Raw genomic sequence first — 144,179 nt, forward strand, 5'->3', positions numbered from 1 at the left:
TAGTAGGGAAGATAAAAAAAGAAATTCAATGAAATAGCAATAAATTAACAAAAACATTGTCATTTCTCCAAACTTCCAACAGTTTGTGTAAGGGCATTGACCCTAAACTTACACCCAGAGCTATATAAGAACGGCACACAATGGTCCTGGAAAGGTCCAGATCTATGACCAATTGAGAATTTGTGTAAAGACTCAGAAATTGTAATTAACAGTCTCCTTTCAATCGGCCTGATCTTAAAGCTGCAGTATGTAACTTCTGTAAAAAAAAACAACGTATTTTTTACTTTTTTGTTAAAGCTGTCACTGTGTCGTGACAGTATGGTATGAGGGAGAGAATCTGTGATTAAAAAAAAAAATAGATCCTCCACCTCCTCCAGGAGCTACTATACATAGCGATCTGAAGAAATGCACCACTCCTTGCCCAAAACAACCAGTCAGTCAGGAGGAGGGTCTTAGTGCTGTCAATCAACCTTGTGTATGTGCTACTCATCATGCTAATAGCAGTGAAACAGCTTACCATTACAAGAAAACTGTTAGTTGCTAACTGTCCATTCGTGCCAGGCTCTGCTGTTGTGAACGTGTATGTGGATGTGAACGGCATGTACACAAACCTGACTGACAGCGCTACGACTCGCCTCCTGGCTCTGATTGGTTGTTTCTGTCTGGGTTGTTTATGTCTGCCTTTAGCACTGGGAGAAGGCAGAGGAGCTCAGTTTTCTTTTCTAGATTTTCTGTCTTATACTGTGACAACAAAGTAACATTTTTAACAAATGTGCAAGACACATTTTCTTATAAAAGTTACATACTTCAACTTTAAGGGGTTTTACAGAAATTTCAAATACTAGATGTGCAAAGCTAGTAAAGACGAACTACATATATTAACAAGGCATGCATCAATTTCTATCCTCTTTTGCAATTATGCATTACTCTTTATTAATCTTAAAATCTCAAGAACATTAAGATTTATGGCGGTAGGGTGTGTGAATACTTTCGCAAGACACTCAACCTTGTCTTATATCTGAACATCAGATCTTGCCCACCTCTGAACTCAATCCAGTGCAACAAACCCTGACAACTTGTCTTTCTCTAGTCAGAAGCAGTGCGATCTGTTCTTCTCCTCTTTGCTGTTGACTAGGATGCGCTCGTTCTCCATATTTTGTCATAACTTTTCCTGCATAATTAAACACGCAGGGAACTATGTTACATATGGTGCTCTTTGTATTTTCAGCAGCACCTGTGAAATTAATTAATTACTGAACATCTTATTCAGTGTGTCAAGATTTGCAACAGAACAGCCATGGCAACGCTGAGGCACGGCAGTCCATGTGCGAACAGAGGATCAACATTAATGCATCTATCCCACCGAGTATGAGTTGTCTGCCCCTCATTAAAAGTTAGTGAAACCTAAGCAGCAGCCACACTCAAGTTTCTTCTTTTTTTTTTTTCTTTTTTGCCAGTTTCTTCAACATCGCCTGGAGCATTGTATTTTAATTGCGGTACGAATAGACCAATAGCTGTGACAGACATGATGTGGTGTAACAATATCAGCAGAGTAAATTGAGTGTCATGAAAATGCAGTAATTATAAGTCTGCTTTAAAAAAAAATAAATAAAAAAAGAAGCTTAAAACCATGTTCAGTCATCCATTTTCCAAAAATATCTACACTGCCCACATTGTAAGCTCACATTGTGGGATTCCTTTTTTTTCCTCCTTTCTTTCTAAAGGCATAAATAATAACCTCTCCACTACATTGTCGGACTTGTAATGCTGACATTAAATTCATCTGTTACACACGGAGCATTTTGGTGCTCTGTGCCGAGGCTTTTTTTTTTATTTTGGAGGAGGGGCAATTTCAGGTGCATGAAAAAAATATATAGTGGAGCAAATGTTTTTGGACTGTCGGTGCATTTGTAGATAAACTGTCTAAACTGGGTGAGCTTGGGCTAACCCTTGTCCTTGCAATTCAAATGCTTAGGAAGCAGTTTCACATTTGATGGATTTGGCTGTCGAAGTGCAGGGTAAAAATAGTCTGAACTGTGCTCTGCTGCTGTTGTTTTGTCAGTGCCTCCAGTCAATGGGGGAAGACAAAGTGATCCCATGTTTATCAGAATGCATCTGTACAAGAGCCTCATTTTCATCCTGTCTCTACTCATTTGTTATTATTGATAACAAGGAATTGATTAGAATGAAGAGCCATTGCTGCTACTGGGAATGTCTTTAATCAGTCATTTCCTAAGTTCTTTGTGCTGTCAGAAAACATAATTATGCAGATAACGCGCATCGAAGTCAAGAGTGACCTTCTCTCAGCCAGAGCGATACGGGACTTCCCATTTTGTGTCCATGTAGCTCTCGTTTTTATCTTCAAATGAAGCTACATCCCATTTTCTTTGTCAGTTTTTCTCTGTGTATGGCTCACAAAGTAAACATATTCAAAACACCCTCTTTGCTTGAAATTATGTTTAATGGGAATTTAAAGAAAGCTATATTTAAAAGAAAAATAAAGTTCTTTAGCCCTTTTTATTAACATGTCCTGTATGTCTAAAGTAAAGCATATATGAAACAGGAAGCATCAACAGCTCATACGGTCTATCTTTTTTTCTAAGAATTTTGGTGCAAACAGTAAAAACATGCAGATTTTTAGGGAAAATCCAGATGAGGAATATATAATGTATAATATTCTGCATTTAACAGTGAATACCATTTTGAGAATCAGATTTCATGCTTTTTTCATTGGTACACACAGATCACAGGGACGATCTCTGTATTCATAGCAATTATCATCATTTATGCTTTTTTTGTTTTTTAAAAATTTAAATATGGCTTCAAATCTGAAGCCATCTTCAGATTTGAAGAATAAACACATTTTTACCATGTTAGTACTCTACTGGTACATTGATAGGAACAGACACTGTTTGTATTTCTTGATGGAATAACTAAAGAATATCCAGTTCAGTTATTATTGAATGTCTTTAGACAGTCAGAGAGCAAGAAAGCTACATAGTTTTTTTTTTTGTTTCTTTTTATATATTCTAATATGTGTCCTCGCAGGCAGTCTTTCATCGGTTACTACCAAAGCCATTGAAGGGGCAGCAGTGCCACTTAAACATTTTTAAAAAGAAAAATAACTGTTTGGGTTCCGCTGAAACCATCATCCATCGTGTTTACACGCAGAGTCACCTTTCTATCACAGCAGGCAAACACTCAACAATCACTCCTAAGGGAAATTTAGAGACCATTTAACCTGACATGCATGTTTTTGGAACATGGGAGAAAACCAAAGTCGTTTGTGAAAACTAATCAAAATAACTAAATAAATAAATAAAGAACATGTCTCGATGTTCTTTAAGTGGGGAATTGAACCTAAGGTTTTTTTTTTCCGGCAAGGAAACTGTGCTATTAACTGTTCAACCATACAACTGATTTCCAAAATGATGTTTAGCTACTTAATTTTCAGTGCTTAGTTTATAACTGCTAAACAGGAAAATAGTACTTGAAACTCTTATGCCCTCAGATCTTTTCGGGATCATTGAGCTACTATTTTGTAATGTTTCGGGTAGCTGAGTCCTTTTGGACCAAGTGTTGCTTTGAAAGGAAAACACACTGCCTCCCACATCTCTGTCCATTTACTTTTGATTCCAGAACGTAAGCGGCAGTCCAGCAGCATGTGCATATAACTGAAGTTTTGACTTTGCATTAAATTTTAAAGTGTAAAACACTTTACGCAGCATGAATTTTCCCACTGTGGAATTTCCATTAAAGTCAGGCTATATTTTTGTCTTTCATAGAACAATTCTATTTTCCAAATTACACAAGAGCTAGGACCGTGAATTGAAAGAATCACTATAAAATCTTGAGTTTTTTCCCTCCCGAGTAAAAAAACATTTGGCTTCTTGCAGCTTGGTGGAAGATGGTAAATCTCTTTGTGGCGACAGCGGAGATCAGTCTGCCAGTTGCAGGATTTACACTTTACATGCTCATTAAGTTCAGTCCCGACACCAGGGGGGCCTGAAAGTCCTGCCAGATTACAAAACTACAGGCCAGCAAAACAACAAATAAAAACAGATTCCAGTTTTACTGCTTTCTAGGTTTATGGCACATGTTCTGTACATTAGATAAAAATATGAAGACATTTTTATAAGAACCAAGAACAGATTTGTTTTGACTATTTTCTAAATTGAAACTAGCATTTGTTTAATACAAGGAACAATGGCCCTTTCTAAGTTTTTCTTACAGAAAATTTGGGGAGAACCATTAAAATGTCACTCGAATTAAAATGTAGCATTTTTTTCTGTTATCTTGTGAAGAACAAATCGACTTTGCCATATATTCTGCATTATAAATGGCTTCAGTGAACAGAGCAGTTCACTGAAGCCAGTCATACTTTAGTATGACCACGGTGTGGTGGTCATACTAAAGAGCATTGAATCAGCGATACTGGCTACATTGTAAAGAGGTATGTTCTTAGTTCTCATTTTCTGTATTCATCGCTTTTAATACATTTTTATTACACAGCCCACCATGATCTTTTGAATCGTGTAAATAGGACATGTACTGTTTGGTTTCCACAATTTTATTCTCGTTAATTTCTCAGGTTAAAAAATCTACTTTTTAGGATGAATTCACACCAGCCCTTTATAGTCCACTTTAGGCAAACTGTACTTTGTTTGCCTAGAAAGTCTGGTTCGTTTGGGGAGGTGTGAATATGTAATTGAACCTCAATGCGGACCAAAAAGACTAACGCTGACCTAAAACCTTATGTCTTGGTTTTGTTCAAGTGAACTCTATTGTGGTTTGAATGCATGTCTGGATGCCAAGCAGACCGGAGATCGCTCCAAAAGCAAGAAGCGAACTATAGTGCAGGGCATTCTGGGTAAATAGAACCAAAACAAACGCACAAGTCTAATACTGGCGGGACAAAAGACAAATCCTGCAACCACTGAAATGCTACTCCGTTTTTATTTACATTGCGACGATATCTTCTTTAGAGGATTTTGTGTCGTTTCCATTGGTGGTTCTTGGAGCAGTTTTTTTGAAGTGTTTGGTTAGTGCGTTAAAGCGAACCGCCCCAGCTGAAAATATAACAAATATTATAATATTAGCCCCCAGTTCAACTGAGTCTACCACACCATTAGGTGTGAAAACATCCTCATAAAATAAGATTAGCTGATTTGCCTAATTCCCTGAGAAATTTATAACTCAACCATTTGGCATACAAAACTGGAATAACAGTCAATGGTGATTCGTGGTTTGAAGGCTTTAAAATGAGTAAATGTCACCTGTAATCAAGAACTGACGTGGGATAAAATGTAGTTTAAAAATATATCCTCCATTTTTTTGTGAAATTGCTTGTAGGAAATGAACAGAATCAAATCTGTAGCATTTCCTCTTCCTCTAACCCGCACTTTCAGGGCAATTCTATCCAGCCTGATTCGAACGGCAGATGGAAATTTGTCGACTCCATCTCCCCTTCCCTGGAGAGTATAAATGATGAGATTTGTTGTTTGTGTATAACACGTTGTTGGACAATCACAAATTGCTTGTACCACTTAAAACAAAGATTTTATACAATGCATTAAACCAACATGGACAAATTTTACTTGAATTTGACAGTTATTGGGTGATCACCTGCTGGCTTGGTAACATGAAGGTTAAAGCAAAGGTCCAGATCTCTTGAAGATAGTGAACAAGATAACAGATACTCCAATTCAAAAGACAAAGGTAATTAATGGTATTTTTACTGTCAACTTTTTCCTAGATATGTATTGTTGCAATGTTGCTTGTTTGGTTATATTCGTGTGCCGTCTTGCAGCAGTTTTGTTCAACCCATTCTTCCTTGGGTAACTGATAAGGAAACCTCAACCTTGACTCTCGAATACTTACCTGCTGTCATAAATTTAGCATCGGTTTCCTCCTCATTTGTTGCTGTAGGATTGCATAGTGGTTGAGTAGTGGTTGATTTTCGTATCTAGTAGTACACAGTGAGCTGCATTTTTAAAGCAACTCATTAGCAGTTTTGCTTTAATGTGTTGTTTTGTCCGTTTCAATGGTCATATACCTACTTGGGAAGCTTGGGATTTACCGAACATGGGGACTGTTGTTCATGGCTGCAGCACAATCAGACAAAGCGACCACATTGTGGGAAGTGACTGCATGAGTGAGAGGGTTAAACTATTTTAAAACAAAATGACAACACAGCTGACATTTTAAATTGTCCATGTGAGACTTCTAAAAGACTGCCAAATATCCATCTTGATTGAGGCCAACTACCTCTATCAAGAATTAAATAGAGCGTAACTGCTTCAGACTATTTAGCCTTCCTGTTATCTGCAAAGGTCTCACTCTCTTTTGCTTTCTTGCAACCTCAATGAACTGTAGACACAAAAAAAGATATTGCTGTTTTTTATCAAGTTCCTTTGATTTCATAATAAACAACTTACTCATACTGAACAAAACTACTCTTAGGCTAAGTTTTTAACACCACCTAGCCGCACTCATGTAGGACACATTGACTTAAAAAATGATTCGACCGTTCGTATGACGATTACTCATATTCAGCTACCCCAAAAAGGAAACAAAGCAATGCATACAAATGACTTTTTAAAGTTTCATAGTATCCACTAGCTACATATCCCAGAATTAGTGTTCTAATGTACAATATGCCCCCGTCACAGAAATCCCACTGCCATTAATCTTTTGACACACCTCTAAGGTACGCTGTCAGCAAGCCACCGTGAGTTCGCTAAGCTAAGCCTGACATTTGAATAATTGCAGTCATTTGAGACGGATCACTGCTATAATGTATTGGAAACGCACAGCGGCTTAAGCACCACATTGAGGCCCCCCACTATATTGTACATCTGGTGACCCATTTTACAGCTGGAGCAAAGAGGTCCCTGTAAACACACTAGAGAAGCTCAAATAATTGGAGCAAGGTAAGTACAGCGAAAATGATTGTAATTAGAGCCTCAGTGAGACTTTTTTTTTCTTTCCCCTCTCGTTTTTGCAAACAGAAAACTGGAAACAATCACCGGCATAATCCGTCATTTACATTTTTTAGCATAGCTGAGCATCAAGTCATTTCTTTCTCTTCTGCTTCACAGAGTACTGACAGAGGAATGACTCTTACCTGTCCTTTCCACCTTCCAGCGGGGGCTATTTGCAGCCAGGAGCATGCATGGCCAGAAATGAATATAGGGGGGAAGGGAAGGTGTGGAAAAGTATAGGGTGTACACTGTGGTAAAAGCAGTAAATATGACTGATGGGGGAAACCCCTTTGTAGGGTAAAATAAGGGCCGCTTGGGGACTCAACGTATACACAGCACCTGTCTCGTCATCGTTTAACTCTTAGTTGTTGGACATACTAGACTGTCAGCAATTCCCTGCCTCCTTGGCCTTCACCTGTAAAGGAGCATGGAAACGCTGACAAGCTGCCAAACTGGAACGCACTGGAAATGACTGCTGATGCTTTTCTTTTGAGCTTTCTTCTTTATTTTCTCCTTTTTGTCAGAATTAGACACACTCGCGGAAAGGTGCACTTAGCAGCATTTGTATTCGACTGACCGCCTTTCATATGTAGTTCCACTTAACAGTAGCTTCCTTAAATTATCTTTTCTTCTCGACACATTAGGAACTTTGCGTCGTTGCAGCTGTCCTCTGATAATTCTGCCCTCCAGCTTCTTGAAGTGTCTTAGTGATGCTTCCTGTAATTTCTGTCTTTTCCCGAACCAATACAATTGTCTCTTGATATATTCTCCGCTCAGCCGAGCATGTCATGAAACACATTAGTTTTCTCTGCTGTAGTACAGTTTGAGGTCTTGTAGCACTTCATCCACACTTGTTTTATTTGTTTACTTATTTTTTAACTAGCCATCAGAAATTGCTTCAACGACGACGCCAGACCTCTCTGCCACATCTTGACTTGTGGCAAGTCCAATTACTTGCCAATCAATGTGATGCTCCAATTACTAATCATTTAATGTGATGGTAATAGTCCCTTTCCATAGCTAAAGTTGAGTTGGTTGTGCCAATCAATTTGTTTCAAGCTCCACATCATGAAATTATGTGAATACATTACTTTATGGAAGTTTAACAAGTTTAGCGGTATATTTTCTAATTGTTTTTGGTGACTTTACACTGTGTAAAAATAAACTGGAGGGGCATTCATATTATCAATTAGTTGATTGAATTATAATCACTTTTTATTTAGTTTGTAAATGCAATGTTTAACGATAGTTGTGTTCTCAAACATAAACTCTTCTTACAATCTCTACAATTATGAGAAGAGTTTATTTGCTGTAATGCAAGTCAAGAATTTCCCATTAACTCTAAAAGAAACAATATTAATAAATTTCACCTGCCATTTTTTTTTAACAAAACCAAAACAGATTGGAATTAATACTCATCTGTTTACTATGCTTTGGAACATGTTTCTTTTTTTAAATCAGACACAAGCTTTCTTGGTTGAGTTGTAGTAATTTTTTAAAAGTATGAATATGCTATGACTATAAATGTATATGGTATGAATATTTTAGGGCTTAACTATGTGAGCTTCTTAGAAGTTAAAAGCTGCCACAACACACATGGCTGAGAAAGCTTCTGTGTTGGAGCAAGAAATTTGCATCCAGCTCTAACTAGTTTAGCAACAGTGTTAAAGACATAAATGCTGATGTTCCCAACCCTGAGACAGTTGCTCAGTGGTTGTCAGGAAAGCGCTTCATATTGGTAGAAAATGTTCAAAAGGCTGTTGCAAACTTTTAATATATTCCTATTTTAATAACATTACAACCTAAGCGCAACCTGGAACTGTGAGCTTGTGGATTTGAAAGCATGCTGTATTTATGTTGTTGACAATTTCTGACGTTTAGTCAATAATAAATAGCCTGATGTGTCCATAGTTAGAGTCAAAATAAAGCTAGAATTGTATTAATTTATTTATTGTAGTAATTAAACAAAACCAAATATCTTATTTAGACTATTTTGACATTTTTTAGTAAAATTTGTAATTAAGCTAATTTGTAATTTAGATCTTTGTCTAATCAGAAACATTCCTTAAAATGCAAATTGTTGCACCAATTTTGCTGGTTGATTCTAATAGTTTATTATATCAAAAACAGAGCTTGAATGGAATTGATTTCAGCTTTTCCAATGTCATCAATCACTCTTTGTCTTCTTTGTACGCCTGGCTTTGATGGCTTTTTGCATTAAGACCTTGTAGGAACTTTTCATCTGTCACCAAACATTGTCTGTTTTGTGCCTCATGAAGCTTGTTTCTCTTAGAATATCATACTTTATTGTAAAAGATTTCTTTTACAGTGAAGCAGGTCATCTGATGGCATTGTTTTTTTTCTTTGTCCCAAGAGCCACCCCTTCCCCCCCTCTCACACATATCCACAGTCCATGCCCTTCATCACCTGTGAAGGTCTAATCTTGTCTGCGGTGGTTGCATGGCTCATCATTAATCACTCCGCAGACCCAATCAGATGGTGACTGATGGTTGATCTGGCCTTGTCCGGCCATCCCTCAGTTCTGAGGGTGGCTATTTGCTCTGCTGGACCACTATATTGTACTGCGCTTGTGGCTGATTGCAACTGCTGATTGTGTGTGCATAAAAGCAGGAGTGTTGTCTTTATCGGGCACAACATGTGCCGTGCAACCCTATGTCAACTGTTTTGTAGACCTAAAGGTTCAGCACTTTGCTCACAGTTTGACTTTGCACGAGTTTGAACAGAAGCTGAGACGGTGCATTATTTATCTGCCGGTCATAGGCAGTGTGGGGTGTGGGCCGAACATAAAAGTGTGTGTGCACTCAAAGATAAGGAGGATATAAATGTCACATAGCTGCAACAAATCAAATTTAGCTACTCCAGCTGTTAGCCGATCTATAGTAATCAATGAGACGGTGTTGACCTCCTCACTCCTCACTTCATGAACCTTTCGCAGTCGGCACAGAACGTAAAGATGTGTCCATCCATTTCCTTCAAGTTGCTTTCAAAAAGGCCAGAGAAAGGAACATCAAGGATGCATATGAGGGGCAGTAAAGAACACATCTAGGCGCATATTTGCATCACACCCGTCCGTATGCTCTAGACATTCAGCAATACATCCAATATATAAAAAAAGTCAGTGATTGAAGCCCCCCATACCCTGAGGCTGTGATTAGAGAATTGATCAGCGATGAGAACCAATATATGCCCAGTGCTGATGTCAAAACACAGATGGCATGACTCATTTCGCCGCCTTCTGAAAGAGTTGTTTTGTGTAATCCCCTCCTATGGACTTGTCTAGCCAAACAACTTCCTGGGGGGATGTGCTCCGTCTGGTTGTATTGATCTCCATTAATTGCTGTGACAGGAAAATATGGCATTAAATACGAGTCTGAAAAACGCCACTTTTCTCCACGCACAAGGTGCAATGGCAGCAATGGCATATCGGCACAACGCACATTCACAAAATACAAAACAACTGCTTGGTGCTCAGCGTTATTGGTGGTGGAGGGGCAGGATCTTTCCGCTTGACGGATCATTTTGGCATCGGCCCGCTCTGGTTTCGTAACCTGTGGATGCCTCCTGTCCCTGTGCTACAGAGAAGTGAGGATACATCTCTGCCCTATTAGGGATGAATAATGAGCTTGTTGGCAAAAGAGACATTGCTAATATTTTGTCCAAATATCTCAAATCTGCCCCCAATGATAATGTATTCCGTGTCGGTGCCAAACGGCTCTGTGTTTGAGGAGATGATTTCACTGCAGATACGACTAATAAATTCTCCGGGTGCACGAGAAGGAAATAACTACCTCCTATCGGGCAGGTGCATTGCCATCACAAGATGAGCTTTGTTTTACTGTAATTGATGCTCTGCTTTTGCAGAGGCATATTTTTGTTTGTTTATGCTAATGGCCATGATGGCTTGTTGGTCTATCCAGTAGGGAAATGGCAGCCTATGCTTCAGGGAGTGAGTCATTGATCTCTCCTCTGTGCTTTTCTTCACAGGCACCTGACGTTGTCGGAGTCAATTCTGTTTTCTAAGACTAAAGAAAACATGTGAAAAACCAGGGGAAGAAATCACTTCTGCCTTATTCATGTATACCACATCAACCTCGAGTTAATTATTGCTTGTACGGCGTCTACCAAGCTGCCTGCCTCAAAAGTGCACTGTCCGCTCTCCTTGTATTGGGCTCTTGAGGCTTAATGCTGCCTAAACAGCAGAGCTGTAATTCCCTTAAGCTGTGCTCTATGCAATAACTGTTACGCGGGAGTACACAAACAAAAACAGAGGTGGTCTGTTTTGGATGGAAATCTCCACAGCCCCTAATAATCTTCGGCGTTGCGGCGGTCATTTGTACTTATTGAACACCTTACACATCACAAAGTGAAGAACAAGAGCTGCTGGCCTCAGATAAAATCAACCTGACTTGATTCTTCAAGTTGTTTTTTTTTTTTTCGCCGTTTGAGGAATTTCCTGTCAATTTTGGTGATTCAGAAAATGTATCTTGTGATTTACAAAAAAAAAAAAGCATTCATACTTTTTCACAAACGTCAGTGTATTTAACTTTTTTTGTGACAGGTAAACAGGAATTAAAGCCTAATTGTGAATTGGAAGAAAAATGATCAGTTGTTTTAAAAATGCAAATAAAAGCGTCATGCTTTTGTGTTCAAGCCCTCTACATTCATTCAGTACTTTGTAGTACTTCCAATTAGTAGAGACACAGAGGCAAGTCTTTAATCTCAACCAGCTTTCTACATCCAGAAATTGACATTAACGACCCTTCTTTATGTCAAAATAGTGTTGGACTGGATGGATAGGATCTGTGAATATACAGTAAATTTGTATGCCTTGCTACAGATACATGATTGAATTTAGGTCATGGCTTTGACTGGGCCATTCTAACTGGTCCACTGCAACTCTGGTACTATGTCATATTCTGGCTAAGCCATGGTCATAGCCTCTGTATACTGGACACCTGCCCTACATCTACACCACTCAGCATTGCGCTTTGTCATCCCTTCTAAAGAAAAACATTGCAACAACATGACATTGCAACCAATCGTGAGCATCGTTTGTTCCGAAGGATGTGCAAAACGGTTCTTTTTCCATTAGTCCCAAACAGTCTCTTCCGACCAGAACTCGTCCTTCCACATGGCTCATGGCATAATTCATGCGAGACTTCTTAAGGCTTTCGTTCCACCATGGCGTTCATATTGTCTGAAAAATACTAGATTAAACAACTCTTTGGATGCTTCTGACATGAATTGCTCTTTTTGCCCAGCGTTGCCACATTAGGTGCACAGCCATGTCTTGGCAGTTTGCAGTTTTCTTTGTGACATATTGAACAGTGCTTTCTGAGATGTCCAATGGCGATATGTTTTTTAAAACTTGACAGCCTGTATATCTTGATCTCTCTGGTGTGTTTTTCTTCTCCTTAATGCTGTTTGTTTGTTAACGTTCTCTGACAAACCTCTGAGGTCTTTCTAGGACATCTGCAAGTATACTTGAATGAGATTACATACAGCAAGGCAAGTGACTGGATTTTAAATGGAGCATCAGGGTAAAGTTGCACCAATCTTTTCAAATGTTAATGTGTAAAGAAATAATTCAAAACCATGGATCTTCTTCTTGCTGCCTAATTATAGCACTGCATTAGGTTGGCAGGTCAAATAGCACCCCAATAAAATGAACTGAACTTTGGTACTATGGTGAACAAAAGGTGAAAAAGTTCAAGTGGTATAAATTCTTGCGCAAGGCACCGTATATAGCAGAAAAAGAAGGCTCCATAATCCCTGCCTCTTATGAAAGGCTAAGTACCCACTGGGTGACCAGAGGCAGAAAGGTCGGCCTCACCGGAGTCAGCAAGGATTTTCCCGTTAAAGATTTCAACATTTCACTTTTCTTTTCAATTCTGAAAACACAAGGGTATGAGGACCGCACTCACAAAGCTGTTTCCCAGGGTAGGACATTGGTGTGTGGGGAAAGCAAATAAAAAAATAGAGGAAAAAAAGAAATAAAGTAAAGAGAAATCATTGAGCGAGTACACTCTTTTCTTCAGCCACCAGCTCCCACTCCTGGACCCACACTTTTTGAAATGTCAGTTCTTTAGGGCTACAATTCTAATTTTTGTCCTGCTCAGTGTAAGTAAATAGATCTGACTGTGAGTTTTTGTTCACAGATCCCAGGAGAGTGGCTTGCACGCTCAGCAAAGAGACCTCTCACTGCAACCTCCCTCTAACATATTGATCAGGAATGGCTATTGGCGCTGGCCCTGTGAATAAAATGCTGCTCTACCGAGTTCAATTTCCCGCTGGGCCACTGAAGAGACAAAACCTTTAGCGCTTGTCCCTCCCCCCGCACCCCCAAAGCCCCTCATCCACCCAATTGCTATTTAGCTCCGCTTCTACATCGAGTGTCGCCGCTAGCAGGCACATCGAAGGACAAAAATTGAAATGTCACTTTTGTGGAGCGCTACTTCCGAAGTGCCTGTGTATCTGTTTTGCTGCCTGTCACTCATACGTTTCAGGCTCCGCGGCAGACCAAGGAGCGATCACAATGAGATGGTTTATGAGACCGAAGGTAAATGGTGTTGTTTTTCTGACTCTACGCTCAGAGTCGTTTGTTGACATCAAAGAGAGGAGGAAGCGCCTTGACACATGCATCTAGAGACATTTCCGTCCTGGAAGCAATAATCCTCCTGACATTTGAAATTACCAGAACATGAAAAAAAGCCAATGTTTATACAGATTTAGGGTACAGAATGAGTGGCGTTTTGCTTACACATGATAGACAAACCTTTGCTTTTTTTCTCTCCTTGTGACTCCTTCAATTGTGTGACGAGGGGGAAAGATTTTTGAGATCTTTCTCTCTCTGTTTAAAATAATTCACTTAAATGCAGTGGGGTAAATAATTATTTGATCTTCTGCTGAATTTGTCAGTTTATCTCCTTACCAAGAAATTAATGGTTTGGACTCGTACTGTGTTAAAACTACATCAAATACTCCATACAATCCACCACTTCCACTGAACCCTCTCCACCGTCATGGGCAAGACCAAAGAGCTGTCAAACGATGTCGTGGATTTCCCCCATTCATTAGCAAGAAGTTTGGTAAAAAAGAGGGCGCTGCTGGTCCAACAACTTTAAAACAAAAGAGATGCAAAAATAAAAGTGAGTTTTATTTTGCAATAAAATAAAACTTTAGAGCTCCATGCAAGATCTCACACTATGAAGAAGATCAATTAGGGACGTTTCTTACAGCATGAAAATGACCCAGACCATAAAGTGGAGGAAACATGGGAGGGGTTTAATGCACCATTAAGTTTTACTCGGAACGGGGAAAATCCAGGAAGATTAACGGGAATGCCCTCTGAAGTTGGATTTCCCACAGGGAAACATAGGAGCAATTTTGACTATCCTCAGTTATGACTTGAGGCGGACTTCGTGTTTCAATATGGCCGCTGCTCACATCAACTGGAGTTGGAAGTTGGAGTGGAAACATGTTTAGACACACATTCAAAAGTGTGTCTAAAACCAATGTTACATGTAACGCCTGTAACTCTAACCTGAAAAACTAAAAGTGATGTTTGCTTATGGAAATTAAAGCAAATAACATTTACAAGACCTATTGCAAGCAATGTTTGTGCCCATGTTGAAATTCTGACTTCTCAACCAGAGCGCTGCCACTTTGGGTCTGTCTTCAAACCCAGCTCAGAGTTCCCACTTCCCAGGTAAATTGAATGCAGCACGAGAAGCAACACATTAAAGTTCTACAGAGAACTAAACCAACCAGGGTTTAGATCATAATCCCTTTAGAAATGACAATGTGGACTTTTGAAGGAGCAGACATCTCGAGTTGTCAAAATAAAGGTCTCAACACTTTTATTTTAAGTGGCTTAGACAAAAAAAAAAAACCCTCCTGAAATGTCTGTGAATCTGGTCACCAACTACGGAGTGCTACTTACGAATCACCACCAAGCATTAAGTCACGTTTTGCTTCAGGATCAAATTCGTATTTCACTAAATTAGAAACAAAATTCAGCAATAGATAAAATATACTAATTTCCCCCACTGTAGGTCCCTTCATTGTAGTTTTAACCTGAGTATGGATAGACTTCTTTAGACTTTACGTTGTATTTTATATGATTTCCTTTTGTGTGTTCCCTGAGCCACAGAATGAGTTTGGGTAGTCAAGTGATTTCCCATATATCATTTATTTATTTAGTAATTTATTTATTTGTGTATTAATCTATGAGCTATGTATTTAATATTAAATAATGCACAGTTCTCTTCATGAGATTCGCCTGCTTCCTCAGTGGTCCTTTGCTTTCTGTTTGGTTGGAATATAGGGCAGTACAGTTTGAGTGCTCTTGTCAGAGACAGTTTGTGTGCTGCTATTTCTTAACAGTTTTTTGCGGCAGCCGGGATTTAAGAGACCTTTCCTGGGTAGCGTGTGGGCTCCCGTCATCGCCGTCACCGGCGAGGAGCCATAGGAAGGGTCCAGACAGTTATATAGGAGCGAGTGCTCAGAGGAAGAACGCTTGGGACCGACTGAGCTGCCCAGGAGACTTGGCTCTGTGTCGCTGTCTGGCGTGGCACAGCCGCTCTTGTCCTCCCGCAGCTCCTCCTGCTCCTCCTCTTCGTCGTCGTCGCAGCACAACGCGTGGTAAAGAATCTTGTCGCTGAAGCGGACTCTCTCCCGCGTGCCAGAGGTGCGCGAGGTCTTTTGGCTGTGCGTGGAGCTGCTGGCCTCCTCGCTGGAGGAGTCCGGAGTAATGATGCGTGGCCCATTGGGGATTGGAAGCCCGCCATTCATCTGGGAGTAGACCGAGGCAGTGGTGGGGGGCGGGGTCTGGGTCGGGATAGTTCCTTGACCCAGGTCCTGTCGTAGATCGCTGGATCTGTGGGCGGCTGCGCCGGCGGCCTCCAGGTAACTGCAGAACTCCCAGCTGTCGGAGAGCACATCTGCGTTGAGAAAGTCCAGCCTGAAGGCTTCTCCCAAACCCCGCTCACTGCTGGATGTGCTGCTGGCTGTGGCCACCGTCCAATCATCCGGCTCCTGGTCAAAGTCGAAGTCAGACGTTAATTTGTCGATTTGACCCACCACCTGGAGCAGGAAGGAGGACACAACAAAAGAACCATTGAGATGTTTCAGAGAAGCCAACGACGTGGAGAATAAGTTCTCTGACGTGTTTACTCTAAGCAAATTTAATGTTGAAAGTAAATGTTGGGGAAAGGTAAAATCTTTAATCACAGCTGTTCAGACTCTAATATCTAAACGTGCTCCAAGATCTGATTCAGAGATTAAAAGTCTGCTGTATTTCTCATCAAAGTGAGTCAGTCTGTCTATCCAGTTGCAGTCAGCATGTGATCTTGTCTAATGTAGCTCATCATCAAAATCATCAAAAACAATCATCAAACACGCATCAAATATATCAAGCAATGTTCCAGCTGTTTTTAATCAAAGGTAACTCTAAGCAAATGGACTTTTAGGTTTGATTTCAAGGATTTAAAGTTTCAGCAGTTTCGCAGTTTTCTGGAAGGTTGCTCCAGATTTGTTGAGCGTAAAAACTGAATGCTGCTTCTACGTGTTTGGTTCTGGTTCTTGGGACGCAGAGAAGACTAGAACCACTAGACCTGACTGGTCTGGAAGGTTGATACGACAACAGATCCTTAATGTTGTGCTAAGCCATTCAGTGATTTATAAGCTAACAACAGTGTATTAAAGTCAGAAAAATGAAAACAAAAAGGCTTTTCTGTTCCTCTGATGTGCTGATGGAGATGGATTCATCTAATAAATTTGTCTTAGAGCTAGCTGACACATAACTATTAAAAAAAAGCAACTCCTGCTGTTAAATTGGTTATGTAGCAACATTTAGGGCACTAGGTAGAAAAAAAACAAACCAAAATGGAGGCACTGACAACATATGATTAATTTGTGAGCGCTGTGAGGGTCCTGTGTCTCGCTAACCATTAGCCCCTAACGATGTGTGTTTGTAAGTGTTTCAGGGCCACCCATGGCACAAAACTGAGGGGTTGTTTCATTTGATCATCTCTCCTTCTGAATCTAAAACAGCCAGATCCAAGGTGTCTTACCTAACCCAGTATCCAGCATGTTTGTTTCCCATGCTAAACACGCATAAATTAAAAAAAATAAAAATAAAATGTCATTACACTCCGCATAAGCTTGATGACATGCTAAGGAAATTCCTCCGTTATTACAGCTGTGTTGGAGTAGAGGGACGCCTAAGAGATGCAGGACACCAACTCTTGAGGACCGCAGTCAGGCATTCCTGCTTTGCACTGATCAAAGTTGAACTGAATAATGTTGCACAAAACAAAGATTGCTTAATATGTGCAAAAAAACCCCTCTTAACAAGAAAAATGAACTCTATGCTTTTTGACACCACATTAGAATTTAGAAAAGACTAATCTAAACACCGACTAATCGGATCTGCACTGGAATGTTCTGCATCGATCTTCAACAGTTCGTCATACATCGAAGCAAACAAAAGAATGACTTCACCGGATGGAAAAATAAGAAAAAGATTTTAGATGCATTAATCTATTTGTGAAAACAAAGCTAAAAAGACGAGACTTTTTAAAAAACCAGTATCAAACATAATATTCAGTAAGCCTTTATTTCTGTATTTATTTCTGTTTATTGGTCTGATGTACTATTTTGAATACTGTGTTTTCATAAGCTGTAAGCAGAAAATCATCATAATTAGCAGAAATAAAGGCGTCAGTCTGTGAGTAAGTAAGTCTATATAATGTTTTTCACTAAGTGGCAACATTCTCCAGTTCAACCTGACAGATCCCAAGATGTTCCCAGGTCAGACTGGATATACGGTCCCTTCAACAAATTCTGGGTTCTTCTACACCCAACGGGACATGTCTGGAAGACCTGCAAAGGGATTCGCCTTGGGGGCATCCTGATCAATCTCAAAAGCCACATGGATTCCCCATTAATCCTGCGGCCCCTTTTATATAATACCTTAGGGGTATTCAGATCCACAAAACACACGTATCCTGAAGAAGCATTCTCCCACGACAGCCTCAGCTATTCTACGCAGGTGAAGATCTGGTTCACTGTTTCGTAGCCGGGATGAAAGCCACACAGCTCCTCCTGGAGCCGATCTTATCAGTAGCTAGGTTTTCGTTACAAATGTGCACAAATCTTTGTCTATATTCTCCTCATGTCGAAAAAACACAATTTGGCAATTGCGGTGTTTCCATTGAAAACGAAATGAAATGAAAACCGCAAGTGAATCAGCTTGTTCACATGGTAAGTCATTAAAAATCATGGAAACGAAGGATGTAAACATCCATCCATCCATCTTCTTCCGCTTATCCGGGGTCGGGTCGCGGGGGTAACAGCTTCAGAAGGGAGGCCCAGACTTCCCTCTCCCTGTAAACAGTTGAGAAATATTCATAAGACAGACATGACGCTGGTGCATCAGTAATCAGAGGAGACGGCGTCTCATTCAGGCATTGGAGCGACAGGTTCCTCATACTTGGGAGCGGCTACGAATGCGCCGTTTTGGGGAGATTGTTGTTGCGATTTTACAGAATATTTCTGGATTCAACACGTTCAAACTTTTCATGAACTGATCGGTGCTGTGAGAGCTCTTGTAGAGCTAGCGGCACCTTGTCTGAAAACAACCAAAGCAAACCACCATCCTCCTACTACTTCCTGTTGTCTTCTTCGTCTTTTCCACCAGCAGTAACATCCGGTTGTTGATCACATGACTCGTGATGTGGAAAAAAGTGCTCCAGTTGAGGTTTTGCCAAATACATCTATTTTGATACGGCTAAAACGTCACCTCACCGTAACACTAAAGTGTTTAATCAAAAAAGCGTTAATTTTTCTTGTAAATTGCCATTTTCCCATTAAGGAAATTTATTTTCGGAATTTCAATTTGCACAATGCTATGGTTAACGGAAACGCAGCTACTCCCAGCCTCATCTTCGACAGCTTTCCCCGGCTGAGAATTTTGATCCATAGCATCCCTAAATGTAGTTCTTTCTTTTTGTGTCTGTTCCTCTCCCACCTTCACAACAACTTACATTCATGTTAGCTCCTGCAGCTGTCTGCATAATTAGTAAACTGAGAGCCAACAAACAGTATCAAAACAAACTTTCAAAAACATCTGGAACCACAGGAACACTAAGCAAAGATAGTCAAAAAGCCTAGCAGAACTTAAACATAGCATATGCTCCTTTGGTACCAGTTAGTGTTTTCTTTCAGGGCTTTATTTTGCCCCAGTCTTACATTATTCAGATGGCTCACAGTTATTCATTTGCACACAAAACAACATTTTTCTCATACATAATGTGCAGAAACAGTAGACCAGAATTATTCTAAAAGAAATGGCTGTGAGCTTGCGTTAGACTAAATCTTAGTGGAATTTTTGTTGTACGGCATAACATGACGTTTCCAGAGGCTTTCTGTGCTTGACATCCTACTGATGTACAAATGCACAACCGCCCCAAAACCTCCACTGCCAAGTTCAGCAAAAGCCAAGATTTATTCACAGCTGCTAATGGATCTGTTTGCTTTTCCAAGATTTCTTTATTTTTTATTTTTTTTATCCGTGAAACCTAAATTTGTTTGTTAATGTGTTTGAAATGGGTTGTGTTTTCCACCACGGCCTCCTGTGGACAGGTGTTTTAAATTGCTCCATGTCGCATCCGCACAAAATTAAATATCCTCTGGAATGAGCTCGTAACACTGACGACGTGCCACGACTCACGAAATAGCAGGCGGAAAGTAGCCCGTTGTCTGATTGGTTAAAGCTGCTTTGGTTTTTTTTTTTTAATTCATAAACACACTCTAAAATTCATACTTAATGTTTGTTTTTTTCTCTACTCTGTGCCAAAATGAATAGAAATATCCCACCGTTGCATGAAAACATATCACTAGAAGACATTTTATTTATTATTCCCTCTAAATTGACCTGAATGCCTCTGTGATCAGGAGCCGCAGTGTTGAGTGTTTGATGAATAGAATGCCCTTCAGTTGAAATTGCGCTGCTTTGCTTGACAACACCTAAAATCCAAGCCCTCTGTACTTGACATTTTAGCTCCCTCAATCAGCACATTCGGCTTTCAACAGCGGATTGTGAAACGAAAACACTCACGGCGCACGTAGCTCGTAAACGATGCATTTTCCCCCAAACTATCCAGCAATTAAGCTCTGTTTTGAACTTTTGTTTAATTCTGCAAAAAAAAGAGAAAAAAGAGGTCACGTGGATTAGTGACATAAATGAAGATGAGAAGAGGAGAAACTGTAATTTCACCCTGAGAATTATAATTATTTGCAGTGTTTGCTTCTCTCGGGCTCTAATGACTGCAAAATAAGTGTGATTGCAGCACAAATTTAAATCTCATCCCTGTATTTAAACCAAGAAAATAGTCCATCCACAACTTTTAATTAAATTCTGAGCATTACCACCCAGTTTCAGAGACTAGGTATTTTTTTGCATACATTTCATTTTCTTCATACACCCTCAATAAACAGAACATTAATAATGATGATTAAAAAAAAAAAAAGATTTAAACAGTTTTTTATTGCATTTGATGACAGAGAGATTTGGATGTGTGAGCACTTTATAATAATGTTGAATAAATTAGTTGCTGTTGTAGAAGCATGGACTTTTGTGTGCTTTAGAGTCATTAAATGATCCCAACACCTTTTTTTATACTCTGCAGGATTGATTTTTTTCCCCCCTCAGTAGCAGATGGAAGAAAATTATGTTTGAATCCTAAGAAATCCAAATATGGAAAACCTGAAAGGCTCTATAACTCCAGAAAATTGCTGAATCTCAGAGACATTTCATGCCGTCAAGTGAAACCATCTATATTTTGAATCCAGCTGTACGCCACCTCCTGCCTGGCTTTGGTTCATCTGTCAATGAGTCTTTCTTTTTTTCTTTTTTTTCAGATCCGCCAGCCACATCATCGTACACCTCGTGAGTACCTGGACGGTGCGCGTCTGCTGGCAGACTGTCTGAGGGAATTGGGCTGTATGAATCCTCTAATCCCTGAATTACTCAACCCTGTTTGCTCTGTGATTTGCAGACTTTAACTCGTTGGAGCCGTTAATGTAAAATGCCTCTCCAGGCTGGGAGAGAGATAGAGAGAGAGAAAGACTTAAAACGCTTTGTTTACTTCTTTAGACAACTATTAATCAGCGGATTTAAAAATTATCAGGTGCATTTCAAAACATCATTAAACTTGGAAGTTGGAGGTTGCATCATAGTTACTGCGGCATGTTGCAGGTTCATTAAGTGTTGTAACTGTCTTGACTTAAAGGGTCTGCTGAGACTCTGGATGGTTTATGCAGCAGCAACAGAAAGCTCTGCACTTTCCTTCTTCAATAAGTTGTGATGAAACTGGAGAACAAACTGGAATGACTTGGGAGCTTTTGGGCAACAGAATGATTGTTGCCTGTACTTTTGGTATTGCAAGGTATTGTTTTTACTACCGGGAGCAGCCGATTAGCACCGGAAAAACTTAAATAACGTCTGAACTATGACCCCAAATCTCAGATGATTTGAAAAGGAGGCTTCGTGGATGCATGGCCAAACAAAGATCTAAAGAGGGGCGTCAAAGGCAAATGAAACAGATTAGCTGTGCTTCATTAATGATGCCGTTACTGTGAAATATTGTCTCTGAAGCCTGGAAATCAAGCTGCTAGCTTGTCAAACAGCAACAGAGGCTTCTTCAGATTCACTGCAAGTCTGACTGCTCACAGCAACACCATCCACAACTACTCTGGAGATACTTTGACGATATGAGTGACGGCAGCCTTTAATTTCCCTTGAAAATAAATAAAAAAGTTTTTTAGTTTATTGAATTATTTTAATTTAATGAACTGAGCCCATCAGGAACACGTTGCTTACAATCGTCCCTGTAAGAGAAATAAAACAAACGCTGACTATGTCACAGTGCTGCTACAAATGAAAATGTTTTTTCATGACCAAAAATAACCACCGATGTACAGGTGCATCGAAATAAATTAGATATATGAATTCTTTCAGCAATCCAACTAAAAAAAAAAACCCTAATAAATTCATTAAATGAATTTGTGTATTTTAGATGTTTATTTAGGCAAATGTTGATCATTTTGAATTACAGCTAACAACACAATATCCAGTTTCCTTAGAATATTATGTGAGATTGCTAAAAATACAGAATGCAGAGGCTGTCCATATTAGTGTATAGTACGTTTAGTTTCCTTTTGCACCAGTGCAGCCTAACATGAAGGTGGTCCGCCTGTGGCTCTGCTGAGATATCAAGGAAGCTCATGTTACTTTAACTGTGCCATTCAGCTCATCTACATTGTTGGCTCTGGTGTCGTTCATATTCCTCTTGACAAAACCTCGCAGATTCTCATGAGGTTCAGATCAAGTCATTTAGCGAGTCAAGCACGTTGATAGCATGGTACCGTCGTTGGCTTCTCTTTGTACAGGAGCCAAAACTTTACACTTGAACCTCAAGCAACGTGAATTCTGGTGCTTCCCGCTCTTACTCCTTACTCAAGGTTATTGATTTCCAAATGAAACTTTTTTTTTTTCATCTATAGAAAACAGCTTTGGATCCCTCAGCAACAATCCAGTCCTTTTTCTCCTTAGTCCAGGAAATGATTGATGTTGTCTTGACTCAAGGAATGTCACTATTTTGCTTCTCAAGGATCCAGGTATTCTTTCTGCATGTGCCGCTGTTTCTACCCCACTTTCACTTTCTACTAAACTTTCCTTCAATACAATATGGATACAGCACTCTAAGCAGCCAGCTTCTTTATCAGTGACCTTTTGCGGCTTACCCAGCATGTGGAACGCATCGGTGATCATCTCCTCAGTAGCTGTAACGTCGGTTGTTTTCTCTGCGATCGTGACGGCCATGATACTACATTTCTTTTGTTTTGTTTTTTTTGAAAAAAGGCCTATATTACTTTCACCTTGTGAAATTGTAATTTGCTGAGAAACAGAATTTGGGGATTTTATTAGATGTGACCTTTAATAAAGAATGAACTGAAATGGATTCCTGAAATGTAGCCCTGCGTGCCACAAAAATAGATAAGATAAGTTTTCAGTTTTTGAACTGATTTACTGGAATAACTTTTAGATGATATTCTGATACATTCAGATGGGTGAATAACATCATGCCGATACATGTTGTACCTCTTTTATTTTTACTACTGGACAGGTTCACTGGACTACTTCTTCCATGATGATCCTAAAAAAGTAAAAAATATGAACAGGCAGTTTAGAGTAAAGAAAAAGCAGCCTGTGAATCTCTGCTTCTTTTTATGGCTCTCACACTCTTTGCAGTTTATGACACAGCGATGGCCTATTTTTGTGACTGAAAAGACTATTTTCGACACAGTTGAGCTGTAATGGATTGTATGAGAGTTGATGTTCTGTAAGTGCTGCAGATTTGACTGTAACTTCAGTCTTTAATTTTCTCTCAAAGACTCTGCCGATGGCTGTTTTCATCACTGTTTGGTTTGAAGAGCGCGATTGTAACCGTGTCAGTCATTTTCGTGTGCGTATTCTGATCATATAAATTTTAGAATTTTTTTCTTTTTCAAACGTAGGTGTTTAATTGGTCTAATTTCAGAGCATCTCTCTGTGCATCATAGTAAACGTCTCTCCCATACGGGCTTTTCTATAAATTTCAACCAAACGAGTGAGTGTTGCGGTAATTTTAAGTGTTATTGTAATTTCTTTTTTTCTGTTTCACTGCACACTATCAACCAGCAGCGATGAGTCAACTGTGTTCACAGCACCTGATCAACTCGGAGCTTAGTCATTTCACAGCTCTCAGAGGTGCTTTAAAGGAGAGGTTGCCTCGGCGCCATCAGACGGGGGTTTATTACTGTACCTCAACACCTGTCAGAGATGATTGGGCTGGGTAATTGAGGGTCAGAGTGAAAGAGAGCTCTTTGAGCCTTGTCTGTGACAGAAAGTTGGAGTGATGGCAATGACAGTCCACGATAATCTAACACAGGGCCATGGTCAGTCATGTAAAAGCTCTTGAAGAGGCTCCTCTTTGGCAGAGGTGTGATTTAGGAAATAAAATCACCCCCACTGACTGTTATTTAGGCCTTGGCAGTATATTGGCTTTGAAAAAAAAAATGTTTTAACTAATATTTAAAACAAGATATAAAAACAGACATTAGTGTTCATAAAAGCTATAAAATCTTATGATGTTTATTTAAATCTTTTTCTTTGCAACGACTAGGTAGTTGGAGTAATTCTTTCTCCAGGGTCCGTCCAAAGCAATATCAGTTCTTTTAGTCCGATAAACACATAAGACCCAACAGAATTAGTTTAACTTCACACTGTACTTTTAAGACCATATGTTTTAAGTTTAAGTTGTAAAAATAATTCCAACTGGACAGTGTTTGACACTCTTGCCTTACAGTTAAAATGTGTTCTTTGTGGTCCTTTTTGTGTGGCATCTGCATTTTCTTTATGAGTTTTCTACGGGGTAATCAGTTCCCACATGCAGACAGACAAAAAGTTTATTTTAGGTAATTTAACAACTAGAAGGTTACAAGAGAGTTTTCTCCAGTAGTGTAGAGCAACAACACCCTTTCCCTGTGGCTCCACACTCCTTGTCATCACTTATATGAACTATATTGTAGGTTGTTTGGAAATATTTTTGGAAAACATATTGCGAGGTAACAAAGTGAGAGCCATTTTTATGAAGCTAACACTGGTTTACTTGGTTAGCTATTGGTCACACATTTGCAAAACAGTTGACTCTGGACTCTGCATAGCCCAACTAGCTAGTTAGTTAATATCAGCTTGTTAATTTACCAGTTTTACTCTTTAAAAAGCAATGTTGGAAAAGATATTCAACTGAAAACAATACTCACGTGAAAACTACCTTCCTTTCTATTAGTCAAATATTTAAATGTGTATCAGAATCAAAATGGTAAACTCTTTGTCAGCTGGCTGAAAGATGACTTCTACACTTTTTCATAACTTATATGGAACATATATCAGGTTGTTTGGAAATATGGATGAAAAACTGACAGCCATCATGAGGGAGCTAATGGGGAGCCACTTTTATTAAGCTAACACTTGTTTACTTGGTTAGCTAGTAGCGGCATGTCTGTAAAACAGCTGGCTGCGATTCCCGCTTAGCCCAACTAGGTAGTTGGCTAATATCAGCTCGTTAGCTTACCATTACAGAAAGCTGTATTGGAAAAAAATATTCAACTCAAAACTATATTTACATGAAAACTACCTTCTTTTTTTATTAGGCGTCCAATAGCTAAATGTGCATCAGAATCAAAATGGTAAATATATGTAATGTATTTTATATTTCAGCAGCACAAGGAGTAGCTTTCATTATCAAAAAAATTACTTAAAACATGTTATACATTTTTATTTCTAACTATTAAATTAATTCCAAGATAAATATGAAATTATCATACTTTTACTCAAGTGTGTCATATAGAACTGTACATACTGACTACTCTAAGAATTGACCCTGAATCATTGACTGCTGGGATTTGCTCTAGCACCCCTGAACAAGATTATACAGGAATAAAATGGGCTGGATGAATAACTGTTGGTGCCATTAAAAATAAACTTTAAAGACTTAACATAAGGATGCTTTTTCTCCCCTAGATCCCCTATGTGTATCACTAATTGAAATTGGACCAAAACATTAGCACAGGAATACAGGCAGAGGTCAAAATCACTGAATGTGAAAATTTAGGTGTTAAACGGCATCTGCTGAGAAGAAATATATAACACACTCTCTAATCACCGAGATCTTTAAACAGATGTTTAAGGGGAATAACTTGATGGGCATTAGTGGCATTCTATATGAGCAGATTTTTGTTTGCTGCCGAGTAAACAGATGGAGATTGCCATCTTTTACAAGTCTTACATAAAAGTGCATATTTATCATGGCTCTAATGATGTCTGTGGAAAGCCTATCATGTTTCCACATTTATATTCTAGTATTTACCAGCAAATAAAAACTGCTTTGAAATCTGTGACGATGCGGTTTGTACATATGTAAAAAATAAATCAGGTGCAATTTACCAAGAGAACTCGGATAGAACGCCCTCGCTGGGCTCGTTTGAAATGCACGACGTGTGAGGGAATTTTCGCTGGAGCGCTTCATTACTCTATATTCAAACGGTTTCTCTCCATCTGTTACTTTGCCACCCATTCTTGCAGGAGTCATTTTTCAGAGGAGTTTGCGGCTCTTGTTTGGTTATTATGCCCCATCCTGCACGGCTTTGCTTTTGTTCACGGGGAAAAAATTGAAATGTTCATTTGAGCTCTTCAAATAAATCAAAACAAGCCTTGTTTCTTTCGCAACATGCTGCAGTAGATTTCCATCTTACCCCTGTGCAGCCTTTCCGGTGCTGAAAGCGCTTAATGCCAGTCTGGAGGTCTCAGCAATTATCAAAATGGCCTTGCATGCTGGCTTCATGAGTAAATCAGTCACAAATATTGTTTTAATGCAGTTAGCGCCTGCAGTTTTGCACTTCCTCACCACCTTATTCTTATTTTCTCTCAATTTAAATCCCCCCAAGACAAGAATATGAATGGATTCCAGCCACTTGCATTGTTTTGATATGGTTTATCTTACCCCCCTGAAGCTAATTTATCATCCCAGACTAACTCTGAAGGAACATATTTACTGCATTACCAAGGAAAATCATCCAAGGAATCCCCCAGGCATGTGCAAGTTTTTTTTTCTTCTTTTTTTTAGATGTCTTATTTAGCACTGGATGAAACAGTGGTTTGGGATTTTAAATACTCAGCATCACACAGCTGCAAAAAGCTCAGAAATATGAAGCTTAATGTTTTATTAAGCAGAAAGCAGTATCATGTAACTCAACACAACAACACTCTTTCATACCGAGCAAGGATATGGTGACAGTGGAAAGGAACAACTTTATTTAGCGGGAATAAACCTCCAGCAGAAACCAAGTTCAGTATCAGCAGCCATCTGCTGCAACCCTCTGGTGATTTGAGAAGGCAGACAGGAAATGTGGAAAACACAAAGAACTCTTTTCCAGGAGATTTTTTTAAAAAAAAAGCAAACCACAAAACACGGAGTATGCAGCCTGTTTATCTTGTTCCATGACAAACTATCATTGACCAATACTTATTTTTCTCTCGCCTATTTTAATTTTATTTTTTAAAGTGGTTGTACTATGTATTGTCTAGGAACCATGTGCTATAAAATTGCTGTATATAACAAACATGACTTAGAGAATTCTGCGATAGACTGGCAACCTGTCCAGGGTGAACCCCGCCTCTCGCCCGAAACTTTCGCTGGAGATGGGCACCAGCACCGCTCCCGACCCCTCTAGGGACAAAGGTTAGAAAATGGATGTATGGACTTAAAGAATTGCGACTTAAAATTGTGACTCTGTCTTTTTAAAAAGATCCAGCTCTTTCCGACATTCCGCCTCAATCACTCCATCACAACAATGCCATTAACAACTTAAGAGTGGACTGAAAAGCAGTTCGTATGATGAGCTCAGCAGACTCGCAGTTCCACCAGGTGTTTGCTAATTGCTGCTGCAGCTAGTCTGGAGGAGTTTTGTGGGGGGAGCTCAGGGGCGCAGAGCTTTGTTAGGCGGAAGCTCGACTGGAGTACTGTTAGGTAAATTGTATTAGTAATTATCAAATATTTGTTGTATCATGTAGCCTTGTAGTTACATTTAGATAATGTTTCTGTGTGTTAAATAACTTTGATTCTATCCTGAGACTTCCCTGGGAAATAGAGGTGACAGCTACTCTCAGCAGCTGTTGCCTTGCAGGACTTCCTACAAGACAGAGGTGTTAATTGCTCCCAGCAGAGTTTTACATGCCTGACAATAAACTCTGCTCTGTGCTTTTTTGTGATACAAAGCCGTTGCTTTGAAGCTATGCAACGTGCCTTATTCAACACCGTGCCTGGAGAAAGAAAGATTTAGAGTATAGATAACATGTGTCTAGAAGTGAATGTTATTTAGCGCTGCAACCATGTGATGAATGCTTTGACTCCACCCTTTTAGAGTTGCAGCGCCCCGTGTGGCAGGGTTTCCTAAAGATCAATAAAAGAGAGGAACAGACAGATGTGTTTCCAGAGTGGTTGGAGATTTGTGACTAAAAGCACATCTCTGTCTGCTCTCCTCGCGAGTATAACAGAATCTAACTCTCTTGTCTTTCCTGTATTTGTTTAAATTGTCTCTAATAGGTATTTAGACCTGACAAGTACGCAGCTTCCAGAAGGAGCTTTAGTGGAAATAGGCGGGGCTTTGTGAGACCAGCTTAATGGTTACCATTAAGCTGGTCTCACATCATGCCATTAAGGATTTCTCATGTCTGAGAAATTCAAGGATTTCTCAGACATGCATGGAAGAATCAAAGCAACACTGCAGGTATGTTTTTGATGAGGGAATAACATTATTACATGACGTAAAGCTAAAAAAAATGTCTGATCTCTACATGATAAATAAATGGGCAACATCAGAATTTTTTATTTTTTTTTCCCTCAGGAGTTAACAACTCTGCACTTACAAAAAATGATCCAAGTGAACCAACTTAAAACAAATCACATAATTTGCTCCAAGTTATCAAATGAAGCTTATCCAAGTAAATATACTAAGTTAAGTTGTTGTGAAACAAGCATAGTTAAATTAAGTTTGATGAACGTAGCTTTATTACACGTAGCAAGTAATTAACTGATTTTTTAAAGTTGGAGCGCCATTCTTTCTTTTTTCAGAGTGGGTGTTGGGCTGACATTGTGACAGTTAATAACTATTAACATAGCATCATATGTATGAATAATCTAACGAGCTCTGAGCCTTTCAAAGCTTGCATTAGGGAAGCCGCTGACAGCTTCACATAACCTCACTTTAAAAAAAAAATCTTAATCTCTTATATATAAATGTGCTGTTAGTCTTTGACCTCCATTTGCGTCACGCCAAGCAAGCGAAACAATGCTTGCACAGAGCAACAGCAGCATGTTCCACTCTCTTCACAAACGTCCGAGGCCAACTTGTTTCTGCTTTAATGTGAGCGGGGCTGATCTCTGCGTCCTCGCTGTTAAGAGTGTAAGCGTATCTAGGGTGCTTGGGATTCCAGTGCGGTCTGCTCTGCAGAGATGCAATGAGTATTCGAGTGGACGGCATTAGCAAAACGAAACCAGAGGGGGGCCTGATTTAGGTCAGGCAATCTTGATTGGTGAGATGCGTTCTGTGGTGTTGGCACACGGATGAAGTGTCCTTTGAAGTGTTCACTGGAAGCATTTGGTGTAATTATCCTGTCATGAGAGTAGCTATAAGCTCGAGACTTCATTAGGCGCGTGCTTCGTTCTTTTTCATCTTTTTTCATAAAAAAAAAAGAGCCCCACTCATCCTTCTGGAAACCTTCAAGTGCTAAACAACGCCATGATGAGCAAAGAGCCAATACCTCCTGACACCTCACTAATCAAAAACATCATTACAAACTTCACCATATGACGGGCTTCATTTATCCCTCAGGGTTTTTTTTTTATCTGCAAGAGGTGGGCTTCTTTGCTCCTTGAGGCCTGGGAAATCAACCATTTCCTTCCCCAAATTTAGGTCATTAGACTGGACAGACTCATCTAACAGCTGCAGGGCATATTTGGGAGGTTTATGCTATCAGCCTGGAGAGGTTATGGGTTGTACAATCAGGGAGGGAGCAAGATGGTAACAGCAAGAGGGAGGCAGCAAATGCAGCATGTGTTGTTGCTGGCAGAGCACACTGATCATTTATTGAGGTTCTCCTTCATTGCTCCTATCCGTGCTGAGAGGCCTAGTGCCGGTAATGACCAGAAAAAGATGGTAGGGCCACGCTACAGGGCTCCTCAGTCTGTCTGCTTCCCAGAGATAGCGACGGATTAGGCCTGTGTAATGTCGGGTCATGCTGCTCACATGCAAGTGGAAAGAGAGAGCGAGGGTGGGGGGGAGAAACACACGTGTGTACGCGTTTGGGTCGCGCTCACCCGTTTAATGACTCAGCGAGGCTTTTATTAATTTCTCTTTTTGCAGAGACTGTTTTAAGCGTCTGTCAGAGGTATGCATGTGTGGTTGATGGGAGTTCTACAGGCAATGCAGGTTGATCTGCTCTGGTAAAAGTGACCGTGAGACGGGGGGAAAGCAACGCTGTGGGAGCCGGCTCAGTCCAATCCAGCAGTAAATCCCTCGTCCTAATACCTCAGACTCCCAGTTTGTCTACCAGCCAAACCAATAAGCAGACACACAGGAAGACTATACTTGAAGAACGGGGAGGAGAGGGGGATAAAAAAAACCCCCAAAACTTACAGAGCAGTTCCAAAGCCATGTGGTTATCCCAATTTTTGGCAAGAGCCGCTCCCAGTTTTTTTGGTGCTGGAAGGAAATATTTGGACTTACTTAAACTACAATTCATTTGATTTGTTGCAACAACAATGTGCTGCATATTTCTTATTAGAGCAGTAAATTGGTGTAAACACGTTAATACACAAAAATAAAACGGAACAATATAAACAAATTTTCCACGCTGTCAGAGCCGGTTTGACTCACTGATTGTGAATAGTCTCGCAAACGGTTAATGCTGCCTGAAAAAGTAATTATATACACATCTCATTACAGACTGATTATGCGGCAGTAATTGATTTGGTTGCATCTTGGGGTTTGACTTATTTATTTGCCACTTACAGTATAGTGCGGAGAGGCATTGACCTACACAAGCAGCAGCAGCACTATTTCTAGCTGTAAATCGAGAGACTTTTAGACGGAGAAACGTCTTTGGGAACAACACGGCAAAGATCGGGACCCAGACGTTTTTTCTGGCACACCGTATATAAACGCATCTGTCCTGGGTTCGATTTGGAGCCACGTCTTCCAGTTTTCTCTCTGCCATTCTTGCTAGTCTACCGATCAATAAAGACCACGATTGCCAAAAATGTGTTAAAAAGCATTTCCTTTTTTTTTTTTTTTTTTAAATATTGTTTTTAGAGAGAAAATAAATCTTTCCACGTTATTTGATGAACAAACCAACTGCATATTAACAATTACCACAGGTTTTCCTGAGCTGAAACTCAAAACCCTTCAGTAATATCTCAGCAGCGTTCTCAGGCTGCATGGTGGCTGGAGTCAGCTGGGTGTCACAGCTGTAAAAATAGAAAACTCCCAAAATATTCATATTATTTCATTTTTTTTAGATTATAAAAATTTATGGTAGCTGAAAGTACACACACATTTTGGTAATAATGTTGAGTTGAAACGAATGTTGAGGAAAAGCTGAGTTCACTTTTCTATCTTTGTAATAGGTCGTCATTCAAAATTCTTCATAAAATTCTTCATACCAATTTTCATATTTTATCACATTACAGCCCCAAACCTCAGGATACTTTGTTGAGACTTTATTTTGTAGATGAGTGCAAAATAGTTCATGATTGTGAAGCAGAAAGAAAGCAATCCATCCAGCCATTGTCTGTACCTGCTTGTCCAGCTTTAGAGACCTAAAAGTCAGACCAGTTGGCATTTTATCTGATGCTGGTTATGAATGTAAACTTAAAATCTTCCGTGAATAATTTATATCTTAATTTTCCAAATCTTTGTTTGAACCTGATTTAAAAGAAGTGATTTAAAGCAGAGTGGCTGTCAGAGCACTCTAATCTTTGCTCGTTCTAATTCCTTTCTGTATATCTAAAGATTCAAATAAAAGTAACTATAAATAAACATACAAACAAAAAAAGCAGCAACAATATGCAATGTCAAAATATTATTTTAAAGGTGTTCTAAGCAGTTTTTACATCACCCACCACGTCCTAGCACCAAAACTGTTCATCAAAACCATCAGGGTTTTTTTTGCAACAGTCGCATTTCCATCGAGCAAATTTATTTTCCGATTGTCAAATTGAGCGATGAAGTGGTCAACGAAAGCACAGCTACTGTGACCAAGTAATTAAGAGTGGCAAGATAAATGCAAGATGTGAGGTGGGAGAAGAAATTCATATTCTTGACTCCAACCATGTTTTATTTACAACATCTGGAACTTCTCCGCATCCGTTTGTCCACCTTATTTCACAGAAGTACAGTATCTCTTGGAAACGCAGACACGTCTAAGAAAAGACAGGCCTGAATTAAAATCTCTTCTCAACTTTAGAACTGATTAGCACTTCGCTTACAGTCAAATTATCGGCCACATGGACCTCCCTCGCTCCTTAATTGTGTGTAAGGATGAAGCTGCGAGCAAATCTGCTCGGAAAATATTTAGCTTTGTCTGTTCTCTGAGAGAGAGAGAGAAAAAACAAAACAAAACACTGAGTTCTATTTATAGTTTGTCTGGGAAATGAGTCATATCAAGAGTTACCATGCAAAAGCTATCACCTGCTGCCTTTTAGTAATTAAGATTCCTTACTTCCAGGTTCATGTTACGGCTCCCATCACAGCCTGTCTCCCAGAGCAGGAGACAGACGATGCCGCCTAAGCAATGCCGCAGAGCACGCCGTTATTGCAAAAAATGTCCAGGGGTCTAAATCGGTTTGCGCACACCCAAAAGTGAGGAGAAACAGGCCAAGTTAGCTAAGACTACTCTGACAGCTATCATCTGTTTTTTTTTGTGCTTTTTTTGCTTTTCCCAGCGAGAAAATGCAGTCGGATCTATCACCTCGGTCAGTGTTGAGGCGGGGAGCAGAGTCTCTCTGTCTGCCATGTAAGGTTGTGTGAATAAGGATGACTGCCATGCAGCTCGCTGTTAATCATGCAGGTATCATCCATGACAGCTGCTGGACTGTTTTCAGCTGTTGACATAACTGTCTGACGTCCGTAAGTCACAGCAGCTGCTGGCACTTTAAAATTTTACCACACACAGACTCACCCCCGCGCGCAAAACAAACACACACACACACGCATTTGTTGTTGGTAAGTGTTGGCAGTGAGTGCAGAATCCGGATCGGTTACTCAAAAAGTTAATTAAGTTTCGAGTTGCTGTGGCTGGGAAGTGTAGGCCAGTAGGGGGGATAAGACAAAAATCTTATCCGCTATGTGTTAGCAGGAGCATTTCTGGAATTAACCTATGCCGAGATTTTTAAAAGACAGCCTTTAAAAGAACAACATTTTTTTTGCAGTCGCACTGTAACAATGGTTTCAACTCCTTTTTTGGGGGGATTTCAGGGAAAATGTTGAATTCACCAAATGTTCTCTATTTCTCTCCCCTTCTTGTTGCTGTGCATGGCAGTCAGCCGTATAAAAGAAGTCCAGTGCACTTACAATACTGGCAAATTTATTAGTTCCTTGATCAAAAAGTCTAGGAAAGTTTCATGGTTTTGAAACTAACATGGTCACCCTTCAAGGTAGCAACAATTTAAACTGCAACGGCAAGCTACGAGTGGCACTTAAAGTGATGGTATTCAGGAGATCGTTTCCACTGCTTGTTGGGCTGTCACTGGGCAAGCGGAGTTACACCAAAACACCTCATTTGGCATCATATCAGTGTGACAACCATCACAACGCACTAGTACATCTTGTGCCTTTCGCAAGCAGTGTGGTTTTTCTGTTCCCCGGTCATTGGACTGTGGTGTGTGAGGCAAGTCACTCCACTCTAACCGTACCGTATCATTATCCTGTGGTCCTACAACTGACGGTTAGTTCATATGGGCCGCTTTTACAATAGAAACAGACACAATAGCGTCTCGAACCACACCCACCGATGCCATATTGCTTGCTGGAAACTACGCAATTGTTGTTGTTGGCGTGGGAAAAATCAGTTTGACAGTGTTGACAAAACCAGGAAGATAGAGCACATAACACCAGTTTTAAAGTCCCTACACTGGCTCCCTGTAGCTCAAAGAATAGACTTTAAAATACTGTTGTTAGTTTACAAATCACTGAATGGCTCAGCACCACAATACATCAAAGATCTGCTGTTGTTGTATCAACCTTCCAGACCTCTCAGGTCTTCTGGTTCTGGTCTGCTCTGCATCCCCAGAACCAGAACCAAACGAGGAGAAGCAGCTTTCAGCATCTATGCACCACAAATTTGGAACAAACTTCCAGAAAACTGTAAAACAGCTGAAACACTGACTTCTTTTAAATCTAGACTAAAAACCCACCTGTTTAGGATTGTATTTGAAATGTAATCAATTACAAATTTATTGATGGAACTTGACTTTATTCTGTGTTTTGATTATTGATTCTATGTTGCATTGTGTTTCTGTGTTTGTAATGATGTAAAGCACTTTGAAATGTCTTGCTACTGAAATGTGCTATATAAATAAAATTTGATTTGATTGATTGATTGATTGACAAAAACAAATAGGGGGCAGTGTTGTACCCCAAAATGAAAAACTGCACTTGTACAATTAGCTTCATCATATGCAGCTATGGAAGCTCTGCGGAATCAAAAACAGAACCTAAACCTTTCTTATCCAGAGAAGTACGAAAACCTTCAGTTTTGCCTCTCTGCATGCACTGCTTTAGCTTCATGCTCTTTAATATGTTATAATATTTTGTGTATTTTGTATTTTTTTTTTCTCCTTTCTGTTAGTCACGTTGACGGATTTGTTGGCAGCAAATCAGAAACATGCAGCAATGGCTGGAGTTTCTGAGAAGCAAATATGGATTTAGAGACTAGAAGTCCAATAGTTTTTGCTTTTAGAGTTAGGTTTCATTTTCCTTGTAGTCTTCATGTGTTCTTTCCTGGAAGCATTTGCAACTTTCCCTTAACCTGCAGCATAAACGAATGGTGTGGTGAACCCTTCAAACAGCTGTTATATCAAGACATGGCTGGTTGATCTATTAGTTATGGCAGATGGGGTCTCCTTTCCATTAGAAGTAAAACAAATATTTTACTACCATTCTATAAGTGCTTGGGGTATCTTGACTATTTCAATTAAAAAAAACTCTTATATGCAGTTAATCTAATTGATACATGTTGACATGGCATCTATATTTTGTGTAAGCTTTCAAGCTTGATAGCAGAGCAACCATATGAAAATGTTCTCACACATTGTCCATAAATCACAACTACTTACAAAAGGAAATGAACATTATAAGGATTAAGAATGTTTCAGCATCACAATGATTTCCCCGTGAATGAGTGCCAAGACGGTTTGTAGTAGGAAACCGTCCTGGTTTCCTACTACGAACCAGACCTCTTTTCCATCAAAAGAGGTCTGGTGGTTTATGGTTAGGAATTAGGATTTGGATTAATATTAAATTCTTAATCTAATGTCAGTATAGTTATCTGAAAAATGGTAATTTCTCAACGTGAAGATATTGAACAAATCTCAGGCAAATTTTTTATTTTCTGTAAAAAAAAAAAAAAAAAGAAACTGTACATTTCAGAAGATTGACGGTGAATTTCCATCTATTTTCACTAACTGAAATTTGTTGTGGGTTTTCATTGCAGCTCACAGCCGGCGGTGCGTGACTTTGGAGCAATAGTCCAGCGCCGAGAGTACCAGCAAACTCGACTAATAATAAAGGGCATGCAATCAATATGCCACTAGCATTTCTAGGTTTTCTATGCCTGCAGTGCTTATCTTAATGGGAGTGTGCTCCATTTTCTTTTATAGTGTGTGAACTCGTATATCATTACCCAACAAATATAGCCCAATCTGCCACAGTGGAGTGAAAACACAGTGGGTCAGAGGAGCGAAAGAAAAAAACCAACTCCTTCATGTAATTTGTTTTTATTTAAACCTTCGCCGCGCAGCTTTACGGGAGCCATGGCAAACCTCAAGAATAATTTACTTCTTCTTAGCTTTGCATTAGGCTGCGGCAATCAGCCAGCCAGCGTTTTTTTTTTAAAACATAATGTTTCATGAACTATACGGCGGAGGGTGACAAGCTCAACACAATTAGAGTCCTGTGGGAGGTCGTTTTATTCTTCTTCAAGCTTTTTTGCCTGAAGTACTGCTAAACAAATACCGACCAAGCGTTCATTGCATTAATAAAAAAACAACAGTAACATTAAAAAGTAAGAGAAAAAACAACAACAAAAAAAACCCCTAGGGTTGTTAGTTTTCGGTTCATGCCAAAAATTATACTTTTAATAAAGCCGACACTTGGTCGTCCTTTGGCTTAATATTTTGTACCCATGTGTTAACATGGCAACAAATCCCTGACAGGATTTCCTGATGTTGTAGGCTATTAGAGTTTGATGAAAGAGGCTGTCAAAATATTTTCACTGTAAACAGCATAAAACATATTTTTCAGGCTAATCCGTCAAGTTATGAAAATTATGTCTTTTCTCACCCACATGCATCTTTATTTTTCAACTTCTATACCAGTTACTTTTGTTTATATGTTTTAGATAAAAAAAAAACCCATATAAACGCCTGTGTTTTTTTTCCATTAGAAACATCCGGTCCGACTTTACCGAAATCTCTCTTAAATTTTTTAAAGATACTTTTTCTCATTATGCTTCTTTGACGATAATACAGGCTACGTAAGTCTGTGCTGTTTCTGGAAAGAAAAAAAAAAAGTTTTTAATCGGTCACTTTCTCTTTGTCACGGATGTGAGAAGATGGGAGCCCTTCAGGTAGATGAGATAGAAAAATAAAAAACAAACCGCGTCTGCTTTATTGAAAAAAAAAAGAAAACAACAAAATTGCAGATTACGTTTGTTCTTTGGTACAATGTTTGTTTGAGTTCTCACAGCCAAGTGATTTTTATTCAGTGCGGTGTTAGCACTTACGAACCAGAAAATGTGGCCAAACAGCATCAAGATTAATACACGCAAAATCAGGCATGATGATGGCAGTCCATCAGTTTCCCTTGCCATATTATCTCATGGAGAACTGCTTAATCATTCATCCAAAAACAGTTCAATGTGGCACAACATAGCAGGGAGAACATTAACCAAAAGCAGCTAAGGGGCCTATTGCAAGTGTAGTAGTTGTAGTGAATCCACAGCTCTGGTGCAAGAATTTGTTGAAATTAGAAATCTGGTTCTAACTGAGCGGTAGGAAGAAAACCACTAGAGTTCTTGTTAACGTTTTGCCACGAGTCATGTAGAAACGTGAAAGAAGATGTTCCGGTCATATTTTGTAAAATAATTTAACCTTTTTGAAAACCAGTGGAAAGCTAACAGTGCATACCAATCTAAGCACATCATGTTTACAGTGGAACATCCCACATAATGCTGTCGAGATCCTTGTCAACAACCTTTGGCAACAGCCTTTAACATGCAGCCACAGCTAGAAGAAATAGTTCAGATGAAAGTATACATGTGGTCGAATGGCCCCAGTCAAAGGCCTGACCTAAAACCAAGTGAGAATCTTTTTTTATTTTAAAACTAATAACATGTTTATCTAATCAAAATGAGCTCAAGTTACTTGGCAGAAAACAATAGGCAAAGATATCTTTGCTCTCCAGATCTGCAGGTTGAAGTTGCAACTAGGCCTGTCACAATAACAAATATTGTTGAATAATTAATTGTCCCAAAAGTGATTGCGATGAATGATAATATTGTTATTTTGAGACTTTTTTCAAGTAATATAATAGTAATGGCAAAAAATAATGCACACATTATTGAACAAATGAACACATTCTCAAAGATCAATACACTTTAAGTTCTAATGAACATTGAACGCTGCACTAGAGTTTTAAATATCCAAAATAAACAAACAACAACAACAAAGAAAACGAATTATGAAGTTTTTGTAAACAAAATTGTCCTTAAAAAAAGGGTTAGTTGAGACCTAAACCCCAGACTGAAGACTTTTGTCATCTAGTTTTTGGTAGAAAAAGACACAAACCATAAATCATGCAAATAGAAATGAACTAATTCCTAATTTATTGATCGAATTAGCAGTTAGTGGTTAATTGATTTATTGCTCATTTCGACAGGCCTAGTTGCAACTGCAGTGCCATGTTACTGAAGCTTTTCACATTTGTAAAACATATTGCAAACCATATGCTGTTTTCGTACCACTCCACAGTTATGCAAAGTCCCAATACAATGCACACAGTGTACATCTTTAGACTCAAAAAGCCAGCCATAGTAATTTTAGGATTTTACAGTCATGTTTCAAACTCTGTATGGAGAGTTTCTAATGAAGCAGGTTTATTTTTATTGTGGCTGGAAAGTGTTTCCTTACCAGCGTTTGGTTATTTCTGCCTGCAGATAGGACCCTGCACACAAAGGGTCGCAACACCCACACGTATCGTGATGGAGAGCGAAAACTAAGCTCCTGAGTAATGGTGAGCTCCCCTTCCTCGCCACCACTGTGCTAAAGTAGGCCACAGATATTGGAATCACTGACTCCCGTACCTCTTTCTCTCAAAACAATTTGTCATTGCTTCTAGGGTTCTGCCATCTCTATCTGTGGCAATCTGCAGAGCGGCCGCCTCAGAGAGTGACAAAACCTGTCACAGTGCGTCACTTTCCCTCTCTCCCTGGCAAGCGGCGGGACATCTTTGATTCGGCAGCACCTTTATCAGATATGGCAGTTCCTAAAGCTCTGCCTATAACAGCGGGCGAGTCTAAGGAGAGGAGCCGGTGACTTTACAGAGACCTATTTGCAAACAAAATCACCAGGAGACATTCCCCACAAGGCACCATCTGGCAGCCACATATACCTGCCTCTCTCGCGACATCGCCGGCTCGGCTATTTATAGACGCTCTCGCGTCCGCCCGCCCGCGCATTGCATCGTGTGCAACAGCAACCAGAACCTAGTGAACTGGAGAACTACCTCCAGGCAGTCAATCATCTGAGTGACAGATGCCAACACATTTTCCTCGTAATGTTTGAATCTTCCTAACTGTCTGCCATATCTGACGACGAGAAATGAACGATCATCCCGCCCTTGAGAGAGAGAGACCTCGCAGAGACGACGAGCCCTGAGATGACCTTCTTTGTCCCCGTTTGAGCTCTTTTCGTCTCTTGTCCTCGGCTCTGGGCATGCCGAGACGAGCCGCAGAGCAGAACCTCCCTCTACATCGACAACGGCAGAATTTGTGATGATTATGGGAGTCGGCAGTGGACCGTCGTTGAGAGTTATCAATGAAATAATTAGCGTGTCATCTCCTAATGGAGGAGTCTGGATTCTCTTCATTGATATTATGTTATTGAACTTCCATCCTTCAGTCCTTGGAATCACATCGAGAGCCATAACGGAGCAGAAACGTGCATTTCAAAGCCTCTTGGTCATTTTCTTCACATTTATATGCATTTAAAACCCACATTATTATACTCTATATTTGACTGAAGTGCTAAAATATCTTATAATTACTTTTTTAAAATTGTGTGACAAAAACATGGACTTTCTGGAGGTGTTTTCTGTATTTATGTCCACATACATCACCTAACGTCCGCTATTGCTTCAAGCGAGGTTTCATCATCTTGGAGGAAGTTTTGAACTTTAGCACAGTTTCTATGTCAAATGCAACCTTTATGTGTGGGGGGGATTAGTCATCAAAATCCAGATGTTTTGGCTCGGTTTTTGCATTCCAAAGCTGAAACGGCTTGTTTTTCTTCCCTCTTGTTATTTCGGATGGATTTCCTCAGCCATGTCGCTGGGAACAATTAGTCAATGCTCCCGGATCAGCTCCTTTAATTACATACTGAAAGAGCCCTCATAAGTTCCAAAACATATTGATTACTTGCCTGAGACCTGCGAAGAATACATATGCGTTCCTTGCGGAGCGATATCGCTGCATATTTTTTCCTCCTAACAATTCTCCTGATTTGCGTTCTAATGTGTGTGCGTCTCTTGACAATTGTAGGCAGCAGATTTGGCAGGGAGACGTGGTGGTGTGCAGAGAAGTGTTATCTCAGCCACAGAAGCGCTTGCAGCAAGAGGAGCCTGATAAAGAACATGGGGGTGGGGGGAAATCGGGTTAACACTGACTGTGTTTTAGTGTACAAATAAAGTGCTGCTACTTCTATTTTAGGTCTTGTGCTAAGTCTAAAGGGAGGGTGATGGTTGTCCAGTGAAATGCACACCAACAAACAGAATCCTTACTAAAAGTATCCATATCCCTTAAAAGCTTTTATATTTTGTCACATCGCAATCAAAAATCTGATTGTATTTTATGGAAATTAAGTAGCAACTTACATTGGACCGATACTCTTTGTCTCTTGGGTTTCATTACTGTCATTTTTGCTCATCTGGAGGGAGGAAAATGCTTCCCAACATTGTTTTAACCTAATTTCACTTATAACGCACGAGCATGGTTGAATCCAAACCATTGTATTGTAGCTCTGGATGTTTGTTTAGTTCTGTTGTCCTATTTAAAGATGAATCTCTTTCTCAGTATCAAGTCTTTTACAGCCTAGAACAGGTTTGATGATGCGTGGTTTACTTCATCCATCTTCCTAGAAACTCCGATCGTCTTTATTGTACCTTCTGGACCACAATGTCCCCACAGTATAATTTTGCGGCCACTGTATTTTACGGTGTGAATTGTATTTTCAGGGTAAAGTGCAGTAGCGATTTCCTTCCACACATGCAGGCCAAAAAGTTACGTTTCGGTGTCATCTGAGCAGAATACCATCTTCCTTGAGATTGGTGTGTTCCCTACTGGCTTGTTGCCAACTGCAAATGGGACTCTCAACCTTTCTTTAACAATCAGCTCCTACTTGCCACTCTTCTGTAAAGGTCTGGTTGGTGGTAATGCATGAAAAAGTTAGACATTCCCATCTGAGCTGTGGATTTCTGTAGCTCCTCCAGAGTTACCATGAGTCTCTTGGCTGCTTCTCTAATTAATGCTTTGGTAGCCTGGCTAGTCAGACTACGCAGATAACCAGTGGTCATGTGTTGGGAGGCTTAGAGTCACTTCATTCTCCTTTCACTTTCAAATGGCAGACTGAGAAGTGTCTGCTGTGGTTGTTGGTCTTCATTTGTTCTCTAATGTTCTCTGACAAACCTTTGATGGCTTTGCAGAGCAGATGGATTTATTCTGAGATTAAACTACTAACAGATGGACCCGTTTCACTAATCAAGCAATTGTTGGCTTTTTGCAGGGATATCAGATGAAAGGCAACTGAATGAATACATTTAAGACTAAAACTCTTCATACCACAGGCAGATTTAGGTTTAAAGTAATCTATTTGTTTGATCAACGTGAGGGTGATGGCAAGAAGAACTTCCAACCTCAAAGACCTGAAATTCTTAAAGAAAAACGACCAAACTCTAAAAAAAAAAAAACATTAACCCAAAACAAAACAAAAAAAGATCAGGAGGTGGATTGGTGAAAGAGATCATTTGTTTTTCAAAATGAATATTCCTTTCTAATTGTTTCATATCCTTATGAGGGATGCCTGTCTCATTTTAAACCGAAAACCAACTCTTGAATCATTCAAAATATTTGTACATCTCAATCAGACAGAGATCTGATTTATTTGGGCCTAATTGTTATGCACACATCAGTTTTTAGTTGGTAGAGTAAAACTTCAGAAAGCTATGTATCCTTTTACGTTCCGCTCTGCATTCTTTTAGCCTAGCACTTAAAATGCTTTAAGTGTTAGGCTAAAACACTTAAAGTGTTGAAAAACTTTAAGTGAATCGAACGAAAGTTTGTGGTCGTAACATGACAAAGTGCGAAAATATCAAGGTGCATTTGCAAGGTGCTATGTAACGCATACACTTTAGCTCATTTGTGTTTGACCAAAACCAATGTTTGCCCAGTGACAGAGAAGTAAGTGCAATTTCAGAATGGATCAGTCTGGTCTGTCAAGCTCACACAGTTTAGAGGAAATAAAAGGGTAGCGAACCAGAAATGTTGCTGCATTGTAACAGTCACCACTCATCCATCGGATATTTTCTTGTCTGCTGCATTCTGTTTTGTTGTCTTGTTTAAAAGAAAAAAGTAAAAAAAAAGCTCAACCTGGGTTGCTTACTGGCATTCAAGCAATATTAAAAAGGCCAACTACTACAGACAAATAAGCAATGCATAGTGAAGGTAAAGGAATAGGGAGGCAGTTTTCCATCCTTTCCTCTCCCTCTCATCATCTTTGGCTTTGGGCTTTAAATTAGCTGTCCCATTGTGCTGAGCTGCTGACACGAGTCGGAAACGCGGTTTGAAAAGCGACGTATTGTTTCATGTAAAGCACATTCATCAGTTAAGTTTAGCTGACTTTGGCAGGGAAGACAAAGGATGAGATGAAGAAACGCCGTGCAAATGGCTTGGTGAGGTAGGGGAATGCTGGCTAACCTGCATCCCTGAGAACCTTTTGTGAGTATCTCTGACTGAACTGTCATTCGTCTCAGCCGTATTTCTGCCTGACTCCCTCCTCTATCTGCTCAGTCTGCTGGTAAATCCGTAAGACCTAATGCAGTGCCTGTTTGCAGGTGCGATGATGTAGAGATCAGCATCTGAAACAGAGCACCCGCCCATGCAAGGTCTACACTTCTGTTCACACGCTGCTCTACAAGGTTCCCAGGTACGTTTAAAAGGGGGCTACATTAATAATCCATGGATTCTGAATCTGTGCGTAAGTGCAGTGCCAACCAGTGAGTGCATGTCCTTAGATGGCCATTCGTTTGACACCTTTCAGAGTTTCTCCCCCTCTCTGTCTCTCTAGCCCCCTCACTTGGGTAGCTGAACTTTGATTGATGACATCAAAAGGAGTGGTGAAATGTGGGGGCTGAATGTAGAGATAACTGACTGCTGAGAATGACTCAGTCTGTAGTGGAGAGTCAGTCTTCTGCAGCCTAGAGGAAGAAAGCAAGAGGGACGAGACTGGAGAAGGTATCATGGGCTAAATGAGGCCTTGTGGCCTGGTGAGCACACGGAGCTTCATCATCCGTGGCTCATGTTCGGAGGCCAACGTGACTAATGCTAATGCTGCTTCGTTTGAGAAAAGAAACATCATAGAGTCGACGTGATGTAAACAAAGAGCAAGAGTACGGCATCACCTGCAGCTTCCTGTCCAATCAATCAAGTCTGGGAGGACAGAAAACAGAAACTCGCAGCACAACACGCAACTGCAGCGCTACATATATAAGCACCTTCTCTCTTGAACATACTGCCACACTCATGCTTTCTGGCAGATACGCCTTCACCCATAGAACAACAGCATCAATCACCAGTTTTTCAAATAAAAACAAGTCGCCATAAAGACACAATGGATACATTTTCTGTATACAACACACCAAGTCATATGGACTGCCAGGCCGCCTCGTGTTGCTTCCACCTTGATGCCAAACGGTGATTATTGGAAAGGAAGCTTGTACATCTAACCTCGAGGCTATAAAGTTTTATTTCGAGGGCAATACGTGTGGCAGCTTTGACTAGATCTCTGACATCATCGCACAAATTCCCTGGAGTGTGACCTTGAATTGTATGTGATAAATTTAAGCGGCTGCATAGGGCGTGCTTGGGGAGGTCAGTCACTGCAGAAGAAAAACGCCGTCTTCTGCGTCTCCTTCGTAGCCGTAATTTATGCATCATATTTTTCTTTCTTGTCGCAAGGTGATGGCTGCCAATAATGCCAGAGTGGCGGCCGAGGGGTTTGTCGCGCTCTCCCTCTTTAAATAGCCGCAGATCTAATCTGCAGACAGCAGCAGAGTTCTGACAGATCCTGCCTTGGTGCCTCCTCCCACTAGGTGACACATTCTTATTTTTCCTCTCCTCCGCTCTGGTATTCACTCCATGGAGCACTGGCCCCGCAAGCGATCGTCAGTTCTGTTCTCCATCCATGTCTGAAAAACCAAATGGATTTACAGGGTTTACTGTCAACCTCTCCCTTTTTTCCGGGCTTATGAATGTGGGACTCTCTTCCGTCTCCTCCCTTTTTATTTCCACACTGTTTGACTCTCCATGATGACTTGGTCGTCCTTCTTATTGGAGGAGTGCTGTTGTGGCATTGGCTTTTTATTAAGCGTATCCTTCACAGGTGACCTTATAATATGTCTTGACCTAAGCACAATATAGTATAGTCAAAGCTCGGTATATAAACTTCATGAGGCTTTCAGGCAGTCCTGGCTCTTTTGATCCTAAACACACAGGAGTGTTGTTTGATTCCCATTTTTAAGCCCACTGAGGTTGGGCTTCATTTCATCTCGCTGCCCAGTTCCTAGGAACGGGGCAATGAAGTCACTAAACCTGACTTCTACTAGTTTAACCCAAATAATAACTGTGCATAAAAAGGAGCAAAATAGTTTTTCTAAACGTGTTTTTATCAATATGGCTCCACTCAACGTTTAAATAAGTGATTTTACGATTGTTGTTATGGAATATTGTGATTATGTCAGAAAACAGTCAGTTCACTTTGCGCACAACTATTGCTATGTGTCTCTTATTTCAAAATCTTTGAGACTCATGGCAAACCAGTGTCGGGGAAAAGACACCGTCTAATAAATGTTTGTCTGGAAAAACATTTTTTGAAGGACCTAAGGTTTGCCCCGCAGGACAAGCGTCATCCTAACTCTGTCAGCACTTCTCTGCGATTAAATTCTGATGCTGACATGCACAATGTTGGCACCTTCAACAGTGGAAAGAGGTCTGCATCGGTGTCCAGTCGTCCACAGCTACATAAAAACACAAACTGCACAACTTTTAATCAAAACCAGTAAAAATGTCTTCTGCTGTTCAAGCTCCAGTTGAACTAAATGGGCCAAACGTTGGTCACAACATGTTCCCCTTTTGCAACAATGTCACAGGTTCAGTGTTCATTCACTGAATCACTTTTGACAAATACTGACAACTGCACATATTCCACATACTCCACAAGAGCTGGAATGCTTAGTCCTTGTCATAAAACTATCGCAATAGATCAAATCTATCTCCCTTTGCTGCTTTTAGCACATCAAAACGGGACAAAATGGTCACTTCCTGCCATCCAAAGATGGCATGATGAAGAGGGAAGCTGTATTTATTTATTTATTTTGCTTTGACCTGTCAGTTAAAGGGACGAAAATGTATATGTAATTATCAATAAGACAATCTGAAAGAAATAATTAATAAAAATTGAGTTACAACAAATCATCCATGTGTAACAGTCACAGAATGCATGTGGGGAAGCTGAACAGCCTCCTTACTTTAACAGCATTTCACAAGGAAAGTACTAACCAGTTGGTGCTAATTAAAAACACTTGTATAACTCATCCTTACATGCCCATAGAGAAGCAATTCTTCTGAAAGGTTTTAATCCAATTTCAAAAGCAACCCAAGAATTTCACCTTGGAGTCTACAAACATCATTTATCATGTTAAATGTACAACCTTGTAACAGTACGATTAAAAAAAAAAAACCCAACAACTTTAGCATGTTTTGAATGGTTGCCAAAAAATTTACCTCTTTTCTTAAACAAATAGATGCATGACTGAAGTCTGCAAAGACTTATTTGATTAAATCACTAAACATGTAGAACAGCATTCATCCTCCTGTCATGTCAGACGCAGCCAGTCAGAACAGGTACCTCATGCCTGTGTATTGCTGTTACAGGACCTTTCAGTTGTTGAATTCACCATGAACTCCACTGTACTTAGATAACCATTGTAGCAATCGGGGTTATCAACTGCTGCAAAGATTAGTTTCTCATTTCTTAAAAAAAACCCATGAGGACAAACATTGTCCTCTGATTGAAGAAAAAGTTAGTCTTTAAAAAAAGTTGTTGTTGTGTTGCAGATTTCTGCCCAGGTCCCTCTTCAAAATGAGGTCTGGATCTCAATGGTTAAATAAAGGAAATAAAAATAAATAAAAAATTAAAAGAGCCAAGTCATTGGCATAAAACACAGAGGCAGAGAAAACAGAGAAACTTGGAATAAAAACCCTGGAAGTCGGGGCTATTTTTTAATAGTTAAGTAAAAGCATCCCTACAATGCAAGGTCCCTTTGGATTTAGTAATTTAGTCTGTTTCGGAGTGCAGTGTGAGGTCATTTGACTATCAGCTCATCCCAAACAGGATCATCAATATGACAGCAATCCCATACACAGCTGCTGAATTTTTTGGAAAAGAGAAAGGAATCGAGACGCAGCAGCGATCCCAGCTGAAAACGCTGTGTTGAGACCGTAGAGAGATATGCCTAAGCAATGTGCACAAACCTCACTGAGCTGGAGACGATTTGGAAAGAACAGCCAACCAAACTGCCTCTGTAGTGACATGAAAGACATAAAGAAAAAAAGGCTGCTTCACATACTATTTCTACAAGTGACTGAACCAATCTGTTTTTAAATACATGTTTGTTTTTGTTTAGAGAAAAATAGTGTGAAATGTGCTTTGTATGTGTTTTTTTTTTTTTTTTTACAATTGGAGGTAGAATTAAATAATTTTATACCTGGCCATGCTGCTTTTGTTTATTTCTAAAGCGTGAAATTGTACAATTGAAAGAGATTTTCTCTTTCCTATCACTGTACACATTAAAAATGAGATAAAAGGGAACAAATAAAAACATACTTTCACAATTTTTTGTAGTGAAATGAAGAAGTCATGCATAAGTTAGCGTAAAAATTGTGCTCTACCTTTAAAATTGGATTTAATTACTTACTTAGTAGTAATTAAGGTGTGAGTGTCGACACAAATTGCAAATAGTTTCTGCATTTGTTTATGATTTTTTGTATATTGGTCTTCTGACTTTTGTCAGCCACTGTAGAGAACCCAATTCATTTCAATGATCACCAAAATGTTTAACTTCCTTGAATCTCTAGAAGCAACAGAATCAAAAAAACCATCAGTCTTAATTGATGTTAACTTTTTAAAGCCAGCTCTAAGTAAATTCTGCATCCTTCCCGTCTTTATTCCATCGCACCAACACCAGAAGCCAGCTATTATGAAACGCCGTGGCCCATTTTGCACCCGAGCCGGTGTTCTAGAAGAGGATGCAGCTGGGTGTAATTTGCTCGAATGAGGGAGAAGAAAACAAGGAATTCAGTTTTACTTGCTATTGTTTGATGACACGGGGAAATCCATTTCTGTGAGATATTCTCTCGCCCCTACTCACTCCATGCACAATTAATTTGATACAAGCTACAAGCATAAATCCAAGATGATTATGCTGCGTTCAGGACAACAGCAACGAACATTTCCATTTTCTCAGAACTGAAGAACAGAAGGAGACAAGGAAATTAGTTTCTCTGTATTATGTAGATGCCGCCTCACTCTGCAGCATCGGCAGGATTCAGCGGCTGAGGTGTGTTTGCGTGCGAGAGCTTGTGATTGGATGAGAGGTGAACGGGATAAGCTTATTAAAATTAAACACGCTCCCTGTGTTTGTACATTTACATTAAAAAAAAAGAAGAAAGAAAACGCTCCATGTTTTCGTTTCTCTTCGGAAAACCTAGCGTGTTTTAACAACAGCAGGTGTGGCCGTTTATGGATTATTGTCAGACTGGGTCCATTAAGTCGTACGTAAGAGGAATGAGAGTTTATTCCACTTACTGGCTTCCCCATCCTCCATCACAAACACAACGTAGGAGTAGCTATTCGATCTGGAAAGTGGCCAGTCGTTGGGTTAATAGATGGGTTTGGCCAGACGTCTGCGAGGTGACCGCTAGCTGGCAGTTTGCTGGATATGGTTGCAGATTGCAAGTGGACATGTACTCTGCTTCTCTCACTGTGCAGTTGTCACTGTATTATGAAGCACTCTGAAACTCCCTTTTTCTCCATCTGCAGTTCCAGCCTCTCCAGTTCTCATTTTTTAATCTTTTTACTTTCTCCACTGCCAATGTCTTGCGAGGCGCCATCGCGAAGGCACCATTGCGAAGGCGCCATCGCCTCTGACATTAGATCCCCGAACCAAAGGAGGGATGTTGTTAATTAGTCAGGCGAGTTTGATGTCAAAACTGCACGGTGGAAAGGATGTGGAGGAATAGAGGCAACAAACAGAGAATCTGTCCTGACATTACCCATCTGTCTTACAGAAAAATGTTCCACATTATCAAAAGTGCAAACTTTGGCACTATCCTACTGTAGTTATTAATGACCCCGATGCAGATGCAATCGCACTCCACTTTGACCTGGAATTACATAAAATTGTATGCTAAAATATGTATATTGCTCTAAATATTCACTCTGTGTGTCCTGGTTCCAGCTACTTCTTATTTCAGCACTGCTCTGCTTCGCGGTTTAATTTGGCTTCTGCTCTCATTTCCAGTGCAAACAAAAAGGGAAAAAAAAGAGAGAGCAAGAGAGAAAAAGAGAGAGAAGTGGGGGCTGGGGGTGTTGTTGTGAACTCATTTTTCTTGTAGTCTCTTGAGAAGAGCGGCGATGAAATTGTTAAAGAGACGGTTTGGGCTTTCGGAAAATACCGTTCTGTTAAAAGGTTGCAGGCACTCAGTTAACTTTCTTGGTTTTCTTTATTTAGTAACCAGCTTTTCTGGTTCCAGAGGTTGAAGGTACCAAGCAGTTCAAGAGGCACTGAGGCCAAAGTGATCTTGGCAGTAAAACTCCAATTAAAAAAATAATAATAATAAACGTGAAATTGTGACAAGAAAGTTGTGTTATTAACATGCCAACAATTATGTTTTGTATTCAGTTTGCATTTATGCATAAACTTGGGATTTATAGGAGGCGGTGTTCGCCTTGTGACCTTTCTGACACAATTAGAGAAGGGAACATATCAAGACTTTCTGGTCAGAATAACTGTTTGAAATACATAGTGGTATAATCAACGGTGATTCACTTGAAGGCTAATGGTTCGAGCTAATTGGATGCTACGTTGTTGCGCATCCCACAGCCGGCCTTGTAACACAGCCGTGATGCAACGCCGATTGGGAGGAGATGAACTGAGTCAAATTTTTACTTGTGAAAATAACAATGATGATTTAAAATATTCAGACAACTGCACAGGAGTGTTGGCACAGCAACATGCAGAAACTCACTTTAGCATACAGACATGAGCTTAGAAGATACCATGCTGAGCAATGCAAGCCAAATAGGGTTGGTGTACCTACTTGTCATGCGATAATGCAGAACCTCATCTTAACTTGCAGGTTAATGGATGCTGAATTGTTTTATCTGTGGTAAATTCTACATTCGCCTCAGTTTTTTTTACATGTGGCATTATTAGCATTTTTGCCTTTATGTAAATTTGTGACAATATGGATGCTATTTTTTTAATTATCTTTCTTTTTTTTTTTTTTTTCCTATGGACCTGCGTATGCTCCTAATAAAGTAAGCTAACTTGGCAGCTGAAACCGTGATAGTAACACATGAAAACTCCTCTAATGATCCATTTGCTTGTAATGCCTAATAGTAATAGATGGTGCCGTCGTGTGGCTCAGCTGGTAAAGTCAGCAGGGCTTTAATTGGAAGGTGCTCAGATTGAGGTTTGATTATGGCACTGTTGTTTTCTGATGATGCTTTTTTCTGAGTTTAGATTAAAACAGGTTTGTGCTTATGTTTATGTTTACATGTAAAAGTCAAAATTGCGTGTTTTTTTTTCCGCTTGTCTTTCATTTTAACTTCAAGGTCAACAATATCCCAATTTTAGCCTAATTAGCCCTGAGACAGTTTCAACATTGCTTAGATAATAAACGGTTGCTGCAGACAGGGAAGATTTTAATTGCTCCTTATAAGAACCCCACTTCAAAAATCTAGAATTTACCTTTCAAAAGGAAATGTTAGGCAAAAATAAAAAATAAAAATAAGACCTTAGAAGTCACACTTACTCATGGCTGCTACCAAGTAGCAATGGATGGTTTCCATAGAAACACGTCCATGTTTCTTATGCATTGTGATGAAAGATAAATTATTAGAGCGTAATTTTTTTTTTTGTATTTTCTCATTAATTATAATTATTTAGCATAAAATCAGTCGTAATTGTTGTACCAAAAGTTAAAAAAAAAAAAACACCCTGAAATAACATAGATTGAGTAGTAAAACATGCAAATTTTACACCTGTTAGTCAATCTTTTAAAGATTACATTAGTTCCGATGATCAATATGTCCAAACAAATTACTGATCGGGCCTCACTCCCTAAAGCAAAAAGTAAAGTGGTCGTAGTATGTAAGCAGGGCGATAAATAACATCAAAAGTTTGGAGAGTCTCTAAAAGATCCCATCATAATGCAAATGGGAAATTCATTCAATGGGTCACGCTTTGTTTGGATTGTTCGTCACTCGGAACGCTTCGGTTGTCTGAAAAGCTGCTCATAATTGCACAAAACGTAGTCGACATATCTCCGGGACACAGCCAAACTTATGCTTGAGGTTACTTCAGTGGCACAGTGTCCTGCCAGGCCTCAAAGCATTAATGCAGCAGAAAAGGAGGAGGAATATATGAGTGGACCCTTGCAGCGCCGTGTCGGCTTTGCGCTGACCTGATTAGTATTCTGCATGCAGCACAGGACGCTGGTCTAAATTTAACCAGCAGCAAATATGAAGGTGGCCTCACCATCGCTGACGGAACAGATCCGAGCCGCTCCTACACCTGCTGGTGTTTGTGCGTTTCTCGCCCGTGGCCACGATTCTGGCTTTGGAGCAGCAACAGTTTTCTGCGTGGAGCAGATTGACCGGGTTTTCAGTGACGCGCCTCGGTGCTGTTGGCGCGACGCTACAGGCTCCGGTCCTGCTGCTGCGTTGCTGGGATTCAGCTGCAGAGACGGCTCATTAATAAATACCCGCTCTGTGAAGTCGTGTGGCGTTCATGAGACACTTTAATCACCGCTTTGAAGAAAAAACTGAAAGGTTTTAAGTCAAGCTTACGTATGAAGAGTTTAATATGAATTTTCCAAACTCGGTTGTATCAGTGGGACTTCATGTGATAGACAAACCCTTTTTTTTTATATATAATCAAAAGTTTAGAACAGTAAAAATAAAATGAAAAAAAAAAATTGTATGTAAACCCTTTTGCTTTGATGCTCATCAATAAAATCCAGTGCAATCAACTACATGGCTGGATATACACTTTACAAATTTGGGTTTTATGAAGGAGTTGCAAGTAGAAAGCCATTCAGTTCAGTCCAATAATACTTTCATAATACAAAAGGAAAATTTGGAATTTTGTTGTGTACAATTTCCTTTAAAGAGTTGTTGCAGAAGCCGATGACCGTGGGCAGGAAGGAGTCTGTAATACAGCACATCTGAAAGAGCTTCTGACTGAAGAAAATCCAGTTAAAACAAAGAAAAACAAAACAAATTTGTTTTCAAACAGTCACATCCTAATATTATAGCGCAGCTTCACACACAAGTGCAACAAATGAGTAACTAAACAGAGGCAGCAATGCATGTCAACATGCTGCTCTTCCTAGCTACTAAAGATGAATCTTTGTTGTGTAACAGTCTCATGAAGAGGGCCGTCCATAATATTCTTGATATTATGAATAATCACTCTTTGCACAATAATCTCGAAATTTTCCAGTCTAGCTCACAGAATAAAGGAAAACAATAAGAAGTTTAATTTACCCAAAAAACCCCCCAAAAAACCAAACAAACAAAAAAAAAACAATGTTCAGGTCTCAGAAAAACTGAAATGTTCTGGTTAGATGAGACCTAAACTGAACTTTTTCACATACATACCAAACGCCACAATGGATGGAACACTTAACACCGTAGATCCTCCCCTTTACCAGACCAGCAGCACACAGTGAAACATGAACGTGGAGGAAAATGCAGGTGGATCTAAATACAGGGACGTTCTACAACCTGCTTGAGCCTGGATTGTTTAAGCTAATATAGCTGTTTACATCATATGTTTGTCAAAGTTCACAGCAAAAATCAACTGACAGTCCGTGACCCGCTTTGAAAATTAATGTTCACAGATGCTCTCCATTCAATGTGACTGAAACTGGAGCAACGATTTTGTTTGTAATGTGCTGAAATGTTGAAGTAATTCAAGGTGGACGAGCCACAGCGCCTTTAATCTCACAACAGACTGTTAGCCGCTGACAAAAAAAATGTTTACATGCAGTACACAAATGAATATAAAGTGTTAGCCTCTTTTCTTCTCTATTTTCAATTCAACTACTTAACCTAGCATCTTAAAGTAAAGCAGGTCCCCTCCTCTAATGCTTTAGCCACTAGATGTCTAACGATGATCTGTAAACGCTCCCCATTCTGCTCCAAGTAGTGAAAGTGGCAGTAAATAGATAGCTTTGTGGGAAACCAGTGAGAGTGAAAACAGAGCGAGAGAGAGGAAAAAAAGTGTCCATCTATCAATTAAATGACAGGGCCCAGTGTGTGTGCAGGGAATTAGGAGAATCCAATGGCCTATTTTTTTCCTCTCAATGGAAATCGTCAACACTAAAGACAGCAATAATGGACAAAGAGAGGAAAACCGATAAAGTATATAATGGAGAAAAAAGAAAAGGTGGCGCTCGCAAAAGTTTACAACAGTTCTGCCCTCTGAAGCGCCCCTCGCCACCTTAATTTGGAGTCTCGATGGGTGGGGTTGCCTATTTGCAGTGGAGGACTTTTTGTTGGTGGGGGGGAAAAAAATACTTCCAAGTTGAGCTGCTGTGCTGGATTGGTTTATTGTGATATTCTAAGCATAAGCAGCACCTCCCTCAAAGGCCGCCATTTCTGCCTACGGTTCAGAAGCGTGAAGCACGTCTGTCAGTTATTTTGACAATGTGGCGTGAAAAGGAGGGTTGGAAGTGGGTGGGTGGGATGAGTGATGATTCTGTTAGCTCTGCCAGCGCTCCCTTTTTACACCGTTCCTTGAAGCTTTTTTTTTTTTTACCCCCCTTTAATAGCTCAATGCTCCTCAAAAAGATGACAGTAGAAGTCTCCGATTCTTTTTTTGCATTCTTTCCTTTATTTTCTTTTTTTTAAGCAAAAAAAGAAGTCTACCTGCAGCATCTGCTGCTGCTTTACTGCTTTATCTGATAAATGATGAGCTGATGCGCACCCTTCTCTGTTTCACGAGAGGGGTGAGACAGAAGCCAATTCACACGTATTTGTGGATCCGAACGTTTAGTTTCCATAGCACTGGAAGACAGTCATTTTAAGACATTATTCCGATGACCTTGCAGCGGCAGGATATTATCTATTTATCAGTTTGCTGAAGGACGTCGCATAAGATCCTGATTTGCAACAATTTACTGCGTTCGCGAAGCCTTGGACGCCGTTTTCACAAAATCCGAGCTCGGCTTTGCAACAAAGAATGCTTTCCCTCAAGGATATCCACTTGTGTTCAAGAGTAAAAGATCAATAATGCGTCCTGTGCCTCTACCGAGCCCACTGATAAAAAATAAACAGTATATTTGTGAGGTGAAAGCAGCCTTTATTGATCTTTGTTATCCCCTTCTCTGTGTTCAACTCGAGGAAAACTGGTTCTAATTGCAAACATTCGTGTAAACAAGGGCCCCTGTTTCTACGCACTTTCAAGCTGGTTGAATATGGAGGCTCTTACGCCTGTGACCCACTGAAGGACGTAGCAACTGAGCCGAGTTAGTGAGTTGGTGTGAAGCAGATTTCGATCCAAAACGCACTATTATAACCAACGCCCCTGCTGCCCCTTGGTGTTTCTACAAAGCTTTATTGTGTAAGCTAGCAGGTAAGCTAGCTGGTTTGTTGTCCAGACTGTGGAAAATTGTGAAAAAGTAAAGCAAAACAAAAAAAAATCCTTGAATGTACAAATTTGACTTGTGATCTACTAATCAGACATTTCCTGATCAATACCAGTTTCTGTTTGAGTTTACAATTTTCATTTTGACCGCTATCATTATTTAATGTTCTCAGAATTCTTACAATTTAATGGAAAATATAAGAAAGTTGTGTGAATTCTTTGATAAAAGATGTCCAGTTGAATCAAAAAACTAATATAATTTTATGTATGAAAGCACATGTACCAACCTGAAAACCCCCATGCAGTATTTTGAGTATTTAAAGTGATAGGTGTCTACAAGTAGACACAAACTTGTAACTTCAAAGTAAAAACGTTTTCAGGCTTTATATATATATATATATATATACAGTATATATACTGTATATACAGTACAGACCAAAAGTTTGGACACACTTTCTCATTAAATTCAATGAGAAAGTGTGTCCAAACCTTTGGTCTGTACTGTATACTGTATATATACTGTATATATATATATATAATCATAAAGGTTTGATGTGACCTTGTATCCTTCGCTCTAATCACAACTGGAAGTTTTACCACTGTATCCACAGCTGAATGAAACCCAAATACTTTCCTTACACAGTGTATTGATTAACAGCAAAAACCTTCATTGTGACAACTCCTCTACATGAACTGGGCTATTCAAAGAAAAAAAACAAAAAACATTTGCAGTTTGATGATTACTTTTCTACTTTTTTTTTTCCTTTTCGAAAGTCTGCACTCATACATATGTATAGTGCTGATGCAGGTGGACAAGAGTGGGCTGGGAACAGCATGAGCCAATGTTGTGCACAGTGTATATCTAATTGCCTGACCACCAACAGCTACAGTCAATTTCAGATCCAAAACTTCAGTTTTTTTCCTGAGTTGATTAGTGTTTCCCCGTCCCCACACCATTTTTCCTGGAGCCCGGCGGAAGAGGGGCCAGCTGCCCGTCTATCCGCGGTTAGAAATTTCCAAATCTGGAAATCAAGCTGGAACCGTCAGACAGAATTTGAAAGCCTTAAACCCTCTCTACCTCTTGTCCAAAATTTGGCCCCGGAGCTGTTTCCCTACTGCCAATGTTGCACCTGTGCAATTACGCTGACGGGGAGGTGATGGCGTCGCCCTCCTCCAGGTGTCTCAATTGAATGGGATGCATTTGGTCAAGAAGAGGAGAAGGCTTTTGACAGGGTGAAAATTTCCAAGGGGCTCTAAATTTTCACATGGATTTACCCAAGGGGTATTTTTGTGTGAATATATGAAGCTTTGTGAGTCGTTTACATTCACAGCTTTACATCAAAGCAGAGTAACAGCATTTCTTTTTTTTTCTTTTTGGACAGTTATATAATTCAACATTGTTTTTTTTCCCTCTTTGATGGAAATTTTAAATGATAAAAAAGGACGAAATGTTAAAATATTATGTTATAAAGTCAATTAACAAATAGGTTAAAAAAAATCCACAATTACAAGTGTTTTGCTTTTAACCTAATTATTATTGAAAATTGGTTCTTGTTACCAAGCATTGAGGCATTTGATCCCAAGCAGAAATAGGTTGAGGGGCTTGTATATTTTTAAGGGGCTTAAAAGGTGTTTGATCATTTAACCATTCAATTTTTTAAATTGTCTTATTAGTTTATTGTCATGCTGAATGTTGTTTTCTATCAATATGCTTCTCTGTGACATAAAAAAATCGTTAATTTGCCAGATTGTTCAGTTTTGAATTTATACCAACTTAAAGTTTTTGCAGCGAAGTACATAAAGTCGCAACAAGCTAGAACTATTTTTCAAAGTGCCGGTGCAATTTTACAAAACCTTAGTGGTTCTGTGTCAGTACTGTTTTGGTTTTTGGTTTATTATACCAAACACTCTACAGTTTCTTTCCTGATTAAATGTTCTTTAATTAAATTAAATTAATTTAATTTAATTTAATTTAATTACAGTCGCGTGAAAAAGAAAGTTTTTTGTGTAGAAATCTTCACGCACTGATCTTATTGTTTCTTTTCTCTGAATAATAAACTAGCTTAATTGCACTTGAACGGAACTGAGTCGAGTTGATCTGAATTGAATTATCTTAATTTGTTCATTCTACAATAGATTATCCACAATGTCTATTCTTCCTGAGGAAACGGAGAGAGAAAAGGTATTTTACACATGAAGAAAAGAGTGTTCAAAAAGGCATATAAATCCAAAAATCCAGCTGAAGTATTTGAGTTTTTAGAGAGTGCCCCTGCGGCTATGTGCAAATTAATATCAGCTGGTTTAATAATAGCTGAAAGTGCAAACGCATTACTCCGTCATGAAGCCATGGCCCTCGTATGTTTCCGACACAGAAGTTAAAATACCAATTCAAAGATTTGTTAAAGATCCAAGGAGCCTTTTGCTATCAATCACTGCACAGGACATTGCAGCTGAAGAAAACGTGTGTGATTTTTGATCAGACAATGAAATACAGGAGGGATATTTTGTGGTCAGACGAGGTTCAAGCTGAACTTTTTGAACACACCATCTTTGGAGTTAAGGACACCATAAACTACTCTAAAAACACCGTGCCAAAAGTGGGCTGCTCTACAGCAAACTGTACCAACGGATTCATGTAGCTGAAGGGAGGATTAATGGATAAATGTACCGGGACATTTCTTATCGAGACAAAAATCTAGACAAAAAACTGTTTATTGGTGTTGTGGAAGAAAAACTTGAAGTACTAAAATGGCCTAGTTAATCACCTCAATTGTCTGTATGCTTTAAACCAGTGTTTCTCAAACTTTTTCAAGCCGAGGGCCACTTACCCCATTTAACAAACACTCATGGACCACCTACCTTGAACTTGATATACAGTACAGACCAAAAGTTTGGACACAACTGTGTGTCCAAACTTTTGGTCTGTACTGTATATACAACCTGTTAGTAAACCATTCGTTTCTTAACTCATGGTGTTTGTTCTGCCTAAAGTGAAGGGTGGCTCTGTTTTGCAAATGTGACTGGTCACAATAAAACCATGAACACGTCTACTTGGGGCATTTTGAGTTATTTACAGATTAAAGTATGGATTGTAAGCTTTCCAATGATAGAAAACATATGGAAATGACTTTATTAATGACATTTCAAGGTTATTTGTAACTTAGAAGCCAGTAGATAGTCCGACATAAATAATTTTATTTTAGGAATTAAAATGCAGTTAGTCAGCGTGGGGCACAGCGCTGTTCACCGCCTCGTCACAGTCATGTTGAATTCATTTCACTCATCACAGCCGCAGACTGAGATCTGTATCCCTGCGGCATGCTATGTATCCAAATAATATTCAAAAACTAAAGTTCTGCAACTCACCCTGAGACACTTCCCACCGGTATCTTCAGTTGTTCTTTTTAGTGGCCCCGTTTTAAGCAACTTATCCATTATTATTTTTAAACACAATCCTTTGGTAAGCTAGCTGTAGCGTCGCACTTTAAGCTAACGTCACGGCAAACAAAACGGCTGTTTGCATGCAGTGCCTCGTGGACCACTAGGGGGGCCCGTGGACCACCGGTGGTCTGGGGACCACAGTTTGAGAAAGACTGCTTTAAGCAAATCTACAGAAAGACTGAAGATCAGAGTGCAGAGAAAGGAAACCCAGAACCATCAAGAATTTTAGAAAAATGGCTCAACATGACACACAAGCATTGGATTTGACCATACAAATATAAAACCTTTTCTTCCACTTAGTTCTATAAAGATTGTCCCTCTCTACAAATTTAGCTACTGGCAGCCCATTACATTTTTTTGTTTTTTTTGCCTTCATTTAGGTCGCAGCAGATGTCATTGCCTAAATGTAGACCAAAGCTATTTTTGGTTGTTACAAATGACTCTACGAAGCAATGGTGACGCAAAACAGATGGATACGATGCTTCTGCAGGGCAGGGGACTCAAATCTGTGAAGTCTGAGATAAAATTAAAAAAAAAATTAAAAACAGAAGGCAAGCGAGAAAGGACAGAGGAATCTTTTATGTTCACGTCTGAACTTTCTAAATATGTTTAGACAAGCATTTCTGGTACAGACACTGTCATGACAGGTGTTTAATAGATAAGGTATTTTTTATATATATATACAGTATATATATATATATATATATATATATATATATATATATATATATATATATATATTCTGAGTCTGTTTGACCTGCAGCCGTTGCATTAGTGGATGAGCTGCTGCCCCTCTGGCTCATGCACCCTGAGGATGAACACACTTAGCCCCCAGCCCTGTTTACACGGCTCCAGCTCTGAAAAAGAACTGTTGTCTGCAGGCCAAGAGATAAACTCCTCTCACTGTCTCTCTTTTCATTTTGTCTGTCTCTCGCTGGTTCCTCTTCTCTCGATTTCTCCTTTCTTTTTCAATACACACATAAACAGACTGTAAGAGACATCGTACACCCTGCTTTTCTATTATCATTATTTTTATTTTTTAATGCTGACTAAAAGGTCCCCACTTAAGCCCGCCTATGGATGGATGGCTTGGGCACCCTCACCCTCACCTGACTCTGAAAGTACTGACTGCGGGCGAGGCGCTGCGTCAAGCTGCCCTCTTTGCCAACGCGAACAGCTGATTTTAGAAGTTATCGTCTCCGCTGCGACCTTGACGGGCACCGGGGGGAACTATTGCAGCCGTTCTCGTCATTCCTCCCTCCCTACCTTCTTCTAATCCCTCTCGATGGCTCCGGAACCCAACAAGAACGGGTCATACGTATTAGGTCAATTAGTCACGTAGAGTTTTGACTTTTTTTAGCTCGCCGCTAACGCACACGGAATAATGAAAGCTCAAACCCACAGATCGAGGTCCATGATTTATGTTTTCTTAGTCCTGGAAAATGTAGCTTTGTGAGGGTCAGTGGAGACATAACTCTTCACATTGGCCCGAAGCGTTTATCGCTACTTTCGACCTTAACCTTTTTTCTCTCTGCTTTTTTTTTTTCTTTCTTTCTTCTTTTTCTGAGTACAAGTGCAGACGAAATGAAAAAGTATTTAAATTGTGGTCAGTATCATGTCGTAGCTCGGCACCTGGTAACGTAAAAGCAGTGGGTCGCCAAAATAATCTGTGTGAAGTAATTCTTAGCATTTCTGCCAACCGTCTTCTTTCCTGTCTGTAACTTCTGCTCTTCCCTGGGAGCATGAAATCACTGAGTCATAGTTGAATCGAGGACACCAGAGAGGTTTGACCTGTCAAGACTCCTCTGCTGTTTTGTACGTTGCCTCACAGATATGGATTTTGCTGCATCAAGGTGAATGTAATATTTTTGCTTATTCCTTACAAGAAATTCAATACGAGTCTAAAAAAAAAATAAATTAAAGGCGAGCACACGTAGCACTGCTCCGACCTTTCACTTTGTTTATTACGTTGTCCTTGATGTAAGGCAAGACCAGTTCAATAAAATCCTTTAGTTTGACTGCCGTGACTTCAATCACCCTTTAGAGTGAAGCAGAAAGTTGACATCAGTGTAATGTTTAATTCAAGTGATGATTGTGGCTGATTAGCAGCTTTACTTTAATGAAGTTATCCATTTAGTCAGTTTGTAGTAATTGTAAATGCTTGGTTTTTTTCTGGCCCTGCGGGATAAAGTATACATTACAAATCTTTAGCACTGAAAGGGAGCGATTTGTGCCCCCTGTAGATAACACCAGGATTAAAAACAAAAAATCTTATAATGCATGAATTCATTTATATAAAGTGCTTTACAAACCAGAGGCAAACAAAGTGCTGTACAGGCCCAAACTAGAAAACACAAATGTGATAAACAATGCAATGGCCAATGCGAAAAACAACAGTGCTCTCTGGAATTAGATGTCAGTTTGAAAACGTAAGTCTCATGGAGATTTAAATCGATTTAAATCTCCAACTTCACAAAATGCAAATGTATGGATGAACTTTACACCGATCAAAGTTTTCTAGCCTGTTTCCAATTTGCCAACTTTTTTTTTTTTCACTGATTGCCGATTTCTTTTGCAGAGTATTAAAAAGAAGATCATTTTATGCTAGCGTTGGACAAAACGTTTGGCTCTTTTCCTCTTTAATCTTGCCCGGGATCTTTCGAGTCCTTGGCGAGTGACGCTCTCAGTGGGCGACGTGGAGCGACGGCGTGCTGCTAAAACAAAACAACAACAAAACGTGTTGACGTCACAGATCACGGAGTTTAATCTCATACAAAACAATCGACAACCAAGCTGCAGAGGAACAGAGATATGCATTTTCTCATAAAAATAAGACACACAAGGGAAGACACACGAAACACATAAGACAGACAAAGGCGCCCACGTGGAGTAAAAAGATGGAAAAAAACTCTCTGGTCTCGGGTACGGACCTGGAATTATAAACTAAAAGGTGTTTCCCTATTTAATATATGCAGTCAAGGCGTTCCGTTCTTTGACCACTCAGAGACTCCCTCAACACCCAGAGATCCTGGGACTTCCCCCATCTCAGCTCCGATGTCTGGCTTTTATCTAAGTGAAAGGGCGGGCGACTTCGTCTTGGGCCGCGCCAGGTACGAGGGAGAGGCGCCAAAGAGTCTGTAACTCCTATCAGAGTGTAAATTTTATAGCTTTGTGTCTGTCAGCGGGGGAGGAAAAAAGGCCCTGCTTTGGCCTGCTTCTTCAGCTGAATTCCCAAATGTTCAACAGAAAACTGTTCCAAATAAGAGTATTGTATATAACTGTTACACATGTCGTGGATTAGCTGTATTAAGCACCAAACAATAATTATTTTCTTAACAAGAGCTAAATTGCAGGTTGCTCAAAACATATCATTTTGGCCATTTTACCATGAACATTTTAAATCAACATTATAGCTGTTTGTTTTACAGAGAGCAGTCTCTGTACAACGTGGTTATTGTTTGAAAGTAAAGATAAAATTGCAACCAAGCTCATATGTTTAACTCTTTTAAACTCTGTTACAATTTTTAAGTTTTTTTTAAAAAGTATTTGTAACAGAGATTTTATTGACTCACACAGTGATAGCTAAAAGGTGGTCTTACTGCTTTACATCTGATTCCACCTGACTGGCCTTTCAGGTCCATTTGTGACACCAATTGATCTTATGAGACATTTCCAGGGTTTGCTTTTGTTTTGGCTCCATTTCTCCATTGTCAAATTGGTAAGACTGATGATATTAAAGCAAGCTGAAGAGACTGATGGTAATTCCAAGGCTCTTAGCGGTTGAAGACCCTTGATCAGATCATTCTTCTCTTAATCATACGGCTATTTGGCAAAATAGCCGCTTCCCACAGGCCTCCCGCTTGTGATCACCGGAGAAAAACGATAAGCGAGCGGCCACAAGTCAGCCTGAAACATTACATCCAACCACCAAAATGGGAGTGGTTCATTTTGGAATTATAGCAGGAGTGGATATTGCTAGAAAAACTACAGTATATTCTACATAAACTAAAGGTGAGACATAAATTATTCAGTTTCATCAGAAGATGCCAAGATGTTTGAATTGGCGTGTACGGGCGTGTGTGTGCAGGGGTGTGTGTGTAGGCGTGTGTGGGGGGGGAGAGAAACATCAACCTAACGTGAAATCAAGGGGAATGATTGATTCAGCCCAGCCTCCAAAGAAAAACTGATGAATTAGGAGAATAAAGTGAATATTTATCTGTTCAATTTCCCAATCTGCTGTAGCTTTCTCTCTTATCAGAACGCGTTCTAACACACAGCTGACTGCAGCCCACATCGGCCTGCGGTCCTCCTCCAGTTAATATAAAAGCCGATCAGAAAGTCTAATTATATTTTTCGCCCTCCGAGGCCGCGCCGCTTTGCATAAAAGTCACAAGTCTTCATCATCTTGGCCATAAACTGCCAGCCGCACAGGTGATTGCTCAGACGACAAAAAAATGTTAATCACCCAAATAGTCTGTTGACATGTTCTGTCCCCCTTCTGCTCTTAGCTGTGTGTCTGAATAATTAGGCTGTCCTTAGCTGCGCCTCTTTCATTTTGCCCTGCCCCGCATTAGGTGCTGTGTTGTCACGCTGTTGACAATGACAGCGGTGGCAGCCATCCATGCTGTGCCATTGGCAGAGTTTGAGCTGCCAGGGATAAAACAATGACAGAAAGAGAGACAAGCAGGGGGGGATTCCAGAAACACACAGAAATGCTTTTGAAGACGCTCACTTTGGCTTCATTTTTCCTGGGTTCTCTGTGTGTGTCTTTGATGGTGTTTCTTTCTCTTCTGAGATTAAAAAAAAACATGCATGACTATATCACCATGCCAAAGCCTGTTTGATATCAGCAACATATTCCTCCTTCATAACTGAGCTGGTTTCCCGTTGGAGGGATCTCTGAAGAGCAGGGCCAGCTTTTTTTCACCTGCAGCCACAGCACCTGTTCAACCAACACTTCCTGGCACGGACCTCGCTTTCTGTTGGATCCATGGCGCCGTTGCTTTGGATTCAACATCCAACAACAAACTCTAGCCGCGCGTCGGTACAAGCCAGCGGCTAGCAACTAATCCAAAACATCTAGAGGGTTTTACGGCGGACACAGAAGCGCCCAAGCTAGCCCTGAAAATCACTGGCCACAATTTTTTCTCCGCATCCAACTCCCAGCATGCAAAGACTCGAGCGAACAAGTGTTACGTGGCGACGGCGCACTCTGTGCCATGGCTGTTTTTATTTGGCTCATTTTCCATGCGAGCGCGTGCATTTTGTGATTCATGGGTTTTGTTGCAGCTGCCTGCGAAGCCGTCTTTGCAGGATACGCAGGTTTTATGGCGTTTGAAATCTGACTGCTCAGCTTTCACCCGGCAGTCGGTCAAAGCTACTGGAGGTAAAAACATCCATCACCGAGACACTGACCATGCCTGAATATTTTTAGTCTTGCCAGTATGGTTTTTTTTTTTTTCGATTTACACAATGAGTTAAAGCAGGAAGATCCACTGCAGTTCATTATGCAAACTGGATATGGGGGGGAAAAAAGGAGAAATAATTTAACATCAAGAAAGAAAAGCTTTTAACAACAAAAATGAAACTGTTAATGAAATCCTGTTGATTCTGTTGGATAAGGCACAAACCACAGTCAGAAAAACGTTTTGAAATTTCGAAAAATTCCACAGTGATCCATACGTACCAAGTTATGTTACCCATGTTATTCCTATACCACATCCACCAGCACTCACCTAGTGTATGTCTACATGAGCATAAATTCATTTGATTAGGTTTATCACCTACAAAAGTCCAATTCCGAAACATTAACAGGAATTTTTTAAATCTTATTTTTTACCTGAAGGCAGTTCTGGATGTTATTTCTGGAAATTTGTTACAATTTAAGATTAAAGAATGTGTGTTTACATAAAACTAGTCATTTTATTTTTAAACCATCTTGACTTTAATATGATTAAGAATAAGTCTGCTTTTTAAGAACTGTTTATTTTTGTGTACATTTCTGCTTTAAACACCCCTTGTAGCCTTGTTGCTAGTATTATTAATGACCCCTTTTTATTGTCCCAAATAGAAACCAATGGCTGTGTGATATTTTAGAGAAATTAGCTGAGAGTGTGACTCTTTTTGTGTAGAGGCACTATTTTCCCTCCCCCAACAAAGTATCTACAGTAGCTGCAAAAGTATTTAGAACCTCAGAACATTTTATTTTCTCAGCCAAAGTTTGCAATGTTTGTCACTGGGATTTTATAAGACAGACAAACACAAAAAAGTGGTATAGTTAACTAAAACAATCTATTTGTTTTCAGATAAAGCCTGAAAAGTGTGGCAGACATTTGTATTCAGCCCCTTTTGTTTTGCTTCTCCTAAGTAAAATCCAACAGCACCTTCAGACGTTACCCAATTAATAAAACAAGTCCACCAGACTGTAAATTCCTACATTCTGTGAATGCCACATGTGTTTGTTAACGAACAGAAATGAGCACACCAGACACAAAATTCAGAAAGAGGGAAAGTTGTTGTTGCACTTTGCCAAAAGCCATGCCGGCAGTGAGATCAGAAATGAACTTTTCAACCAATATGCTAAATGGTGTGTTGTGGAAGATGAACCTGAGCACGTCATCTTCACCGCAGAACATGGTGGAGGCAGGATGAATGTGTTGGGATGCAAGGATCCCCAAAAAAATTGCAAGGTCATTCAGCAAGCATAGAGAAAATGCTCAGAGTCGATGGACGGAACTAAACATAGAGCAAGCCTGGAGAAGACTTGAGACCAAGGCAGAGGTTTCCTCACGACCCCAAACTCCAGCCACCACTACAAAGGATTGGGTTTGATCGAAGCAAATTCATGTGTTAGAATGGCTGGGTAAAAAGTCCAGACACGAATCCAACTCGGGATCTGTGGCATGACTCAATGATGTCTTTTCAAAGAGACTCTCCAGCGAGGCTCACTGAAAACATGAGTTATTTTGAAAAGAAGAACGGAAGGAAAAAAAAAAATCAGTCTCTAGCTATGAAACGCTGGTAAAACATATCCCCTTTGCTGTAATATCAGTAAAGAATAGTTGATTCAGTATAGCTTAATACAAATGCACACCACACCTTTCAGATTTTATTTGTAAAAAGAAATTCCATTTTAAAACGAGACACTACCATATGCTGGTGCATCTATATCCTTTTAATAAGAGGTTTGTGGCTGTGACTAAAAAAAACATTTTACATTCAAGAAATATTAACCCTTTTGCAAGCAACCCACGTTCTAAGTGTAATTTTATGTATTAAAGTTTGAAAACTTTATTAGTACATTCCACTATCATCTTTTTTTTTTTTCTGGCAGCAGCTGATATTTATTTACCAACATAACATTATTTTCAGCCGACTCTTGGACCGTGCAGATGTCGCCAGAAGATAGTGCCAAATGTAAGAAATGAATTTAACGTGGCGGCGTCCTTATTCTGTCCTCTGACTGCATTTTATCCCCCTCCGCCCCCCGACAACAAGAATATGTGCTTGAGGAAATGTGCTTGGTAATAAATGGATTGAGTCAACACTAATGCGTACCTCTGACAACTTCCTTATGGAGACCTTGGCCATTTGTCTTGTGTGATAATATGATCAGAAATTGGAACAAATGTACTGTAAGACGAGGTAAGCAGGAGGACAAGACTCATTCCTCAACATCCCATTAAGAGTTTTATAAAATGTTTTTACTGAAATAAAGTATTCAAGTCAGCTTTTCCTTGTTTCCATTCCTTGAATGCAGGGGACAAGAACATTTATCACACTACAACCAATCAGTTTTGTTCCTGTTTTTTTTTTTTTTACCATAATCATATGTGCAGACAAGACCAGATTTAGAAGGATGTTGTCCCCTGGGCGCCAGCCAATTTTACAACGGACACACTAAAGTTTAAACAGATGCAAATTGTAACTGAAATTTAGGTATAGATCAACTTTGATGTTTCCCCTTGTCTACATAATTTTTTTCTTAAGCAACTTTTCAATTGCTCCCTTATAACATTTTTTATTTTTTGTCATAAAACCAGCTTGCTTTCTATAAATGCCTTCATCGACACAAAAAACTTACTTAAAATATTATATTTTCACTCTGTATGTATGTAGTGGTGAAGCAATCACAAACATCTGGCATGCTTTGGGCCCAGTGTTCGGTTAGATATGGGACTACTGAAGTATTGTTTCAAAATGTTTAATATTGGTTATCTACACATAAACCCAACAACATCAAATATACAGTGGACCTCCTCCTATTCCCTGTTCAGTATTTGTGAACTCGCCTATTTGCAGATTTCTCTGTGGCACGTGACTCCTTTCCAGCTCATGCCGACAGAAAAATCGGACGGAAATGGAAACATCTGCCTTTTTTAAAACAATTTTGTGTAGAGCACATCTAAAATATTCAAACGAAAATCGCAGCTTGTGGTTACCTGAAGAATTCGGAGGACAAGCTACTTGATCTGCTATTGGCTGGTGTTTCAAAAGCAAACCTTCCTCTGCACTGATTGGTTGTGGCCTTAAGAGCGGAGAAAACGAAGACTGTGGGACAAAGAATGACATTAAGGTTTTGTGCTAATTCTAGCATATTTACATTAATGTTCACAGTAATGCTGGTTGATGTGCACTGACGGTTTCCACAAACACCGGCCAAATCGCCAACGATACATATTTTGATAGACACATGATCAATGTCATTAGATAATTCATCTGACAGAATATTCAGTTTTCATTGTATAGTATATTCACTTAACTCCAATCCAGAACAGCACAGCATTCTGGGTAGGCAGAGGAAACCTTTAGCTGCTCAACCTTTCACGGTGAGCTAAGCAAGGTGGATGGCATCAACTTACTCAGTTGCTCTTTTGTTGCCTAGCAACAGCCCGTTGAGTAACTTGCGCAGCAGCAGTTTCAACTTAAATATCATGTATAGAAAACATCCATCTGTTTTTCAAAAGAATATATGTACATATACGTATATACGTATATATTGGGCTCCCAAAACCTTGTGACCAAAACCACTTTCATGGTAAACCTTGTTTAGCTGTGTGTGCCATTATCTATAGAAGACAACCTTAATTGAAAAGGTGATGGTTAGATTTTCTTTAATCTTCAAGAAAATCATGATTCTGAATATTAATAGCATTAAAGAACAACCATATTATATGATGGCAACTCATGGACATAATGTATCAATATGAAAATTTAGTGAATACACTAGAAATCCTTGAAAGACCTTGAGAAATCTGGAAATTTGCGTAGGGATACAGCTACATCATTGTGCAGTTTAACTTCTAGTTCTGGGTAAAACTGTTCAATATCCTTTTAATAGGGATGATTTATGAGACGTCATATATTGGGGCTAAAAATAAAAGGAAGGACCAAAAAGGCTCCAGATGATCACTCAGTATAACACAAAGACAGGAGCTGGATCTGAACTTGTAGGCGATGCCAAAAAATGGGGCAAAGGAAAGTTCCTGTTTTCCATGTGACCTTTTCATTAGTGTCCACACCTGAGGGGGAAAAAGGCAACATACTAAGGCTTAATTGAGACAAAACAGCCTGCTCCTTAGTTCACTACGCTTTGACACGACGGAATGATGTTGCTTTTCTCTTAGACTTTGATAGACGCCGCTTCTCACACCATTAACTACAGCCTACTGATTTTATCCACAGCCCCAAAAGATAGGCCCGAAACATCCCCGAACACGCCAACGTACAAGCGCAATTTTAACAATTGTTCTAAGCTGTTCCACCCAGTCCGTCACAATTTCGTGAAGCTGGAGGAACCATTATCCCTGTCTAACCTTCGTGCTTCCCTCTTCCTCTTTTCTTTTTTCTGTTTTTTCCTCCTGCACACTTTCTGGAAAACACATCCTCCTCCCCATTCCCTTTCGACTTGCGTCCACAAACTGTTCAGCTCTTTCTCTCTCTTGGAACAAGTCTAAAAAAAAAAAAAGGTTAGCATCTGAACCACAGAGTACAAGCATGCATAGTAAAAAAAAACACTGCTTTATCTGTAACTAGCCCTCTGAAGGTGTGTTAGGTGATAAAAATCAATGAGCACAAAGAGCGCAATTTTTGGAGTGTTTACCTCAGCAGAGGTCTAACCTAAAACCTTCATTACAGTGTGTGCTGAGAGCAGGGTTCGCAGAAGGAGGCAGAGCTAATCCAGTAGGTTTTGCAGGCACGATGGGCGTGTCAATATGCCGGGCCTGCATCCTAAAGAAGCTAGATCTCCATGGCAAAGCCAGGTAAAAAGGGGCTCAGGGGATCCATTTGCATGTTATGCTTTTTTTTTTTTAGTCTCTCTACCTACTTTCAAGGTTAAACGCTACAACAGTCTCTGCTTGTTCTCTTCATCTCCCTCCACACTTCTTTGGTGACTTAAAAGTGCTCCATTATATCATACATAGGAATGTGATACTATCAACATGGCATCACATTTTTATTTTAAAAGCAACGATTGGTCACGACTGCGGCCAAGTAAGATTCAATAAGAAATCAACTCTTAGGGAAAAAAAAAAAAAAACGATAATCAGGTATTTTACTTCAACTCCTCAGGCAATACTTTATCAGTGCTGGGAATAATTGAGCCACTGATTCATTCCAGGGATGGAAATAGGAAAAAAAAAAAAAAAAAAAAAGAAGAAGCAGCAGAAGCAACCACAGAGCTGAGCTCAAGGCAGCAACACAGGTGTGGGGGGAGATGGCACGGTGTTTTGTATTCAGGAAAGAATAGATAAGGCTCGAGGTTCCTCATTCTTGTTGTCTTCCTAAGCAAAGAGAGCTCTGCTGGAGGCATGTCACCCAGTTTAATTTAGGAATTTAATTTCCACACACAAAAGAGGTCTGACAAGGAAGAACAAATTGACAGACACGGCGGGCGGGTACTTCATTTCCTCCAAATGGCTTTTAATGAGAATAAACCCTTTGGTCAAGGTGTGTCGGGTTGAAGGGCACTCTCTTCTTGTGTGGTTAAGCTCTCAGCCTTTCCCAGTGAGTAACAGTCACCCCGCTGAGCTGCTCGGTGTGTTCGTGAGGCCCCCTCCCCGCCTTAATCTAACATAAATAGGTTCTGTTGAAGAGAACAGGCTGGACTGTCCTCGGTGGAGATCACTGGGCTGTGGTCAACCGGGTAGTAAAAACCCACAATACTGGCGGTCGAATCAAAATGGTAGTTTAGTGGAAAATGATCCATTAGAAGGCGGCCTGGGGACTGGTTGTAATTTCTGATTGTAGGAATTTGTTTGGAGGAACGAAAAGAACCAAGGTCATCTTGCTAAGTTTGTTATTGAGGCTCGTCAAATCAGATTCGCCGGTGGATTAGAATGTGGTGGGATTTTTTCGGTATCGCACTCCCAACACATAACGTTGATATTGTAATAAAGGGAGATTCCGAACCTTAACAGTTATGTGTGTCATGATCTGTGTTTTTCTGTGTATTTATTTCGAGTTTCTGTGTCTCTGAGTCTCCGTGTTGTCCTGTCTCCCCTTGATTAGTTCCCAGGTGTGTCTCATTCCCTGATTACCTCCTGTGTATTTAGTGTCATCTGTGTGTCTGTGTCTTTGTCGGGTCCTCGTCTCATTTTGGCGTCTGAATGTTGCATGTGTTCTTCAGTTCATTCGTGTTCCCAGTTGCTACCTGTGTTGAGCCCTGGTTCTCCGCTCAGCAGTGCTGCCTGGGATTTGAACTTGTTGAATCTTCCTGACTGTGTTATTTTGATTATTTATCATTAAACACCATCATAGTCACCTCTACCTGGGTCTCCAAGCGTTCTGCCTCACCATCTACACCGCACTTCATGACAATGTGATGTTTTAAAATTTTGGTAGAGACTCCCATTGCCCTAACCAAATATTGAAACAGTATTGCTGTAAAAACCAATTGTTTCAAATTGGCTGTGCAAAGAAATGTTTAACTCTTTGCTTCCTCTGATCTCTTCTTCTCCCGTCATTCCGACTGTTAGAATATTCTGCACAGTGGCGCCTGGCGTTTATTATAGCGACTGCAGCGATAGCAATCAATTCACCTTGGTGATGCTACAACTTGCTGTCAATGTGTGCTTATATATGGAAGTAGGCTGCTAATTTTCTAAAAGAAAAACTGAAAACGTTAGAAGCCTTTATTTAGAGAATTGTTGTAAATCAGAAATATTTTTTTTAAAAATGTCACAAACAGCATTGGAGCTGACAATGACTAAAAAGAAGACATAATCTGTGCAAGCTAAATTAAAATAAATAAATAAATAAATATGCAAGGCAGCTACTTTAATATAAAAATGAAAATTCAGATTATGCAGAAGGTCAAGCAAACAATAAATAAATAAATATGAGAGGCAACAACAAGGAGATATTAGGGAGAGCCTGTGATGATCTGAGATGGAATTAGCCTTGGGACTGAAGACCCAAGGCTAACTGGGCGTCTTCAGCTGGAAAGCTTGCAGTCTGCTGTGGAGGAGTAGGGTAAACCCTGGGTGCAAGACCTTTGAAGCAAGGCTGATTTCTGATAAATATGAAACATGCCACAGAGGCATTTAGAAGCAAAATGGAAATAAAAGAAGAACCAAATGGACATAATGAATATTTTGTGGTTCATGAAGGTCACAGAGATACGACATGGCTTTTGATACATTTCAACATTTGGATCAGGTTCTTAGCCAAAAGGAAAGACATAATAAAGGCTGTAGAAATAATTTCATCAATTTCAGAACACCCTAATTCCATTTTGATGCACTTGCATAAAATCACAAACATATTACTAGCATAGAGCCTGTATGTTGGGTACTTGTACAATAAGCTGATATTTTTTGTGATATTCATATTGCGTAAAGTAATACTTCAAAAACAATTTTGAGCTATATTATGCAGCTGATTTGTAAAAAAAACAAACAAAAAAAACCCTGCAGGGGTGATGTGTTCATTGTGTAACGTTATGTTACACAATCAAAAATAATCATGTAATGCTAAGAGTTTTTCTTTCGGGCCTTTATCTGTTGCATAGATAGCTATGGTTTGTAATGGGATTGTAGTATTTGTGTCGTTAATCTAAGAAAGCCGTGTTAAAAGAGAGTGTTATGTATTTTTCAGGAGTATAGTGCCATTTTATACCAAAACCAAAACTATATTGCCCTATATAAATCAAAAACAACTTCAAAGAATTTTGACTTTGCATCGTAACTGTACCTAACACCTTGAATTTGGTCTGTGTCTCTTTAAGAATATCCTACTCTTTCACAGCAGCAAAGAGTCCTTTCCTTTCCTTTAGCACATTATCACAACAATGCCTCTCCATGCTGTCCATTGATGCCGTTTACAGCTGTTCTTAGGAGCTTTGTAGTTCGTACGATAAGCTCAGCAGATGCACAGTTCCACTAGGTGTTTGCTAATTGCTGCTGCCGCTAGTCTGGGGGAGCTGTGAGGGGAAGGCGTAGGGGGCGGAGTGCTCTGTGGGGCGAGAGCTCGGCTGGGCGACTGAAGCCTCTAGCCGGATTGTTGAGTAAATAGGCGGTGCTTCGTACGAGGAGGTGTTGAGGCACGTCTACACGGTTGCCACGAGAGATTCAAGGATTTCTCAAACATGCCTGGATGAGGCACAGGAACACTCCATGTATGTGAATGACATTATAACATGGTATAAAGCTCAAAAGAGACGATTTTGCATGATACCCCCTACTTTCAAAATCTAACAGAAAGCTTTAAAACTCACTAAATAACACTCATTTATCATAAAACATTGCAAACCCGTCTAGCCAGATGGGGATGCTATATTATTTGGGGTATGGTCTGACTATAATAATCCAGTCTCATCCACATGCCCGTAAATTTTCCAGACTGTCATCCCTGCAAAAATAACCTAAAGCAACCAAATGGACTCGGTGTGTCTCGCTGGAATCCTTTATGGTTGTTCCTCCGTCAGTGAAAGAGCAGCTTGAAGCCACACTTGTGGTTTAATATTAAACTGCATCTACTAAGCAGTTTTCTTCTCACTGACCTGCTCAGCAGCAGCATCAGTAGGGACAACAGTGCGAGGAGAGGACATGGCCCTTCAGAGGAAAAATAGCTCTTTGATTTTGGTTTCAGTCTCTCATCGGCTCCCTCTGAGTTTGGAACAGATTCAGTTCGGTTTTACTAGAAAGGGACCCCTCCCAAATGTGGAAGTCTGTTTTTTATTATTATTATTATTACTGGTTTTAGAATTTATTAGGAGATGCCACCGGTTGCTGATTTCTATCTCTGTGTTCACACAACGGTTTAGCAGCTGAATAATTTGGATGTGAGAGGTCACCACATTTCTCCTATGGCAGTTTTAATTGGACACGCTCCATTTTTTTAGTAGAAACGCTTAGTTTTGACAGACAGTGTAGCGAAATTACACGGCTCAGATTGCTTAAAGGGGGAAAATAGGGTTGAATTCATCCCTTGTTTCTGCAACGGGAAAACATTGTGTCTGTGTTTCCTTTGCACATTTTTAAACTCGAAACTACTTGGCGGTTGATTCTTGTTTTACTCTTGTTGCTTTTAGTGCTTCCTTCTTGGAAGAAGAAGAAGAAGAAAAAAAGGGCTGACATTTGAAGTGCGCAGATTTTACCTGACAGTCGTCTCTTGCTGTCGGCTATATCCTCCCTCTCAGAGCTTTAGTAGGCCAGCCTCCTGCATTACATAAGCATATGCACACAAATACCAAAAGGCTAATCATAATTGCTCTTTGTCGAGCTTTTATTCATCCTTCCCTCTTGGAGCTTTAATTCTACGAATCCTGATTGCCTTCCTGTGTTCATTTGTCTTGGGATGAGCACCAACATGAAGGATCTGCAGCTCCTGCTATCATTCTGCATAATAACTACATCCGCATAATAACACTCCATCATTCCTGTTTGGTTCCATATAGACATGTGTAGCTTCCTCCCGCCCTGTTTTGTTCCCCCTCCCCTTTTAGCCTACGTCATTACTGCTTCTATGTTGTCTCAATCTTTTAGCGCTTCATTAATCTGTTTAATTTACCATGCTGAATCTCTGTAGTTAACACCATGGGTTAACTCCGACATCTGTGTCTCCACGGTTACCCTTTTGTGCTGAAATTCTGTTTCTGCAGGGTTTTTTTTACAGTTTGTTTGATATTTCCTTCCAGTCCATCCCCCCTCCTCCCCACGCTTCTCTAATGCCCAAGGTTGACACAATAACTCGATGAATTATTTCCTCTGCGGACGCCATTCATGCCAGTACATTATTACAAATGGTGTAGTTTATCAGTGTATTACCTTCCTGTGTCCTTCCTTTAGGTCTGTCTCATTTTACCTGTCATGAGAACTGTAATGGGATTCAAAAGGAAGACAGGCTTCAATTGACAGTAATGGGCTCTTGAAGGGAGGAAACTAGCCGTGCGCTGTAACATTTTTCTTTCACAAGTAAAGGAGTGTTGTTGTTTGATGCCATCCAACAAGGTACAAAACAGTGATAAGCTTGATGTCTCCTTTGGGTTTTTATCCACAGTCAAGGCTTTTTAGGCATACACTGTGTTCTGGGTTTGGTGGGGGGGGGGCATCACATTTACAATGTGATTAAAAATGTTTTAAAATCAGAGGAGTATGGCTCCAGGTACATTTTTTTCTGGATGCTGTGCATCTACATATTGTGTCAGATTCCAGGCCCAATAACATCAAAATGCTTTCACTGCACCAGCAGGTGACAATAATAATTACATCAACATTTGGAAAAAAAAGATCCTGAACAAGCTTAAAGCAGCTGTAGGCCAGAGATTCTTACAAAGACAAGTGTAGCTGGTGTTTAGTTTCACTCAGTTTACCCGGGGTGGAGCAATACTGCCCGATTTTGAAACGATGATACTCAATTTCGCGTTCAGGAAATGAGACAAAATCCAATGTGTGACTTCTGAAAAGAATCTTAAAGAATCTGTCCAGTCCAGACTCATTCGAAATGGTAAAATATCTCTGTGACGTTGAACAGCATTATGAGTAATTCTGCAGACAAATTTGTTCGCAAATCGCTCTACAGAGTACAGTACCCACAATACTCCGATATAGAGCAGTGTCTTTATCTACAGTATGTACCACAGTCCAGTCTTATTAAGCACAAGAACTACAAATCTTCATTATTTTATATTTCAAAATAAAAGCTTCAAACTTAAGACCCTTTCCTCCACATTTGAAGTTTACAGAGATAGCTTGAGTATACTGTTTGACCAATGAACATAATGACAGCAACTCAACTAAAACAATAAATAAATAAGATAGACATCTCTTATGAGACACCTGCTTTTTACTCTTTCCTTTAATTTCGCCACTTAAATCCAGGGTTTGAGAAAAGCAACTTCACCATATGTGGTTTCTGCCAGAGGGAATGTGTAAAATGGGTCTGTACATCATTGTAGAAATAATGTTTACTGGTTGAACAGTTGTCATACATACACTCAGACGAGGTTTAGTTTTGTTTTTTATTTAACTTTGGAAAGGATTTTAGAAGATCTGTTACCAAAAGCTGCAATTTGTAGCTTTTAAGTCTTGGTTTTTACCTCAGACCTAACCAATTGTGAAAAAAATAAAAAGAAATGAATAAAACAAAAAAAATTGTGTTGCTTTGGATGATCCTAAATTTATCTTTTCAATACATAGACGCTAGGCATTTAAAAAGCTTTCTAATTCAAATAAATAAATATACAAATAAATAAAGCTGGGTTTAAATGTCAGCTTCAGAGACTGGGCATGGGGAAAAATAACTGCATGTTTTGTAGAGTTTATTTTAAAAAAAAGAAAAGGTCCCAGGACTGCATTTCTATTTGCTTCCAAATAAACATAAAACCCCAAAACCTCGTGTTCCCTTCTCAAGGTCCATCCAACTGCTCAGTATTTTCAGCAATGCTGTTAAAATGCTTTGCTGAAGAAAAGTATCATCTGTATATGCCTCACATGAACATCACAGCCCACTGCCTTCCATTTACATACTGCGACGGTGATTAAAGTTAAACAGTAAGTTCACCACAGGGTTCGCTCAGACCTCACCGGGTGTTGTCATAGAGACTCAAACTCCCCGTTAAAAATGATGATGCTTGCTTTTGTAAAGAATTTAAGGTGCGAGTTGAGAACATGCTCCAGGGAAGAGGGACGCTGTGCAATGAGGATGATGAAGGCTGGCAGACAAGAAAGTAAGACCCCTAAGTTGTGACCTCTTTTTGAAACTTAGTGGCTTTCATGCAGAGCTTGTAGCTGAAACAGCAAAGAACAGTTTGACCTCACTTCAGCTCCTTGTTTTTACTCGTGGGGATTTTTGTTCTAAATAAAAATAACAATTTAGGCTTATGTATTTTGCTAACAAGTGGTAGTCAAGAAAATGCAAACCAAGAAAGTGCAAACCTACCCAATATCATCATTATTCACTATTTATCCTATCAAAGTTAAACAGTAAATTTTGCTCCTTACCAGAATATTTTCACAGTACCGAATGTTTGGCTGTGGCTAATTATTATTATTATTATTATTAATTTTCAATTATCAATCAATTATTTTAAAAAAGTATTATAAATCACTTTAAATACACCTCAAGTTCACATAAATTATTTAATTTGCCTTGCAAAATTAATATATCTCTTGAACTTTTTAAAAATTATTTTACTTATTCTTAAGCTATAACCACAATTCTTTATTTATATGGTTTGATTTTCGTGTGATTGACGAACACACACACAAAAAACCCCACAAACAATGTACATGTTTTTAGCCTCTTTTGCTGTGGTATTCCTTAGCAAAATCTGCTGTGATCATTTGCTTTCAGACGTAACCTGAGAAGTTAGTACAACAAACCTCCGTGTGTAATCGTATCTCATCTGGATCCAGTCTTACTGTGAAGGCCTAAAAAGACTAGAAGGGACCGCTGGCGAAACAAACAGCATCATGTGGCCCAAGAAACATGGATGGCAGGAGCACGGACAAGTTTTACAACATTACCCCACGCTGTGGACATGAACTGTTCAAGGAAAAATATTCAAAACAGAAACAACTATGGAGGAGCTAGCAGGAAAAATCTGTGAACAGGACAACTATTTGTTGTGGACACTCCGATTGCAAGTTTGGTCTGTGAAGAAGACTGCCCAGGAGAAAACCAATGCTGTAGGAAAGCCATAAAACGCCACATGTCCAGTTTCGTAAAACATATGCAGACAGACAAGACCTAGACACACCACTGCCACACAGCGCAACATGATGGTGGCAGCATCATAATTTTCTTCAGCAAAAAAAGGGCAAGTTGATCATAGTTGATGGTAAAATGCATGGGCAATGCTGGAGGAAAACCAAGTGAGTCCAAAGGACTCAGGACAGAGACTTGCAAAACAACAAAACAAGACACTTTCTGGCTAGTCTGATTGATGGGCTTTGTTCCAAAGAGAAACGCAGCTTCCAGTCTGTAGTTATGCAAAACTACTAAAGACTTTAATAAAATTCCATGGCGATTCACTACCGTCTGTGTATCATATGAAATCTAGATAAACACATTAAAATATGTGATTGTAATCTGAAAATACAGCTTAAAGGGTGTGAATACTTTCTCCAAAAACACACATTTCCTGAAGGTGTTATTTCCAATGGCTTAAAACCTGACAAAGACACATCTTTAACAGCTGATGAGTAGGATCCATGTTGACCAGAATGGTAAGACTTTATTAAGACTCTTTAATCCACTTGACTTTTAAAGGGATAGACTAAAGAGAAACTTCAATCCGCTTTATCCCTTTGGGGAAATAAATGAGACCAGAACATTGAATGAAGCCAGATTGTGTTGCAGTGTCACAATTAAAAATAAAGACAAAAAAAGTGTCATGTTGTTACTTGGAAAAACTTCTTTTAGATTAATTTTTTGGCACAAAAGCCATGTGCATCTATAAACGCTGCAGCGTGAAGCAAATTTAGTGACACCTTTGTTTGCTTCTGCACAGCTTGTGCTTTGGAGTGTTTGCTTTAACCCCTTTTAGCACCCTAGAGTCCCCAAGGACCTTGTGGGTGATAATCAGACATTACTGCTCCTTCGCTAAGTTATCTCTTTCACGTAGTGGCTCATCATTTATTTATGTGACAGTTGTTATCTGTTATTGCCTTCCTTTCATGTGGCCAAGAATGAGATGTTTTATGGAACAGTAGGCGTCCGGCGTATCTGACGGCTCAACACTGATCCCGTTTCTTCTTCTTCCTTTGAAACCGGTGGCGGTCTCCTAGGTCAGTTAATTGCACGATATTGATATGGGTATTATGGCTGCCGCTGTAGCTAAAGTGATTTTGTCGCCGTTTCAATATGTGGGATTGTGCTCTTCCAATAAAAAATGACATTTGAGCCACTTTGTGCAGCCCTCTCTAACGGGGTCTGGAATAAGAATGGCGATATGCGTTGGTGCTGGCAGAGGCACAGGCTGTGTTTTTGTTTATAAATAGCTCCAGCCAGCATTATTCCACTTGCAGTTGTCCCATAATCATCAATCACTCCCGCACGTGGGCCGGCTTCTCTTGCTCGCCAGAGAGAAGGTACACACTGCGAGCGGTGCCCTTGCACCTCCCGACTGCTCAAGCAGAGCGCGGTGAGTGGGACAGTGGGTGGAGAAGGCATGGGGAGGGCTGGTGCTCATGTAGTGATGGAGGGAGTTATGACAGCTTTCAGACCCCCTGCGTCCTTTCCTTCAGGTCATTACGTGCTCCAACATCCTCCATTTGACTTCTTCAACACACACACACACACACACAACATGCGCACCAACAGAATTTCCTCCTCTGTCTAATCGTGTGATGTGCAAGGAAGATGTGGGTTAGGTGTAACTGTTTGCTAGTGCTTCATTTGTCTTTGTCTGTCTATCTCTTTTCATCTATGTCCGGGGAAGCAGGGCTCACTGCTTTGAGGACCCTGCAAGGGGGGAGATCCTGATGAGATTTTGTAGTCCCCCATGTATGAGGGCTCTGACTATCAGCACTCTGACACACGTCCTCAGTCCAACTGCAGTAGTTCCTCATGCAAGATTCCCATAAAAGCATGTCTTTGATCATCTTTTCCCAGACATTTTGCTTGCGAACACATCACACACACATTCTGTCTTTCCATCTTCACAAAGACTTTGCAATAACTTCCACTCGTTGTTTATTCCCTTCTATTGCCTTACCCTAAACCCTAGGATTAGGGTAATGCCTAAACCTAATCCTAACCTACACACACCACATATACATCCTGCTTTTCCATCTTTACTAGGACTTTGCAATAACTTCAATTCACTGTTTATTCACTTCTATAGCCTTACCATTAACCTAAGCATAATCTTTACCAGAAGATGGCTACCCCTAATCCTAGCCCATACTCAGTTCACACCTTAGATTTAAGCCAAACCCCTAGCCCAAAAACAGCAATTCATCTTTTGGAAGCTAGACCTTGGCCACCAAAAGGAGCAGTGGGTCTTGACAATGTAGTATTTCCTGAAAAAATGGGCTGTACAAGGTGAGAAATGCTAAATCACACACATAAACACGCACACGCCAGCGTTACCATGGCAAAAATACAGTAAGGATCCAGATGATCCTTAACAAAATGGTTATATAACTATTGCGGCGCCAAGTCCTGTAGCTTCTCTAAGCCTGCGTCTTTATTCCTTTTCAGCCTTGGCTTTATTGCTTTCCAGCTGCACCTTTGTACAAGACGCCACTGAACACACGAGACGTTTGTAAGTAGCAGATAAGCAACTGTTTGCTGACTGTGAAAGCATGTCAGCTTTGTGGTAAACCAAAAAAAAGTGAGATCTCATCCCTTTTCGCATCTTAATAAAAATCTCTACGCTGCAAAGGAATTTTATACCTAATTAGACCCAACCCACCTAGAACCCAATATATATATATATATATATATATATATATATATATATATATATATATATATATAAATTTTTCCCCTGTTCCCGTACCGGTGTCTTTTCTTTCCCTGTTCCCCTCTAAATCCCTTCCAAAACGCTTTGACACTTGTAAGCTGATTTCTCGAGCCTCACCTCCCGGAGTTCCTTGGCCACATCCTTGAGCTCCTTGAGAATGCCTTCCAGCTGGTCGATCACCATCTTCATGTGGCTGCGGATGCGTTCTCTCGGGCTGGGGGTCTCAGAGGTGTCCCGGGCCGGAGCTCTGCTGAGGGACATCCTTTACAAAGCAACGTGGGGCCAGTGGCCAACAGGCTGAGGGCGTGGGGGAGCCGAGTCGGGGTCCATGTCTTTGGCTACGAGGAGCCTCAGTGCTACTGATCCGAACAGGGGCCCCGGCCACGCAGGGAGACCTCAACATCTTAAAAGCACCTGGGCAGCCGAAACGCCTTGCCTCGCCTGCACACTTGGCACAGGGTCACGCTCTGAAATCCATGCCTTCTGGCAAACACTTCCCCAGATGAAGAGAAAGTCAGCATGGGAAAAGTTGAAAGGAGTAAATCCATTGAAAAAGGAGAGAGAGGGGGGAAAAACACATGGGCTGAAGCTGGTGAGGAACTCTTACATAACCATGTTGAGCCAACTCAACTCATCTGTCAAGTGTGTATATTTGAAATTGTTCCCAGGTAGGTGCTATTTTTGAAAACACCCATCTATAAGGGGAGACGACTTTTCCTTCCCTGCACAATCCTGTTCATCTGGTGACATCACCGCAGACCAACATAGAAAAGTAAAAACAGCGGAGAGGTTCACGTCAATCCTTTTCAACGGTAAGTTTCATACACGGTAGCCTCGGTAAGAAAAGAAAATCCCAGCAGTGGCTCAGTTTTCACAATGATCTTTTGTTTCTATTCTCCCAGCTAGCCAGAGGGGACAAGATTTGGCTTCTAAATATAGTCCCCCAGTGAGGGCTGCTGTCTATAAAATAAATGATGGATTCTTTTTGGAAAAAGGGGAATATTCCTCTTACCCCCAGGAAAAAAAATAAATGCGATTCTCCTTAGAAATCAAAATGAACTTTGTCTCACATCCAATATCTTCACAGATGGTGGTCTAACCTCTTTTTTTTTGTCCATGAAAGATCTGAGGTGAAGGACTGTTTATTTTTTTTTTCAAAGCAGCATCCAATCTCCCCCCCTTCCTAAATGCGGAGCTCATTCCAGGTGATGTGGGATCAGAATGAATTGATTTCTAAGCCGGCAGAACGTGACTTGTGATGACAATTTGTGGAGGGATTACAAACGATCATGGTCCCAGTGAGACATGTGAACGGGGGGGCCGGAAAGCAAATGAGTACCATCCCCTGGAATCCGGGTGGCACATCGTCTTATGCAACATCGCTCTCCAACTCCTCTTCCAAAACGCTGACCCACGGCGGTCCACAGGGGTGTGCCCAAAAACCAAGGGAGCAGAAAGAGAGAAAGAAAAAAAAAGGATTCTTGTCTCCTTCAGTTGTTGCTAAGGGAACCCAGTCTGCCTGCTTGTGCTGTGATTGGATAATTATTTGACTTCTTATCCATGTACTTAGTTTTCTCCACGGAGTCTCTTCAGAGGGGAAGGGATCTCTGTGCCATCCGGCAGCACAGAATAAATCCCATGAAAGCTTCCCGACGGAGCCCCAGCGAACGAACGGGGGAGAGAGACTCTCGCCAAACGCAGGGCGCTGCCACGGCCATGGGGTGCGCTGGCCAACTGCACATGGCACCTGGACGGACGGACAGACAGACAGAGAGCAAATCCGTCACTCACTCTGACACGTCTCACCTGCCTTCCGTCATGTCCCAATGGCACGTAAAACGGTGAGAGACCTGAGGACGGACACAGCGGCTAGAAGGATGTCTTGCAGCTTTCAAAAATACACCTCTCGCATCACCCCCACACACACCCAGGACACACCCCTACTCACCTTCCCTGTACATCACTATGCTGTTGCTATGCCTAGAGCCCACTGTCCAGGCACAGCACGGTTATTTAAACTGCGCACAAAGCAGTCGGTTCTTCTGAGGTCCTTCTGTCGCACACAGTCACACTTCTCACCGTCTTGCTGTTCTCTCTTCCTCTCACTGTCTCTCACACAAAACCCACACATTCTCTCTGGTACTCACACACACAATCTCTGACTCTCTTGCTCTCTCTCTCTCTCTCTCACACACACACACACACCCCGAGTTCCTACCCCCCCCCACACCCTTCCTCCCACTACTTACTGTCTTGACAGAGAGAGAAGCTTCTATCAGCAGGGTTATTTCACTCTGAGGTTGTGGCTCATCAGAAGAGGAGTACAACTGGAGGATGGAGCTGTGGAGGAGGAGGAAGAAGAGGAGGAGGCAGGGGGCATGAGATGGGAACGATGAATGGCCCTGATAGCACTCTGGAAAAAAGGAGAGAGAGAGAGAGAAGAGGCAAAAGATGACTAAGAGCCGGGGAGGCGAGGAGAACTCCTACTTCGGATTGTGATGCGGCCGCTGCCGTCACTCAGACAATCGCGCTGCCGTAAAAGCGCTGCCACCCGTCATCCCATCTGGAGGCTGCACGTTGAGGGGGGGGAAAAAAAATAAAGCAGCGTGTTATTCTTGTGACATCCTCTCCCTCTCAGTGTTTTTGGCCTGCTACTGTGTGTCTGTCTCTCTTCTCTCTCTCTCTCTCTCCAGCTCCCTCCGTCTCTGTCACTCTTTCTCCGTCCCTGTCTCTCTTGCCCCTGCACTCTCACTGTGTCCTCGCTGACTGCCGGATGAAGAGGAGCTGATGCCAGAGTTTATCGTGGAGCTCAGGCTCCTGCCAGCACCACTCGGCTCCTCGGCTCAGCTCTGTGGAGGAGGGGCCTGCTGCTTTAAAGGCGCAGCGTATCATCCAGCGCCTCCTCTTGCCTCCTCTCCTCTCCGCCACTGTCGACACTTCCTCGCTTATCTCCTCCCGCTCTGCCCATCCAGCTTTTGTCACTGTTTTGTGTTGAGGGTGTTATCTCTCTTAAATCAACTTGAAGTCTTCTTCCGCCGCCTGCCAAGCAGCCCCCCCAGGGACCAAGTGTCCAAAGAACCCTGGATGTTACATCATTAATAAACAAAGCAGGTTGGTGTTTGATGACCTCATCTAACTGACAGAAGTAGGTAGGGAGGGAGGAGCGGCATGACTTTTTCTCTCCCTTACCTTCTTCATTAGGCCCTTAGTCAACAACAACAAAAATACAATCTTGTGCAAGCTCAAAACCAAATTCAAAATTGTGAAGTTCAAGAGGATGCTGGAACCATAGCTTGCTGTAAACAGCCAGAGGGCCTCATGTATTCCTTTGCATAACTGTGAGGAGGGATGAGAATCAGACATAGGTTTAGGTGGGTCTTTCATGCGGTTCTGTTTGTTCTGGTGTTCTTTGGTGGTTTCTGCCATTCGGATCAGAGGCATTTCGCTGACGCAGGGAGGCTAATTGGAGGAATACTCTGTGCTAGAGAATAAACTCTTTTGTGTCTTTTCTTTGATCAATAAATGATCACGTTTTACTTAAAAAAAAAAAGTTCGCATTTTGCATAAGTCTTTCACACGTGTGTCACAACGCAGTGTCATCTTAGGGCTCCATCAACGTTTTCGCCTCAGGTTTTAAAATGCATTATGGCTCTCGGTGGAGTTAGGGAAACGTACCGTTTGCATTTCTACATGGTCCGTGCTTCGTTTTGTACAAGATGCTTCTCACAAGCCGCTCGTGTCAAGAGACATTTGTCCTTCTGCATGTTTTCTTCGATGGTCCCTTTTCACATTCCCTTCTCCCTTCATACATGGGAAGCTCAACATTTCAAACGTTGCAACAAGTAGAGGAGCGGTGTCAAACTCCAATCCTCGTGAACCGGGTGTCCCGCAACTTTTAGATGCGTCCCTTGTCCTACACGCCTGAATGAAATGGCTAAACTGTCTCAGTAGAATACAGTCGAGCTCTACAGAGCCCTACTAACGAGCCAATTGAAAACATGAAACTTCTAAAGGTTGCAGGACCCCTGGCCCTTGAGGACTGGAGTTTGAGACAACTGATGTAGAGGTTTGTTTGTGCCACAAACAGTCATTTTAGTTGTTTGTGTCACAAACTTTTAGTTGTGTCACAAACACATTTGACCTACTATTGCAAACTTCGATGTATTTTATTTGATATAATGTGAACAAATCTGAGTAACAATCTGTCTAAAGAAACCAGAGAGTAGATCAATTTTAACTCTTAAGATAAAATTATATATATATATTGAGGTACAATAAGTATGTGGATGCTGTGAAGTGTTGTATCTTTACAATGACAATATTTTGTTTTTTTTGTTTATATATAAACATTGCCTGTTTTGTGTTTAAAGATGTATCTTCATGGTTTATGGTTGTTTGATGCTTGCTTATGGTATAGCAAATTTTTTCCCTCCAACTACTCGTTTCAAATTCAAAATTTTGTTTACATCAGCATGTGACATGTTCATTTTAAACCGTAAAATGTATGAAATAAGCAAACACGCAAGTGAATAAGTAAACAAAAATAAACCCACTCAAAGCAATGCCCAGTTTAAAAGTGGAACAGAAATATACGTAGTTGTCAAAATGTTTCTGAATACCTGAATAAAATCAAAAGTCACCAGTTGCAAGCAACCCGACGGGTTAAGGGAAACTACAAGTGTTTCATTTAATTGCAGTTTACATCAAGTACATATAAGGTAAAAACAACACAGCTGACAGATCAGAGACCAAGTTGGGGAGAAGTTTAAAGCAGGGTTAGATTAGAAAACACTGCCAAGCTTTGAACATCTCACCAAACTGTGTTCCATTCATCACCCAAAAACAGAAAGAGTATGAATCTGCAAATGTATTACATGGTCTGCCCAAGTTGCTAATGCGTGCAAGGAAAATATTAATTGTAATTCTCGATGGAGCTGGTCATCAACATCTTGGTTGGGAAAGTAAGTTGACAGGGTGGCGTTTGGGTTGTACTCTCCATAAATCTGGTCTTTGTTGAAAAGCGACGCCAACAAAGCGATGATTTGAAACAAATGACGAGCGTTCCTGCTAAAGTTGGTCAGAAGCCGTGTAGGGAGCTCAGGGGCTGTGACTGAAGGCGCTCTGGTCAGTTAAACGTTTCGTATCACATGCAACACACCTCATGTGGAGAACAATGGACGTTGCAAATTACCCAGTACACACCGTCAACACAGTGAAACATGGAGCTGACAGCATCATGCTGCGAAGATAACTTACCTAAGCAGGGAAAAGGAAACTGGTCACAGTTATGGGAGAATGGGTGGATCTAAATACAGAGCCTAAAAAAGATCTAAATTAAAAGATATATATATATATATTGGAGGACAATAAATAAATAAATAGAACAGAAGCCAAAAAGATTAGACTTTGGAACTACAAATCCCCTTAGGGTTTGCAGCAAGAGCTGGTGTTACAAAGTATTAATTCATGGGAGCTGAAAACAAATGCAATTTTTACACTTCAGATTTTTATTTGTTTAGCAATTTCAACACTTTTTTTTTATTGCAATAGCTTTTATTGGTCATCACATAAAACACAACGAAATTTGTTTTTATAACATGATAAAGTTCAAAATGTATGGATACTTTTGCAAGGCTCTCTGTGTATTTTATCCTCTAAATGTATGGGTGGCTGGCCTTTCTGTGAAACGTCTGCACTGTTGGACACCATTAGCTGCAGGGCAGTGATGCCTTTATGGCAGGGGAGTGGGAATATTTCCTTCTTGTAAAATACATGTTTTAATGCTTAGGTCATCATGACTTGTGGGTTTTACTAGAAATCTCCGGTGACTCTAGCAAAATATTGGTTCCACTTAATATTTCTGCCAGGGATTTATTGTGCCATGTTTATAGAGACACTTTATAGAGTGTATATTTTTTTTCTAGCTGGGCACAGTCTGATGCATAAACATGGTCATAAACACATGCTCGTGCAGGTACAGGCCCACCAAACACATAAAGATCAAAGTGGATATTCTTGTCCTGACTGGTAATTTGATATTGCAAGAATAAAGCCCGAGGTAAATTTTGTATTTCTGTACATTTTCCCCTTGTTGATGCAGCAAATATCTTTTTTTTCCCCTCCCACAGCATCTTGCAGAAGTGTACATGCATCTTCAATATTTCCACAGTTTATCAGGTTAAACCCTCAAACTATTTTGTATTATATGAACAGTTTATGCTGTTCATATTAAGTATTTTATTGGGATTCTATGTAATAGACCAACAGAAAGTAATGTAAAATGTAAACTGGAAAATAAATTTTGTTGTTTAGCATGTTTTTTCTCCTGGCAGGTGAGCCTTCAGCCCAGGCTAATAACTGTCCTTCATTTAGATGTGGGGTCAGGAACCTTTACAACCATGAGGGTCAATTTTTGCCTTTGATCCAACCAAACAAAATTGACTTGGAGCCACAAAAGTTATATGAAACAATTTTTTGTTTTTAAGTTTTAAATGAAAGAAAACCACCAAACTTTTACACAAAAGGAAAGAACACGTTTTCAGTGTATTGTTAAATTTCTAATAGAAAATGATATCAAAACCACGCACACTTTGCAACCAAAAAGACAAAAAGCAACCTTCAAAAAATATTTCTGACACTATTATTGTCATTCTTTGTGGAAATGCTTTGCATATTTTGCATAAAAAGAGCATTTTTCTTTTATTTAAAACACTAATCTTTGACCAAAGTTATTACGAGACAGAGTGGACAGTCTGAAGAGCCACATGTTGCAAACCCCAGACTTAAATAATCAACTTCAATGTGTGTGTTGTGGAGTTTGAGTTTTCTTCAACAGCATTTTGTTCAGAAAGTTTTATTTTGGCCTAATCGGACCAGAGCAGATTAGACAGAGATGTGATTTTTGGAAACATGAAACTTTTACTTTTTTTTTTTTTTTCAGCAATCGCTGAGGAAACACGGTCAGATTTGTGTCGGGCACAAAATATTTGTCTTGTTGACATGTCTCTCACCTCTCCTCCAGGATTACCAGAGCTAACGTCTCTGTTGCCTTAAACTCTCTTACTGCCCAGCCTCTATGTTCAGGTGGAAAGCTGTGTCTGACCAGATTTGCAGGTGTGCATTGCTTCCGCTGTATTCCAGGTAGAGGTTAAAGAAATGCTCGAATCTTGAGGTTTCTTTTCGTACGCTAACTCCACAACTTTATCCATGGTCCGTGTGATGTACTGCTTGGTCTTCATGATGCTGGCGGTTCATTCTTTAAAGAGCAACTCTATTTTTATCGATATTTATACCAAAAGTAAATAATTGTGTACTTGTAATACTTGAATTTTATTTTGTTTTGGTGCATCAGTGTTCAGGAAACTGAGCACTTTTCAAAGTTTTATTCATCCACCAACCCTCTGAGGCCTTCACAGAAAATTTGTTTTTAATTACACATAGTTGCGCAATGTGCACTAATCATGTAATCTAATTTTACATTGAAGAATCGAGGAAGAAGGCAGGCGAGTAAAAACTCTCGCCATACTTCTTTAGAATTTGATTTTAGAAATATCAAAAACCATTTACCATTTTATTTCCCCCTTTGCAGTTACATGGCACTTCGTATTTATCTGTTACATAAAATCCCCCGGGAGTACAGAGGTGGATTTTACAGACAAAAAAAATACATTCATATAAAAAAAATATATTTAACAGCTTCTAGGGGAACAATAATAAACAGCAGCTGAAATAATTTTGCTACCTATAACATTCTCTTATTGTTATTTTGATTGTGATAGGCAGACTTAAGAAAAACAATCCAAAACAACATCTAAGTAAAACATTTTACTAGCAGTTTTAACATTTTGACAGATTAAAACAAATATAGCAAATTGATATTACCCGGGTAGTTACCAGACATGTTTTTCTTCGCTTTCCACCTGAAGTTTTAAAATAAAGTTCTCCTGTCAATAATCTGTAACTATTTATTTGCATCTTTGTGAAGAGAGTTGACGTCCCTTTAATGATGTTTAGGGGGAAAAAAGGTTAGAAAAGTCTATTTCAAAAAGGTTGCCTTTATTTTCAAGCTTATTTACCTAAACGGTGTCTCTTCCTTGCAGATCATCTCCCCCGACGCAAAACTTTTCTCTAATTGAGTCCCCAAGACCCCAAACTTTTCTTTAGCACTCACAATATGAGAATGACACACAAACTTAAATTATCAGCAAGAAAAGTCCAGATATAGCCGATAGATGAAAAACAAATATCTAGACATAGTAATGCTGTTTAGCATACCATAGACCCTACTGTTGCCCAATTATCATATATCATTTTCCAGATGTTTTCACACACTGGACTAATGCAACAAAACATTGGATCACTTAGAAATGACACAATCTGGAAAGAAAAAAATAAATAAAAAGTGGATGTAGGTCTTGTGATTTTCTTGACTTTTTTTTGTTTGTTTTTACCAAAAATGATTTTTAAGTGAGAAGAAAAGCTGGGGTTTTTTCTTTTTGTTTCATGTCTCCAAATATGCTTTTCCTTCCCTGGCCATCATGTGGCACTGTTGTGTAGTTGTGGCTCGCAGCATTTTCTCTCCACAAATTTCAGAGTAAAACGGAGGATAAAGCAGAGAAAAGTTAAATGTGATTGGTCTAACCTCGATGCCCCATGGAAATAGGTTGCCGTATATGTTGCACGGCACAAATGTTGTGTGAAAGAAAACCTGTGTCAACACAAAACAGGATCAGCGGGAGTTCAGATAGCTGGACTTTCTAAGTTTACACCCCTGGCACACAATGTAAATAGGTTGGAGCAAAAAAATTTGCAGTCTGTTCTCCTCCCACATAATTTATTTACAATCATGTATTTTAATAATTTTGGAGTAATAAAAAGCGCTCTCGCTAAGAGGCTTAAGGATTTTCCTGTTTAATCTCTGCGAATCATAATTTTTTTTGCAGGGCAGAAAAGGAGTCGCGAGAGACGCATCTGGTGAATAAAATATGCATGATCAAACATAAACACTGACACTTGTTTACGGTTTTGCCGTTGCTGTCCTTCATTTCACACAGACAAACAGTGTGGGACAGAGAGCTCAGCCCCGGCCTGTTTCACAGTGACACCAGCCTGCATGCTGACCTTTTGATATTTCCCTCCTCGCCCCTGTGCGAACTTGTGTTTGTCTCTGACTGCGTGTGTGTTCTTAAAAGACTCTTGCGGCGGAGTCGAGCCTGTATCCGACTATAACACTTTGTGACGGATCAGTGCTCTTGCACAGTAAAAAGAAGCTTAAGTGATTGATGTCTCATTTCCTTTAGTCGCCGCTGGTGTAAATCTGAAACGAGGCACGCGGCAATGCTTGTGATAAAACAAGGCTGCCTTTTGGTGAACCTTGCAAGTTTTCGCAGCGACTTTGTGCACCGGTAGGCGGGGGTGGAGCTCAGCATTTTTTCTGCCGAGTAAATGTCATTAAAAAAAGCCTATCTTCTTACCTTAAGTACCTACTACACATCTTTCTTAGTGATTGTTTGAGGTGTCAAACGTCAGAGAGGAGCAGGATGTTTCCCTCAGAGCAAAGACGGCTTTCTGCTCTGAAGCTGATGAATGCTCCATTTTGCCTACATTAATTTATTCCGAGTCAAAACAGTTGATTGATCTCCTCATTTGCTTGACCAGACACTGTGATCATTTGTCTTGATGTTATTCAGAAGGCAACGAAATCCCGTCGTAGCAAAGGTTGCCTTCATAAATGCCGTAGCCATGCCAACAAGAATATTCTCAAACAAATAGGATTGCAACAGTTTTCCTTTAAACATGACTCTCTCGCATGCATTCTAGATTATCTACATGAATGCACTGAATTTCAATAATTTCAGTGCGTTTTCACAACAATGCAGTGACATCCTGACTTTTATTGTGGATCTGTAAGGCTTTGAGAAATGGATAGAGTGTAAGCCAAAGTGAATCTGAAAAACACAAGTTTTCTATGAACAATGTTAATGAATCAAAAACAAGCAATATGAACCCTATTCATGAATACATTGTTTGTCAAACCTAATTCATGCTTATGACAATTGATTTTTTTTTCTGGATCTACATTACAGGTTTGCAGCAAAAAAAGACAAACAGAGGCAAAACATGAAACTATTGGAAATGAAAACTATATTTGCTAATTAATATTGTTCTTTCGCCTAAATATGATTGATAATATGCCTCGCACCAACCTAACTGCACCTTCCTCATTTTGTTTTGACCTTATGAAACATGATAACAATAAAGTTTTGATAAATCGATTGATTTGCTAATGTTCTCGAACAACCCTTCAAAGTCTTTCCGCAACAAATGTACTTATATTGAGATTAAAACTGATATTAATAACCCGATGAGCTACTTGTTCCTCACAGCAATTCTATGGTGTTTGACTGACGAGTCGCCCCGCTCAGATCAACATGTGACATCATTCAAATAAAAGTACCCCTGCTTTCAAAATTATGCATCTATTCAAAGAAATCTTATAATACGGCTGCAATAACCAAAGTAAACACGAGGTTATGAATGATTGAGTGTATTTGAAGCCGAGGCAAGAAATGGAGAAAAAAAAAACTTTCTGAGTTCGCAAAGAGGCTGCAGAGCAATTCAAAACAGAAGATTTCGAGAAATATAAAGTGTTTTTTTTTTTTTACCTTTTGCATAATCCTTACTTACTGAAGGGACAACTTATACCAGCTGCTCATAAAGGATAAAGTTTACTTACAACATAACATCGTTTAGAAATTATGAAATTAATTTCTCTTTATTGTGAATGCCAATGTGAAGCGATCTGAGTCACTTATTATCCCTACACAGCTTTGAGTAAATAAAGCCATCTAAGCACTGCCAGACTTCTGCACAGGAGGAAACATTTTGTGGTAGGAATGAATGTTAACTCTTTGCTCCGCTCTGGCGAAATCAGTGCAACCGCCACTCACATTTTGTAGCAATGACCAAATAACTCTACTTAAGCCCATGTTATTCTATGCAGATGCTCAGTCTGCACTGATGAAGAAACACTCGCGTTGGATGAAGACATTTACGCCCGTCTCTGATTCATTTATAGTAACTTGATCGCTTCCAAACACTGCGTTTTCTCCATGTCGCTTTGTGTGAGAAATATAGTAAGACACAATACTGACACCAAATTCAAAATTACTTTATTTATCCCAAAGGGAAATGAAATGTTGTTGCAACTCATTAATTAGGATCCTTGAAAGAGTTATTGTAGATGGTGGTGGCTGGCGGCAGGAAGATCAATCGAGCTCCCAGAGCTAACTAGAAACAACCAATCAGAGCCAGGGGAGGGTCTTAACTCTGTCAATCATGTCTGTGTGCGTGCGGCTCCCCCACACTGCCATGATCGGCTCTAATCTTTTGACCCACATGCAGACTCAACAAGTCCAAGTCTAGGAAAAGGGATTTATTAACAAAAGATCGAACACAATTGACAGGTCCACGTAGCGTCTCAGGATAATGGAAATGATCCACAAACGGCGGCACCTGGAACAGAGCTGTGTTATTGGTGGTCAGAGGTGAGTTGATCCAGATGCAAATAGGAACTGCTTACTCGTATGACGGTTCTGGTGAACTGTGGGCTGGGAATGGGTGGAGCAGGCAGGCAGATTCTTCGCAGGTAAGAGACTTGGAGGGTGAAAACAGATGACAACTCCTTCTTGGAAATTTCCTTGATGAAACCGGTAGCGTTAATCCTCCAGCACTGATTGAAGACTCTGCAGCTCCTTTATTCCCAACCCCTGATGAGGCTGATGATCTCCACCTGTGTTGACTGCCCTGGCTCCTCACCAAGATCCTCGCTAGAGAAGATGTGTTACTCACACACACACACATGCACACAGGTTCCTGACACCCACTCCCTACCTCCTTCCTCTCTGCTGTTATACAGTTTCTCCTCGTCAGCAGGACCTGTCATGAATGCTAAGGCTAGTTAGCATGTCCACAGATTATGGCAGATTAACAATTTTTTTGTTAGGGTGAGTTGCTTCTCCACCATTTGCACTTTTAGCAACGCCTTCATGAGGATGATTTACAGCTCTAGGCCCCTCCTCCTGGCTCTGATTGGTTGTTTTTGACTGAAAGCGGTGCATGTGTTCAGATGGCAGTAGCAGCACAGGGAATAGATGGAGGAAATTTATATTTTCACAAATTATCTGGCACATAATAAATACACAACATAGTGGACTCTTTGACAAATATGTAAAAAAATATCTATTTTTATAAAATGTATGTACTGCAGGTTTAAATGACACCCCCTCTCTCTTAACACTACTAAAATCAGTGCCGGTAGATGACTGACATCTAATTATTTCTATAAAAGCTTAAAGTACTTGAAGTTACCAACTGCCTTCCACTCAGTAGCCACTTTTTCAGCGATGCTGCTTTGTAATAAAGCCCGTTGTGCACAACAAGCTGAAGCATGTTCCACCAGTGTCACCTATAATCACTTAAACAACACTGTTTTTTTATTTCCCTGCTCTTTAGCATCCCCTCAAAGGCTTGTTTGAAAAATCCATTCATTGTGGAATGAGGCCAAGTAGTGACATAGTCCACAGGTGATGGTGAACTGTTGTTATTCAGCTCAGGTCCAGCCGTGTCAGCTACGTTATGTCAACAGAACACACTACTGCTCCAGCACAACAAGAAAAGGAAACAAAAACCTGTGCTCTCCACAACAGGGATAGGTTGGTCACTTGGAATAGCAGTTTCTGCCAGCTTCTTTGTCATCCTTTCTGCCTCATCGCTGTTCCTCAGAAGTGTTTCTGTTTCTCGTAGCTTGTCAACTCCACCTCACTCACTTTCATTGCTTCACTTGGCCAAATGTTTAAAAAAAATTCAAGCTGCAGTATGTAACTTTTATTAAAAAATATAAACATATTTTTTTTACTTATTAGTTGAAACTGTCACTATGTCGTGACAGTATGGTATGATAATCTGTATGAGTCCGCTCCTCTGCTTCTCCCAGAACTCCCAGTGCTACCTGGAAACAAACAGAGTCAGGAGGAGGGTCTTAGCGCTGTCAATCATGTTAGTGTGCCTCCTTTTTATCATCTCTCTCTTGCTATCTGGAATGCTATCCACTTCTTGCTGACAGTAGAGTCTGTAACAAAAGCTCAGGCCAATTAGCCACCAATTATGGAGGATAAACAGTTTTTCAGGGATGTTAAGTAATTTTTCTACCATTTGCATGCTGAGCAGCACATTCACAACTGTGATTGACAGCGCTAAGACCCTCCTCCTGGCTCCGATTGGTTGCTTTTGACCGGGAGCGGTGCATTACTTCAGACGGCAACAGTAATCCAGGAGGGAATTGGAGGAGCTCTTTATTTTCACAAATTATGTATCTCAATATAGTGACAGTTTTAACAAAAATGTTAAAAAAAAATAAAAAAAACCAACAAACAACAACATATCTTTTTATAAAAGTTGCATGCTGCAGCTTTAAAGCCTGGTAAGGGCTTAGTGTTGGACAAGCACATAAATTATGCTGTTACTAGGCACCCAAGATTTTATTTATTTATTTTTTTCAAACATGATCTTGGGATGGATTATGATTGGCTGTTGAGTTAAATCAAGTGTACTTTTTGTATTAACTGAGGTTTCACATTTTCACTTTAGTGAGAACTTAGTGGGTTTTTTATACTTTTTTTACAGCTAATGAAGCGATGTGGTTTCATGTGCTATCATGCAGTTTGTGATCGGTCATCAGGCACATTCAGCATGCAAATATCAGAACCCAGTCTCTTTTAAGTACAAAAAACTTTGATAAAATCTGTAATGTCTGTGAAGGTAGTGTGCTGTGTTCCCAGTAGCTACATTTTGCAATCCATAGTGCAACTGATGCACTACAGTGCATTTCACTACTGGATGTCAAAGGAGAGAAGCAAATAAACAAACATTCAAAATTAGCTAAATTCACAACAATAGTTGAGAAAAATTGTGAACTGAGTACTGAACCATGAGGATTTTAGTGATTGCCAATCTGGACTTGTTTGTATTTTTTCAGCAAATATTTTTCAGTTATGGAAAAAGAGGTGAGTCGGACTTGCTTTTTATTTTTTGGCTCTCATTTCAATATTATTTAAACAGAAATTGAAAAATGTAACTAGCAAAGCATTAGATTAGTGACTGAAGACAAAACAAAGTAAATCTAATGATTTTAAGAAAAGGGCTGCACAGTGGTTGGTAGAGCTGTTGCCTTGCAGCAAGAAGGTCCTGGGTTCGATTCCCGGCCCGAGGTCTTTCTGCATGGAGTTTGCATGTTCTCCCTGTACATGGTGGGTACTCTCCGGGTTCTCTTGCTTCCTCCCACAGTCCAAAAACATGACTGTCAGGTAAATTGGTCTCTCTAAATTCTCCCTAAGTGCGAGTGTGTGTGTGCATGGTTGTTTGTTCTGTCTGTCTCTGTGTTTCCCTGTGACAGACTGGTGACCTGTCCAGGGTGAACCCCGCCTCTCGCCTGGAACGTTAGCTGGAGATGGACACCAGCACCTCCTGATCCCTCTAGGGGACAAGGGTGTTAGAAAATGGATGGATGGATGGATTTTAAGAAAAAAAAAAACCTCCTAGACATTGCAAATTTAAGCATTTCCCCTGTTTGCATGTCCAAAGCGTTTCCAAAGCATTCCACGTTCTAGTAGCAACAAAGAGTCTTCAGCTCCTATTACCTCCGAAGCAACAGCGTGAACACAGGCAGCTAACTGTAACACCACCAACATATGAGCGAGCACAGGGACCGTTACGGCTTGGCCACGCTTTCTGAGGGTCACTGTGGTTATCTCCTGCTGTGAGGATGCACTGAAAATAGAAATGAGCCCAGCATGCTGAGATATACTGTGGCTCGTGTTATATGGACTTTCTCTGCAGGAAACCACAGAAAACCATATGCTGTCAGTATGATCACAACACTGTCCTTTTGGTGACTATCACTGCTGTATGTATTCTTTTTAATTTACTTCATTTCCTTCTTTCTCAGTTTTTATTGTTTGAGCAAATGAAAAAAAAAGAGTAGAATAGTTTGTCAAGCTGGTTCCTTGATCTTAGCGGAAAAGGGTAAAAATGACTAGTAAGGATTCTATACCCACTGTTTTTTACTGTCTTATACTGTCTTTTAAATTGCTGGATTTGCTCTAATTTGTTCTAGACATCTGCAGTTCTAATAAAGAAATGTGGATAGTGTAGATTTTGCACTATAGAAGGTAGCAGGAATATATAGTTTTTATTAAATTTACATTAAATCATAACACGGTCCATGGTATGGAAGATGTGGGGAAGAAGTGGCAGCATTACACAGGTTGTTGATATAAATGAATGTAGCCTCATATGTCAGCATGGAAATCAAAAGGTACGTGACACAAATTATAGAAATGATCACAATTTTAACTTTGGGGGAAACAAAATTTATTCTGTAGATTCATCAGTCATGTGGATATCATAATTTCATCAATTCTAAAATTCACCTCCAAAACTGACTGATAGTAAGTAAAAAGTTGGTTCTAAGATGGATTGACTTTGACCAGTGACTGGCAGACGTAAACCGAGAAATCAAAATTTGATCTGATTAGTGACCGCACCATGCAGAAGCTACACTGTTTCCTCTAAACTCTTACTGAGGGACGATGACGCAAAGTCTTCAGTATCAGTGAGGTATGTGCAGATGTAGGAGAAACTGTTTTGGTGACATTTTTCAATACTTAGCATTGTCAATCACCACACACACCACGTGAGGCTGCTCCCCTCTTGCTCTCTGCAGCTAGCACAGCCCGTCATAAATGGTCATTGTATTTAGCATGACCACCAATGATGGCAGAAAAACATTTTTTTCTATATCGGTAAGATGTTAGCACATTTAGCAGTGGCACATGAGATTGATTGACAGCACTAAGACCCTCCTCCTCTCTCTGACTGGCTGTTTTTGGTCGGGAGCGGTGCATTTCTTCAGACGGCAACAGACGCTTTTCACAGATTAGCCATCTCATCACACACTCTTTGTAAAAGTCGCATACTGCACCTTTAAGGTGAGGACCTCTGCTCTTCGAAGAATGCAAACAGCAACTGCAGTTCATTAATAGTAACTGTGCTGCCAGTGCTAATTACTAGTACATGATGCTAATTACATGTCAAAATGACATCAATAAATTACAGCCACTCATGTCAGGAAGACTAAAATATACATAAATATCTCAAATGTCGTTGATGGAAAGAGAAAGTATTCCTTGGAAGGGTAAAGAAAGAAGCATACAACAAATAATATACTCTAGAAGGAAAGTAGACAAGTCAGAGTGAAGTGATTAGGAGAGAAACAATCATCACCGTGGCAACATCCAGATAGCTTAATCTCTCAAAAACATTCTTCTCCACAAAATTGCCACTAGAACAGTTGTTAATCAATTGATTTTGTTGCTGAACTTATCAACTCATCCACTCATTTTTTTGTTTTATTTTTCATAACATAACCACAACATTCTTGGTTTTTCCTATAATTTAACTCTTAGAGAGAAATCAGAATCAGCCAAAAGCCAGGGGTCTTTGTCCTGTAGTCGTCACATCTCTAAATTACATAAGATGATGATGTTAAATGGTTTTTTTGGCTTAGAAAATAAAAGGAAATAATTACAGTCCCTATAAATGTAAGAGTACACCCCTGCAGGCGTGTGTGTGAGTGTGTGTGTGTGTCATGAGTTGCTAATTTGCAGGTGCAGCAATCATCCCCAGCCTGCTGGCAGTAAACTATCAACTGAACAACTGTGCAGTCGCCTTGGCTCTGACGGTGCTCAAATCTGCATGAGTGGATGAAAACACAGTCTTGCAGTACTCACGCAGAATCCGGAGAATTCTGCGGATAATTCCCGTCTGTGTCAAGGAATTTCAGAGAAATATTACAAAATATATGACCTACAATAGCCTTTAATCCCACAGTGATCTTGACACTGTTTGCTCTTATTACCATACCTCACTGATGCAGCACTTTGCCCACTTTTAGCTGTTTCTTTTCATCTCTTCTTCTTTTTTTTCCTCCCCCTTTTTCCCCCAGCATGTTCATGTTACAGAGGACGCCCTCTATGTCTCCTTGTGAAATCCGGAGCAGTCATCCCTCTTTAACCCTGCCTTTCTCTCGGAAGCACAAAGTATCTTTGGTGTGCTGTTTGCCAGAAGCTGTAAGGTAGAGAGCGGTGGAATCGCAGACGGGCTCGCTCAGATAGCCGACTGTGCATCTCTCATCGGCCCTGCCTCCCCAGCCACGTGCTAACAAGCCCAGCAGCCTCATTGTGAATTCATAACAAGTCGCACCAATGTGGGTCATCTCTGCTGGCTCTAAATCTTACCGTGCTTTCTCTCCTTTCTCCCTTATTTTTCTCCCCTCTTTTTCCTAACGCACCTGTTGGCTTTTTTTTTTTTTTTTTCTTTTTAAAGTATATTGGTTTGAGTATTGCCTTATAATGGAGTCAAGAAAAACACATTTTCTGGCAGGGCAATTTCTTAGAGGGAAAACGTGATTATGAATGTTTTATCTGTACAGTCAAGACCTTAATTAGAGCCCTTTGAAAGACGATTGTTCGGATAAATAGAGAATGATTTAGACACTTTGGGAAATTGCCGCTGTTTTTTTCGTGTGATATTTGTTGATCTGTTGTGCAACATATGTGAATCGTATCCACTGGGCTTTCAGACATTACCGCTAAAATGGTGGTGCAGCGCTCTGAGGGAAAATAAAACAGACTGGAAAAGAAAATTTGCTACGTTTTTTGTTTTGTTTTGTCTTTTTGTTCTGTAGCTTTCTTTTTTGCTAATTACATATTGAATGATGATATGAGGAATAAAATTCTGGTTACTCGTCTTACCACTACAAAACTTCTATCATGGTACTGATAATCAGTGAAGATGCACTAATCATCTGTCCAGAAACTGATTTGCGTTATTCAGTAATTTCTTCTTTATGCTCTGATCAGTGATCGGCAGTTCAAAAACTGACAAAATCATAATATTTTCCTTTTCGTTAAATGCACCAAAACTAATTTCTCCCCCTGTTTTCTGTTTTTTAAATGCATCAGCCAAGAACATGCACTTTGATGCAGATTTTTAACGGGTTCTGGGGAATCAGGAAGCTACACTTTGATGCATAAAAAAGGGGATAATCGTATGTTTCTTTCTATCTTTTGTTGGATTTAATATTACTGCCTTTATCAAAGAACATTCAGCACATCCTTTTTGTTTCTCTTCTATGTGTTTATAGTCTTTACAAAAAAGTAAAACAAACAAACAAAAAAAAATCTGATTCAGCAGGTCAGGTTCTAATAATCTGCAGTTATCCCAGAATATGTGTCCCTTTTTAAACAAAAAAAAAATCATCAAAGCAAATAAATAAATAAATTAAAAAATGTTGACTTTCTTTTACTGCCAGAGACTGCTTAATGTAATTCTTCTTGGTCAGAGCTTAGCGTTTAGCTGAGTGAATCATTGTTTCCTGTTGGCGTGACTTTAAAGGGTTTGCTCTCAGTATGTATTCAGAGACTACGTAACAGGCCTCTTTTATAGTAAAATCAAAGTAATAAATATTAATAGTGGTAAATATTACCAAACTGAAAAAATATAACGAAGATATTGAAAAGCCAATAAATGTTTCAATATGTAACAGCTACTCTTTCTGAAACTGTATACTTGCTGATACATTGGATGTGTGATAAAGTAATTGGATGGTGTATATATAGTTTAGGATTAGCCTGACCATGAGATATCATATATACATATCTGAGGGTGTAACAAAACACCCATTGTGTAACAGTAGCCTGTTTTACAAGCGTCCATTTCCCAAAGACAAGAGTCGTTTGTGACACACATTTGGTGTGAAACTTGTGATCTTTCCTTTTCCACGGTGGGTTAATTATTCTTGCATATAAATGATGCTGATGCAACAGATCTCCTTTAGCTACAGTAAATGAATGTTGCAACTAAAACATGATGTAGCACCATTTAGTTAATGTGTTTAGTGCTTCCCACTGGGGTAGGACGCACCAAGCACCATGAAAAACCAGGAAAAACTTTGAATCAATCACTAGAGGAGAACAGAGTTTAGAACAATAAAATAAAAAAAAAACTGTTTGATCATGGCAATAGCTCTTGCTGTGGGGAAATAATTCATATTTTGTGCTCCCAGTCATTTTTATGCCTTTTTGTGTTTGAATAATTTTAATATTAAGCCCTAGAGGCATCCATTATTACTCCGGTAAACAGTGCGCTGCTGTGTGGCGTCTACATTCTTGTTCTACGCATGTGGGTTGCTTTGGCGAAACAGAAGTCTCATTGCTGCTGCTTTTAATTAGTACTATGAATAACCACATAAAAAAAAATAATAAAATTGGATTTCAGCAAAAAATTGTAATTGAGCAGGAAGATTTGCTGTGTGAACACAATCTACGATAGCTACTTTTGGTAACACTTTATTTGGAGAGACATAAGACTGATATAATACTGTCATAAACATGACATAACACCTGTTATGAACAGGAAGGAGTCTTTATGAATGTTTATGATTGTAGTTGTGAAGTGTCATTCGGTAAATAATGACACTTTTAATGCAAAGTTGTACTAAGGATTGCATTAAAAGTCCATTAAAATTGCCAACTTTGTCATGAAGCGGTGTGGTGTTGGTGGTGAGGCAGGCGCAGCGGACCCAGGTCAGATGAAAATGATGATTTTTAATTATAAATAAGTCCAGAAACACGGCAGCTCTCACAGAGACACACCGACGACGAACAGACTAGACATTGACGAGGACCCGACGAGGAACAAGGAACACAGGTGGAGTTAAATACACAGGAGGGTAATCACAGAGACGAGACACACCTGGGAACAATCAAGGGGAGGACAGGACAACGAAGAGACTTAAGGACACAGAAAACTCTAAATAAACACAGAAAAACACAGATCCTGACAGTACCCCCCCCCCTCAAGGGCGGCTACCAGACGCCCACAAAACAAAAACACAACAAGGGTGGGTGGAGGGGCGCTGGACGGCGGGCCAGAGTCCAGAAAAACACAAAACAACCCACCGTTGTGGGCGGAAACACCGGGAGGGCCAAGAGTCCAAAAACAACAAAAAACTACCCACAGGGTGGGCGGAGGCAAAGGAGGCGGGAACCACGGAGGTGGTCTGGCGGTCGTCCGCGGCGGCGGGAACCACGGAGGCGGTCCGGCGGTCGTCCGCGGCGCTGGAGGCGGGAACCACAGAGGCGGTCCGGCGGCCGTCCGCGGCGCTGGAGGCGGGAACCACGGAGGCGGTCCGGCGGCCGTCCGCGGCGCTGGAGGCGGGAACCACGGAGGCGGTCCGGCGGCTGTCCGCGGCGCTGGAGGCGGGAACCCCGGAGGCGGGACCCCAGGAGGCGGTCCAGCGGCCGTCCGCGGCCCTGGAGGTGGCGATGATGAGCCCCGGGGGCCGCCCACAGACGGCGATGACGAGCCCCCCGAGGTAGGGTCTCTGGTGGAGCACAGGGGGTCTCGGTCGGAGCACAAGGGGTCTCGGTCGGAACGGTGGGGGTATGAGTCTCGGGTGGAACGCAGAGGGTCTCGGTCTCAGGTGGAACGCAGAGGGTCTCGGTCTCAGGTGGAACGCAGAGGGTCTCGGTCGGAACGCAGAGGGTCTCGGTCTCGGGTGGAACGCAGAGAGTCTCTGGAGGAACGCAGGGAGTCAGAGTCGGAACACAGGGAGTCTGAGTCGGAACGCAGGGAGTCTGAGTCGGAACGCAGGGAGTCTGAGTCGGAACGCAGGGAGTCTCGGAAGGAACGCAGGGGGTCTGGGTCTCGGAAGGAACACTGGGAGTCTCTGGAGGAACGCAGGGAGTCTGGGTCTCGGAAGGAACACTGGGAGTCTCGGAAGGAACACTGGGAGTCTCGGAAGGTGCGCCGGCTGGAACGCCGGCTGATTCGGCCTCGGGTGCGCCGGCTGGAACGCCGGCTGATTCGGCCTCGGGTGCGCCGGCTGGAACGCCGGCTGATTCGGCCTCGGGTGCGCCGGCTGGAACGCCGGCTGATTCGGCCTCGGGTGCGCCGGCTGGAGGTGAGCCGGAGCGGAGCCTCGGGGCCGGCTGCGGGGGCGAGCCGGAGCGGAGCCTGGGAACCGGCTGCGGGGGCGAGCCGCAGCGAAGCCTTGGCAACGGCTGCGGGGGCGAGCCGCAGCGAAGCCTTGGCAACGGCTGCGGGGGCGAGCCGCAGCGAAGCCTTGGAAACGGCTGCGGGGGCGAGCCGCAGCGAAGCCTTGGAAACGGCTGCGGGGGCGAGCCGCAGCGAAGCCTTGGAACCAGCTGCGGGGGCGAGCCGGAGCGGAGCCTGGGAACCGGCAGCGGAGGTGACAGCTCCGGTAGGCGACGAGGGGCCGGGTCCACCGGCGGCTCACGTCGCTGTCTCCGGGCTGACCGTGGAGGTGGCGGATCCGGAAGGCGACGAGGGGCCGGGTCTGCCGGCGGCTCACGTCGCCGTCTCCGGGCTGACCGCGGAGGGGGCTGCTCCGGAAAGCGACGAGGGACCGGGTCCACCGGCGGCTCACGTCGCTGTCTCCGGGTAGACAGCGGAGGAAGTGTTCCCGGAAAGCGATGAGGGGCCGAGTCTACCGGCGGCTCACGTCGCTGTCTCCCCGGGCGTAGGTAACGGCGGGGGCGGCATCCGGGGGGCTCTGGGGTGGTGACTGGTAGGGTCTGGCGTTGGCTAATCGCCAGGGTGTAGTCGGAGTCCAACCCCATCTCCTCCAGCAGCAGCGGAGATGGCAGGATCTCTACGTCCTTGTAGAGATCCCGCTGAGCCAACTCCAACTGCTGCTGGAACCATGCCTCTTGGTCGTGCTGGGTCATGAGCTGCTTTCTCACCACTCGGTCCTGGTCGGGTCCTTCTGTCATGAAGCGGTGTGGTGTTGGTGGTGAGGCAGGCGCAGCGGACCCAGGTCAGATGAAAATGATGATTTTTAATTATAAATAAGTCCAGAAACACGGCAGCTCTCACAGAGACACACCGACGACGAACAGACTAGACATTGACGAGGACCCGACGAGGAACAAGGAACACAGGTGGAGTTAAATACACAGGAGGGTAATCACAGAGACGAGACACACCTGGGAACAATCAAGGGGAGGACAGGACAACGAAGAGACTTAAGGACACAGAAAACTCTAAATAAACACAGAAAAACACAGATCCTGACAAACTTTGCATTAGAAGTGTCATTATGTACCGAGTGACACTTCACGACAACAGTCATAAACATTCATGAAGACTCATTCATGTTCATAACAGGTGTTATATTATGTTTATGACAGTATTATTTCAGTCTTATGTACACCCGTTCATTGTCACATTTTTTAATTTTTTTTTTAAATTTTACTACAAAAATACTGTATTTTAAGTGAAAAGTGTCAAGCACCGTTTTCACTCAGCCAGAAATAAATCACATTGACTAAAGTAGAAAGGAAAATGTACATTAAATATGTGCATAGTGTCCGCATTACGAGTGACTTTCTATTACCGCTCCTCCCGGGGAACGTTTTCCTAATCGGCATCGACAGAGTCCTCACACTGCAGCAGACCCAACCTTCAGGTGCTGTCTAATGATGCCTTCTTAATTCCACACGAGAAGTCATTAGCTCGTTCAGATATTTATGGGGTATGAAAAGGAAGATGCTGTCAGGAAAGAGGAGGAGGGAGAGCTGCTCAAGTAAATACGCCAGTGAAAATATGCATATGAAAATGTACTCCGATCCAGTGATTGAATTATTTAGCTCGACCCTCATGCCTACTGCCACTCTTGTTACATTGCCTCAGGCAGCCCAAGTTCCTTTCTCGTTGCTACGGTTCGGAGTGCGTCGGGAGACAGTTGCATTTCGTCAGCTTGGCATCGGTACGCTGGGAGTCGAGATCGTGCGAGGACGCGGCTAATTATTATGAGAATTTGTGGAATCAGTCATTATGTCAGCATCACTTAGAATGAAGTCTGCCTCGGTGAGATGCAAAAAAAAAGTCAAACAGTTTACACAGAGTAACTGCACAGGCAAAAGTTTGCAGAAACCATTTCATCTTGTGCACATTTCTGGTTTGTTGGGAGGAACTTAAAGTGAACATGATACAGTATTTCTGTCCGTTCTTGGTGTTCGTGGTCCAAATGAATGATGGTGGTATTGTCAGAACAGCTGTGTCTAAACCAAGTTTAAAGGAAATGATGCTGAAGAAGTTGATTTACACATATGGGCAAAAATGTTGGTACCTGTAACTTAATATTTGGTTTTGCAAAACTTTGAGGCAATCGCTGCAGTTGCAGAGTTTCTGTTAATGTCAATAACACTTCTACATCTGTCCACAGGTTTCTTAGGCCAATAGTGAGCAAAGTGCTCCCATTGTCTCAGGTTTGAAGGGTGTCTTCCCCAGACAGCATGTTTCAACTCCGTCCACTAATACAAGTCCAGGCCAGAATGCTCCAATGTAATGTTCTTGGGTGTTTTTCGCAGTGGGTTTTTGGTCATTGTCATGTTAGAAGACTCATGTCCAGCTATTGAGACCAAGCTTTAAGACAGTAGGCAGCATTTTTCTCTCCAGAATGATTTGCTAGTCTTGAGATTTCATCCTACCATGCACAGATTCGAGAGACCGAGCTAGAGGTGCAACATCAGTCCTAGAACATAATCCTCCTCCATGTTTCACAGTAGGGACAGTAAGTTTTTTTTTCTGGTATTCTACATGTTCAACATCTGTGAACATACAGCTGAGATGCCCTGCTCGCACATCTATTTATGTGTGTCCAGAGGACATTCTCCCTGAAGTTTTGTAGTTTATCAATAAGCATTATGGGAAATTACAGCTCGCTTTTTTCATGATTTGCTTTCAACAAGGTCGACGACTTTAATTTCTTTGGAGGTTTTGCTGGGCTCTTTGGTCACCGTTTGTATCATCATTTTCTTCAGTTTGTCATCAATTTTCTCACTGCGGTCACGGCCATGGAGGTTGGCTACATTCCCGTGGACATTAAACTTCTTAATTATTAACGGAAGGGGAGCCAACAATGTTGTCCATGTGTGTATAAACACAGTTGGCTGTATTTGATTTTATTAAGAGGTTTCAGAGTAAAGGGGTATATCCAAATGCACATTTTCCCCTGTTAAAAAATTTGACAACCATTTCTCAAATATTTATTTTCTCTTCACAGTCATGCAATAAATATATACAGTACATACATTTTTGTTCCTTCTCACCTAAAAGTCCAATAAAGCATATTTGCATTTGCGGCTGTAATTCAATATAATATGGAGAAGTAAAAAAAAATGTTAAAAATGAAGGTTTATACATTTTTGCAAGGCACTGTAAGCCTTACATTTAATATAATTATGTTGTGGGGGATCATAAGACTTTTATTTGTTTAGTTTTTGATCAAATATCATCTCAGTTAGATAGAATTTCACCTTCTGTTGAAAATGAATGTCAGTAGAAAAACTTATTTAGGAGCATCAGATCTGTCGCGAACTTTCAGGCCTGTATCCTGATTTTCATTTGGTCAGTGGTGTTTTGTCAGACAGAAGAAAGTACAATCATTTTGCTACGTTTTATTGTCTACTTTCTCAATAAATATGATAAGTTTGCTAATGAAAATCTTAATTACTTCCACTGCTTTCCTGCTTCCATTGGTCTCTACTGTATTGGCATGTAATGCTTGAGAGAAGAAAAAAATGTTTTGGTATGTGGCAAATGGAAAATTTAAGTCCATGTCAATGCCAAGATGGCATTATTGCCACAAAAATGCGTGCTATAGCTAGATTATCTGTCACTGCATCTGCCACCGGACACAACGCCATGACCTATTGGTGTATAAAAGCAGCATTCACTTTACAAGTTCATAAAACATACATAAGAGTATCTGCATAGCAGATTTCAAGCCAAGTGGGACCTCTGATTCTCACTCGCATCAATACATCACACAGATAGAGCGCATTGCCCCCTCTCCTGCACCCACCGCCCCCTTCCTCGCCCGCCCCTCTTCACTGACTCATCAACAGCCGCTCAACATGTGTCAGGCTAGCCAGCAGCCTCCATCTGTCTCCCCGAGCGCCAGCCAGCCATGTCCATCCCAGAGAGCCACACAGGCTGAGAAAAAAAGTAATTCCCAAGACAAAGTGCGTCATGCCATGCAGCCGTTCCCCTTGAAAATGAGAACTCCATTTGGGGAGCTGAGGTAGTTTAGCAGGGCGGGCGGCCTGCCTGTGTGTCAGAGAGCCAGGGAAACATGCAGCGGAGAGCTGCGTGGCTGTAGATAGTGAGGGGAGATTTGTCATCCTCAACCGCAAGCCGACATGATGGCGAGCTGATTTAATACAGAAGAACACAAAACACACAAGTCCACAGATGGGTATATCATTATGCACCGGAAGACATACACTGGGTGTATATATATATATATATATATATATATATATATACATATATATATATATATATATAGAGAGAGAGCGAGCATAGACATATGCACAAACAAGACACAGAATTATTAATGCTCAAGTGCCCGGTGAAAACAAGCCTGCTTCAAACAGGTCGACTGAGGCCGATTCAGTCTTACATCAGACGGTTGACGGCTTTTCTCAAAAATAAATGTTGAGCTTCAGCGTTTTCTGATAGAAAGCTAAATGAATTATAATGAGTCAAATGCAGTCTATCTGAATACCAAAATATTACTTATTGTCTTTTTTTTGTTTTGATTGTTTTGCATACGTCTTTATTTTTTTGAAACCTCTGTGCATTCTTTTGTAATTGCAATAACGACAGTCATAAAAACCTGAATTCCAAGACTTTTAAAAAAAAATTGTATCTACTTCTTTTTCTTACCAATAAACATCAACACAACATCAGAGGCTTCATTTACAGTGATGAAAGTATTACACTGCCTACACCAGCTTGTTTCCTTCCCACATTTCACTCTGTTGCAGGTAAGAGATGGTCACACACCCGGTGATTCATGTGACCTAAGAGAAACATTATCGCCATTCAATTCTAATGTTCAAGTGCGTATTGGTTTGCGCTTTCTGCTGTAGACAGGGGTCAGCATTGTCACCTTGATTGGTCCATGACTCCTCAAGAAACTGTGAAGTTCTGTTTATCCTGACACTTTTCCATCAGAACCAGTGTTAGCTTCCTCAGCTGTTCGAGCCCCAGTAGCTCCTCTGTTGGATCTTTTGCTTTCCAAGTTCACTACTGTGTCATGCTCACATGTGAACCTCTTGCTGGTTCCACCCTTGGACCAGCTTTCTTTTGATAAATACTGACCACTAGCAAACCAGGAACTGAGCAATAGAGCTGCAGTTTTGATGATGCTGTGATCCAGTCTCCAGGCTTTCACAATTTGACTTGTGGCAAATTCACTTATTTCCTTACACATTTATCCTTTTTCTAACACAGGAACTGTGATGATAGACTGTTAACACATCGCCTAATATCTTCTACTGACTAACAAGTGTGATGATTTAGAGATCATTTGTGGACTTCAGTAGTCAGTGGTTGTTAGATAAAAAAGTGCTAGTTCTATTTATAACATGGCATTTTGTTTGTGTTATAAGTGAACAAATCTGCTAGCGGAACTAGAATTTTTTTATCTACGTTCAAAATGATTAACCTAAGAGAATTTCCTATATCTTTCCGAAAAGTAGTAAGGTAGTTTTGTCTGATTTCAAGTGTAATCAGATTTTTGCACTAGAAACCAGACATAAAAAAAACTTGGCAAGATTTAATGTTTTTTTTTGCGGCGCAATCTGTGTGCATCCAAAAAACTCCGTTCAACCAACGAAGATTTAAAGTACAATGCTTTGTTTCCATTCTTGTATTTACCTGTTCCTACGTCTTTTATGTTATTTTTGACCTTGTAAAATACTTTGGTCATATAAAACTTTATATAAATGAATGATTGATTGATTGGAAATAAATGACTTTGACCCCTGAAATTCTATGCAGACAACGATGACAGTGACTGCATCTGAAAATAACCAAATGTTTTAAGTACTTATACTGCCAGTATTTATCGCTACTTAAAGCCACTTTCTTACTCACACGTTCAGAAGAGAACAGAAAGTTTTACTATTACATTAGCATTAGCTGTGAGACTCACACTCAATCAGGGGTGTTGTACTTAAAAAAAAACACGTTCACGTACTCTTGACATTTAACTGTATAATAACATGTATGTTGTATATACTGTAGTCTAAACGGCATTATTCAAACATGTCTCTTGCAACCTCTGAACGAACAAACTTCTGTCTAACAACCCAACCAGCTCTAACTGATCAAGGTGCTCAGTCAAACATCCACTGTATGATCTTGTTTCTAAACACGACTTTCAAATTGACAGTAAAAAAATAAATAAAAAAATAGCCTGAATGTTATCGAGTCACTGCTCATGCAATAAGAACACACATAATATGACCCAACTCCAATTGCGTTTCAATTAGCACTTGCGTTGAGTTGCACTTTACGGGTTAATTATTTCATGAGCTGAAATCTCAAGGAGGCAGGCCAATAAATTAGAAATGCAAAATGACTGAAAAGTCTCCGCGCCTTCTCGTGAAGAGAAAAGAGGCACCCGGGTGGTTCTGTTTTAACGGTGTGACGTTACCAGGAAACATGAAACCTGGCGAGCAGACGTACAAAAATTCAATTGTCACTGAGATCACTTTGATTAAATGTGTGGCACGATGCATCAAGGTCAATTGTTTACTGAGGATCAGTTTGTGACAAACAGACTTTATTCATGTTGGGATTAACACTGCACAGATTCAACTTTACCTGGGCAAAATTAGTTACTTTCTTTGAGCTCATCCTAATCACCAGACTTTTTTTCCAATGTTTATCACAGTATTAGACCAAACACTTTAAGGTCTGTTAGGATTGCTGAATATACAAAAGATATCACAGCTAAAACCCAATATGATGCCACATAATCTCACACTGAGCTATGAAGATACCTCGTGTGAGATAGTGGAAGCTGACAGTGAAACTAACGCCATTGCTTACTTTCTGATGAATTCCACATTTTCCTGACCACTTGGGAGCAAACAAAGAGTATTGAACCTTTATTCGCAAAAAATTAGTTCATCCTGAATCATGGAAAAAATAAATGTGACACCATGGAAAAGTAACATACCTGGTTATGACAAAGCAGAACACCAGGATTCCATTTTGAAAAGGCACTCACTGACAAAAAACAAACATTTTTTGGAGACATGTCCCAGGTCCTTATCCAAAAAACCAAAAAAATGTTTGGTCCTCATGACCACTTTTGAATTTGCATAATACATCCCCACTTTGGAAGTACTGGGGTGGCAGCATCATGCAGTTCAGGTGTTTAGCTGTAGAAGCAACTTGCACACCTTGCAAAGAAAATGGCTCCAGTCGTAAAGAACACAGTTAATAATGTCAAAATAACATCTCAAGGCAAGATTTGAAAGTTTTGGTGCAAATGGGTTAACCAAATGGGCAGTGTGATCTGAAGCGTACCACCAAATTAGTCACAAAGTGGCTTAAGGACAGCAAAGTAAATATTTTAGAATGGTCATCACCAAAACTCTAATTTCAGTCTTAAAGAGAAATATTTGCAGGCAATCCATAAGCAAGACGGCATCCTGACCTAACTCTGCTACACCAGCTCTTGCAGACACGGACAATCAATTCCAGCAAAATTGGTGTTTGGCGTGCCCGTCGTGCATTATAAATAAACTTTTGAACTCATCCAAATATTTAACCAGCTCATCAAGAAACTATTTTCCATCACTTGAGCTTTTCTGCTAATATCTGACACACGTTTAGGGAAATCTCAGCTGTAAGTTTTCGAAAACAAACCTACTACTCCACATGACGCCTTGTTTGTCTGTTCCAACGTCTTTCTCTTTGTCATTCACGGCAGATGACTGAAGAAAAACAGAAAAGGAAGATTAGCGTTCACTGCGTGTTTTCTTTACGGATTTCATATGAAAATTATCCAGAGATTATGGAGCAGATGTGAATTCTTCCTTGAGTGATACTAATGAAAGCATGAATTACATGGAAAATGATTAACAGAATAGGACATTTGAACACGACGGCCCGTCTAATGTCTGACTAATCATTAAATCAGTGGTTCCCAAAGTGTGGGGTGCGCCCCCTAGGGGTGGGAGGGGCAGTGCCATTGCACGGGAAGCAGTATGGATGAATGAAAAAAAAACAAAACAGTTACACAAAAGTGTTTCACTGTAAAGATGGTCTGTAGTTTTGTTGCAACCTGAAGTGTGAAATAAACTTCAGTGGAATTTGAAAACAAAATATGTGTACAGGTTTATGTCTGGTTGAACAATGTATGTGCTCAGTTGATTTTTTTTTTCTTTTTGGGGGGTGGGAGAGATTTTATTGTAATCCATAAGGGGGCCCAGAAATTCTTTGGGAACCACTGGGGGGGGGTTCCCAAAGAATGGTTCCCACAGAGGTTCCCAAAGAAACTCTTTGGGAACCTCCAGAAGAAAATATTTGGGAACCACTGCATTAAATATTTATGCTTAAGCTAACTTTGGGTCAGGAATAATAAAAGCCAAATTCAAGGAAGCATGGAGGCATTTCTCTGTGTCATTATCTCATCTTCTACGGAGCTATCGTAGTCTTACAGTTATCGAGCGCCTTTCAATATTTAAATTGGATATATAGGAGCATGTACAATATGTTGCTGTGATGCTGCCGGAGAAAAAAAAAGGATCCACATCAGATTATTTTCACAACTTGTACATTGCTGCTGCGTTGTGAGCAAAGTAAAAATAAAGTGAAGCGTTTCTGGGTTTTTTTTTTTTCTCGAGTGGAATATATTTGATGAATATCAGCCTACAGTGAAGACTGTCAAAGAAGATATAGTGATAGGGTTTGGAGAAATGAAGGAAGTTAGAGAATTTTTCAGGCAAAGAAATACCACTTCCACCTGCACAATGACAGGCATATAAAACATTCACCTTATCAGCGTTCTGCTAAAAAATTAATCTTGTAGCTTTGATATATTTTTAAATAGATTTTTTTTTTTTTTTTTTTAAGATTCCCCTGGAAACCAAGATTACATTAAAGATGCCGGCTTAGTAGGTGCATGGTTATTTACTTATAAATCATACTTTAAGGCATGCGGCAAAATTAAATGACTTATCAAGATGTTTTTTTTTTTTTTGCAGAGCTCACACAACATTTCTCACAGATTTCGACTTCAGGCGGAGAGGGATGTCGTCGTTAAAAAGCATGAAAGAAAAAGAATTCAATTTTTTAACGCGGAGACAGTTAAAGATAGGGGACGGCGTCTCGGCAGGTCTGCAACTGTGTCAGTGCTCCGTGAGAGGTGCACAACTTTTGGGAGATTTCTTTAGAAACTAATCGTTTGCTTGAAACCTCTCCGCAGCTCTCTTCATGGATCATTTTTGATTCCACTTCACTATGAAATATTCCATACATTGTAATGAAGAAATTCCTCTCCACCAAAAGTGGAATCTATGAGGACCCCCCCCCCCCCCCCCCCCCCACCCATCTTAATAAGTCATTTAATGTTGCAGCATGGCCTTATAAATACATAACTGCAACTTTCTTCTGCTTGACAAGGATGCACAAGTTTGGGCAGCGTACCAAATACAAATACAATAAAATACATTATTGTGAAAGGTGAAATTCAAAGTGTTTCAGTACTTTTGATTAGTATTTGTAAGCCATATGCATGCTTGTGGTTTTTTAGTCCTTCGGTCTTTATGTATTGAACATTATCCAAGTGGTAAGTTGTGTCTTCCACTGACCTCTATATCCCAAATATCTGAAAAATCTGTCACCTGGTATTATTGGCATTCTCCTACATGTACCTCCTACGTGCATCTGTTATTTAATTTTATAAGGAGCACCACAATGTTATCTGAAGCTAGGTTTTGACATGGACACAGGAGCTTGTTGTTACTTTGCTGTGAAACCTCAATACTAACCGCAAAATCTCCGGAAGGTACGACTGCCTTTCCTGTTTCCAGTCCTCTGTGTATTAGCAACAGGCTAAGCGATGATGTTGCTGGGGAAAGATCCGGATATAAGGCACTTTATTTTTTTTATTTTTTTTTGCTGACAGCAATGGTAAAACCATTTTTTTCCCCCCTTATTTCTAGTAATCCTGGGAAAGAACCATTTGTTATAGCACCCTATGAATTTTGCATAAGGTTTGCATTAATCACAGACCTCTTTGGCTGAACTTCCTCTCAGCTTAAAGATGGTTTATTGTGCTGCTGAAGTGCAGAATGTTCCTGGGTGTGCATTTTCTGGCTCTGCTAATGTGAGACGGTTTGCATTTTTAAACGAGCGACCGCTCTCGGACGAGCATTCGTATTTCCTAAGAGGATGGAAAACAAGGAGCAAAGACATGGATGGGACTGAAAAGTGCTGCACGGTTCCATTATTGGAGGTGGCTAAATAAGCCTGTGATCACTTGTAAGTGCAGGAAGCCCCACTGTGGGATTAATGTCAACAGCAAAAGGGACAACAGTGGTATTTGTTGGTGTGTGTCTACACCGGGGTTATTGAAAAGTCAATGCATTTATTCTTTTTTCTTCTCTTAGCTCACACTTCTGCATACACCTCCCTGCATCACGAGCAGATGAGCAGCGTTATGCTTTATCGTTTTATGAACCGCTCGAGGGTCAGACTCCCCACGAAGAACGCAAGGATGCCAACCGGGTGCAGTCGCTCAACGCCACTCTTTGATGAGTCTGTCACTCATCACCAGGAGTCTCGCTATCTCCTCACTGCTCACACACTGCTCAGCGGTGTCACTGACCGGCAAATAATGAGTAGTGACAACCAAGGACAACCCTGTGCTCAGCCTCAGCCTTGGACTTGAGTCACCATGCAAAGCAGCAACACACACACACACACACACACGCACCCCCCCCCCACGCCAACATGCACACGAGGCAGCAGCCAGATGTAAATTTTCACAGACGGGTATGTTTACATATACACTGGCACATTTGAAAACGGTGGTTTAAAAAAAAGATGTTATTGTTTAGCATCAGTATTTTCAGATAAATGTCTCATATTAGAAGCTAAAAAGCAAAAGAAAAAAAAAGAATTTAAACGCATATGCATTCATATAGTCTTAGTATAAACTGTATAACTTTGCAACGTTTTAACTCAGTGAGTGATCTGTATAAAATAAGTAGCATGTCATCCTTTCCTCAGGTTGACATTTGTTTTACATACATTCATTTTAGATATATTTCCTGGCCAGCATGCCTCAGTCCAGCTTCTCCACTGGACTGAGAAGCTGGACGCTCAGCTAAAATAAACTTTAACCTTCTTGTTCTTTAGGTAAGCATCAACCTTACACCCCTAGAAATCAAAATCTAAAATACACAAAATCTAAGAGGCTGTTCAAACCTGAACTAAACTATTTTACATTTACTAGGCATATAAAATCGTTGACATGAGAGTAAAGGAACACACAAAGAAAGTGTAAAAAAAAAAAAGTCAGACTATTTAAATGTAGAAGAAATCATTTTAAACTGTTTGTTAAATCAAAGAAAGGGAATTTATTATTTTCCCAGAAATAATACAACCTCTTCTTTTGCTTGTGAATATAATATTGTACATAGTGTTGTCGCATTTGTTGCACGCCCGTGTAATTTAAAATCTTCTAATCCTCACCTTTTGTTTTTTGTTTAGATTAGATGAATCGTTTTGTTCTATGATTGGTCAGCTGGTCTCACATAGACATGCTGTATCTATTGTCTTCCTTATTTCTACAATTAGGTGCACAGCCAATCAGCAACAAGGGAAAAAATATACATAAATCAAGTCATGATTTTAGGTAATTTGGGGGTATTTTAAGGTGGAATTACCATATAAAATTTAGAAAATATATTTATTTTCCATCTGTTGGTACAGTGGCTGCCAAACTGCTTTCCAAAAAAATGCAGTTTGTATTTATTAAATAAGCATAGGAGCCTGCCTATTATATTTGATAATGCCATCTCCTATGTGGCAGAGATAAAGTTGTGACTCTATGTGTTATGAAAGATGGGATTTTAAAACCTGTGGGAGAATGTGTCCTTGAAAAGCAAGTCTGGGTTTGATCTTAAAGGATTTACCAGTGAAGAAGACTTCTCTAATGTTGAAGCATAATGCATTTCTGAGTTACTAAAGCATACATTATTGAAATAACAACTTATCCCATCACAGCAATCCGAGGAAAGTGCAGGCTTCACATTGGTCCGATTTAGTGCTGGTAATGCAAAATACAAGGTGACATAACAGGCAAAATGGCAAGTGAAATGCAGTAAAATTAATAATAAATGCAGACTTTTGTCTCTGGCAGTGAAATGGGACTTGACTGTGTAATTTCCTCTCCTCATTATACAAAAATTGCATACTTCTAAAAGCCAGAGTAAATTTTAAAAGCCAGAAGATTTGCTGAGACAGATTTTAATGGTAGGATCTTATCCCCCGCCTCCACTCCAAAAAAAAAAACCCCTTTTGCATATGCTTTTGAGAACAATTTAAGTGAAAGCTTGACGGGACACTTACTTTGAGTGCGGGCAATTCATGAGATTCAATATAATAAAAAAAAGACACAGGGGGGGCCAGGAATTTAACTCTGGGAGAATATGCTTTTATATAAGGGCTCCATTTTGTTAAACAAATGCAGATCTGCAATATTAACAAATGTGAGATCCCAGCCAGGCGACCCTGACTGTAAAGGGCTGCGGAGGCCTTTAGACGTTCACACTCGAAAGTGGTGAGTCTGGGATGACTTTAGGAACTTTGGTAAGCCTCAGCAGTTGCTAGCTCCCTTGGGCACTAAACAGACCTCGCTTCACACTGCCTGAATTGTGAGAGGACATAGAGATGCTTGGCCTCGGTACACAGGAACTGAAGCCTCCAGGGCTCAAACGCCAAGAAGCAGACAATGATGTCCTCTATCCGTCTCTCTTCTCAAAGCCGATTAGAGTACCGGGGGGCTAGTGGAAGCAACTATATCACTCCTGTCTGTGTGGAGACATCTTCTTCTTCTTCTTCTTCATTTTTCTTCTCCAGCAAAAATCTTGAGACACAATCTGACAGCAGTCTTTGGAAATCTATGAAAATTGCAGAAAAGCTTTGAATTGGAGGAAAATTCACATCGCTGTGGATCATGCACGTTGACTTTTGAAAGTGTGCGCAGCCCTCGAAGTTTTCTTTTACATTTTTTTTTCCAACTTAGAATCACAAGGTTCAGTTTTATTGGGGTCTTATCTGATAGACCAATGCAATGTTGTAAGAGTGGAAACTCTTTTAAAGGTTTGTCTTTACCAGCTATGCACATCTAGAGAAATGTGTGCCTTTTCTTCCCTGCAGAAAGCTAAAGTCGGTTGTACTTCTTTAAATGTGGATTAGGATTGATTTGATTAAAAATGATTCATTCTGAAAAACAGCTGGCCTTGAGGCCCGCTGTCCTGCAGGTTTTAGACGGTGTCTCTCCTTCAGTACACTTGAGTCAATTAATGAGGTTATTAGCAGGGATCTGGAAAACTTGACTGAATACTGAGGAGGTAATTCAGTCATTTGACTGAGGTGTGCTGAATCAGGGACACATCTAAAACCTGCAGGACACTGGCCATCGAGGGCAGTGGATTTGAGGACCACAGCCCTAGAGTAAGGCTCTGCAACCTGCGTCTTTTTGGACCTTCCACTGTGGCTCTTAATAACTTTGGCCCAAAAGGCCAAAGAGTTGAACATTTTAAAACATAAAGGTAATTTTAAGAAAGACTAGTTTTACAAGTTCTTTTTATCCAATACATCCATAACAGTGTAAGGGATTGTCTTTCCATGAGTTGCCAACTAATTTTTTTTCTTTTTTAAATAAAACCGGTTTTAATTAAAAAATAAAGCCACATTTCCTATTGTACAAATGATAAAAACAAGCTAATTTGTTTTGAAGACTGATGGTACTTTTGTGGCTCTAAACAATTTTTCTTTAGCCGAACCAAAGTCAAAAAAGGCTCTTCTGGTTTTAATGGATACTGACCTCTGCCCTGAGACTTGGTCATCCTCCCCTGTCTGTCCCTTCAAATTATTCGCTTACAGGCACAACTTCAACATTAACAGCAACTTCAATGGTGTTAAGAGTTTGTAGAAAAGGGAGAGGATTATTAAACCTTAAATTGGAGGGGAATAACAACACGTAGAGTCAAATGAACTCGCACTTGTGTCATCCCACGACATGTGCTGAAAGATTCAACAAAGGTACAAAACATTGGCAACCAGAACTGATATTAAAAAAATAAATAAATGAATACATTATAGATGCCTAAGACCATTGCAAGGGATGTGTGGATTTGCTTGACTTATTTGCCACCAAGTAAAATTCCCTGTGAAATCTAACCACTGGCACGTGTAGATGTTCTCGTCTCGCACTCCATTATGCTTTCTGGAATCAAGGCCTTCGCTGCTCTACGAGCAAAGAAGTACAGCTCTGAAGATTTACAAGAAGATCATAGCGAGCAGAAGAAAGTTTTAGTTAACAGCCAACATGTTATAAGATCACCCCTACCCCCCCTCCAGTGAATGTAAGCAAAGAAATGAAAGGAGGCTTCACACTGAAGATGAATAGAGATGGGTGCGGTAACCATGGTAACGGGTATGTAGCCGTATCAAGACATATCACTGCAACTGAACATATACTGTCTGGGACTGTAATGTCTTCAACCACGACAAGAATCATCTTCAAATGATGGCATGACCACCCACAATTTCATTCAAACTTGTCAAAAATGAACGTTGTAAATGATTTGTGAAAAAAAAAAAATAAATAAAATCACGCCTTGCCATTACTTTTTTAATAAAAATAGACACATTTTATTCATAATAGTTTGCTCTTTTCAACTTTTGGTTCAAAGCTGTCCCTCCGCTGATATAAATAATTTATATAATAAAAAAAGGAAGAAAAAACAACATTGCCACGAGACCTTTTATTTTAACTTAAAAACAGACATAGCGTGCTCTGTCATAGTTGTGGCACATTATACGGACTTACAAAGCCCTTAAAACACAAAATGGATGTCGCTGTGTTAATGTATTAGAAGACAGAGTAATGTCCCCCCAAATAAGTTACATTTGGTTAAAATTACATGCTTTCTATTAATCTGGCATCATGTCTATTGTCTGACTCCGTCTCTTTGCTACTCTGTCTGAAACGGCTCTCAGCCCAGAAAGGACCAAAGTGGACCGCTAGCCTTTTGTTCCCTTTTTTTGTTGTTCTAATAGCGCAGAGGCAAAGCCAATGTGCTTTGTAAGCTGTCCAGACAGCTATGCAATGTTTTGTTTAAAATATATATATATATCTAAAAAATACAATCTATTTGCACCCACCATTTACTATTCTTCATGTATCCCATATGTCATCTCAGATGATACCATCCATCCGTCTGTCTGTCTGTCTGTCTGTCTGTCTGTCTGTCTGTCTGTCTGTCTGTCTGTCTGTCTGTCTGTCTGTCCAACTAGTCTCTTGTGTATTTCCTACACTGGAGCACCACTTCAATTTAAAGTGCAGTCAGGGAAAGTAAAAGTGTTCTGTGGAGGAAAACTACACTACCAATTGTTCGGGAAATGACCAGCCAGAGCAGAGAGAACTGTCGACTTAATCAGAGCAGAAAAAGCTTCACCTGAAACCTGACAACTGTTGTCTTTGGAAGTTGCCCCCTGTCAAACCATCAATGCTACTCTAAGACATTCCAACTGAAAAGCCTCTTACTTTTAATAATAATCATAATTTTTTTGAATTATTATTCTTATTTAATCAAAAGTGGTAATAGGAGTTTGAATGTGTGGCGTCTTGAACGTTCCTCCATTCCACAGTTTAGACGGTAGGATATATAGATGGCTGACAAATGAGGAAGATCCAAATATTTTGGACACAGAGAACACTATCAGTGCTTCTGTGGGTCCTATGAATGGTGTTTTCTACTTTAAGATCCCTGTGAGCCGTTATTTGCATTTTTAATATAAGTGGAAGTGAAATTGCTGTGAAATCAACTCAGTCTTGTAGGCCCGTCGTGATAAGCAATAAATCAATTAATCGATAAATTAAAACTATCGACCTCATTTTAATTATCGGCTTTATCGTCTCTTCCGGCCTTTTTCTCTTTCTGTTGATGACACTGAATGAAAAAAAGGCTCAAATCCGATGCTCTCCACTGACTCCTCCCTTCCTCATTTCCTCAGTGTAAAGCCCAGCGCACACGACACGATCTTAGAGCTGTCAGCCGATTGTCGGCCCATTTTCAAAACCTGACAGTCCACACATTAGCCAACAGAAATCCTAGCTACAACTGTTCGATCGGTTCGATCCTGCCGTGTGATGTCCAACAATGGGCACAAAATAATGGCTACAAGTTCAGTTAGCTAATTTTAATAATAATTTTTCGCAATAATTTTTGAGACAATGAATCGCTCAGCAAGATTCGTTATCTTGCCAGGCCTACATTCTTGTTCATTTGATCCCAGTAATGTTAGATGGTTCAGAAATCATGCTTTAGACTTGTCCTATTTTTCCCTATTTACAAAAACGTCATTTGCCCCATTTTACTAAAATACACCTTCATAGTTTTTATGTTTTAAGTTAAATGTTGCTTAAGCCTCAAGTAATAATTGGAGGGCATATTAAATATGTTAAATATCCATGAAGATATTTAACATAGTCTTACGGCCCTTTACAAATAATTAGTGCATTAGTGATATTTACATGTTAAAAGGTCGTCCGTTCTTGATTGAAATTTGGCATAATTTATTTTGTTAAAGAAGCAGTGCACATGTAAGTGCTGGTATTTATGCTGGATAACAAGTAGGAATTATAATTTAAAAAAAAAACCTTTTTCTCCTTCATAGCTGGAAGTGATGATTATAGATTAAAATACATGCGGTGAAATTAGTTACAGAAAACACACCCCTAAGCAAGCTATACTTCTGTGTTGGATTATTATGAATATTTTCTATATCCATGCATCCTCCTCCTTCCTGCAGAGTCATTATACTGTAAACTCTGAACCTCTATATTACATTAGAAATTCAAATGCTGTTTTTTAGCCATCACTGTAGAATTTATGACTGAGGAAGTTCGCAGCTCAAGTCAGACAAGGATTTTTTTTTATTGTTTTTGTCAACCACTATTGTCTTTGGTAAAATGTCCTGGAACCTTACATTATTCCAACATAAGACTAGCAAGCTAATTTTTTTCAAAAACCATCTATTTGTCATGTTATTCCAAAATGAGCAACGCATTTTCACAATGTTAGCACAGTTACAAAAACAAAAACAAAAAGAAACGCCTTGAATCTCCGGAATTTAACATGTGGAAATAATTTTGGTAATTGTAACAAACTTCAGAGAGCGAGGATAAAAATAAAAATAAAAAAAAGTGTATCTATTTTTATGTGTATATAAATATCTGGTTTCAACTGTATAGTGTGTAAAATTATTCCTGCTCGCTGCCACATCCATCCTGATGACAGCAAAGGAATGATGAAAAACAGAATCCTTTGTTTTTTTATTCTCAGCTTCCTTGTCTTTAATAAACTAATAATTACAAGAATGTAATAAAACTACGAAGGTATAATTAGCTCTGTGCTTGTAATTGTATCCACTTTTCTCATTGCTAATGTAAATATATTACATTGTCATTCTACAGCAGTGCCACACAGTCTGTTTCACTTACTGTTAAGCAACACTCCTTCAAAGTTCCTCACCAACAGTAAGAAACGGTTGGTAAAAGAAGTGAAGTGCATCTCCCTGTTGTGGGACTTTTTATTCTGTTTAAAATAACAATCCTCAGCACAGCTGTTCAAATAAGCAAGGCTAATGGACCTCGGAGACTTGGTGATGGGCAATATCTACTGAACTGAGCTCCATCCGGCTTAGACACACCGAGTTTTATGCTTCTTCTGCTTTTTCCCCTCAGGTTTGTTCTTAAAAAGAACAAGGAGACAATGTTGTACTTCTGTTATTTAAAGATTACAACAGATTCACAGGAGAAACAACAACAACAACAAAAAAAAAACGTTCTAAACTAGATCCTTTCTACTTTGCTTTTCTCTTCTTTAAAAAGCAAAACAAACAAACAAACAAACAAAAAAAACAAATCGAGACCCCCTCCCCGCTCTGGATATTTGCCAACCTTGAAACATGAGCCAGTGTGTCTGAAAAATAAAGGCAATTTCTCACAGGACTGAAATTCTCTTTCCAAAACATAACTCGGCTGACATTCGGGGAAATATGGACGAGATTGCAGACCCCTGGAGAAACTATTCAAACAAGCCAGTGACTTCTGTGTTTGCTTTGCAACGGGGAGGAAGAAGGAGAAGATGGTAGCGCCAGCCTAAGAGCTGGAGGCTCTGGATGTGTCCAGCTTGGTCACTTTACCTTCAGTCACATTCCCAGTCCAGTGGTGGGAAGTAACGAAGTACAAGTACTTCGTTACTGTACTTAAGTACAATTTTCATGTATCTGTACTTTACTTAAGTAGATTTAATAATGGGTACTTTCTACTTTTACTCCACTACATTTTACAGTAAGTATCTGTACTTTCTACTTCACTACATTTCTACAAAAGTGTCGCGTTACTCGTTACATCCAAGTCGCACTGCTCTCTTTTTGTCCGTTAAAATATGAAGTTCAGGGACTTTAAGGTGGCGCCGTAAAATCCAAGCAATAACGTGACTTAGTGTCTGTTGTCACCCATAGTCTCCCCCTTTACTAGCACGCGGAGCTCCAGACATGCGCAGTGGTTTCCTCTGAGCGGGAGAAGATGTCTAACTAATCGATAATAGCTGCATAAATCATAAGATATGACGACATGTAAAACCAGCAGCGCTTCGCTTTCACAGACGGTGGGACTTTGTCCAACTTTTAGCGTCACTTGGAAGGAAAGCTTAAAGAAAGGTAAGATCTGTGGACGTGATGCTAGCAAAGCTAGCTGTACTGAGACACATGTTGCATCTGCGATGAAAAAAAGTTGTCACTCATGCGCTGAATTATTGTGTGGATTCAGGAACGATCCGATTCTTCTGGACGGATCTTTACTAAGGTTGATGGGACTGAAGCCTCACTGAGAGCCGTTCTTTGTTCTTACACTGCAATAGCTATATATAGCTATATATATATATATATATATATATATATATATATATATATATATATATATATATATATATATATATATATACACACACACACACACATTTATTTAATTGCCGAATAAGTAAAAGTTGAACGTATGAACACAGAGCATGCTCATTGATTGATTTTGTCTCCTGTCATGGTGGCAAACATGCAGTGGGAGGGAGGATGAGAACAGTCATGGTGCTCCTTCTGCTTGTTGCGCCGTTGGACAGTGTTCATAGTGTTGTTGTAATGTTACAATTACAACTGTAATTGTAACATAGCAATTACAGTTAATTGCTATGTTTCATGGTTTAATGGTGCAGACAGTTGTGGTTTCTGACATGGGCAATATGGGCAACCGCCCAGGGCGTTATTTTTATAGGGATGGCAGGCGACCTCTGCGGATTGTAGCACAGCGATGAAAGCAAAACAGAATGAAATGAGTTGTAATTGATACTGGTTAAATATATTTCAGCTCTAAGTATTTATATCTAGGTGTTTTTATGGAAATGTGGATCTTTCAGATCAATCTGAGAACCAATTTTGATAGGTGCACTTCATTTTATTGTGTCATGTAGCGCAGGGCGCTGGTCTTGGTCTCGTGTTCAGTGGTCTTGACTACAACTCTGCTACGTGGCTCCTCGATTGCATGTCTTCCCCCCCACACCTTCGTTCCATCCCCTTTCAGTTGGATTTCTTTCTAAATAAATGTCACTAATGAAGTTCATGCTACGTTAGGACAGGAAATAAAATGTTTCCATCCCTGAAATTATGATGCATAGAATCACATATCTAAGTCTAAACTCTTACAGAGAATAAACACAATAAGAACATGTTTAATCTGTGACATTGTTTATTAAAATGGCACATTTATGATGTATTCAAATTAAATACTATCGGCACACTTAATGATATTAGCGATTAGGTTATGTATTCAGCAAGTACTTTTACTTTTAATACTTAAGTATTTTTAAAAGCCAGTACTTTTTTACTTTTACTTAAGTAAAATGTTAATGTGGTACTTTGACTTTTACTTGAGTACATTTTTGCCTGTGTATTTGTACTTTTACTTAAGTACATTTTTTGAGTACTTTCTCCACCACTGTCCCAGTCCCAGAAACTTTATTTGCATCCCATGCGCCGCTGGACGGGTCTGGTGTTTTATCACATCGCGTCGATTAGCTTCTGTTTTTTTTGTGCAGATAGCCACTTTGCGTTCTTCCCCTCTTTTCCATCAATGGCCAAATGATCATTTTCGGTTTTCGTGATTCACCGCTGCGCTGTATCGAGGCTCGGCTCAGTTACACAGGAAGACGGACCCGACTTAACCCGCTGCGGCGCTGATTCTGACCCAGTCTGTCAGCCCAGTCAGAGGTATACCCCATCCCTCTGAGTCAGAGCGCGCCTATCGCAGAGAGGAGAACGTTGCAGGGAGATACAACTGTGTCAGATAACCTAATTGGACATGAAATGTTATTAGCCCCCCAGCCAAGGCGGTTAAAGTTGATTGGGGCTTGTCGTTACAGATTCTCATCTCCGGGTTAGTGATAGGTGAGCGTGAGATTATCATCGCTGCTTGAGATGATGCTGAAATCCTTTTTCTGACAGCTGAAATCTGTGCACCCCGGCCTCATCCTGTGCCTCCTTATGGTCATGTGTGAGAAGGAGGCGAGTTTTTTTCCTCTTTCTTTCTTTTTATTTATTTATTTATTTTATTTATTTTTTACCACATTCAGACCTACAATTCATCCAAATCTTTGGACTCCAGAGTCACGCATGCAACATGGCATCAAGGAGAGAAGTTGTCGGAGTGTTGCTCGTCTAACTGAGTGGGTAGTTTACAGGCAGTGGGTACCTGGAAAAGCCGAGTTATTAAAAAGGTGATGAGATTTAAATGTGTTTTCACATCTAACAGGTTTAGTTTGATTACCTGATGCTGCACTGCACATCTGGTGTATGAATGAAAGAAACCTAGAGAAGCACTGCTAGTGTTTTTTTTTTTATTGTACACTGTTTTGTTTTTGTTTTTTTTCAAAGGTGTCTTTGGCTCTAGTGGCCTTTATTTGAAAGTGCTAAGACAGGAAAGTAGGTAAAGAGGGAGGTGGAAGACATGCGGCAAAGGTCACTGGGCCGGGAATCAAACCTACAACGTCTGGAGGACTAAGGCCTCCTTATGTGGCTTGTGCTTAACCTCTGCTCCACTGCAGCACCCCAAATTACAATGCTCTGTGATGGGGATTTAGATACAATCTGTTCATTTCGGAGTACAAATTATTTATCTTAATTCATTTATTAACTAATAATTCATCTAAAAGACTTATGCACTTGCATGACCAATCTTATGAAGCAGTTGTGAGGTTGTGTAGTCAAAGGGTAAAAAAAAGGCAGTTCCAAGTCCTTCTGGTGGATTTTATTGTTTAACGTCTTTTAGTTTATTAAATCCTGCTCAACCATCTAAATTTCTACTGGTTTAATATCAGATTGGCGACACACCTGCACTTTATTAGACCACACCCTGATAAAACAGGCCAAACCAAATGCCAAAATATAAACAAAGAAACAGGAATTAGATTATTTATCTAATTTACAAACTCGTCTACACTAATGAACGGTCTGAAAATAAACATTTAATACAAGGCAACTAGAAAGGTCAGTTTAAAGAAAAACAGACAATAGAAAAAAGAAAGAAAAGAAAACCCTCCTCTTGGTAGAACCCAGTGATGCACTCAGTGACATCACACATCCATTTAAAACAGGAAATGCTGGGCCGACCCCTCCCTTCCACACCTGCTCATCTAAAGGGACAAAAAAATTGTGAGTATAACAGAAACAAACAAATAATTGGCCAGAAATGTAACTTAGAACAAAGGAAACATTTGTTATCTAATGGTTTTGTGCTGTTAGCTGTAAATGAAACACTTTTGCAAGGCAAGTTGATCATGTCAAAGAGACAAACTTGCCTGCAGAAACACAGTTAGCAAACCTCACGTGATAATAATCAGGGGGATCGTGGCTCGGATGTTCAGACAGACAGGTTTCTAAACTGCATCAACAGAAATATTTTAATGAACTTACAATGCTTTTAGATTTAGCCCTGACACAATTTACTAGGGGATCCCTCACACTGGGTCACTCTGCGTCGCTAAGTGCCGATATTATCATGGGAATGTCTCTGTGCAGAAAAAAATAAGCTCAGACTAATTAAAAATGTTTATCCGGTTGTGATTTTAATGGAGGGAAGTCATGAAAAGACTGTTGATATGAGCAGCATCAAACTACAGCTGAATTATTTAACAAGGATGTTAATATACACTCATGTTGAAAAGAAAGTACACACTTTTTTAATGGTTAGGGTTTTAAATATTAATGCATAACTTGATCTGCTTTTTATCCTTTTTTTTTTCTTTTTTAACCAGGTTTCTAAAACAATTTCAACCTGATCTCAAGTGTATACAACAGTTTTTACCTCGTCATTATTTATTAAACAAAACCGAGGCCACGTTGAGAAAGCTGTTTGAAAAAACCAAACACACGCCGTGATTCGGAAGCTTTTACCACCACTTTAGAAGTCCCTAACTTTTGAAAAGTTGTGCACTGTGTGGGATTTGTCGTCTGTCTCATCATTTTGGAGCCTCACTTTACTTGACGGCATTGCCTTAGCTTCATGTAGTTTGGGGGAATTTATTCACGCCCAGTTCACTCAAGGTCGCGGCAAAATTTCAGGAAGTTCCTTTTCTAGTCCTGCCGTGGAGTTGCAGTTGCATATGGGATCATTGTTCTGTCATCAGTGGAGGCGGGTTACCTCACATTTGATATCAAAATGCATCAGATAAAATGGTGGTTGATCCTGAGGCTGCAGAGCGATTCCAAATCACCAGCCCTTCACCGCAATCCTTGGTGGTTAGCATGAAGAGTTTGTGCTTGTGTAGTGTGTATTTTGTCAGAAATGGTGAAGCTGTTAAGACCAGAGCTTTTTTTTTTATGTCCTGCTTTGCAGAACTGCAATTGAAGAAGGATGAACTTCCTTTTACCCGAGAAGGAAGGCATTTCCTTTTTGTCATACACAACAGTCGTATTTCGAATCTGAAAATCTCAATTCCTCTACGATAAACAATGCATGCATATTTGTTGTTATTTCTCTGTGTAGACATTTGGTGATTTTGAGTACTTGTTAGTGGGTTTAGACCTTGTTTTTATTACGTATTTACTTTTAATTATTTACTCTATTATTATTATTATTTACTTACCAAGAAAGTAGGGGGGATGGAACATAGTTGACACTGATGTTGATAAATGCAACGTAGTGTAAAGTTCTTGTGTGGTTTTGCTGACGACCTCACCTGCTTTGAAAGCCACACACAATCATTTAAATGGTTTTCTTCACAGTCTTCGTTATTGCTGACACGCCCAAAACTTTGATCTCATTTGAAGCTTTGTTGTTTCTAGTTTAATGCTCAAAAATACCTTAACAAGTGAACCAAAAACTATTTTGGATTTGTCAACAACATATAAGATTTTGAAAACAAACCTAACAATAGTTATTTTTTTTATTATGGACGACCTTTTTTGATAATGACTTATCTGAATCAGTTCTTAATCTTGCTTATTGTGGCATTGCTAATGCAACACAGCCCCACTGTATGCTCTGACTGTATGTGTGCTGCAACATTAAACAGCAACATACTCCAGCACCAGGATACCCATTTAGCTTGAGTTAACTGTGCAGTGTTCGTTTTAATGCATTTGGAAGCTACAGTCTGTTTACTGATGACAGGACAGATTTTTAAGCACAGCTAAAGACGCGGGCTGTATTTCTGCTGGCATTAAAATAAGAACTGGACGCAGTCCCAAAACAAAACAGAAATCTGGCCGGCCTGGTGCTGTGCACTTCTAGCATTCATTTTGTTTGTCATTTGCTTCATTTTGTTTTATGTACCCTGTGGCTGGTGTTTCCTTTCCGTGACTTTATGGGAGCAGTGATGCATGGTGACCAGACGGAATAATTACCCAATTTCTGCTCCCATTGTTCAGGAGAAGCACATAGCTCTGCTGAATGCCCCGGCTTCGAAAATTGGGACCAATCAGCTCGCAGATGAGCGAAAAGTGCAGGGAATGCTGTGGAAATTAATTTTCAAACCTCACCCGGACAATAAAGCGTGTCGTGTTTTTGATCGAGTGTCACGTTTCGCCCCCGCCCCAACCGATGGATCTTTCAGTTGTTGTTTGGTCAGTGAGAGATTATGTGTGTGTGAAGACAGACATGAGTGTTGTGAAAGTGTACCACTTGGGCATTGGAGAGTGATGAGCCGTAGAAAGTGTTAGACATGTAATCATTTGAGCTGTTCATCTCTCCGTTTGGTTGTGTTAAACCCCGGGGGGGTGAGGGAACAGAGTGGATACCCCGCGCACTAAGGGGGCCAACATCCTGGGCTCCCATTTGTTGAACCTCGGAAAGCTCACAAATAAGAAGAGTAGATCCAACAAGAAAGGTGCAAACAGAGTAGATTTCCTTCCATGTCACTCTAATTCCTTCTGCATCTGCTCCGCGCTGCAATCCTGCAAACCCTTCTCCACTTCGGCGACGCTCACTCTCTTTCTGCTCTCGTCTCCCTTCGCCCTCCGACGCAGGCCCATCCATTTGGGCCATTTCATTGTGCTGCTGTTGAATATACTGCAACCAAATGTGCCAAAGGAGTTGGTTTGCGATAATATGAAAATCTGACCTCATCTCGCAGGGGTCACGGGCAATAAACATCTGACAAGAGGGTGGGCCGACGGAGCCTCAAATTCTAATTTTCTCTCAGCACCTTGTTGGTTCACTGTGTTACCAGGGTCAGCTCGCCTCCCCTCTCCCCGTGGTCGGTTCGAGCCCGAAGAGCGCGGTGCATTTTATTTCCGAGCCTTCGCCCTCCTCTCTTCTTGAGCATCCAGATTTATTGATATTGACCTTTTGCTGAAATTAAGCGCGCAGATCCCTGAGCAGCGAGAGCAAAGTTTAAACCAATTAAAGAGCACTTCACCAATCAGCAAGTCAAGGCGAAAGCTGTCTCACAGGCTGGCCCAGTAAAATTATAATCATTTGCACTGTATCAAACCCTGTTTGCAGGGGCCACACCACCTAAGTAATCTAATTAGGTGAGTCACCTTAAAAAAACAAAAGACAAGACTCAAGAATCACCCCGAGTCTGTAAACACTGCTGTCATAATGGCAGTAAAGAATATTTACACAGTGTCCGCACATGGTTTGTGCATAGCTATCGTAATAATTTCTCTCTAAGTACAAAATAAATCTAAATAATTTATGTATGCTGTTTAGGGGAATTATTAATTTTTGTCCAGCGTGTCTGCTGACCATGAGAGCTGACAGACCCTGACTGAAGGGTTCATGTGGACATGGGTTTAGGGTGATTTCACACCTGAAAGTCCAGTAGACTCGGTTTGTACCAAAGTTGAAACATTTGTAATATTTTCAGCTGCTGCGGTTCACTTTAACGCAGCACTCGCTGTCAAATGAAACAAACCCTTTGAAAAACCTGTTCACACCCCCATGGTGGCGCTGCACCCAGAACTACCGAAGAAAACACAAAACCACAGAAGAAGATGGTGAACGTAGCGTCCTTCTTCACAAAATGCAAACAAAAATGGAGTGACATCAGATTTCAATGTGTGTAGGTTTGCTTTTTTGTCTTTGGTAAAAAACGACAAGCCATTTCTCCTGCTAGTGACTCACACATTTGTTTTGGTTGTATTTACCCATAATGCCCTGCGCTATAGTTTTCTTCCTGCTTTTGGAGCAGTCTCCGGTCTGCTTGACGTTCTCACAAACCAGGCCAGAATACACTTCTACCGAACCAATATCTAGGTTTTTACACAGACCAGAGTTCACCTGTTTGGTCCACTTAATTAGAGTTCGATTGCGGGTGAATTTTGATATTTTCATGCCCCTCCAAAAAATCTGATTCGTGCCACTATGCGATACGATCCGATAATTTTCATGCACATTTTATCCGACCTTAATGCCATTGATGGGAGACATGCATCATAACTGTGTACCAGAAGAAGAAAGACGTACTAAATCTGGATGTAAACAATGGCTGAAAATTATAAATGTCACTGAAGTGCATCACATCACAATCACCTCTTCTGGTCCCGACTGCGCATCCAATGCTCCACAAAAATCTGTTCCATTTTATTGGTTGTGAACAGTTCACAAGTTCATTATAGGCGTCTGTATTTTGATTTAAAAGTTTTTTTTTTTAAAAAGTTGGATGGTTTGTGAATTAATACAAACTCATCTACATTGAAATTAATGTCTCTGAAAAATGCTTAAGTCCTAGAAATGAGAGCATTTCAAAGGCACAAAATATTACCAAGTATTTCTAGTCTAGTTTCTAGTGCAAATATCTTGGTACACTTGACATAAGACAAAAATGTACTTTTTCAGCAAGCTATAAGAGCTTTTTTAAAGTTAATAATTCCTTTATATTGATGAAAAAGTGCTAGTTCCATTGGCAATTTATTTCACCTATAACATGGGAAAAATATCTTGTTATAAGTGAGATAAACTGCCGATGGAACTAGTACTTTTACATCAATAAAAATAAATATTGACTTATTACAAGCACCTACTGTATGTCTTGTTGAAAAGTTACTTGTAAGTTTGTTTTGTCTTACTTCAGGTATGCTAAGATATTCAAACTATAAACTAGCACCAAAATTATGAGGTACCATGAGCTTTTACATGGGTTAATATCTGTCACACTCAGAAAGAATCGCTGTTGCCATGCTACAATTCAGTGAGTACATACAGTTAGATTTCAAACAACTTGAAAATCGTTTCCTAATTCAACACGTATGAGCAGTCACCAAATAAGTCATTAGTTTCAAATTGGTCCGTACCCTCGGCACTCTCTAAAACTGCAGATTGAGTCCCTCTGGTAATGTTCGAGCTCCTACTCAAAGTGAAGGAGTTCAAGTACATTGGCTCTTTGCTCATTGTGCTGATAAGTGAGTGTAAGAGGAGTGTGAAATTGACAGGAGGATTGGTGTCTCAACTCTCACCCACGGTTCAGGCTTGCGACCGCAAGTATTTTGTCATAGTTTTAAGTTGTTTAACTGAGACTCCGCCGCCGTGAGGCAGAGATCACAGGTGGAGGAGCTTTGAAAGCAAGACCAACCTAAGTAATAAATTGCTGCTGCTTTACCTTGAAACGAGGTGGCCATTTTGGAGAACCGTTGAGGCAGAAGTGTTGATGGAACCGCACTGTAAGCAGCAGATGCTACTGTTCGTCCTTCTCAGCCTGTGGAGTGCTGGCAGAGAGCCTAGCAGCCACTTTCCTGAATAATTCTGCTAATTCCCATTTTCACTGCTACAACACTACCTGTTGTCTTTGAGGAGGAGGTCTGTGTCCTTCATGCATGCTGGTCCCTCCTCACACATCAATCTTGACTTTTTAATGCAATATGGCCGTCTTCTGTTCTACACAGCTCTTGTCTTGTCTTCGGCACCGAGCGTCCTCCTCTTCAGAAGCATTTTGAACAACTGAACGAAATTCTTCATTGGCAAATTACTCTGTATGCTTCTGCAATCCTTTTTAGGTCCAGCACTACAAGTGCACGAACAGTATATTCGTGTCTCTTTGGTGTATGCGAGTCAGTTTGAACTTTTCCATTCCGCTCCAAGGCCCAGCTGCTCCCCAGGTGACGGCTCCATGTGTTCTGCATACAAATAAACCCATCTGTCTGAAAGACACGGCGTACAGTTCAGCCCAGCACCCCATCCAGTGTCAGAATACAGACACGCTTTTAACAATGCAATGCAAACAGAGGAAGGAACACTGGACAGAGCTTTAAGTGCGTTTTGATTGCAGATGAGACCCCAGTGTGGCAAAAGACCAGTAACTAGTGCACCATACATCCTGCCCCCTCTTGGCCTAGATTGGCATGGCCAGTGTATGCGGACACTCACAGTCGTGTGGGGTCACACCATTATACGTTTTTATATATCATGTAGAAATTTGAAGAATATTGAGGTCAAATCTCTGAAACTGTTTTACTCATGGAAGAAAAGTGACAGCAATATAGCATAGCTTAGCTTTTCTTACTAATGTTTTCCTGCTCTTTCCTTATGTTGTTAAAAACAAAAAACAGTCTTTCATAGGCCGTTATACTTTTTCCCATCACAGTACATGCATTTCCATGTTTTCGTAAGTTTTGTTTTGCACTCCGTCTTGTGTTTTGTTTGTAGACTTGTTGAAATCTAATTTAAACACTTGAGAAAAAGATACCAATATTTGTTTCCTTGTGTAAAAATCTAATCTACTTTGGGATAATCATACGTGTGAATGGACAACTAAAGAAAATATGTTGATATTATTTCAATTGTGTTTTTGGAAAAGTCGTTGCACTATAATTACTTCCTCTAAAGTCTTAAGTCATTTTATAAAAGACTCTGTGAAGGACTGCTTTGCTGCACTACTTATAAACTCGACATTATATTACAGAGACTTTCAGATATTATTATTAATTTATATTTCTGGTCATGAGCACAGTTTTATCTCAGTGGTCTTTTTTTCTGTTACCTGAATATTACACAAGGTGTCCCCCAAGGCTGTATGTGAGAGCCAACCTTTAAGATTAGGATTCATGAACTGAATGTAATGATGCAGCTTTCCATAAACATGGCGCCGACGGTTATTCATGGCAAACACAGTTACCTCAGTATTTGAAGCAAAAGAAAAACGTCTGCAGGTTTTCCTGTTACTCTGTATATGAATTTGATCAGTTTTCTACTTTATATATATATATATATATATATATGGGTGTCTTCACGTTGGTTCGGGCTTAAATACTCAAATATTCCAAAACGTAATCTTAAACATAGAAATATATCCTCTGGAAATTTTGAGCTACATTCATTCTACTCAACCAAAATTTCTTGATAATAACGGAAAGAATTAATGGCACAAATTGTCCTTAGGATCTTTCAGAGCTTCATATGTTACTCAAACAGAACGACTGCACTCAGACTCTTACTGCATTGTTTGTCGCTTTAGTACAAACAGTACTTGGGGGGACGGGGGGGGGGGGGGGGGGGGGGGGGGGGGGGAATGCCTTTTCCTACGTCTCCTTCCCATTTGCACAAACAAAAAAAAAACTGAGGTTGTGCATCGTCATTAAACTGAAGGATTTCAAAGCCATTTAAAGACAACTGAGACGGTTGTTCCTGTTTTTAATGTTTTACTGCTAGTGCCTTCTGCTTTTAACCCTTTGTATTGTTTGTTGTCTGGTTTAATGACAAGACCTTGCATGTTGTTTTAGACTGGTCTCTTTGGCAACTGAAATATTGCGTGTCAACGAGATTTATCTGTATGTATTTTGAGTTCAGTTACTGAAAGTTATTTACGCTGGAGTAGATGTACAGTGATGTCAGCAGTGTTGATATCTGTCGACTGTTGTGCTGCTCTTTGGTTGCTGTATTTGGCGGTGAAAATGTAATGTGATCCTGTTGTTGTGGCAGAAGAAGCTGGTCATAGCTGAGGGAGCAGCCAGCGATAGACATTAGGAGAAGCTGCTGTAACACTGTGTGCTTTTTGTTCAGAGTCATTCTAAAAATACATTTGTTACACCGGAAGTAACTGTATATATGTACAGTATATATACATACATATACAGGGGTTGGACAATGAAACTGGTTTCAGTTTCATTGTCCAATGAAAACTGGTATGTATATAACCCCTGTATATATACATACATATACAGCATATATATATATATATATATATATATACAGTACAGACCAAAAGTTTGGACACACCTGTCTAATTCAATGGGTTTTCTTTATTTTCATGACTATTTATAAGGCAATAAATCCCACTTATTAACCTGACAGGGCACACCTATGAAGTGAAAACCATTTCAGGTGACTACCTCTTGAAGCTCATCAAGAAAATGCAGAGTGTGTGCAAAGCAGTAATCACAGCAAAAGGTTGCTACTTTGAAGAAACTAGAATATAAGGGGTATTTTCAGTTGTTTTACACTTTTTTGTTTAGTGCATATTTCCACATGTGTTATTCATAGTTTTGATGCCTTCAGTGTGAATCTACAATGTCAATAGTCATGAAAATAAAGGAAAGTCATTGAATTAAAAGGTGTGTCCAAACTTTTGGTCTGTACTGTATATATACAGTACTGTATATGTATATCTTGATGAGCTTCAAGAGGTAGTCACCTGAAATGGTTTTCACTTCATAGCTGTGCCCTGTCAGGTTAATAAGTGGGATTTCTTGCCTTATAAATAGTCATGAAAACAAAGAAAACCCATTTTAATTAGAAGGTGTGTCCAAACTTTTGGTCTGTACTGTATGTATATGTATATACACACATTGACACATATCAATAGTACTATACTAGTACTACTATAACACTATAAATAAACAATATGTTGAACGCAAAACTGCATGAGAGTATCAGTCGGAGAAGGTTCATATGGATGCTGTATTATAACTGTCTGTATTTAATCAACTGTGAGAAGCAAACTTCGGTCTACAATATCGTCATTGTGAAGTATTGCTAGATCTTCACAATGATCTCGACTTGAGCGAACTCTAAACCTCAGTGTATTGTTGCCATGGCTAAAGTCTCCATGTTTATTTCTGCATAACATCAGAAATGCAATTTGGTGGTGGTGGGGGGAGAAGCAGTCATTTATGTCTGAAAGGTTGGTCCTTCCTTTGATTTAGACTCATTTTCCTTCCATGATTGTCATTGAGAGTAAAGTAGCAATCAGGCGACTGGCTTCCTGCAGCCAATTTAAAAGGGACATTTTCTCTTATTTGGACCGCACTATGGTAGAGCAGCCTTTCAATCTCCTCCGCAAGAAGACGCAGTTTATTTGATGTCAGGATGTCAGCAGGAAACGGGTCAAAGAGGGAGAAGAAAAGGTGGAACTCATTCTTTCAGTGGCGCACATCAAATAAACCAGATCAAAGTCAAACATTAATAAGAGGAATTCACCTGAACTTTCTTCTCACTGTAACTGTGTGCACCTTTTGCCTGTTTTTTTTTTTTTTGGATGTAGTTGTTACTTTTTGTTGAACAGACAATGTCTAGGAAACAAAACTGGGTCTTTTTGTCTTTATCAAGAAATGTTTGTCTTTTTTTCCCCCCTGCAAGTTACACAAGTGAACAGAACGTATCCCTGCAACAAACACAAAGGAAAAAAAAAACTTACAGCCCTACAAATTTGTCTAGTTTTTTCCTTTTTGGTTGTTGTGACCTGTTTCGGATCATAAAATAAATGTTATTGTCAGGCAAAGACAACAAGAGAAATACTAAAAGCAGCTTTAAAAAGATGATCTTATTCTTGTTTAAAAAGGAAATAAATATCCACATCAATCTTACCTTATATGAAAAAGTAATTACCCCTTCAGCCTTTCAACAGGTTGTGCCACTCCTGATAGCAACAAAACTACTGGGCATCAGTGGTCTTGACCTTGATGTTCCTCTGGATGCCGTTATTGTACGGTATTAGGGTATAGCGTCTTTATGGCCTAAGATATTTTTGCCTAACTTGAGTTGTTGCATTTGATCTATTTTAGTAATTTGTTGATTCCACAGGGCTGAATGAGGCTACTAACAATGGAGTCACTAACCACACTAATGATTTAAAGAGGTATGGAGTTCCGTTTAGTTTAATATGGGTACCTTTTTTTTTCTCCTTAGGTTTTCTGTGATGTTTGAATTCTAGCATGCGTGTCTCCAACTTCTAACTGTTTAGAAGTTGCGTATTCGTTTTTTTTGCGCAGATTGTTACTGATGTGAAAATGTGTTTGATGATCTGACACACATGTGAGACATCCCTATAGAGCAAACGCCTTTTAGAAGCACCGCATTTGTATTCGGCTGTCAGAAACTTTTTAATCCACTCTTGGAAGCACGTTTCTTTCACCCAACACACACGAGAATTAGCGTCTGTGACGATCCACCGCAAAGTGGCAAGGTGATTCAGTTGGATGTGTACAACCCTCTCATATGAAATTGATCAACGCTGCATGGCTGCACAGGAGGCTTAGTACACACTCAGTATGCTCGGCAGTAGAGCGCTCCTGACCTTCTATTGACAGTTTTTCTACTTGTGTCACCTTGTGGATCAATTCCCCCCCTCGACAGTAGAAAACCGAATGCCACCCTCGCTCTGGGGAGCCTCGCTTCTGTATGGATGATGAGGGCGACCAGTGCGAATCCAATCGCTCGCCGAGTGCTCTGAATAAATCTGCCTACGAAGCTTTATTCCAATCAAACGCGTAATCTCTGAGACGTTCAAATTCATCAACCCTGTCACCTCCACTAATCCCTGTTTTTACTTTGCTTCCGTCGTCGGCGTCCCGGACCTAAACGCCGCTTTCCGCATCAGCTCATGAATATTTACCGCCACTGCTGACTCATAGGAGAGCGGTTTTCACGCCGGCACCCAACAAAAGATTTCCATTTTTTAACATGTAAATATGGCAGTGACAATAACAAAGCAACAAGAAGAGGCTTTTATTCCATCAGTGATTCACATGCCTAATCCCTCCTCTCAGGCGATTTGTCCTCCCACTGTTGGAGATTGAAATTGTGACGCGTCTCGAGCTCGTGGCCCAAACTGCCGACTCCCGATTCGTGCGGCGTTTGTTTATTATTCCGTCCGACCTTTTTCTTTCCCCTCATCCCTGTGATAAATTGTGTTTAATATGAAATGTCTTGACTGATGTACAGCCCGTTGTGTTTGGAATACGGAGTGTGCCGAAGCTCGCCCGCCTGTTTGTTCTTGTGCAACATTTACTTTGAAGGCGAATAAACAAAAGTGGTGTCTGAGAAAAGGGTAGGGAGGAAATCAGCTGAGCGGTGGCTCCCCACGACTCCTGGAGATTTGGCAGAAGCTTAGTCAAGCCCACTGGAAGTGAGTGTTTTAACTCGGGGGGGGGGGGGGGGGGGTTAGGGAGTCGATCCAGGCTCAGGTATCCCTGGCTTTGATTTTTATCCCAGTGAGAAGAAAGACTGACTGTAGCTTCAACACCGTGTGGCAATCACCCCAACATCGATCATAATGTTCTTTCTTTGTGACGGTTACTATTTTATGAAGTGCACCAGTTCCTCCTGCAGCAAAAGCAGCCCTACAACATGACACTGCCACCATCATACTTTAATGTTTAAAGTTCTCCGGCTTTTAATAATCCCATCATTTCATCACATGACAGGTGGGTTGATGTGTAGTGTTAGATTTCCACCTTGCATCAGTTTTATTTATTGCACCTTCTCCTACATGTGTCCTGTGAACCCAGCACGGCTCGTGGTAAACTACAAGTAGTATTTCTGATGGTATTTTTTTATTTCATCAATAATAACTTTTTTTTATTTTCTTACCACGCTTCCATAAAGGCTTCCTTAAAGGCTTCCTTAAAGGCCAGATTTCTTTTTTTTTTCTCTCTTCCTAATCTGTGCTTCCTATTCAATGTGACCTTTAGCATTTTTGGCAAAGTCGTTTGTGTCTACTGTGAGCTTCTGCTGCTGCGTTTTTCTGTCCTACTTGCAAATTTTTGCATTAGGATGAAAAATCAAATTTCAGAACTTTGTAAAATGTACTGGCCAACAATTATTGCTTTTCAGTAATAATGCGCACATTGAACAGAAGTTCCCGTATCGTTTTCCTTTCACTACTTTACGGTTGTGTGATGCTTTGTATTGATCTATCAAATGAAAATCTATAAAATAGTTTGTGATTGCCAATGTGTCCAAATGTAGAAAAGTTCAATATTAATATTTTTCCAAGGCTTTATTTACTAAAGCAAAAGTATTTCAGTCTAGAACTTGACACTAATATAAAAAAAACATAAAATAAGATTTTAAAAAAACTTTATTTGAAGAAAAGTCACTCAACAGTGAACTATGAATGATTTTAGCATAAGAAGTAAAAACTAAGGGCCAATTTGAATTACTTCTTTATAAAATAAATCAAATTTTCAGCCAGCAAAGTAATTCATAAAACAGCACGTAGTTCTGTTTGGCTTGTTGTTGCTAGTTCAACTGTAATTCTTGGATCTGTTCTTTTCCAGATGTTTCATGTTTTCATTCTCCCTTTATAGCTAAATGCAGTTAATTGTTCCTTATTAACCCCTAAACCAGGAGCCCTTTGCTGCTAAAAGAACTGACCCAAACATGAGCAAAAAAATGCACTTTAGATCTTGCCTCAATGTGTCTTAGATGAATTTTACTTTATTCCTTTCCCCGCTGTGCACCTGAATGATGCAAGAACATAAATAATAAAAACTAACGAAACACAAGAAAAAAAAATACTAACTCTGTCCTAATGTGATACTAAGGCTAATCGCATCTTTCTTGTTCCCTTAATGAGGCAATTGATTTTATCTGACACAAAATTGACTTTGCTTGTTCTTTCTTTATTTTGTTAAAGCAAATTCCACCTTGGCATTAGCTCAGAGGAGAGGCGCTGCCTGCAGAAGAGGCTCGGCAGCCGTTTCCCATGCTGCGCCCCTATATTTAAGCGTATTCTTGCAGCGCTTTGTGCAACCGTAATTTAATAATATATACTGTGCTATGTCAATGTAATAATGCTTCAGGCACAAGAAAGCTGACCTCTTAAAAAAGTACCTAGCTTCTTGATTTGACTAAGATATCCAACAAACCAAATCACAATATTAGAGAAAAAAAACACAGTTGGTGTTTCTTATCATGAGTGACATATTTTGTAGCAGATTTATAAAATAAACACACAACACTGGGGGATGCCTTCATGGCAAGAAGTAGAAAAAATATTTTTGATAAGGCCATACATTAATAATACCAACTCCAAATAATGTAAATGCTTCACCTTCTCCTCCAGGCAATGTCATAACACACTATAATTACAAATCCAGATTCAGCGCCTAAAACATATTTCGAGGGCTGGAACAACCGGGAGTTCTTTGGCGAACACACAAGAAAAGAGACAGACGTTAATTGCATTGAACGTTTATTCAGGTTCAGCAGTTTCTGTATTTCAGCAATCCAGCCATAAAAAAGAAAAGTAGAAACAATAGCACAGCTGCATAATCCCCATTTTCTTTGCCAGAGAAGAGGAAACGGCTTATAAGATTCCAAAGCGAAACGTCTTTCTGTTGCTTTATTGGCGGCGCTGGGCTCCAAGCCCTTTAAAGAGCAGGATGATCTGTACCGCCATGAACCTTGGAAAAGGGACTCTATGACTTTCCATCAATTCATATTAAGTGGACACCAGACACTGAAGTCACACAAACCCGGAATCGAGAGTAAAGCTGGAGAAATGGGATTTCTCCCCCCCCCCCGAGTACCGCAGGAGGAACTGTTAGCTTTCATTGGGAAAAATCTTTAAATCCTGCAGGATGAATACACGTCATGCTAGCTCAACGTTGTAGTTGTTACGTGTACTGCATCCTGGGTGAGCAGTACATGTTGCTTGTTCTCCTAAATCTAAAGTTAATGTGTAAAAAAAAAAAGCACAGAAAAACAATCCTGTTATCAAAACAAAAGGTTTCATAAATCTCAAACTGTGCTTCGAAGAATCTGTTTGTTTTAGATGCAGATAGTTCAGTTTTATTCAGGTTAAATCACTTCTGTTTAAACCTGGAAATGAACTATAGAGTTTTCTCTTTAAAAAAAAAAAAAAAAGTTGTTTAATCAAAATCAACGTCGTTTGTCAGCCATGATGCAGAAAACTGCTTCTTTTACTGTGTACTGTGGGAAAAACATTTGAATGCTCAAATGTTTCGTTGAATAAATATGCAAAAATAGAAAAGTGAAAAGGGACACAAGTGACACAAACCTCTGTCCCACACACAGCTCATCTCATCTCGCCCTTGGTAGGGAGCGCGTTTGAAAAATCACAGAAAATTGTGTGAATCGTCTTCTCTGTAGAAAACTAGAAATGTGAACACGCAGCTGATTTTACAACGGATGCTGAACACATTTGACGGTTTTTATCTGTCACTCTCACTGTGTGTAATCCTTTGTTGTTGTTTTTTTAAATGAACACTGTGCTCAGAAATACTGAGCCCTACAGCTTGCTATCACCTTCACCTCCATCAACTTTCAAAATCACCTTTTTACTTAAGAATCTTATCATCTTAACTTCATCGCTGCGGCTCGCTTCCTCGTCGCGGATCGATATTAAATCTCGTCGGATACTTTCAGGGCCAGAATAGATTCTCCGCATCACTCCTCTTCTTCTTCTTCTTCTTTTTTTTTCGGCTTCTCTTGTTTATTGAACCAGACAAGACGCAAGTGCGGTACACATGCTTGTCTTCTTAAAGGCGACACCGGTTGATTCATTAAGGCCTGAAGCTTGCAGGTTTCTCTCCGGCGAACGTGATTGACGTGACGGCTGTTCTATTCTGCTGAACGCCCCCCGCCCCCGATTCCTCTCCTCCCCTCTCACCTGCCACACAAATCTGTTCACCTCGCTGCCATCTCACTAGCTCTCTCTCCGGATCAAAGGATTAAAGGTGAAAAAAAGTATAAACACCCGCTAGCTACCTTTTAGATAGTTTATCCTTACTCCCTACCTTAGTGCACCAGCAGTCTGAGCCTATCCCAGCGGAAATATACATATTAAAAAAAATAGAAAAATAATAAACACCAAGAAAACCAATCGAATCAGTCCTCACCCGATGATGCAAATTACTGAGGTTATTGTGGATCTGGTCGGTCGGCAGTCGCAGGGACGAGACCTTGGACTCCCCTCGTTCCAACCAGGAGGTTTTGACTGAAGACCAACTCAAGCTGGCCAATGCATCCGATCTCCCGTCGCCCTCGACCTCTCCAACTCGCCAGATCCTGCCAAACTGTTGCGGAGCATATTTAGGATTACAAGTTTGCTTTGTAAGAGCACAAGGAATCGTCTCCATAGTTTGATTGTTGTGCTACCTTGACTACAATATGGTGTAATATTTGTGTTTGAGCTGGGTTTGTTCACAAATATATCAGAGCAAGTAATAACCAATAATCAGAGACTGATTTTAAACTTGGCCAATTAAGCTGTGCTCCCTTTCACAGACTTCACTAAATCTATATTGAAACCCTGTTGGTGATGCTGAGGTTCTTAGTAGTAAGGGGGGGGGAGGAGCCTAAATCATGATTCTGTGTAAGGCCCGTATTACCTTGGCCCGGCCCTGCATGAAGAGCTAAAGCCGCTGCGCTGATTCTCTATGCTGGAATCTACCTGGAATCCCCAGGTGACCCTTTGCCAGTCCTGCTCTGCTTTTGGGACATTTTGATTTATTTAATTGTGGCATGTTTGGCTTTATTCTGTGGCTCAAATGACAGGTAGAGTATTTTCGCTGATGTTTATGTGATATTATGTGAACTCTAAATGCTATGAGCTGAATCTTCCTTCAGCAGTTGAGGTTCTGCAGTAACTTCTATTCACAGCCGCTCCCCTCCAGCCCAGATCCCGTCAGCAGCCTGGTAGCAACGTACAGGTGAAGCCGAGAACGAACAGGGAGCAGGCGGTACCGGGGCTTTGAGCTGCGTCAAGGTGCAGCTCGTCGCGGTACCGTTTCTTTATATCAGAACGTCTGGTTCTGACCCACAGCGGTGGAACAGACAAAGGCTGCTTGTAGCAAACCAGGCATTTAGTCCAGCACTGGGGCAGAATGATGAAATTAAAGCCAGAAGTTTTCTCTGCAGCCGAAGCATTTCTGTGTTTTGGGGCGAGGCGGGTTTTTCCCCCTCTATTACGAGGACAATTACGAAAAATAAATAGAAACGGATTTTCTAACGTCAACATCAGAGGCCTAAGTTTTTATTCACAAGTGTATTTTGGGGAAAAAAATAAATAAAATTCTTGCCCATAATCTGATAGATGGAGGGCGCAGATCTGCTCCCCTCCTCCTCACCATGGGTTTGGTGTCTGAACAACATGGAGGCAAAGAAACTGAGAATCCCCAGTCGTTATTAGACCTTAGGGCAGCCAGACTCATTTATTTTGCTAAATTGTTACATTTAGCTAAATGTTATTGTTAGGGTTATGGTAAATGTTACTGTTGAGGAGCGGAAGCAGGCCTCCTGACACAGATTAAAAATAAAAATAATAATAATAATAATAATAATAATAGAAAAAAGGTCAAAAAGGGCACTAGGGGCATCAAGGATAAAAGGGGTGGGGGCTCAGTCCCCTCCCCCCTCATCCTCACTTTATAAAAAAATCCCATGAAAATCACATGTGATCACATGTGGTTCCCATTTTCCACATGTGATAAAGTATTTTGTTCATGTGATCCATAGTTTATTCAACATGGGATCACGTATTTCTCACATGTGCCTTAGTTTATGTGCCTCTGACATAAATAAATGTTAAGTTATGCCAGAGGCATAAACGTCAACTTTAAGACAAAGCGACACTTATATTTATGTGTTAATAGAAATATTTGATAGTAATGTAAAGATGCATGGAATTGGTTTCCCCTTAGCTCCAAGAAAGAAAAAAAAAGAAATACTGTGTAAGCAGTTTGGCTGAATATCATTACTTTTCATTAAACCTTTTTACTAGCCTGACTATGACTTATCTTGTGTTCATGGTGAACAAAATGCCATTACTTTTGTAAACAAACTAGTTTTGACTAAACGCCATGTAAAAATCCTTGGTGTTTTTTTTGGTGTGTAAACCTTATCTAGGTTCTACAGTGTGCCTCACACTGTGCTCACAATGTGCTAAACAGCCTGGGGATCAAACCAGCTATTTTGAAATTTGAAGTGGACCATTGAGTTACGGTTTCCCATCTTTTTGGCAGGTTGGTTCTGCCAGACATCCAAGGTTGACTGCTTTACACCCACAGGTTACACGCACGCATGCCTTTTGGTGTGCACTGAAACCTGTCTGCATATTGATGTGCTTGTCAGTAGACATTGACCAGTTGCCAGTAATAGGTTTTCAAAAGTCACAGTTTCAAAACTGCTAAAAAATGTCTCCTATATACGTACTGCTCCTTTAGTTTTAAAGTTCTTCTCAGGAGACGCCAGAGAAGGTTCCAGATTGACTGGAGAGGCGAGAGCAGCGCAGCGCTCCCCCTTCTGCTACTTCCTGGCTCAAAAGAAATACATACAAACGACATACACAGCATAACTTAATCACTATTAGCTGCAATCATTTTTTAAATATTTTTTTGTTTTGTTTCCTATGAAATCGATTAAATTATGTTGTTTTATTAACCTTTTTTTTGTGAATATCATACCAGAAAGTGTTCCAATAAACAGCTCATTTTAAATAAATACCTTTCAAACATATCAAATCTGAGCTGTCGGTCAAAATGCAGCACTCAAAATAAAAGAAACACACATTAACTGGCTCATATTAGAATTTTATATATACTAAATTTGTATTCTAATTTGTATAAATATTTTTCTTTCAAAAAATATTTGAAATTTTTTTTTTTACGAGATTAGAGAGGGCAGATATTCTTGGCAGGATGTTTCCATCGAGTTTGTTTGATTTGGCAGGTGGAAGATCCTTTCTTTTGTTGCAGTTTGTCAAAAGGTTTTCTTCTTCCACCTTGAAATTGTCCATGATTGACACTTGTTTTTGTTTTGGAAATACACTTGAAGATTGCTGTTCATTTTGTTCCTTCACAATTTCACGTCTCTGCAGATTTGATACTTTTGTCAACAACTTTTGTTTTACAAAAAAAAGAAGGAACCGCTTGTGTGCGGTTTTTGTACCGCGAGTGCATCAGTCTATTCCGTTGGTGTACGTGAAGGTATGCACAGTTGAAATCTGTGAATACTAGAATACTCCAAAACAAACTTTTAATAGCTTATTCTAGTAGTTCAAACACAAAATATACAGCGCCTATAAAAAGTATTCAACTCCTTTGGTGTTTTGTCCTTTTAATTCCTTTTAAAAATCAACTTCGATCAACAAAATTTGGCTTTTTGACTAAAGTAATCAGTGTAGTCATGGTGACCTGGTGGCCTGTTATAGTATTAGACTCTTTGATTGGTCACTCTGTCTGAAATGATGGCCTGATCTAAGCAGATTTCCACACGTGCCAAATCGCTTCCTTGACAATGGATTTAACTGAATTCCAAGCTACGTTCAAGAGCCTTGGAGATTTTTTTCTTTGCTCCATTCACAGGAGCTCAGGAAAAGAAAATGTTAGCAAAGCAGAGAATGGTACTTGCGAGAAAGTGAACGATGATCATCCGCTGTGAATCTGCAGCGTACGTTTTCCACGGTCTTTGTCAGTCGCCAAATTTCACAGGATCCATGGCTCCCAGCAAACTTTGTCAAACGCACGGAAATGGAGGGCTGGAACTCTTCCCTTCTGAGATTGTGATAGATGAAACAAGCTGCAAACATTCGTGGACTTTTTTTGGGGAGTGATCGTCCTCCCTTCAGTAACAAATCTGCTTCCAGCTAACTAGATGCTTACAGCACACAAAGGAAACTGAATGTTTAATCATCTGGCTTGATTTGGGCGCTTGTAAGAAACAGTTTGTAACTTCAGACAGAAAATCTGCTCGAGCATTTATCTGTAATGCCTCGCTGTGATTCCAGCCGAGTTGTTCCCGGAACACGGAAATATGTTTCGTGTGTCACGAAGTCTGGACAGGCAAAATCAAACATTTTCTTTAAGTGTTTGTTTATTCTTGATTAACCTTTCAGTCTTTGGTTGGTTGTATTTTTTTATTATTATTATTATTATTCCAGAAGAAGCAGAGACAGTAGTTGCAGCCAGAAGGAAACATTTGACTTTTAGCTGCGTCTCAGTGTTGCTGCTGTGTTGCAGAGGTAAGAAGCAAATACTTGTTCGGGAAAATTGAAGACCGATTATTACTTTCAAGTGATTTACATATAAAATGTTACCTGAAAAAAAGGATGCATCCAGGAAAATCTCTGTTTTGACATGCCGGAGCATGACTGTTTTTTCGTAAGTGCGTGAATGAAAGACTACTTCACGTCCGTATCAATTTACATGTGACATGCATGCAAAATTATATATTTTTTACCAACTGAATTTCTGCTTTTTGAGAAAAAACATATATTAGGTTGTAAAAACAAAATAACAAATAAATAAATAAAACATACACGCGCTCACACCCACACCCACACACACACACCCACACACATACACACACAAAAACCCTCCAGCTTTACTCGTCTCCCTCGGAAACGGCTGTACATTTTGTAACTGCATGAGATTGATCGTGTGAATATTGAGTGCTCAGCAAAGGTCTTGATGGACATGGAAAAACAGGAATTTCCGATGATGGAGTACGGTAGATAGAAAATTATGTGATGGCGGTCTGAACTGAGAGCTCGGCCTTCTTGCTGGATTGCAGAATCTTTAAATAGTGTCTGATATTTAAAACAGACTCTTATTGCAGGAGCGAGAGCTCCAGTGTAATTTTTTTATGATAGAGTACGCTGAGACAGAAGGCTCTGACAGTACTACTCACCAGACTTGTATTATGCAAGCGTTGCACATTAAAGCCATCCTGTATGCTGATATTAAAATAATAATAAAAAACCACCTCGTCTTGCTCTTTTTCAGCAAAAAAAGCCACTTTGCCCAAATGAATTTATTGACATTTTCCAAAGCCTGTGTCCCTACATCTAAATACAGTTGACAAAAGGATAAAAAAAACCCACAACTTTATGAGCCCACTGGGAATTTTCTGTTTCTGCTGTATGAATATCTCGACCTAAACACAACAATGTGCGCATTATGTATGTATGAGCCGCATCAACACCTCTAAAAGGTTTGCATTCCTTTGTTAGAGAAATGGATTTTGGTTTTAGAATGATAACATTAGAGCTAGAAAAAATTGTATTCGGTTTCTCGAAAAAAAAAAAAAAAGTTTTATGCAGAAATGCCTATTTCACTTAAAAGCTGTTCAGCGGCCAGCGACGCCCTCCAGACGGTAAAACGGCTAGATGTCATTGCTAACGAAGCTAGCTGTTCACAGAGTGCATCTCAGCAAAATGTTGACCAATGTTTATGCCAATACAGCTTTAGCCATTGTAATGTTTAGCCATTGTAAATCTAACTTTGTTAGAATTTTTGAAGTTTCACTGTAGTAAACATTATCGTTGCCATTTTTGGATTCAGATTTTTACAACCAGACATAAAAATAACACTAATTGAATATCATCTAGAGTAATAGCTAATATCTAAATCAAATAACTACTTTCTTTTCTTGAGCCACAGTTTTGTACACCTGTCTTGATGAGTGCTGCTAGAACAAGAGTATGCTTTCTTCCACCAGCTTATGTTAGCTATGCCTCTCCCTCCCTCTCCGCCCTCCTTCCACATCCTCTGTTGTTCACTTTGATTGACAACTAAACGATAAGTGAGATTAATTAGAAGCTCGCCTTAGTTTCCCGATCTTTAGACATTCCCCCACTGTCTGTGTTCATGGGTGTCTCAAGCGTCCTCGTGAACAATTTCTAGAATAATGAGCAAATGATAGCAGCAAAAAATAAAAAAAATTCACATAGTAAAAATACAAAAAGCTTTCCATTTTAAAAAGTAGCTGTGTCAGAATAGAATGATATTAATGGGGAAGTAAAATGTGTTTTGACAACTCTGACCTCTGTTTTTCCTGTAGATCAGACAAAAATTAACAAAACTTACAAACTGTTCTGCAGAATCAATCAAATCTTGATTATTTCTATTTATATCTATATCTATTATTATATATATATATATATATATAACTAGCATATATTTCTCACAGGAGTCGCTAAAATGACTCCTGTGAATAAATATGCAAATGAGATGTTTGTTTTATTTATTTTCATCCAGTCGTCAAAGTGCCACTCTTGTTAGACTATTCTTCAAATGCAAGAATTGCAGGAAGTTATATGCATTTTTACCAAATAGAGGAAACAATTTCAGTCGTTCCTGAACTTTTGGATTGAGTGCTCTCATGTGACAGCTGGGGCAATACTAGAATGCAGACAGAAAGATTTGGTTACTCTAATGTTTTGGAAACTACCGGTACTCGTCCATATTTGGATGCAGGAATAATGAACAGTATTTTTGATGTTTTGACTTTAAGCTATTTGATTCAGTTCACAAAAAAACTAGTGATGAGCTTGTAATGAGGCCTGACTCTGTTTTAATGATCCTGAAACAACAAGGGGGTTATTCATAAAGTAGTTACAATATCCTCTGTTTGTTCCGTTGTTTCATTTTTATTTGTTTTATCTCACAAAGCCCAGTGTACTAAATTTATGCAGATAGAAAACGCAACCAAAAGGACCAGGAGAAGGTAGCATTGTGCTTTTGCTTCAACCAGAAACACAGATGTTAGTTTGTTTCGTTTTTTCAATACAAGAGGACATTAGGAAGAACATCTGACAAGAGGGACCATGTCATAGTCATGTTCTAAATTGGTAAAAGGAGGTGCTGTTCACTAAAAAAAAACATGGAAAAATGTGTCCTAAGCTTCTGAGCCACATGTTCAGAAGCTCTTTGGAGACAATTAGGTTTTAAAACATTTATTTACAAACTAGAATATGAATGAATTCTGGGACAGATGCCGCAGACTGGAACATTGCAAGGAAACAAGAAGCTAGGTGTGAGGTTGGGAATGATGGATGGATGAGAGATAAGGGGAGGCCTTGCTGGTTGGAGCGCAATGGAGGATGCAAGGGAAGAAGCGAGTGTAATGTGAGGGCGTTGGCTTTGTGTGTGGTGGTTGATCCAATGAACTTGGCCTGCCAGGCTTGGCAGGCCAACGAGAACTCCGGAGACTAGGAACGTGAAAAGCCAAGGGGACTGGGGCAGGTAATGTGCAAAGTGTTGGACATAGGAATGTAGGGGGATGATGAAACTCAGAGGAAGATCCGGAGAACTATCACACCCTTGAACGATGAGGAAATCCTGGGGAGCTGAGATTGAATGAGCAGCTCAGAGGTAACCATTAACAAGGAGCACAACAAGTCGAATAGTGAAGACTGGAAAACATCTCAAAGAACCTGTAAGAGCACGGAGGGCTCGGGTTACCGGGGCTGTTAACAGAGAGTGACTGACAACCAACTCAATTTATCCTCCTGCTGGTTGGCTTAGCCTTCACAGGTGGATCTGCATCATGGTGTCCTGGAATCTTAAGGGAAAACCAAAGAGAAACCAACCATACAAAAACAACAACCCTCATTCCTGACAGAAGTTTATATCAGACAGAAAATAACATACCTGTCAAGTTTTGGACTTGAGAATACTGGAAATGTTGTCGTCCGGTGCTGCTGTCAGAGCGGGTGCAGGTACGAGGTGGTGAGGAGGGGACAACGAGACTCATGGTGGTTCACTCCAAATGTGTTTTGAGTGACAGGCGCGTCTGGTTTACATTCAAGGTCTACGTGGAGCACCGGAGACGTTGGATGCACTCGACTCGTCAAACGGTCAATGACATGCTGGTAATTTAATTTAACAAAAGTTGTGCAATAAAGAGGTAATTTGAGTTTTGTTTTCTAACCTTGGAAATATGCTAAATCTGCATTTGCATTTGTAATTTTCTTTTACTTATGTTAATTGTTGAGTAGAGCCGGTACAGGAACAGATCTGGCTTTACATCTAGGTTCAGATTTGGAATTGTTCTTGGAGTTGCACAATATGTGCAAAGCTTTGTAAATTTGTCTCTGGAGCGTTTTTACCACTCACACTGAGCCATTAGGAATGATTTTTTTTAAAAAAAGAACTGTGTGGCACCAAATGTTGAAAGATGTTACAAATCATTCACTTTACCACTGTCGATGCCTATAGCATAGTTGGGGTGTTATGAGTCATCCTTTAAATGAGCTTGTACAAAATTTACTTGGAAGATACATATGTAAAGGGATACACTGTGTGTGTAATATGTTTGAGAACACTTTTTTTTCTCTCACACTATTGGAACTGCGTGAAATCAGCAGCCTTTGTTGTCCAGACTGAAACTCATCAGCTACTAAAGGAAAGTTTTAGATCAGATATGCATCCTTGATTTATAACAAAACACAATGCTGCACAAATTGTGTTCCTCAGAAACCATGAAGAGGTTATGTTTGTGCCTGTACTGCAGCCCGTGTTTTGGGGTTTCTCCTTGGTTCGCTGCTGCGCTTCTGTGGCTGCCGGAGCCTGCAGTAGTAGAACATGAAGGTAGAGTCAACAGTTCCGCTTTGGTTGTTGCTCTGAAAGAAGAACAGGCTTCTTACCCTCAGGTAAGGAAGCATGGTGGCTCATTTACATATTCTTAACATCCT

At 40.1% G+C, this 144,179-nt stretch overlaps 1 protein-coding gene across 2 annotated transcripts; it reads right to left on the reverse strand.

Annotated features, from left to right (window-relative positions):
- Positions 1–14,468: 14,468 nt before the first annotated feature.
- insyn1 (inhibitory synaptic factor 1) lies at positions 14,469–80,574 on the reverse strand. 2 transcript variants are annotated; one of them, XM_032560739.1, is made up of 3 exons: positions 79,974–80,574; positions 77,842–79,471; positions 14,469–16,088 (listed from the first exon to the last, which is right to left on the reverse strand). In XM_032560739.1, the coding sequence occupies exons 2-3, from the start codon at positions 77,983–77,985 to the stop codon at positions 15,294–15,296; spliced, it is 939 nt and encodes a 312-aa protein (XP_032416630.1). In that variant the 5' UTR covers positions 77,986–79,471; positions 79,974–80,574; the 3' UTR covers positions 14,469–15,293. The 2 variants fall into 2 exon arrangements, with proteins under 2 accessions (XP_032416630.1, XP_032416631.1); XM_032560740.1 differs by lacking the exon at positions 79,974–80,574 and adding an exon at positions 79,673–79,862.
- Positions 80,575–144,179: the final 63,605 nt, after the last annotated feature.

This window comes from Xiphophorus hellerii, chromosome 4 (genome assembly GCF_003331165.1).
Source record: "Xiphophorus hellerii strain 12219 chromosome 4, Xiphophorus_hellerii-4.1, whole genome shotgun sequence".
In the NCBI taxonomy this organism is placed as follows: domain Eukaryota; kingdom Metazoa; phylum Chordata; class Actinopteri; order Cyprinodontiformes; family Poeciliidae; genus Xiphophorus; species Xiphophorus hellerii.

What these genes read in the sequence shown, in the direction of transcription:
- insyn1 (XM_032560739.1), bottom strand. Translation starts at nt 77,985, where the DNA reads ATGTCCCTCAGCAGAGCTCCGGCCCGGGACACCTCTGAGACCCCCAGC. An exon ending in TGGCCAAGGAACTCCGGGAG is followed by an intron (nt 16,089 to 77,841) that starts GTGAGGCTCGAG and finishes TTCCTGCTCCAG; the next exon opens with GTGGTGGGTCAAATCGACAA.